Below are 139,631 nucleotides of genomic sequence, written 5' to 3'. Positions count from 1 at the left end.
TAGGTAACAAGAAACATTGTTATGCTGGGAAAATAAATTTTGTGTGACCTAATGCCTTTTGAAAATGTATAAATATGCGTAATGATTTGAGCAAATTACATTCATATCTTCACTCTTGAAGTGTGTCTGTCTGTCATTTATGCGCTGATTCCTTGAGCATCCTCACAGTTCCTCAATCCTGAGACAGTCCTGCTAGTCTACCGCTGCGTTGGTCCGCGGCAGGTAAAGAGTGTCTTTGCTGGTCCTTTGGGTTCCGCCAGTTTAACCAGGTGACCACTGATTAAAATGTCTAATAAGGGTACCCTTCAAAGGGTCAAAAAAGGGGAGAAATATCCCCCAAAACCAACCTATAATCTGGAAGGTATGTATGCAAAAGGTAGGGGGATTATTTCCTTCCGGTTTTGCTTTAGTAACAAGGGTCTGAAGTCTATAGTTACAACTTCTATAGACAGAACATGCTGCAGACCCTGCTCTTCTGCAGATCCGTCCAGCCACCAGTTAGTGTTAGACATTTCTACCGTGTAAGAGTGATTTTATCCTTTCTCCAAGTTGATATGTCTGCTCATGACAGTTTTGAAATTCACCCAAAGAGGGAAGGCCTGAGTATCCAATCAAGCCTGGATGGCTTGGTGCTTTTGAGCTGAAGGTGACAAAATCATAACAAGCAAAGGGCTCCTTAGGACAGGTTGACTCGATTCTGTTCACCCACTTACCCTACTCCCCTCCCTGTGGACAAGACATGGAGGATCAGTGTCCTCTCAGGGCAGAAGGGCATTTGCTCATCCCCAAGGCAGGCTTGGGAGGCCTTCCCCACACACTGCCTCCCCACACACTGCTCTTTAATTGCACAGATCTGTACCATCTCCCAGGTTACAAATGGCTAAGCCAGTATTGCCTCTCCACCCCAAATTAACCCAGCATCCAAAGAGTAGCAACTACTGAAAGTCACCTTTGGGGAGATTCACTATGTATGGCAGACCTGTGGAGTCATGGGTTCGCTGACTCAGGACTGCGGGGACTCCCTGACAGAAGAGTTGGGTAGGGTACTGCCAGGGAACTGTTCCCAGCCCCTTGGGCCCCCCACATCAAGCCTTGGGCTTCCTTGTCCTTCTCCTCTAATGTGTCCTTTAGCTGGCTGCCTAGTGGGGAGAAGGCTCAGTATCTGAAGGGTGTCAAAGGCGCTCACCTGCATGTAGGAGGGTTCTTCTCCATCCTGCAATGGGACAGCCAGAGAGGGGAGCATCGTGAGATAATGGCTAACTGAGCAGAATCCAAATTGTGCATGGACTAGTTAGTGCAGGAAATGCAAAACTTACGCAATTCTTCTTGAAGTTGCTCTGGCAAAGAAATAGAAGCAAATCAATGTTCTCATAGAAGAATTAAGAATTGCATTAAATAGTGAAGGGCTGACCCTTTCTATAAACTCCTCCCCCCACTTTCTCTAAGAATTGCCAAGATATCAGAAATGATCTATGACCAGGTGGTTGGATATTATCAGTACTTATTTAGGTTTGCTTTTGTGCAACAATATAGTGGTGTATGTAGCCAGGTGAGTGGATGCAGCAGTCACAGAATGAAGAACCCGATGCCTGACAATGAGTGAAATTCATCCCCTCTCTGTTTCCCAGGCTTCCAGCTAGCAGAGCGGTGTCCTTTGTATGGCAGTGAACTGTCCTCCTACTCTCTTACCTCTTATTTGATGTTCTTTCTCTTTTTCCACATGTTCTTTTTCTTCATTTTCAACCTTTTTTCCCACTGATGGGACCTCTTTTTCCCCGTGGAGTTTTTTGATGAGACAGATGCCCCCTGCGATGAGGAGGAGCAGAACGGGGGGGATAATGGCCAGAGTTGCCATCCAGAGGGACGTGCAGGGAATGAAGGATTCTGAGAAGGGAAGCAGGAAAGGAGAAGCAGGAGACCAGGATGAGAGGCTTCACATCTGGAGAGACCTAAATCTGAGGGTCTCCTCAAATTCTGCTGTCAGCTTCTCTTTCAGAAACTACAGTCTGAGAAAGAGACCTTGGCTCCACACTGGACCCAGGAGATAAAGAGCAGAAACACCTGCAGTCACCATGGAAAAGACCAAGGGAATTAACAATTAATCAGCCACCACCCTGGTACAAGCCACCATGACTTCTTGCCTTGGAATATCGCAATGCCCCCGGCACTGCCTCTGCCCATACCCTCGGCAGTCTACCCTCAGCACAGCAGCCTAAGTGAGATTGTGTTGTTATCGCTTTGCTCAAAATGCTGCAATGTTCCTACCTCACTTATACTATAAGCCAAAGGGGCCTACATATTGTCCCATATGATCTGGAAGCGTTGCCTCTCCTCCAACTCTTCCTGCACTCAGTCCATTCCAGCTACCCCTGCTTCACCTTGGGGTTCTCGAAACTGTCAGAAATGTTCCTGCCTCAGGGCCTTTGCATATGCTGTCCTGACTAGCTAAGTGCTCCAATATCTGCATGGTTTCTCTGCCCAAATGTTGTCTTTTCAGTGAAAACTTCCCTGACCATCTTATTTATAATTACAATTCCTTCAAGGCCTCTCACATTCCCTAACTTCTCCAATTAATTTTTTCTTACAGTATTTATCACCATCTGATACAATCTGCAGTTTAATTATTTTACTCCTTGTAATTATTTTACTTATTGCCCTCTGTCACTCTAGATTGTGAGCCCCATAAGGGGGGTGGATCTTTGTGTGTTTTGTTCAATGATTTATCTTCATTTTCTGCAATAATACCCTTGAACTATGAGATGCTGGTTAAGTATTTGTTGAATGAATTTATGATTGTGTATAGACAGAGCATGTCCCAGCAGAATCCCATGGGCAGAAAAGGAGGTCTTTAGTAGTCAGTGCCACCAAGTGTAGAAAGTCGCCCAACTATACCACTCTTTATTTTCATGGTTGTTCTAAGTGTTAAAAAATTGTTGTAGGATAAGGACTATAATGGAGAAAACATTAGGTTTACCCTCAGAGAAGAGATTCTTCCTTATGAGTTTTGAGATTACTGTTGACCCTCAAGCATGGTTTTGAATTAACCAAAATCCACTTGTATGTGTATTTCTTTCTATCCTTGGGCTCCATATCCACTGATTCACAACTGATATGTCTGTTGATTGAATCTATGGGTGGAGAACCCAAGGTTGTATGAAGGGCTGACTCTAAAAACTTGACCATTAGAAGATTTTGGTATTCTCTGGGGTCCTAAAACCAGTTCCCCTCAGGCACCAGGGATGACTACAGTTACATTTTGGGGAAGTCAAAAGTTAACAGGTGGATTTGCAATTGCTTGGGGAACACAAACCTCTGTGTCATCCAAGCGTCAACTGTATTTGATTTCCCCCTGTGACAAGGGCAGAGGCCTTAACTGAGCTGCAGTCACCAGTTCTTCAGGGTCCAGGACCCCTTCTAACCGCCCGCCCCGCCCCCGCCATTTCCCCATTCAGGCTTTGGACTCCAATTGGCTGAGGATCCTGCCTCCATGTGATGAGAATCCAGCAGTCAGGGAACTAACCTGGAATGAAAATCACGGTTTCCTTCTCCTGGCTGAGCAGCGTGTTGTTGATGGTGCAGGTCATGCTCCTCACAGCGCAGTCTCTGATGATCACAGCTGTGGCTACCAGGAAAAGGCCATTGGTGTCCACAGTGTAAGCCTCCTCCAGGGCCGGCATGATCTTACCGACAGGGCCCCGCCACACTGCAAGGGGCTGTGGGTACCACCCTACAGAGGTACATTCCAGCCGGAGGCCCCCATTTTCATGGCCCTTCATTTCAATGTGGGGTGCAGAGCCCAGACCTGAGGACAGAGACCAGAGCTTAATTAAAAAGGCAATGGTGTCGTAAGCAAAATGTCTTAGGGCACCAGTAATGGTGAGAGTCAAGGCGGGGCCGGGGGGGGGGGGCGCAGGGGAAGAAAGTAAGTAATCAGAGTCAGACAAACTGGTTATTTATATACTGTGCTTTCCTACAGTACCCACCCTGTGAAGGGAGGAGGAAGAAAGGATGAAAGAAGAAAGAAGACAGGAAGGAAAATCAAAGAACACCAGGAGACTAATATGTCAAACATATTTTGAGCTCTTGAAGGGAAAGGATTACAACACACTTTTCCTTGTGCTCCAATTCCAGGCTCCATCACAAGACCAAGCAGATATGCCTTCCAACAAGTGGTGGTTGATTCATTCATTCATTTAACTAGAGGTTTTCATTTTCTAACTTCAAGGTGGGTGTGTCCACTCTGACATGAAACTAGTAGGTTTAGGATTTCACTTTTAGCCCTGGGAGGACAACTCAGTAACCTCGGCTTCCTGAAGCTCTAGGTTAATATGATAAGGACAGAGACCTGCCAGGCTGGCAGAATCTAAGAAACTTTTTTTAACCTCAATATACTGTCTCCTGCTTCAGGGGTTCAGATCAGCACAGCTATCTGATTATCACAAGGAGCTGTTGGGTTTTAGAAGAATGGATAGAGTTAGTGTGCAAAGTCAACCCTTCTCCCAATTTAGATGCTTAGCTTCTGGGGTTCAGTTAATTAGTTGATTTTCTAATAGTATCTCCACAACATTGACCTATTTGAAGGCAAGGTCCTAGCAGATGCACCTGGAATCCTCAAGATAACGTTATCACCTCAATGGCAACAGAACATCATCAAAAGTCCTAAGACTCCAGACACTTCTTAATTTATTTTATTTTTAAAGGAATCTTCAACAAAAGAGAATCCTGTGTGAAAGAGGTGCTTATGCACAGTCCCAGGAGACTTCTGCCCTTTTAGCCATATATCTAGTGACCAACCAAACTTCTTTTAAGTAATTCTTTTGCTAAGCTGAGCCAACAATATAGCAAAGACAAGATTAAAACAATTGCTTAAGTTTTCATGCTTTCTGCTTGATTTTTGGTAGGAAGAAGAAAGAAACTAGTTGCGTATTGAATGACTCACACAGAAACTTGAAGTGAGTGAAGGTTAAAAGAACTAGGCAAGTTGCAAAGAAATTCTCCAAATCATTCCATGGGGTTCAATGAGAGCAAACATAAGACAGCAGACTTAAGGACAAAACTAGCCAGTCATAACAAAATAAAAAAATAATAAGCAGAAAATTCTGCAAAAAACCTAATTCAGATTGTTCAGGGTCACATTTACAGGGAAAGAATAGAGGGTTCCTGCTACATACAAACCCATACTGGTGAGCTGTGTAGGATATTATTAAGAGTGGTTGGGCCTCTCTGGTGGCTCAAGGGATTAAGACTCAGCCCTATGAAGCCCTCAGCAGCCACTGCAGCATGAGTTCGAGCCCTGGCCAGGGAGCTACCCACATGGCACAGCAGACCTCTCCTGTCTCAACCATTGCTCCCCTCAGCAGTGTATTTCAGTACATCTGTCTGTCTCTGATGAATCCTTTCATCCCCCGCATCTCTGGCCTGCACCCCAGCTTTTGTATGAATAAATAAATAAATCTTTAAAAAAAAAGAGAGTGGTTTAGTGGCTAAGAAACCCTCCTACAAGGATATTTTGTAGGAATCAGATACAAGGTTGCACTTTCGAGTAACTGTGGGGAAACCAAAGTGACTTCATCTTGTATCAATGACCTATTAGGCTCATGATGGCAATTTCCCTACCCTGGGAAGACAGCCAATTTCCCCACTGTTTCCTTCCCATGTGTTAATGTCTATTCATGATCCATAAACAACTTTATCAGTGTTAGTAGAACAAAGTCATGAGCGACACTTCTTCTTGGACATCTGTCAACACTAGTCTTACACAAGAATGACCATATATACTAAGCAGAGTATAAGAAGTATAAGGAGGCCTCCCTGTTGGCACAAGGGGTTAAGCATCAGCACTATGAAGCTATCACAACTACTGTAGAAAGAATTCGATCTCTGGCCAGGGAGGTGACCCACATGGCACTGCAGACCTCTCCTGTCCCGCCCACTGCTCCCCTCAGCCATAGTTTCAGTCAATTTGCCTATTCTGCTCCCCATTCTGTCACCCCCACACCTCTGGCCTACACCCCAGTTCTTGTATGCATAAAAAAATAAATCTTAAGAAATAAGATATCCTTAGTCAGGGAGGGTGGCGTGGATCCTGCCTACCAGCTTTGCTGCTTAGGTCCCCTGTATGCAAGTTGCCCTTAATAAATATTAAGCATAATTAGTGTGAGTGCTTGGTTTATTCTTTGGATTCAAATTATTTTCTTAATCTGGGGACACAGCTGCACCATGCTGGGGTCTCCTATCAGGTAGGATCTGGGGCCCCTGGGAAGGTCGCACTGTTCCCAAACTTCACCTCCACTGTCTTGATGGACTGAAATGCCATTGATTTATGTGAGTCTTAAAGGTTTTTCCAGTCTTCAAACATTTCTCTTAAAATATAACACACTGTATCCATGAATGAGTCATACTTTAAAGTCATTTTTAATAATCTCTTAAAAAAATCCCAGTTCATAGGCCACTTCTAGTTTGAAGCCTTACCAATTGGCCTTAATGAAATGATTGATTTGCACAATAGTCACTCTCATCACAATTAGTATTTAGGGAAAGAAAACAAGACAAAATTAAAATTTATCAAGAAAGGAGATGTCCCTATGTTATGGTTTGTTGGGGAGCTCTCGCTTACTCCAGATGTTCTAGTGCAGTTATGGCAGTGCCTCCCTCACCCTGAAAAGTGTACAGTTCAAATAATAAATATAAGGTCTCCTATGGAGGACCCATGTGCTAGGTGCTGTGCTAGATGGGACTGCAATGTGGCATATACCACATATACCTCAATGTGGCTGATTTATAATGTTGCATACATGAAATACACACTATTATAATGCAATGGTACATCAATAGATTTGTTTTTAATGAAAGAATTAGAGGTTAAGCATTCTCCCTTGCTCAAGGCTACAGCTGAGTCCTGTGTGTGCTTGAGAACTGATACCCTCAGTTTTGCAGGGCACACCCACCACTTCAGGCAGGAGGAAGCCACCCTCCCTGTGTAAAGGGTTCTAGGCAAACATCTGCTGCTCTGCCATGGGCCTGAAGGTGGGAGAGAAACCTTCCCTAAGAGCCACGCTGTGAAAGGCCATCAGAGCCTGAGGACATGACGCACCTGCCACCACCAGGCGCATGATGGCCTCATCGTACGACCTGCCTTCTTGGAAGTAACAGCGGTAGATGCCGTTATCTTGGGTTGTGATGTTGTGTATGACCAGCGCCACGCTGCCCCGGCAGATATCTTCGCTCACGAAGGCTGTCCTTCCCCGGTATGCCTCCATCTGCAAGTCTGTTCTCTCTCGCCCACCCTTATACACGAGCACTGCCAGGGAGAACTGAGCCCGGAACCAGCGCACCTCCATGTCCTCGGCACTTTTCTCAGGTGACAGGTGGCAGTGGAATGTGATGTTTCCTCCCACCATGGCCAGGATTGGATCAGCTGGCCCCACGACGGTAAACTGGGCTGTTCGACAAAGGGGTAGAATTGAACAGGGGCCAATGGTCATCAAATATCTAAGCTAGGCAAGGATGTGGATATTTCTGGGGCAGACATATTCTTTCTAAGGCTCCAGAGGCTTCTGTGGGAGCTATGACTGGTTGGCAGTTACTGATACCTAAGAGTGGATTCTATTGATGCTGCTAATGCTTCAAGGGGGAAACAATGGGGCGCACACACCAAGCATCCCACGGAGACCATCTGCTTATAGAGGATGGCTGTTCCCCAACCCAAGGTTGTTTGTAGCATGAACTTGACAGAGCCAACAGGTTAGCCACCAACTAGACTCACTGAAATGTGCTGCAAGGGGCCTCTCTGGTGGCGTAGGGGTTAAAGACAGCACTATCAAGCTACTGTCAGCCACTACAGCACGAGTTCACGTTCAAGTTTGAGTTCGATTCTGGGCTGGCCAGGGAAAACCCACACAGAGCAGCAGACGTCTCCTGTCTCACCTGCTGCTCCCCTCAGCAGTGTATTTCAGTACCCCTGACTGTTCTGCTCCCCACTCTCTCTGGTGAATCCTCTCACCACCCACACCTCTGGCTTATACCCCGGTTCTTGTATGCATAAATAAATAAATCTTTAAAAAGAAAAAAGAAATGTGCTGCAAATGCAAAATGCATATATAGTTTTGAAATTGTGGAATAAAATATGTTAATAATCTCATTAGTTGTCTTTGGGACTGATTAAAAGTTTAAATAATACTTCAGTGACTTGGGGTTACATAAAATATACCATCAAAATTTATTTTAACTGTTTCTTTTTGCCATTTTGCATGTAACTACTCAAAAACTTAAAACTGCATCTGCAGCTGGCCTTTGTGGTTGTGTGTTTCTAGCAGATAGGACAGGTACATGCCACTGAACTTGTGCACAATGAAAGGGCAGTGATCCAATTACAGTGCTTCTGGGTTCTGCTTCTCTGCAGACTGAAGGGGTCTTTTCCTTTCCGAGCAATGGATATTCTCAGTGGAGTCCCTACCTGACAAGGGTGGAATCGAGCTGAGGAGGAAGAAGAGAAGGGTGTCTGGCAGAAAGAAGTGCTGGGAAGCAATGGGCTCCATAAGCACCAAGGTGTAGACATCCAGGAGAGTACCCAGGAGAGGCGGGATGGAGGCCTGGGGACAGACACAGACGTGGAGGAGTCAGCCAAGGACGCTGGCACTAAGTTTTGAGCTAGGTCAAACCTCCCTATAACCCGTGCTGGTATCATAGGCGCGCACACTTCTGCCTTGGGCACCCCCCTGGCCCCAGGTTCGGGTATCTTTAGATAAGACGGATTCATGAAACGTTCCATGGATCGAGTCAACAATACTGGCCTCAGGGAGATGGGGGGGGGCAGTTTTCCGCTCACTTCTAGGGCCAGAGTTGAGTTTCTCCAGCTGTCACCTGATCTCCTCTCTCCACTCTCCCTCTCTACCTCCTCCTCTAAAGGTAGAGCCGGTGACTGGGGGAGGAGGGGGCGGGGGGGTGGGGTGGGGGGCGTCTCCGCACCCCAGGAAGCGTCCCTCCCCTGAGACCCCACCTTTCCCACCTCAGGCTGCGCGCCCCCCACCTCCCCAGCCCGTTCTAGAGCTTGGCTTCCCCTCCCTTTTCTACCTTCTAGAATTGTGCGTTTTCTCTCTTCTGACGCTCAAATGATGATTTTCCTTTTGTGCCTCCTCTCTTCTATCCCGCCTACGGGCCCAGTCGCACCCAGAGAACACACCCTCTGGAAAGCGGAGAAAAAAAACTTACCCTCCCCTCCCCGGAGTCGCCGCGCGAAGGAGCCGCGGGGCTGAGACCCGCGCCCTCCCGCCTCGCAGGCCGAGATTTCAGGCCCCGAGCTGGGGAGCGCCCGGGACTGGCCGCTGCAGGCGAGCCGGCCAACCACATCTCTGATCCTACTTTCTCACCAGTTACTAGGTAGAATATACAGAAATTTTAAGGGTTAAAACTGCACAGTTGCAAATAGAGAGAATATCAGTGTTTGTCATTTCCATTTTCTTTTTTCAGGAGCAATATCTTCTTTTTCTTCTCCTTTTTTTTTTTTGGTGCAGTCTCAGGATTCGGGTGGGTGTGGCATTGCTGCTAACCACAAGGGGAGACCTCTGTGCTAGAGGCAAGGTAAGGGGTGGGGAGGTAATGAGGTATGAACACAAGCAGCTCTAGTCCCAGAGATAGAGAAATAGTGTTCAAATAGTTCAGCTTGTGTGAGGGACAGGCGAGAGATTAGGGGAATGCAGGGAGGGGCTGAGAGGCCAAAGAACCAGGCAGGACACACCTGCAGCAGCTGTTAAGGAGACCAGGTCATTCATTCCAAAACCACTGCATGGTGCATCCTGGGGTTCTGAGTGAGAGGTAAGAACCCTTCCCCTCAGGGAGGTGGTATTCTACTGTGGGCAGGAAGATGGCTGTGAAGGGCTTCAGAAGAGGTCTCTCCAAGATGTGCCAATTAATTCACTTTGGCGTATGAATTAATTTGAACTGAAGGCATTGGAGAACCTACAGGCTCAAAAGAAACTTTTGTTTCTCCCTTAACTGCCTAGAAGAATTTAGATAGAGGACCTTACCTATAATTAGAGAAATTATCAGAAACAAATCTTTATGAGCTATCTGTATAGCAAGGCAAACCTCTAATTACCCAACATCTACTCTCCTTATTGTCATATGAATTGCCCTACTTCCTCCCTCTTTGAAGCCCCAGGCCCCTATCCTATTCCTTGGTTTAAGAAGGCATGTAAGCTAACTTTTAACCATCTTTCCTGGAAACCATCATGTCTATTTCAAACCCTTGTAGGTTTAAAATTAAATTTGTTTTTCTCTTGTTAATCTGTTTTGTGTCAGCTTAATTATTATGCTAGCCAAAAGAAACTTTAAGGGTTGAGGAAGATTTTCCCTTTCCTATAGCAATGAACAAAGACATTCCATTTGGGTTTCCTTTTCTGCCAGTAGATGGTCTAGCCAATACCTCCTCTACAACCACACAATGTTCCCGTCCCATGCACCATAGGCTTGAATTGGGCCATTCTTTAGATTTCTTCTAGAACAGATTCTTCTAGATTCTTCTAGAATCTTCCTGAGGTTTATTTCTTAACTATTCCTTCAAGTGCCCAAATGCTCCTCCCTCTGGAGGCCACTTGGTTCCCTTCTGATACATTTCCAAATGCTGTCCTTAACAGACAAGCAATGGTCTGCAGCTGCCTTTTACACCACTGCTGTAACTCCTGTGGCCTCTATCCCACTTCCCAATCCATCCTTTCACCTCAATTGTTTCATCCATTTCTGCTGCTGAGTTCCTGCTCGGGCTACATGTTTACCACCCCTAGAACAATTTCAGTGATTTCAGCCTGGAATGTTCTCAGCGTCTTTGGACTCCCAAGACTGTGGCTGCTCCTATCTTCTTTGTTAATGTTATTTTTGGCTTCTAGTTATTTTCTTCCCAGTGACTGCAATATCTGCTTCTGAGGATCTGCACTATGATTCCTCTCTCCTACAGGACCTGTTACAGGGCAACCCTCATTTGAAATGGGTTGCTGACTGTGGGTCCTTACCCGTGTGCTTATAAGGGACTTATAGTAATACTCAACTGGCAGGCACACAAAAAGGTTAATAAAGGGTTAATCTGTTATAGGACAGGGAGAGGGGCAGCCCAAACCCCGCAAACCTGCCTATTCTAAATGGGTTCTGCCATCCGCCGCATCAACCCAAAACATAGGAGACTTTAATGGGAAGGAACTTTAATAAAACTAGGAAACAATACAGGTAAGGCAAAGAGTCTAGTTTCTAAATGAAGCATCCAAAGTTACCCGTCCCCTCGTGGGTAAAAGTCCATCCATATGGGATCGGCCCAGAACAAGGCCCCAAAGCCTGCCCCAAGTCTAAAGCATCTTCCAGTGGGGACCCACTTGACCTACAGGCTCAAGTTTCTTTTGAGCCTGTAGGTTCTCCAATGCCTTCAGTTCAAATTAATTCATACGCCAAAGCAAAGGGTCACAAACAACCGGACAAGCCCGTAAGGAAAAGAGCAAAATCAACACCAAGATAAAAGCTGCCATTGTCACCTCCCCACAGGTCTCACCCACATCTGTGTCACCCAGTCCACGACCAAAAGACAAGCGCAGTTTCTTTACGTGTCTCTAGGCTCCATGCGCCTCCTCCAGGTCTCCTGGCTCCATCCTGCTTCCTTCCTCAGTCTCTTCTCCAGCTTCTCCTCTTCCTGCTCAGCTCCACCCTCCCTTGGGTGGGGCAGGGAACCTCCCCCTTTCCTGGGGACCACCCTGTTACATATTTACAAAAGAAGGGGAAATAAAGAAATGAATAACTCAGGAAGAAAAAGAGGGAGATAAATTCTTGAATGTGTCCTACCAGTTCCACTGACCTGTAATCTCAATGGCACGCTGAGAGCTGGTGAAAAGCCAAGAGTCAAGCCAAGAGCCAAGAGGCCAAGAGGATCCCCAAGGCCTGCATGTCTTGTTTTATACCAAACCTGGCTGCTTAACTCCACCCTCAGGTCCCAGCAACCCCCCCCACCCTTTGGTGATGATGGGATTTATAGTTTCTGGTGTCTTGATGGCTTTGGTCTGGAGTGGGGGTGGAATTCAGAAGTAACACAAAACAGTTAAGGAGTGTAGACTCATGGGGGCAGATGCTACCCCCCGCCAAAAAAAAGAAGAGGTGTTCATATTGTTGTAGAGCAACCCCGATACAAAACGGGGTGCCTGACACTTCCCCCTAACAATATTATCTTTGAGAGGAGTCCTACACACTTCCACTTCTAGCAAGGGAATTACACTTCTACCATTACCCACTTCTAGCAAAGAAGTAATATTTCTCATGAAATATGTCTTTTCTAGCTCTGCTTCCATTTTTTTATATCCTGTATACTTTTCACAGAGAGGAAGTTGAGCTACTTCTACCAAGAGAGAGTTGGGTGTAGCTACAAGAAAGAAAGTCTGTCCCCAAGGCAAAATTCTATTCTCATTACAAACTTGAAAGTGTCACAACCTTCCTGATTGCAATTCTAGGTAAGCAATTATAATTTAACCCTCATGCTGATAAAAGCATATGTTACAGCATATAACCTGTCTTGTGATTAGCTCAAAAACTTTTTTTTTTAAGATGGAAGAATGAATGTGGATTCATATCTTGATATTAATGCTCCCTCCAAAAAGAGATTTTACTTTCACTGAGATTTATTCAATTCAATAGTTCAAGTTTGAAAAATGTGTATTTTTTTATCCTTTACCTTGATTCACCAATTGTTAATATTTTGTTATATTATCTTTCAGACTAAGCTGGTCAGAATATGCTGCCCCCAAATATGCCACTTTCGTCTGAGGTTTATTTTGAGCTGAAGCCAATTAAGGAACAGCAGACAAGGGGAGACTCTAAATCCTGAACATATTTTTTCCTTTTGTAAAAGTAACATTTATGAAGGAAATTTCCATTTTCCAGGAAGAGGAGTATTAGCATTGTATCAAGGAAGAAGATACTTATTTGGATCTTCATAACAAACCTTACTAACCAACCCTTGTTTACCATACGTTTTTAAGTCACCTTCCTTATCTCAAGACATACACCCCCGTTTCTTTTCCCTGACCTTGGGATCTACCTAGAGTCCACATATGTATGGAATCAAATTTGTTCTTTTTTTTCCTACTAATCTGCCAGATGTTAATTTGATTGCTTGAGCAACCGGAGAAGAATAACCCAGAGAGACAGGGGGAAATTTCCAATCCTTCCTAACAATTTCATCCCTGTGCCAGGAGGATAAAGAAATTCTTATTTTCAAAGACAGAGGCTTCAAGACCCAGAATGTTGTATAAGCAAACCTTGTTAAACTTAACCCTTGTCTTTCTGGTTACTTCCTTACCACTTAATACCCTTAGTTTAAGCCCCTCTGTTTTGTCAGTTCTTTAAGATTCTTCTTCTTCTTCTTCTTCTTCTTCTTCTTTTTTTTTTTTTTTTTAAAGATTTATCTATCTATGCGTACAAGAGCTGTAGGGGTGTAGACCAAAATAAGAAGACTCACCAGAGACAGAGTGGGTTGCAGAACAGGCGGATCTACTGAAATACACTGCTGAGGGGAGCAGTGGGCAGACAGGAGAGGTCTGCTGCACCATGTGGGTTAGCTCCCTGGCCAGGGAGGACCTTCTTCAAGATTATTCTTGTTTCTGACTAAAAGGTTTAAAAAGTTTCCTGCTTTGATCACTTGTCAGGTCTTCCTCCACTCTGCAATAAACAGTGAAGACTCATTAAGAGTTTAAAGCAGGGATCCCAAAATGATGCTCGTCCCAGTGATGTAGCAGCTTGGTGAATTCATCCTGGACTTCTCTAGAAAACAAGAATAAAAAATACTGGTATGGGGATGCAGTGGGGGAGGACCTCTGAAAATAAACCAGTGCAGAGGTGTTGAGTTCTGGGGAGGTGAAGAGGTTTTGGGGTTCCCTCCTCCATGTGAGGGTCTCAGATTCCCTTCAGGGTCAGATAACCCTTGAATTGTGTCCCAGCTGCTTTCCCAGCCCTGTCATTTCTTTTTCCATTATTTCTATGTGCTGTGGCCACTGGAAGTTCCCCGCTCCAGCGAGAAGCAGCAGCAAGTCCACAGGGTCCCCACCACATGGCTCCCGGCCACAAGCTGTAGAAGACAAGGCGCCTTAGCCTCTGGCCACTGGTGGGAATCAAAGAATTTATCTCTCTCTCTCTCTTTTTTTTTTTTTAAAGATTTATTTATTTATTTATACAAGCACTGGGTACAGTCAGAAGCGCGGGAGGGTGAGAGAATTCACCAGAGCCAGAGTAGGGAACAGAACAGGCAGACTGACGAAACACACTGCTGAGGGGAGTAGCTGGCGAGGCAACTGCTGCGCCACCAGGGGAGGCCCAGAATTTATCTCTTGACACAAAAACGCTTGAGGCACAAATGCTGTGTTGGAAATATAAGCAAGGGGGTGCCTTTCACCCATATATTCTAAAATGACCTTGGGTTATCTTTATCTGAGTATCTCAAGCTCCTAGTGAGCAATCCCCAGTGTTACTGACAGCCTGGTCTGGGTGCCTGGCCAAGCCTAGTAGGAGCCACCTCCAAGAGTCTGTGGAAACAGGGGGACTCCAGGACTGCCTGTCATGTAGAGCCTGCGTCCCGGATTAGCACTGCCCCCAGTCCGTTCTGCTTATTCGCTGGCATCTGCTAAGAGATATGCTCCCCTCTTGGCTGACACCCAAGAAGGGCCTCCCTGTTCTTAGAGACAGGTAGGGTGTAGGACCCCTCACATCACTTGAAGAACGGCAGGCATAGTCACTTGTGAAGGAAGCTGAGGTAAGGCAGAATGAGCATGACTTCAGAGAGGGGTGAGAGAGTAAAAACTAGCTCAGAATCTAAGATTCTGTCCTCCCTGTCACCAAGCATAGTATTTTGGTGTAGTCAACCACAGTTAACAGGAAATGAACTTCTCCCAAAGTCAGGTTGCAGCTCAAGGGATGAAACTGCCCATTCTCTGAGAGTTTTGAGGTATCTTAATCACTGAGAGATTTCATTCTTAAAATTCATAGTTTAACAAAGTTTTGCTCCTGGAAATCATATCTGAAGGATGAAACATTTGACTTATCCGGAAGATCCAAGTTATTTTGACATAGAAACAGCCTTGACTTCCAACCTAGATTCTGAACTTCAGATAGGGGTTTTGGGGCCCAGCATTTCCTAACTCTTATTCTAGTTTTCAAGGAAATAGGGTCCTACGTCTAATTCTCATTCAGATCTTTATATGAAATTCTGGGAGAAAAATGCAGGTGAAAAAGGGCATGGATTAAACAATTTTTTCTCAAGAAACTACCATCTTGTAGGTATTAGGCACTGACATTCAAAATTAGTGAGGAGAGGTGGCATAACGGAGTAGTGAAAGCCATTAGATGCTGAAGCCAGGTTGCCCTGGTCATCTTTATTGGCTGTGTGACTTTGGGTCAGCTACTTAACCTCTCTGTGCCTCTGCTTTCCTAGACAGGAAATAATGTAATGTAAAATAATGACATTAACAGTACCTTCCTTTTGGGGTTGCTGCTTTGAGGATGAAATAATCAAGGCAATTTGCTTCCAACCGTGCTTCATGTAGATTAGGCCATGAAATTGTTCGCTAAGTGGAGACTGGATTTGACCAGACTTCTCAACATTGATTGGGTAGAGTTAAGGAGAATGAGCTGCCTGGATTGATATTAAAGGAATGCAAAGCTGAAAGGTGCAGCTCTAGTGTTAACTATAAGAGAAGCGCCTGATAGATATCAAAATGTGTGCAGAAACTTTCTCCTGTTAGAAACAGATAGACAAGCACAATACTTAATAACGATTCAGTTCCCTTTTACACAGTTACCGCACTTTGAAGAATTTGGAGCTATGCAAAATTACTTACATACAAAGAGATTTGTAGCAGCATTAGTTGTCACAAGGACGAAGACCATTTTGGTTACAAATAATAAAAGATTAGTCTTTAAGATGCAGTTTTCAGTAAAAAAACAAGTCACGGAACAATATATGGACATGTACAGCACAGAAAAGTTAAAGAATGTGTATTTAACTGTAACATATTTTAATGGCAGGAATTTATTTAGGGGAAAGAGAAATAGACAAATTTATGAACTGGAGAAAAAAAATCTAGATTGAAAAATTATAAAACATTGAAAAAGTCATTGAAATTGATCTGGAGGAAGACTGGGAGCAGCTGCAGCTCTGGGAGCAAAAATCATCACTGGTTGTTGTGGAGGCCTGGGGGGCTTTGTCCCTGGAAATGGCTCCTCAACCCCAGTGACCAATTAGTTCTCCCCAGAGGTTCAACTGAGAGAAAATCTGGGGACTGGTGTCCTCAGTCCTCAGTGACAGATGGTCAGAGGAGTTGGGTCATGGATCCAGAGGCCAAAGAAAGGCTGGAGGGTGCCAGAGAAGGAAGTCTGGGGGAAGGTGTAGATGTGGGACCCATCAGCCATGCTGAAGAAGGAGATCATCCCAGCCTCATAGCCTAAGAAGATGCCCACCTGACTAGGGGGTTTACTCATGGGGAGGAGTGTCGGTGGGGAGGTGAGGGCTTGGCACTTTTTAACGTACTGTTCCATGAGCCAGATTCCATTTTGAGGTGTCACTCTGATTCCCCTCATTCTTTCCAAGTTTTCCTCACAAACCCCAAGCTCCCAGTAAGTCCTGTCCCCAACTTCAACCTCCCAGTAATGTCTCCCTGAAGAGAAGGCCTCAAGGCCCAGCACACAAGGGTCAACAGAAAACCTTTCAGGATCTTTGGGGAGATTCTGCCGTATTTCCTTCTGCCTCACACTTTTGTGGTCTTCAGACAGAAAGGGCTCAAAATGGGCAGTGTCTGGACCGAGAGTCACATTGGCTGAGAAATAAGAAAGAGGGTTCTGGGTCAATCCCCACACCAGGGCCCTCCCTGAGGGAGAAGATGCCTTGACCCATTAAGTCCTCTTCTTCCCTTTGCAAAGAGCTCAGGTGATACTAATATTACCAAATGTCCCCAAGAACATGCTTCAAAGAGCCTCTGGGAGAACTGAGAAACTTATAATGAGGAGAATATTCAGACTTCTGAAATCCCAAGGTCCGGATTTTGGGGGGCATGGGCAGCTGGTTAGGAATCTCTCCCTCCCTCCATCCCATCCACTCATTTTGTGTAAACCCCTCTTATGTCCCTGCACTAGTGTTTGTTTCCTAGTTCTCTCCTCTGCTATATTACAGCCTGACAAAGCAGGCTGTGTTTGTTCATCTTTGCACTCATTAGTACTGTCGGTTCCTGGCTCACACTCAGTGCTTAATAATGTTTGTAGAAGGAAGGAATGGACAGGCCCTGAGGACCACCTTCAGCCACACCTCTCTGCCAATCTGAAGCCCCAGGGGGACACTTGACTGAGGGACAAGTGAGGGACACTTGACCAGGGCTTTTCGGCCTATTGTGTGGATCTCTGGTCTAATAAATATCCATCCTTAATAGACTTTCCCAGAATCTCGTAGCTTATATAAGTCATGTGGCAGAAACTCCTAGTTCTGCACCAAACACTGGTTCTTTCTCCTCTTTGAATTTCCTCCTTTGAATTTTCTCCTCTTGGGGCTACAACTAGGTAACATTCCCCAGCCTTCCTTTGATACCCCAGAGAAGAGGGGCCACTTGCAGACTGAGCCCAGGAGAAACCCTCTGTGAGGCATTCCTACCCCCTTTTCCTCATCTGTTGATCGAATGCAGAGTAGGGCAAGGCCCTAGAAGATGGATATGGAGTAGAACTCTCACTTTGCTTTAGGATCTGTCCTAAACTCTGAAGAGATAGAGAGATACAACTCTGAAGAGACAGAGAAATACAAGTCCTTGATGTTCACCTGATGAGACGTGGAGTCTGCTCTAACAGTTAGCCTACCCTGAAGCAGGTCAGCTGTAGCCTAGAGTCGGCTCTCTTTCTAGGCTATTTCCATGCATAGTTCTTTTAAGTGCTAGGTACCAAGGAGTTACATGCTAAAACACAGACCCTGCCTGTCAAGGAACTCAATCTCAAGACAAAGAAGCAAATCTTATCACTTCAAAGGGAAAGTCTATAAAATCCTGTCAGTTCTCCTAAAAGCCCTCAAATCTTACCTTCTGTCTCTAGTTCATTTATTTCAGAGAATCCTTTCTAATTGCTTGCTTTCCTCTTTCACAGCCTTATACATGCTTATGTAATTGTCAGTCTCCACAGCTCAAACCTTCTTTGGTTGTTCATCTGGAGGCCCCACCACAGAGCCAAGCCCCTGTTTGCTAGATCCAGGCTTCCCTGACTGAGGAATAAACTCAGCCTATCCTTCACTAACATCTCTGATTCTTTGTTTTTCATCCAAGTTCAGCACTCACCATCACTTTGCCAATCCAATCAACAGTTTCCATTTCATTCAAATTCTTAGCTGCATCTGACACCAACTCATTCTTTCTCCAGCTTCTGGAACATGTCTCTTCCTGGGATTTCCTTCTTATTTCACTGGTTACTGTTTCTCACTCTCCTTTGCTAGCTCCTCAATTCTCCAGTCTCTAAATGTTGGGGAGCCCTAGAATTCACTACCTCTGAGGTCTTTTTCTCTCTAAACACTCTCCCTAAGTAGTATTATCCAATCATCCCATGATTTTAAATACCACAAATACATACATAACTCCCAAGTCTCCTGCATTTACCAGGCACTCCAGATTCATGCTTGCAAACAGTTTGGACTGTTGACTTCAGTCCAAACTAGAACTTTGAATTTCCTCCTAAAAATACCCTGTAATTCACCCGGTTGCTTGGGCCAAAAACCTAAGCAAGACATATCACATGGACCTATCAGCAAGTCTTTTTTTAGACATATCCCAAATCCAACAACTGCTTTTCACCATCTCCATCAAAGACGCCATGATGGGCTGGCTTGGATTGCCACTGCAGCCCCAGACTTTCTTGCTTTCCCTCTGGCCTCTCTATAATCTATTCTTAACAGAGCTGCAGTCAAAGTGATCTTTAAAAATATAAATCAGATGGCATTCCTCCTTAGCCTAAAGTTCCCAATGGTTTCTCATCACATGAGGGTCACCTCCCTGGCTGGGGATTGAACTCATGCTGCAGTGGTTGCAGATAGCTTCACAGCCCTGTGTTTTAATCTCTTGCACAACCAGGGAGGCCCTGGTTTCTCATCACAGTTAAAATAAATCCAAAGACATTAGTGTGGACTGGGCTAGCTGTTCTCGTGCACCACATCTCCTGCCATCTCTTGGCCCTTCACACTGCCCCACCTAGGCACAAGAGCTGCCATTCAGTTTCTTAGTCTTTTTGTATATTTCCCCCCTTGGGACCTTTGTATCTGCCCCCAGACCGCCTGGATATGGGAAGTCCTGGGTCTTGACATGTTGATTCCTTCCCATCCATTGTGTTTTGTCTTAAATGTCATCTTCTTAGAAGGACTGTAGTGATCTCTGGCCTCTGTTAAGCCCTCGCCCTTCTCATTCTTTATCTCTGTGCCTGGCTAGTCTTCTTTAGAGCTGAGCTTAACATACAAAAAGCACTTAGTAAATACACATCACATAAATGAGGCCATAACAAGAGAAAAACAAGAATTTACAGAGGGTAGAGCCCTCTGATGTAGAGCCGTGTGGGTAGAAAATAAGATTGATTTGAGAGCCACTTAGAAGGAAGAACTGATAGAATTGGTTGATTAGAATGAGCTAAGAAAGAAAAATCCTGGGTGATTGAAGTTTTTGCTTGGGTAGTTGGGTAGATAATGGTGATTTTATAATAATGTAGATGATGTAATCCCTATGCAGATAAGATTATATAATATAGATCCCAGAAAAAAAAAGAATAAGAATGTAATGGAGGAGTTGGGAGAATATTGAATTTAATGTGGTCTGAGTTGCTATGGAACAATCCAGGTAGAGTTGGGATGTGAATGTGGAAGTACCCCACATGGAAATTTCCTAAAAATCATAAGTAGAATGGCAGGGGGAGTCCCTGGGGAACACCCAAACTAGGTAAACAAAGAAGAGTCAGCATCTCTTAAGTCAGAATTAATCATCTGTGTGACCTTGAAGAGCTTGCTTGAAATAACAGAAACTGGGCCTCCTCGGTGGCACAAGGGTTAAAGTCTCAGTGCTATCAAACTATCTCCAGCCATTTGATCCCAGCCAGGGAGCTAACCAACATGGCGCAGCAGACCTCTCCTCTCTTGACTGCTGCTCCCCTCAGCAGTGTATGCCAGTGAATCTACCTGTTCTGCTCCCCACTCTGTCTCTGGTGAATCCTCTCACCTCCTGTACTCCTGGCCTGCACCCCAGTTCTTGCATGCATAAATAAATAAAATATATCTTTAAAAAAGAGAGAAAGAAATAACAGAACCTCCCTCATGTCAAGAAAAAGGGCTTAACTATATACCGCAGGGTCAGTATACTGTATACTGGCCTAACTGTATACTGCAGGGTCAGAGGAGGGAGCAGAGCTGGGAGGCCAGTCTCCCTGGGCTTGTATCGCAGTGTCGCCATCTCCTGGATGTGTGATTTTGAGCAAGATTAATTTCCTCCATTGCACTTGGGCATAATTATAACACCTACCCCCTTGGATTCCTGTGAGGGCTGATAAATGAAAGAATGGGTGGTACTAAGACTGGTGCCTGAAGTGTCTTAGTAGCTGCTTAGTAAATGTTAGCTTTTTAAAAAGTCAGTTCACAAGGTTTGATTTTTCCTTCCTTTCTAGGGGACCAAATTATGAAATGGCACCTGTGCTCAGCGAGGGAGGATCTGGGCAGTATCAACAGATCTCCTCGAAGAGGCACATGACCTACTTAAGACCAAGTACCACCAAATGAAGCTTTTCTAGTTGTACCCTTAGGTATCTGGTGCTGGAAATATTGAGAAGTCGCACAACCAAAGAGAGACAGTGGATGAGGGGGACTTCAAGAATGGGGAACCCCTCCCAAATGGTCTGCACTGCTGGAAAGGAAAGAGGTGCAGGTGGTGAACTAGGACCATGCTGCATGGAGCTTCCCGGGTCTCCATTTTTGGCCTCACTCTGCCAGGCCACTGTGGCGTGGGAAGATGGAGAAAGAGCACTAACTTCTTTCCTTGTGGCTTTCAGTGACGACTCACCAGCATAGGCCCAGGCTTTTCTCCAAACTGCAACAGATTAAAGAGAGGTGAGTACTCCCTATCTAAGCCATATGCTTTTGGGCCCTTTCTAGGCCCCGCTGCCTCTTCCTCTCTCCCCGGCGCCCTCTTAGCTCATCTCCAGTGCTGTCTGGCTGCCTCTCCTGGGGTTCCTTCGAGGGTCAGGCAGAAAAGGCCAAAGGAAATGGACTCTTCCTCAGCCAAGACTCCAGATGAGAACACAACTGGTCGACACTTTGACCTGTAGCCTGTGGAATCCTGGAGGTTGCAGGCGGTGTGGTCAGGCCAGCATGGGCACACACGTAAGCATGGGGCACATGTGGGGCAGAAGGAAGGGGGCTTCTGTTGAGTGACTGCGATGCAGGGGCAAGAAAGCCCAGGGACTGGATCTGATCTTTTAGGCTAGTGTTTCTCCGGTTGAGTTCTATAAAAAACTTGTTTAGATAAAAATGAATTTCTAGAATATATTCTTCCAATTATTGAAGGAATTTGGAACCAGTTTGAAAAGGCAACACTGAAAGTTAAAATCTGGGGGCAGGGTGTGCAAAGTGGGGAGGGGGTCTAGGGGATTGTGACTGATGGTTATTGGTGCTTTGTTGGTGAGCACGTGATGCAGACATTCAAAGAGCTGCAAACCTACCCCCCTAAACCGTATCGTGCTGTAAACCAAAATTACACAACAAAAAAAATTAAAATAAGGCCTCCCTGGTGGTGCAAGGGGTTAAAACACAGCACTAAGAAGCTATCCGCAGCAGCCTCTGCAGCATGAGTTTGGTCCCTGGCCAGGGAGCTACCCACACACCGCAGCAGACCTCTCCTGCCTCACCTGCTTCTCCCCTCAGCAGTGTATTTCGGTCAATCTGCCTAGTCTGCTCCCTACTCTGTCTCTGGTGAATCCTCTCACCCTCCCCTCCGCCCCCGCCACACACACCTCTGAGCTATACCCCAGTTCTTGTATGCACAAATAAATCTTTTAAAAAATTAAAATAAAAAAAAACAAAAAAATTAAAATTAAAATGAGCCAAAATAATACTAGAAAGTAGAACTATCAAAGGCCAGACAATCACGTCTAAAATATTCAAGCTGCTGGGACCACTTGAAATCAATAACCCTGACTTGAAAAAAAATTAAAAAGTGTATGAACATCCCTGCCCACCCCCCAAAAAAAAACCAGTTAAAATCTGTCATGATAGAATCCATTTGTTACAGATTTGACGGGATGAGAACACAGCAGCTAGCCTGGAAATGGTGGCAAAAAGTGAAAGGGGGGAATTGTTAGGGGGAAATGATGTCCTGAGTTAATCCCATACAGGCTTTGTGGACCCCACCCCCACTCCAGACTAAAGCCATCAAGACATTGGGAAAGACAAATCCCATCACCACCAAAGGGAGGGTGGCTGGGACCTGAGGGTGGAGTTGGGCAGCCAGGTTGGATATAAAAACCAAACACGTGGACCTTGGGCTCTCTGGCTCGCGATCGCTCGCCTCCTGGCTTTGTTAGGGGGAAAGGATGTCCTGAGATAATCTCATACAGGCTTTGTGGACTCCACCCCCACTCCAGACTAAAGCCATCAGGACATTGGGAAAGACAAATCCCATCACCACCAAGGGGAGGGTGGCTGGGACCTGAGGGTGGAGTTGGGCAGCCAGGTTGGATATAAAAACCAAACACGTGGGCCTTGCTCTCTCTCTGGCTCGCGATCGCTCGCCTCCTGGCTTCACCGCTCCTGGCTGGCGGCCAGCTCTCAGAGCGCCATTTTGGGATTCCTGATCGGCGGATCGGGTAGGACTCATTTAAAACTTTGTCTCCCACTTTTCTCCCAGAGCTGTACATTTCCTCATTTCCCTTTCCCTTGTAAATAAACCTTTTATTAACCTTTCACGTGTGCCTGCAGTAGAGCATTGATAAGTCCTTTTAAGCGCGCGGGTGAGGACCCACAGTCAGGCACCCCGTTTTGTATCGGGGCTGCTCTACAACAGTTTGGCGCCCAGCGTGGTTTCCAAGTTACACCCGCGGTTGACCAGCCCAAAGTAACATTCCTTGCGTTGGTCACCATAAGCGCACTAGTTCTGCAGGACTAGCAGTATAATATTTGTCTCTAGTCCTGAAAAGTCTGTTTTTTTTTCCCTGTGCGTACAGCCCTTGTGGGTGTGTTTTGACTCAAATATGGCCTCAACCATGAGCCTATACAGTTTCATCCCTAGCCTGAGTTCTTTCGGTTTCCTTCCGGCCTTGAATTTGAGCAGCCTTCTTCCATTAAATATCACCACCAGTTTCATTAATATAAATAATTTGATGAAGCCTGGTGTATGGCATGTGATTTTACTATTGTATACATACATGGGTGGTTTACAAGCCATCCCTTTACAGACTGTGCTTCTGGGTGGTTTTTTGGTAATATGTGTAAGCGCAGTTTGCTACATTCTTGTTTCTGTGAGAGGTAGAAGTTCTACTTCACATACTGAGAATGTGCAACAACAAATTCAGGCTTTTAACGTGGCCATACAACAACTAAATCAGGTTTTTGATTTAACTATTAAGAGTATAAGGGATGAAAATCGTAACGTTTTTGAGTCAGCTTATCAAAGCATGCTGTATCAAGTGCAACAACAAAATCGGACTTTTGAGTCAGCTTTTAAAGGTATGCAGGACCAGATGCAGGCCGCCCTCCATAAATTAGATATGGCGGAGGCGAAGGCTAGGCTAATGGTGCAGAGAAAGGATAGACCTTCCCCTTTCCATGAGGACAGCCAGCGAGCAGAGTTAGAAGAGGAGGAGCATCATATTTTAAATACTTTAAATACACGAGGACAAAATCCTCTTCCACATGACAAAGCCCCTCCCGTGCAGACCCCTGAGGCTGCACAGCCTCCACTGCCCTCTGGGGAGGACACTAAAATGGCGTCTCCTCCCCACACTAGACTCGGCACCCATTTTGGCAGGAAGGATCAACCTGAGGCAGGGCAGTTTCCCCTTCGCCAGATGCCAATGGGTGGCTTAAATGAACATGGGAGACCTGCTGGGTACTTTTGGTCGCACCATCCGTTCAGTACTGCAGACCTCCTAAATTGGAGGAGCTCTGTTCCCTCGTACTGGCAGGCTCCTCAGAGGATGGCGAACTTGTTTGCCTCTATCTTTGTCTCCCACCGCCCTAACTGGGCAGATATACAGTCCATGCTGCATACTTTATTAACGCTGGATGAGCAGAGGATGGTATTCAGGAAAGCCAGGGAGGAGGCTGACCGTCTCCACCAACAGGATAGGCAGTCCCCAGAGCCGGAGGTTGTTGTCCCAGAGAGAGATCCTGGATGGGACCCTAACAATGGAGGAACGGCGATGTTGGATCTCTATAAAAAATGCTTATTGGTAGGACTGAAGCAGGGGATCCCCAAACAAAAAAACTTTAACAAAATATTGGAACTCGAGCAAGGAGCTAATGAGGATCCGTCAGAGTTCCTTGAGAGGATTATTCAAACTTACACTAACCACACGGACATAAACCCAGATGCCCCAGAAAATGCTCGTCTGATCACTACGGCTTTCATTACCCATAGTGCCCCAGACATAAAGAAAAAGTTAGCTAAGGTGGACGGCGTCACTGAGATGAGTCCGTCCCAGGTGGTGGACCTGGCATTCAGGGTTTATAATAATAGAGAGCACAGGAGACCGAAACCTGCGACTGTTTTTTTACAAAGAGAACACAGAACAGGGTTTCAGGGAAACAATAATGGACAGAGACGTGAACCCCTAGGAAGAAATCAGTGTGCTTTCTGTAGGGAAGAGGGACATTGGAAGTACAGTTGTCCCAGGTTACAGGGAAGCGGCAGACGCAATAATTATAGAAGGCAGGATAGAAGACAGAGAACCCCAAGACATGATGATTCACGTAGGGGTTACAGGAGGGAATATAGAAGGAGCACACAGAACCAGGAACCAAGGAGAGAGGAAAGAAGACAAATGTTAGCACAGAGTGGAGGCTCAGATGATGACAGGGAATACAGACAGAGAAGGAATCGAGAGCCCAGTACAGAGGACAGGAGACAAATGACAGCACAGGGTAGAGCCTCAGGTGAAGATAGGAGGGAATACAGACAGAGTAGAAGGAATCTAGAACCAAGTGCAGAGGAGAGGAGACAGATGATAGTTCATGGAGAAAGTTCAGATGCAGAATAGGGGTGCCCGGGGGCTCCACTAGATCTAGAGAAGCCCATTAGAATAACCCCCTCAGAGCCCCGGGTAACCCTCGCTGTGGGGGATCGTCTGATTGATTTCTTGGTGGACACTGGAGCAACATACTCAGTTTTGAATTCGAAATTAACTAAAATGAGCAAAAAGACTGCAGCAGTCATTGGGGTTACAGGGAAGTCACAACAGACACCCTTCCTGCAACCTTTGGAGTGCCGGCTAGGCACCACACAGCTCCAGCACAGCTTCCTATACATGGAAGAGTGTCCAATCCCTCTCCTTGGTCGTGACCTTTTAAGTAAGCTCAACGCACGAATTATATTCTCACCAAAACATCAGAGGCTTCACCTACAGGTGCCTCCAGAGCATGCTCTGCGGTTCCAGATGTTGCTTACTCAAGATGTTCCACCGAAAGGTGAAATTTTACCTCCAGAAATTGTTGAAAGAGTAAGTAAATGGGTATGGGCTGATGGAACCCCAGGACGTGCGAAAAATGCGGAGCCTGTAAAAATAGAAGTGATAGAGGGGAGCAGAACCCCGAGGAGGAAGCAATACCCCTTAAAAGAGGAGGCCTTGAGGGGAATTGAGCCAGTATTGAAAAGGTTCCTTCAATCTGGACTCATTCGGCCCTGTCGCTCACCGTATAACACTCCGATTCTGCCAGTGAAGAAACCCCATACAGGCGAGTACCGTTTTGTCCAAGATTTAAGGGCCATTAATGACATTGTTCGGGATTTACATCCCACTGTGCCTAATCCCTACACCTTATTAACTGCCATACCTGGTGACTTTGGGTGGTTTTCGGTATTAGACCTGAAGGATGCCTTTTTCTGTATCCCAATAGATGTCCAGGATCAACCGCTTTTTGCCTTCGAGTGGCAAGACCCTAAGTCCAAGAGCACTCTCCAGTATTGCTGGACTGTGCTTCCACAGGGGTTTAAGAACTCCCCAACTATTTTTGGGGAAATACTGGCCAGGGATCTCAGGAAGGTTCAATTAAACCAGGGCGTCTTGTTGCAATACGTAGATGATTTATTGATTGCAAGTCCAGACTACAAATCTTGTCTGGAAAATACCATAGTGGTACTGAACCACCTGGCAGAATGTGGCTATAAGGTGTCACCCCAAAAGGCACAGATCTGTAAACAAACGGTGACGTATTTGGGGTTTGAAATTAGGAAAGGCAGACGGAGCTTGATGACAGAAAGGAAACAAGTAATTTCAGCCCTTAAAGTCCCCAGCAACCGGCGACAGTTGCGTGGATTTTTGGGTATGGCTGGGTTTTGCAGGATTTGGATTCCTAACTTTGGATTAATAGCAAAACCCTTGTACGATGCTCTCAAAGGCCTGGACTCTGAACCTTTGTCTTGGACCTCAGAATGTCAAAAGGCCTTTGAAGAAATAAAAGTAAAGTTGATTTCAGCACCAGCATTAGGGCTTCCAGATCTTAGGAAGCCATTCAAACTTTATGTACATGAGAGACAGGGTGTTGGCCTTGGAGTACTAATCCAATTGTTGGGACCAGAAATGCAGCCCGTTGCATATCTGTCCAAACAATTGGACCACACCACTAAGGGATGGCCTCCATGTTTGCGTGCTGTGGCTGCCACTTGTGACCTCCTACATGAGGCGGAGAAGTTTACATTGGGTCAGCCCATCACTGTGTGTGTGCCACATCAGGTCTTGACATTGCTGGAGCAGAAGGGTGGACTTTGGTTGACTGCCGGGCGAATGGGAAAATATCAAGCAGCTCTGTTAGACAATCCTAATGTGAAGCTGCAGGTTTCTAACTCCCTGAATCCCGCCACACTGCTTCCAAGCAATGCAGATGGACCTGAGGATGACACTTTAATCCACAATTGTTTAGAAACCATAGACACAGTGTATGCTAGCCGACCAGATCTAACTGACCAGCCTCTGCCAGACCCAGAGTGGGAGCTATTTACAGATGGCAGCAGCTTCATGGACCAAGGCCGTCGATGTGCTGGATATGCAGTGGTGACGCTCCAGAACACCGTGGAGGCCAAGGCTCTTCCGGCAGGTACATCAGCGCAAAAAGCTGAATTAATAGCCCTGACCCGTGCATTGGAACTCTCGAAAGGTAAAAGAGTCAATATATTTACCGACTCCAAGTACTCTTTTATGATTCTCCACATGCATGGGGCCATTTGGAAGGAGCGGGGACTTCTTACTGCCAGTAACAAGGACGTCAAACATCCATTAGAAATCCTGGCCCTGTTAAAGGCAGTAGCTTTACCATCAGCTGTTGCCGTGATGCATTGTCCTGGCCACCAAAAGGGTGGGTCTGACATGGCAAAGGGCAACAGGGCAGCCGATCGGGTGGCTAAGGTCGCTGCCCGTTCTGCCCATTCTGCCCTCCAGGGTGCACTCATCCCTCTTGTGGACCTGACTCAGTATGCTCCTGAATACACCGAGCGGGATGAGGAGAGAGCTCGTGCATGGGGATTTACTGAGTTTGATCCCAGCTCTACTTGGAGAGTAAACTCTCATGGGATGATACTCCTCCCGGAGGCCCTGGTATATCCGGTGCTAAAACATCTTCACGAGGGATCTCACTATGGGAGAGATGCCTTATTAGAAACAGTGCGCCCATATTTGAAGGGCCCGTATTTACACAAAATAGCACAACGGATCACCAGAGGTTGTGAATTATGTGCCAGGAATAACCCCAAGACTGACTCCCACCCTAAAGCCATTGGGGTTCAATATCGGGGCAAGTGTCCTTTTGAGGACTGGCAGGTGGACTTCACACAAATGCCTAGAACAACAGGCAATTTCAAATATCTTTTGGTTTTTGTCGACACGTTTTCGGGATGGGTGGAAGCATTTCCCACAAAGACGGAAAAAGCTTCCGAGGTTGCCAAACAGCTACTGAAAGAGATAATCCCTCGCTTTGGGTTGCCGGACTCTATCCAGAGTGATAATGGGCCGGCATTTGTCTCTGACGTCACCCATGCAGTGAGCAGTGCGTTACAGATAAACTGGAAATTGCATGCTGCATGGAGACCGCAGTCTTCCGGGCAAACAGAAAAGATGAACCACACCTTGAAGAAAACCTTGGCAAAACTGTGCCAAGAAACACAACTTCGTTGGGACCAGGTACTATCCCTTGCCCTCCTCCGCATAAGAGTGGCACCTAGAAGTGGGCTACAATTAAGCCCCTTTGAGATTGTGTTTGGAAGACCTTTTCAGGCCTCAGTTCTGAAAGCCAGTCCGGAAATAACACAAGATTGCCGGATCACGCAATATGTGAAACACATCCAGGAGGTTCTGGCAGTGATTCATAACTTTGCAACCTCAAGGATCTCTATGCCTCCTGATCAACCATTGCATCCCTTCAAACCTGGAGATCAGGTCTTACTGAAGACTTGGCAGAGCGGGGATGCTCAAAACCAGCTGTCAGAAAAATGGACTGGTCCCTATGATGTCTTGTTGAGCACACATACTTCTCTGAAACTTGCAGGCATAAAACCCTGGGTACATCATTCCAGAGTTAAGAAAGCCCCAGGAGGAACTGACCCAGAGACGAAGTCCCATTGGTCTTGTGAACCCATTGAGGACTTGAGATATTTGTTTAAGAAACAGACAAAAACTTGAATGTTACTGACTTCTTTTCCAGTTATTGTTGCAGGATACCCAAGGACTCATTTTTTTTTCCTGAAGAAACCCTGAGAAAACTAACATGCTCTAACCAATCTTCTTCTTTTCAAAGTTTAGGAGACGTGAAATAACATCTAGGATCATGCATATGGTGCCACTATTTTTTTTTACACAGAAAGGTTTTCAATCTTGATTTTGATTTTGTTATTTTTTTTAACTTTCTGCTTTTTTTTTTACCTTTGAGATTTTTTTCTCTGCTTTCTTTTTGTTACTTTGGCCAATGAGTGAAACTGCAGTTGCATGAGATATCCCACGCGTGATAAATGGTAACTAATGAGCTCTTTGTGTCTATATGTTGTATGTCTGTATGTCCTTTCCTTGTGTCCTTGTCTTGACCTCAAGTGATTGACAAATTGGTATACATGGTGCCCATAGACGTTGAAAAAAAAAAAAAAAAGAGAGTCTCCAGTTATGAGAAAAACTAAAGGTTATGGTTTGATTGTCAACATTGTGCTACTGAACTAAGCCGGTGCCTTCATAGAGATTGAACATTGTTGTTTCTGTTATTTTTCTGATATTTATGGCAAAGCTTCCCAGAAATCTAAATTCAAGTACAAATTTGGTAGCCTGTCATTTGGCTGATGCAAGGAAATTTTGTGGAACCTCAGTAGAGCTCCTGAGACACTCCACAAAGTTTCTCCCTTTCCTCCTGGGAAAGGCATTAGATGAATTTGTTCTATTTGGATTTTACCTAATGAAGTAAAACTGGAAGGGAAGCATTGTCACTTGGGAAAATGGTAAAACTTTGGTATGTACAAAATGTTAACAGTAGTATCTGGTATGTATGTAAATTGTCAATGGTGATTGTCACCTTATAATATTATAATTCAATTGTTTCACATCTACAGAAATTGTTTCTGAAAATATAGGGAGAAAAGGTCTCAACAGATTCCTATTGATGGAACTGTTGAGAGTAAAACTTTTCTACTAAGGACTGAATAGACTTGGAAATACACCTCATATTTACTAAGTTTTCCTTGACATAATAATACTGATGATTTTTTTGCATTTTGCTCTAAATCCACAAAGTTTTCTTGTTTTGGTGACCAGGATCTGCAGCAAGGTTGTAATTTTTTTTTTCCAACAAAGCTAACTTGTGTTTGCATTTTCTCTCCCCTTGATACCAACACGGCATAAAAATAGTGGTAGTAATCTTTTACTACTTATCTCAGAGTCTGTTTTTGCATAACTTCCATAGGGATTTTGTTTAAACTGAAAAAAATTGGACATAAGTTTCATTGTGTGGCTTTGTGTGGAGCTCTTCCAGAAAGTTGAAACAGAGCTGAACCAAGAAGAGGAGAACCTGTATGCCTTGTTTGTAGGGTTCCAGAGACCTCCAAAGAAGGTGAGGAAGCTTGCCTCCATTGGCAGGACTGGACAACCCGGCCAACGAAAAGTCCCTGGTACCCTCGAGAAGAGGAAAGCCCAGGTGGAGTCTGATGAGACCAACTTCTTTCAGAAGACTACACGGACCGGATGTCAACAGTTCGCTCTGAATCCTATATGGAGTATTCCAACGGAGCCAGCTAAAAATTGCTGCTTAGTTATTCTGCCCTGTGATTTTATGCAAAAATAGGCAATATGGTTTAAAAGTAGATTTGGTTTGCAAACTTTTGCTATGCTGTTTAAAAAATTTGGGATCAAGGTTGAGAGAATTTGTCTTTACATAAGTTGAACCATTTTAAGATTTTTTTTTCCTGTGATTTTTGACATATCTGCTGTCTTGTTCTGGCTAATGCCTCCAGATGTTTTCTTTTGGCTGGGACTGATGAACTGTTTTTCCAGGAATGGAGGACTTTTGCTTTCCACAATGGACACTACCTGGAGGGATTCGTTTTCTTTCAGACTGGAACCCTGGAAAATTTTCATCTGAGACTGTATCCCAGAATCCATATGTTTGATCTTCATCACCATGGAAATGGTGGCAAAAAGTGAAAGGGGGGAATTGTTAGGGGGAAAGGATGTCCTGAGATAATCTCATACAGGCTTTGTGGACTCCACCCCCACTCCAGACTAAAGCCATCAGGACATTGGGAAAGACAAATCCCATCACCACCAAGGGGAGGGTGGCTGGGACCTGAGGGTGGAGTTGGGCAGCCAGGTTGGATATAAAAACCAAACACGTGGGCCTTGCTCTCTCTCTGGCTCGCGATCGCTCGCCTCCTGGCTTCACCGCTCCTGGCTGGCGGCCAGCTCTCAGAGCGCCATTTTGGGATTCCTGATCGGCGGATCGGGTAGGACTCATTTAAAACTTTGTCTCCCACTTTTCTCCCAGAGCTGTACATTTCCTCATTTCCCTTTCCCTTGTAAATAAACCTTTTATTAACCTTTCACGTGTGCCTGCAGTAGAGCATTGATAAGTCCTTTTAAGCGCGCGGGTGAGGACCCACAGTCAGGCACCCCGTTTTGTATCGGGGTTGCTCTACAACACAACCACTTTGCAGTTACTGATGGTAAGGATGGCAGCAAGCTGATAGAGTCTGCTTAAGTTGTATTTGTTTAGATTAAAATTGACATTAAGATAATTCTTCAAAAATATATTTTTAATTTTTTTGGAATTTACACATCTCCATTGCATCCCCCACCCCAATAAAACTGTACCAGGCCATGGGAAGCCATAGGTGGTTCGGGAATTCAGAGGGAAGAATCAGATTTCTGTTTTAGTGAGTTTACTCTGAAATTCTAGATTATGGTCAATATTGTACTATCTTTTTTAAAAGCAAATTGTTATTTTTCAGATTTTCTTGGCTCTTTCCTAATCATTATTTAAATTAAAAGTCTTACAAGGAAAAGAGCAGCAGTAGCTCTTGGGGGAAGGAAGGGAGTCAGAAACAAAGGGGTAGAATGGTTTGTTGGTGACAGCAGTAAAGAGAAGGGCCATTTCTAAGTCTCCAGGTAAACTGAACCTTGGGGATCTGGCACAGAAGAAGAAAGAAAATTTGGGGGAGGTGGTCCAGGCCAGAGAAGGGTCACTGGCTAAAAGCAGTAGAAAAGACTTTCCTGGGGTCCTCTTGGGTGGGGGATGGCAGCACTGAGGAAGCAAGCAAATACAGGAGATACAGACCTACTGATTGGAAAGGATCTGAGTTCAGTTTGTTTTGGACATAGGATTGAAAACGCTTTGGGGCATCCATCAAGTGTGAGTCAGGGGTTGGTGTGTGGGTTAATCTAGATTGTGTAAGAGTGAGCGAGATCTTCAGGGGAAGAATCAACATAAAGGCACCCATAGAATGAGGCAAATAAAGATTAAAAATAGGAAGAGCACAAGTGACTATGGTGATGGTGCACGGGTGAGTTGGTGGTGGAAAATTCCATGGGAACTACACCTGAGAAAAGAAAGCAAACATTGTATAAAAATGAACAATGATGTAAAATATATATAAGCAAATAAATTATTCAAAAAACAGACTTTCCAATTTACTCACCATCCACTTTCTGAGCCTTTCTCCAGCCTGAAGTAGAACAAAGAAATCCTATGAGATAATTCTCAGATGGCACATAGAGGAGAGGGAAGCATAGAATTTACTGAGCTCTCTTTGAAGTTTCTCTGCAAAAGGACAAAAAATTAATCACTACCGTCCATAGCAGAAGAACCAGGCCTAGTTGGCACAGGGCCCTTTGGGACATGGTTTCTTGGTCTGTGTCTGCAGAAAATGAGTTCCTACAATGAGGAACTAAGAACTAAGGCACAGTTAGAGTTACAGCTTGGGGAAGTAAATGGAGAAGGGTTAGTGGTACTGAGTGAGAAAGGACGGCATTAAAAATCTCAGCTGAATAATAATCCCCTGGGTCCTCTTCATCTCTGTCCTCTCCCCTGCCCTCTGCCCAGCCTCCTCCTCCCCTAGTCTTCCTTGGATCGCACCACCTCAGTCTCTGATTGCTGTACCTTTGGTCTGGCATTCTTCCTCTTTCTCCCATTGAAGTTTCCAGATGAAACCAAGAGCGCCCATCAGAAGGAGTCCGAAGAGAAGCAAGCGTGAAGGCTGAGCTTCTGCCCAGGGAGAGTCTATCAGAGGGAGAGTGCTGGAGCTGGAAACACTGAGCATGCTTCCTGCAGGAAAAGGCAGGAAAGGACCAAAGACTTTGGGGTCCTGGAACACACAGAGGACACCTCAAGGGCTCGCCAAGGTTCTGGGTCCAGCCCAATGGCAGGGAGGGGTCTGGCTGGGAGAGTGACTTAGCTTTTCCCCATTCTCTCCCATGGGTTACTTGGGAAACCAAGAAAACTCAAAAGTTATCATTTAAAAGAAAAAAGCTTCTGGGACCCCATGTTACATCAGAGAGGCCTGCATTCCTGAACATAGAGTTGAAACTGGGATACAGAACAAAGGCTGTTGCCTTTGTTAGCATAAATGCCTTCCAGAGGATGGGTGGAAATTCTTCCCATTTCTTCAAATCATGAGAAAAACTTCCCTTGGAGGAAAACTCTCTACCTGGAACATGGGAGCCCCTCAAATTACATGTGGCTGTGGAGTGGCGTGTATTTTTGGCAGGGAAAAGGACAGGTAGGAATTAGAAGCCCTGAGTTCACTGCTTAGACCACATGTGGTTTCAGCCAAGCTACTGTCTCTGTCTTGATTTCCTACCTACAAACTGGAAACTTCAGTAATGTTACCTGTGCTGTGCTGCACCTCCCCCTGCAGTGACCTTTAGGGCTAATGGCTCTCGCCAAGGTCCCTAGGTCCGGCTGGGCAAGGAACCAGCGCGCAGGGGAGTACAGCAAAGTTCCCTGAAGACATAGATAAGACAGACGCTTATCAAAAGATAACGACCACCAGGAACCACTACAAGAGTGCTACTACAAAAAACCTTATCTCGTCTTTCTAGAACTACTAACTTTATTCCCTTATTGTCTTTCTAAACTTCCTTCTTTCTTCTATAAAGGTCATTGCTTGTTAATTAAAAAATCATATGAAACCCTTAAACAAGGCTGACTCAAATGAAACATTACTAAACCCTGTGTAATAATAATAATTAAAATATAGTTTAGGTGAAAAAGTAGTTAGTAAAATAAAAAACGTGATTATATAGTTTAAAAACAAAACTAATGGTCTATCTACTTAGGAATGCGGCTAGGTCCAGATGTAAATCACTGCCCTGTCAATGATAAGCTAAACCCATGAGCAAGCTGATTTCATTGATATTCACTGTTCCTATGCTCTTAGAAAACATGAAGTCACTTCCTTGTAAAAATGGAGAAGATTTGGGGACACGGAAGCTGCATCTTCTGGTGGAAGGGCTGTTTACAGCACACACCTCCCCTCGGTGGTGCTGGGGAATCCCCTCGCCTATGTCCTGGTCCGAGCCCATGACCCACAAGGATGGTGGCTGCAGTGGGTGTACCTGCAGGTCACCGCGTCTCACCTGGGCACTGGCTTCCTTTGAGCTTTGGCCAAGCGCGGAGTTGGTTACCAATGAGTAAGAGGGAGGCGGTGAGATGGGCCTGAGTAAAGGCAGGACACCGACCTAGTCAGCGTCAAGCCCTCCCTCAGGGTCCTGGAAGAGAACAGACACAGTCTTGTTTCCTATTTGTCCACAACACTTATGTTGTAACTTTCTGTTTTTCTTTGTTACCTGCCCCAGAAGGCAGGTAAGATTGCCAAATAAAATCCACTGATAAATAGGGCAACCTTAAATATAGGGGCCTCTAGATAAATATGAATACTGTTTTCTACTTGGTGCTTTTATTGGGAAACAGACAAACCATGCAAGGCAGCAGGAAGACCACCTTCCAGTCCCTGCCCTGAACGGAGGTCCAGGAAGAGGTGGGGACACCCACTCAGGAGGGGGCAGAGGAGTAAGAGACAGCCCAACACAGGCAACCGCCTAGCAAGGATGAGCTGTCAGGGAGACAGGAAATACTCAAGGAGGTCCCATCTGCAGTGATCCCCAAAAGACAGACAGCTCTGCAGCCACCATTGTCATCTGTGAGCCTAAAGCCTGCGTCCCAGGACTATTTTCTGTCCTCACTTTTCTGCTGTCAACATGAATGACTTTTAAAATCAGAAAACCGGGCCTCCGGTGGTGCAGCAGGTTGAGTGTGGTGCTGTGAAGCTGTCCACAGCCTCTGCAGCACTGGTTCAATTCCCGGCCAGCCAGGGAGATATCCACATGGCTCTGCAGACCTCTCCTGTCTCACCTGCTGCTCCCCTCAGCAGTGCTTTTGGTCTGTCTGCCTGTTCTGCTCCCCGCTCTGTCTCTGGTGAATCCTCTCACCCTCCCGCACCTCTGGCCTGTACCCTAGCTCTTGCATAAATAAATAAAAATAAAGAAAATAAAATCACAAAACCCATGAACACACATGATTATTTTAAAGGTTAAGGCCTGGGCATTACAAAACAGCAGCCAGGTAGCTTTTGCAAGTCCTCCCTCTCCCTGGCCATCATGGCATCATTTGTAAATAGGGTGGTTGTGACCACAGCGATTTCTGCAGTTTCCAGTAGTGCTGGGGAAACACGGTATACATGGCATAGAGCAGGTTACAAGGAAAAAGGTTGTCTCCATATGTTGCTGCTCAACATATCTTATAACCATCTTCATATACAGCATGTGGGAAGGCATTTGTAAGTCACCACAAAGAGCTTCCACTACATTCCAGACCTCTGACACTCATCAAGCAACTAGGAAACATGGATTAAATATGCCTGGCATTTTCTCTGCATAGCTATGAGCCCGCAAGTCTACACATACAATAACTGTTTTCCCCACTTTGCCACTAAATTCCCAAGAAGCACGGTAAGACGATGGCCTCTGGATGAGCTAAGTCTAGTAAAGTAATGGACGTCTCAACAAAGCATCATGGAATATTCTGATCTGTTGTGTTTGTAAACTTTCACTGGTCTCTTCAGATTCCCCATCTCATCTCCTCCCTCTTCTCTTTAAAAAAAATTCTAAAGATCTTTTCTGACTAGCAGGAACTACCTCTGTGCTGAAAAAGGAAAGCTGTCAGAATCTGAAGGACACCTTACAGGTAACAGATGGGTGTTCCAGGTTCTCAGTTCAGATCAGACACTCCCTTAAGTTTCCTGGGTTTCTGATTCGTCTTAGATTGAAGGCTTGGCCTGGATCACATCCTTGGGTCCCTGCGACTTCTGATTCTTTTCATGTCCTTCCTTCCATCCTGGTCTGGAAACAAGAGGAGCTGAGTTAGAATATAACAGAGATTGCTGTGTACTGGCTGTATGTCGGACACTGCTGGGCATGGGGGTTGGGCAGGAGGAGTAAAGAGAAGAGTGAGAGGGAGCACTGCCTCCTAGGAGTCCCCTGAGCACACACTCACACCCTCCTATCTCCTTCACCCACATCCACCTGGCAGTTTCTGCCAGGCCAAGTAAAGCCCCTCACATTTCTCTGCTCCTCTGATTGACTCAGTCTTTGGGTCACTTGGTGATTCAGATTCTGGGCTGGACCAGAACTCAGCTAGGATGCTTGCTGCCTCCAGAACGTCTACCTGGAACACTGTCAGAGCCAGTAGAGCATTGCGGGTCAGGTCATTGCCATGGCAGGTTCCCCTGAGGACTCTGGGTAGATTTATATCTTACCATATGTCCAACCCCTACTAAACAGATTATGACAAGGATGAACTTTAAGCTGTGCTTCCCTGCACCCTACATTTCAGATATAAGATAATGATGATTTTAGGGGGAGCAGCCAAGTCTAAAGACTGACCCCCACAGATCCCAGATGGTCAGTCTTGCTCACAGCCCACCCCACCTAGCACCGGACCTTGGGCTCAGCTGGCTGTTGGTAGCACCACATGTGAGCCCTCGGCGAGGGTCTGGGTTGTGCCAGGAGACGTGGGCATGAGAACAAGGTAGAGAAAAAAAACTTTGTATTAAACAAAGTAAGAAATAAAACACACTATAGAATGCACCTGCTACACACTTTTTACTTGTTTGGTCCTACAGGGAGCTGCGGGAGGTGGGGGACAATGAGGCCAAGGATCTGAGAAGCAAAGCCAGGTAGGGATGAAACCAGAGAAAGTGCAATTTTCTCTTTAGAACTTTAATGGTGACAAGGTATAGTGTTTAAAGCTACTGAAATGACACTCTGAAGCAGCTAGAATCCAGGGAAGATGCAGATCGAATGAATCTTCAGCTATTAATAACCTCAGTAAACTGGCAGAATAAATGCTCTGCTGGCTTCCCTTTAAAATCGGAACCTGTCTGGCCACGGCAGCATTTAAGGCCAAGAGACCCAGAAGCAAGTAGCAACAAGGACTTGGTCAAGGGTACAGCATTTTGGTTGGTTAAGGGTGTGAGGTCTGGGGTATCACTGTTTGGATTCTGGCAAGGTTTTGTGGTTCCCTTTCTCAGGCTTTTACCTACACTTACCTTGCCCTTAATGTTCCTTGCCCTTTGGCCTCTTCTTGTTTTCTAGCGACCAGGGTTTATTCTCCAGAGTTTGCAGAATTGGGTTACAGGGGCAGGAGAGCCTGGTCAGATGCTGGAGGCCAGCAGAGGCCAGGGTGATGGGGGTGGGAGGCTGTGCACAGAGGCCCCCCCAACCCCTTCAGATCCAGCTAACACTGCTGCAGAGGTGGGGAAGGGAAAAGAGGGAGGCATCAAGGCGGAGAAATAGAGAGGTGCATAGCAGTAGCAGAAGTCAGGGTGGAGAGGCCCTCTCCCCCACCCCCTGCGGAAAAAGAAGTCCCTCCAAGAGGAGCCTTCTTGACCCCACAAAGCCATAACACTGCCCAGGTGTTTCTAATCTTCTTTCTCAAGGTTCTAGGTTAGCATTTAAAGCAGATAAAAAGCAGCATTTAAAGCAGCTTAGTCTGTGTGGGGTATTGTATCAGAAACCAGGGGTGCAGTGAATAGAACAATTCCCTCTGGCCAGGAATTCACAGCCAAGTTATACAAAGAGCAAATCATGATTTGCCTTGTGCCAGACATGTCTCTAAGTGGCTTATGATGCATGACCTCTTGAGTCCTTAAAACAACCCCGCAGTCATGGCCTCCATCCTCATGCTCATTTGACAGAGTCGGGAAAGAGACAAGTGATTCAGCACAATTAGAGAGCAGGGACTCTTCCCAGACTTTGAAAGCAGGCTGTTGCACCCCAGAGTCTGCTGGGGGGATTAAACAGCACTGACTAAGCAACATGTTGGTGCTATAATAAAATGTGGGTAGAATCACTATCTTACTGGGTTGTTCTTATGAAAAAGAAACTACACATTGTCACTACAAATGTCACTTCTGCTATCCAGAACATTTTTTCACTTCAATAACTTGCTTTCTCCTTTCCTCTTTCTACTTTTCATCCCTCGTTCCATTCTTCTTATTCTACCTTTTCTCCTCCTCCTCTTCCCTAGCCCTTTCCTCTTCTCGTCCTTCTGTCCTTCTTCCCTACCCTCCCCACTTCTACTCCACTTTCCAGTCACCTTCTTCTTCCTTCTCAGGTGGTAATCTTTAGGCTTCTCTCCCCCCTAGTGGCCAATGTGGGAACTACATGCGTGTGTACCTATAGTCTCCACCTCCCAAAAGGGAGAGGTTTATAAACAAGCTTAGGCCTTTGTTCAGGGGGTAGTCCCAAGACTTTAAAGCCAAGGATGTTGCTAAAGAACGTTATAAAAGAATTACGCCCCATAAATAAATAGGCTTGAGTTCTGTAGGCCACAAACGCAGGAGGTAAATATGTACGTTTACCGGTGGTTCCTTTCTGCAGCTTGGTGCTTAGAGTAAGTTCTGAATGCTCAGTGTAGAGAGTAGCTTGTATGCTCAGTATAGAGTAGCAATCCATTCCTGCTTACACGAGTTAAAGCACATTCTATTCTCTGCAGTCAAACCCTGAGCAACATAGGGGACAACTCCAGGGCATGTTATTTTATTTTATTTTTTTCCAGGGCATGTTACTAAGGACCTAGGTTCACCTTTATATTTTGCAGGTTTAGCAAATCAGCCTCCCCTATGATCTCAAGATAATTGCAGTTGCCCCTGGGATCACATCCAGGCTTAATAATATTCATCAGAGGAATATTTTGGTTTTAATTGTTTTGTTAATTGAAGTATCCCGAGTCTAGCAAAGTACATATCATGTAAGTTAACAATAAGAATTTGTTGAATGAATGAATGGGTCACTGGAACCATGAGATACTTTTCCTTCCTCTTTCAAACTGCAAAGGATATTCTTCTAAGACACACACACAACAAAGGTTGATTTTTCATGTCCTAATATTTCACTTCTAGCCATGCAACTCAAACTCAGTTAAGGTATGTGTGTGTGTGTGGGGGCGGGGGTGGTGAGAATGAATTATACAATTATAAAGAGATACTAGTAACTTGTGGAGCTCAAGAACAGAGCCCCAGCTGGGCTTCCTGGGAGGGCAGGTTCGCCTGGCAGCAGGAGCTAAAGGCCACTGGCATTCAGATCTGGAGTGGGCAGCCTAGGCTCCAGCCTGCTTGTCAAGCACACACATTTCCCCTGACATTCTGGAGGTGATTCCAGTGTCAAGAGAGGAGCAGTTGCCTCTGTCTCGAAGAACCAGAACACCTTCCTCCAACCCAGGGATCTGGAACCTTTCTTTGTAAAGGGCCATATATATATATTTTTGACTTTTCTGACCACGTGGTCTCTGTCACAGCTCCTCTTGGAGTGCAACCACAGATGAATGTGCAAGGTCATGTACCAATAAAACCTTACTTATGAGCACTGGAATTTGATTTCATATGATTTTGACATATCACAGTATTCGTCTTCTTTTCACCTGTAGTCACAATTTAAAAGTAAAAATGGCTGTAGATTGTACAAAACTTGGCAAGGGCTGGATCTGGCTGATGAAATTGTTTGTTGACCTGGCTCTAATCTGACCATGTGAATAATCAAGACTTTTCCCAAGGCCTAGTTTTAAAATTCTGCAAAATTGGGGAAGTATTTTGTTCAAATAAAGAAAATCTGGTGAAGGAATTAACCTTCAATCAAAGCTGGACTCTTTGTTAAAGTGTTTTATATTTACTAAAAATAAACAATACCTACTACCAAATCCATTGAAAAAATCACTTTCCTAAATAGATTACTATTATTTCTATATCTGGGATATGGTGAATATATGCTGGATTTGTACATCATAGAAAGAAAAACTTTTTTATGTAGTGGAATATTTGTAAAGTGTTGTTCCCTTTGATGTTATGGTCTAAAAAGTTATAAATATATGTGTATATATTTATGTATCATACAAATATAAATTTATATATGTATGTATACATAGTTATATATCACATAAAATGTGTTACACTAGAACTCTTATAACTGTACACTAAAAACTTTTTTTGTAGATTTTATACTCTGATCATAGCTGTGAGGCATTTTTTGTCAATCAAGTTGCTTGTGGTCAGACTGATTTCCCACCCTTCTCTTGCTTCACTCTGTCTCACAAGGAACTACATTTTCCAGGTTCTCCATTCCTCTGGTTTCTAGGTAGTGTTAGCCTAGGGGATAATTAACGAAAGATTGGCATGCAGGAGGAAGGCAGAAGGGACAGTATTTCTCCTTCCTCTCTGCTTCCTATAACTTTTTCTGCAGCTGCTGCATCCATCTTGGGGCTGGAGATCCTTTCCCTGGCTTCCGAGCTCCTGCTGCTCATCACAGCATCTACCACCCCTGTTCCCCCTCTGGCCTCCAGCCACCTCTCCCCACTGTCCCACCAGTGATACCAGCTTCTTGCTGTGGCTTATCTCTGGGCACCCTCCCATGAGTGCCTATCCTGGCAGCCTCTTAGACCTTGTCTTTTAAATTCAGCCCTGCCCAGCTTCTGTTCCTTGAAGGCAGATAAAGCTAACCTCAGAAGTGAAGCTCTCTAAGGATGCTTCAGTTTAAATTTTAATTTTCTCTCCAGTAAAGTGAGGCTACTGACACTGTTGAAGTCCACTGACAAAACCTCTCTAGGGATATAACAGCGAAGTTATTAAACAGAAAGGATGTGGCCAAAATTCTATGAAAAGGTTCTGGCAGTGTGAGGTTACTCAATGAAAATTCACTTAATGCCACTGAATTATAGAGTTTTCAACAATTCATTATAAACAACCGGACAGACATCAATTGTCCTTTGTGTTATCGTTAAATACCAACTAAAACAAATGAATAAGCTTCTGAGTTAAAGTGTTTCATTGCATTTTAATAGCTGATTTGAGCTGCAGTTAATGTCTGGTTTCATCTGAAACCCTGTTTCATCAATGCCCTGTCTGATATTAGCTGCATTCTGAGCTGATGGCTATTTTTACTATTTATATTAATTTTTTTTTGTTTTTCCTTATTAAAGAAAGAGAACAATTCTAGTTATAAATATTTCTATGCTGACAAATATTCAGGTAAAATATGTTTAATTTATAAATGTAAATAGTCAACTCATTGTTCCTTCCACAGCACTGTCATTCCACTAGCAATTGACATGTTGACAATTACCTTTCAGTGAGACTGGTGATGTGGGGAATGCATTGAAGAGTTTCAGCAAACTTTATAGTGATGGTGATTACGCCAACATTTAGTGAAAACTCACTATGTGTTAGGTAAGGGTTGTTTTAAGCATATATAAATTCAACAATACTATGAAGCAGGTAGCAGTATTATTTCCATTTTATAGATAAGGAAAATAAAAATTTCAACTTTCAGTTAACAGCTGTTTTCTGCAGGCGCTGCAGAAACCCCCAAACTCATGGGAATTTGTTCTATTTTCTGAAAGCCTGATTTATCTGACACACCCTCCTCATTCTCTCCACCACCGCCTACCAGTAGTCGGGCTTTCAACACAACCTACGCCCAAGTGCCCTAACCTCTTACCACGAACTCTTGACAGGCTACGTTGTTCTGTTAACTGGCGAGTACCCCCCATATATCCTTCCAGAGGGACTCCTCCATCTGCAAGGGCGAAAACTTCTTCAATCCAGGATTGATGGTCCTCACAATTCCCAACCGGAGCCCTGGTTCTGGACCGATATTTAAGGATTAAGAAAACTAATTTTCAGAGAAAGGTGCGTCTGCTGTACAGCAGTGGATTACTTTTTAGATCTCTTTCAAGGAGTTCCAAGTCTGCATGTAGATTTCTGGTGTCCTGTAATTTTTCGCTGATATTCGAAATCCCGTGTTCAGTGTTCTAGACAGGAGCTGTAACCTGCCAAACTACGCGGCCAGAGCGATCTACCTGCTCCTGCAAAGTGGCATTTTGCTCTTTGGGGGATAGCGTCAGATCCAGTGATCTGATTTTCCAGCACTCTCGCAGTATGAAATCAATCTTGTTTCGTGTGGACTAAGGAGAACAACCCGACAGCCCCAGTGAGTACACTTAAACAGCAATACACTAATTAGAATCTACAATCAACTTTGGAAATAAATCCAAAACCCTGGTCAGCGACCCCCCGACTCATGCCTGTTAGCTCCCTCTCTAAACTCCACTCCACTCCGCAGCAGCCGACCTTAAACAGAATGTCTGTTTCTAAAAGACAAAAAATACTAAGCTCCTCAGCTTCTAATTTTTACGTACATGAAGAAAAATAAGTAAAAATAAGAAGGAATGAAATAGAATAAAATAGGCAGAAGTGAATATAGAAGCAATTTGCAGAGGATCAGGATCAGGGAGTGATTGGAAAGACATTTTGATCTCTACCCCCTCCCAGCCACCAGGCTTTACTTCGCATCCAGCTGCGTGGATTTTACCAAGCACCGGAAATGCCATAGATTTGGTTGACAGGTGAACACACCCTGGCCCCAGGGTAGACCTCGTGGCGCAACGGTAGCGCGTCTGACTCCAGATCAGAAGGTTGCGTGTTCAAATCACGTCGGGGTCAACTGCTTTTTCTTTTGGAAGGTCTACGACCTGAAGTGTGAGGGGAAATAATACGCGTTCCCTTCTTTCTCTGCCCTTGAATTTCCCGGTTAAAATTTCTTTTAAAAAGCAAGTATACACAGGAATATACAATGTTCTTATTGTGTTTTGAGGCTTACTTTTGAGTCCCACAGATATTTTGATGTTTTATCGACAACGTTCATAATTTCCGTATTCAACTCGTCCACATTTCCAACCTCACTACGCTCACTTATGTGCTTGCCACTCTTCTCTCTCTCCAACCTTCACAAATTTAGCAGATCTCGGACAACTAGTCTGGGTGGAGCAGGCGACCTAGCTTACCTGCCTCATACCTGGGTCAACTTTTCCATGTCAGAGAGGTTACAAAGCAAGCACTGGATCTCTGTGAACCCTGGATCTCTGTGAACTCCCCTCCCCCACCCAACATGGAAAGAGTTTGTTCATTTTCAAAGGCAGACAACTTGAGCACAGTGTTTGTTTGCCGAGTTGAGACTGCTATAGACAATGTTACACCAGAGATAGTCCTCTGGCCTGAAGTTCCCCGAACACCCCTTAAAAGTCTGTTTGTTAAAAAGACATGTTACCCAAATGACACAGAAACATTAATTCCAAAGAGCACCTGCACCCCTATGTTTATAGCAGCACTATTTACAATAGCTAAGCTTTGGAAACAACCCAAATGCCCAAAAATAGATGACTGGATCAAGAAGATGTGGTACAAATACACCATGGAATATTACTCAGCATTCAAAAAAGATAAGCACATGCAATTTGCAGCAAAATGGATGGAGCTAGATGGGCTCATGCTCAGTGAAATAAGCCAGAAAGAAAAAGAAAAATACCGAATGGTCTCACTCATAGCAGGAATTTATAAAACCTAAATGAGGGACCAGGTAAAAGACTAATGAATACAAAGTAAAAATCAAAATCAACAAGCAACTATGGACCAGAGACACACTTGGGGGGGAGGGGCGGGAGGGGTGGGAGGGGGGATGGGCAGGGAGAGGAAGGACTAAGGTCAAAATAAGGAGGTTGCAATTGTATGGGGAATATAACCAAAATGAAAATGCATACATTGTGCAAAAAATGAAAAATGATGTAAGAATTATATAAAATAAAATGTTAAAAAGAAGGTTAAAAAAAAAGACATCTGCATCTGCGGTTCCCGACTAGCTCTTGCCCCACCTGGGGCTCCCTACAGTTTAAGAACCATAACTTCACAGACTGGATGAAAAGAAGAGCATCGCTAGTTCATGAGAAGAGCCTACTATTTTGTATAATTTGGAATAATTTTAAAATATGACATTTAGGATATCAGCAGACGTTTTGTTACAATTGTAATGTACATGCCCACATATACAATGGAACTTTATATCTAATCATGACTTGACTCACTGGAGAAGTGTATTCAAAATAACATCTTTTCATTTTTTATTTAACCATTTTCTTAGTACTTAGGTCAGGCCCACGGCAATAATTTTTACAAAAGACAGGTTGCTCTGGAGGAGAAAAAAAAAAACTAGCTTAATTCCTCAAGTTGACAAATTGACAAACCACGGAAAAGCTGGATACTAACATTAGGACATTTCGATTTGTGTAGCAGAGTGGCGCAGCGGAAGCGTGCTGGGCCCATAACCCAGAGGTCGATGGATCGAAACCATCCTCTGCTAGCTTGAAGCTTTTTTTTCACCTCCCCATCCCCCAATAAAGATCATGTTGTATTATAAGGAAATGATAGCTCAAGTACCTGGCGACCTTTAGGACAGGTAGCCGAGAAAAGGAGATGGGATTGTGTGACAATCTTTTGAAATATTCAAGTCTTTAGATTGTGTGTATATAGAAAGGATAGTAATAAAAACATAAAAAAATTACTACTTGTCATCTGTATACTTTGGTAGATCTCTGTCAAAAAAAATTTTTTTTGCACATGAAAAGCTGTTACACAGTATATGTCAGAGAGAAATGCACATTAAAATAACGTGATACCACTATATAACTTTTAGCCTCCAAAAATCCAGAACACTGACAGCATCAAATGCTGGAGAGAATGTGGAGCAATAGGAACTCTCATTCATTGTTAATGAGAATGCAAAATGGTACAGTCACCCTGGAAGACAATTTGTCAGATTTTTGCAAAACTAAACGTACTCCAGCCACAGATCCATAATTGCATTCCTTATTAATTGCTCGAAGGAGTTGAGACTTACATTATTAATATCTCGGCCATTTTATGTGAAATGATTATAAAATTAAAGTAAAAAATAGATCAGACAAAAAAGAACAGAGAAGCCTGGGAAAGGAGGGAATTTTTTACAGCGTCTAAAAGCGTAACCAAAACATCGAGCCAGCCAGGAGTCGAACCTGGAATCTTCTGATCCGTAGTCAGACGCGTTATCCATTGCGCCACTGGCCCACGCACATACCCTAGGCAGGTTTCACTTGTAGAAAAAAGAATCAGTAAAATTACTATGTTGCTCTAAAGATGAGTGTGTGAAATCTTTAGACTTGCTTTTGCCCCTCACGAGGATTTCGAAACCCAAAACACTCAAAACTGAAATAAAATAGTTCTGATGGTTCCTTTGTCTTAGTTTATTCGTGCGGCAAGATTACTTCCTGGTCTTTGACAACTCCGTTTCGATGAAATTTGCAAAAGGTCTGAGGAAGCGCCTTATACAGACCCAGCAGAGGGAACCTGGACGTGTAAAAGCCGCACCTCGTAGTCGGCAGGATTCGAACCTGCGCGGGGAGACCCCAATGGATTTCTAGTCCATCGCCTTAACCACTCGGCCACGACTACAGATACTAGACGGTCCTTTCAATATTTCTCATGTTACCATATATCATATATTCCATGTCATTCCAAGGTTTCCTAACAGGAGAGGATGAGACGAGTAACCCTAAGCCCCATTAATAAAACCGAAGAGGAATCTGCCGACTTCAATTCCAGGGATATGGTAAGCAGAGAATGTACTGTGGGGTCTTTTCTAGAAAGCAACTCAAAGATACGTTGTAATAAGTTAAAAGAAATTCTCACACATTTTTGCCTGAGTGGGAAATTTATTCTCAATGACTAATCTGACAAAGATCTCCCTTAGAGATGCCCTCTGTCTTCAGACACTTAATCCAATGCCTAGAATATAGTAAGTGCTCAAAAAGTATGAGCTGCTATTGTAATAGTTTTTAATTAAAGAATGAGGACTCATCAAAATGTTCCACAGAGATGCCTATCTCCTGTCTCTTCATAAAGCTCAAAATATTTTAAAGAAACAGAATATTTTTTAATGAAACAGAAGGGTAGAAAATATTTCTGAGAATAAAATCCAATTCAAGTTCTGGGTGCATCTTTAGGAGAGAGAAGATCGACCATTTCTGATACTGTGGTTTTTAAACAATTTAAAAACATTGCAAAGACCACCCTCAAAGCAAGAACAGGATGCCCTGGTCGCCACATTTCTGAAACTACACTATTATTAACACAACCTTACCTGTATGTATGTGCATGTCAGCATAATAGTGTGCAAGTAAGGGACTTTATCAATGGCTCCATTCTATGGCAGAAGGATAGGGCATGATCGATAAATTATTACTTATGCGCTTATAGACTGAAAACTATCTACAGCCCAGACTTCTTTTCTGGGCGCCAAAATATGCAATTGTCGTAGAGAAAGAAGTTATACTTTCTTTTAAATTAAAAAAAAATTGATTGAGATAGAATATTATATCAGTTTTAAGTGTATAACATAATGATTTGATATTCGTATTTATAGGGAAATGACCACCACAATAAATTTAATAACACATAATTTGAAAATTTTTTTCTTGTGATGAGAATTTTTAAGATATAGTTACTTTCTTCTTGCCTATCCATGGGCATCTAAAAAGCAATGCAAAGCAAAACGAACGTGCCATCCTTTCCCCCAAATTTGAACTTCCTCCAGCAACCCAAATGTTTGACAGGAGCATGCAGACACCAAAATCAAAGTCTTAGAAGTCCCATTATCTTTCCTTGTATCTCTAACTGCTTCCCCACAACCCATGGGTTAACCAGGACTCAGTTCGACCTCTTAATTTTTTTTTTTAATCTGGTTGTTCCTCCTGAAACTTAGGCCCATTTTCTGAGATCAGGCCCTCATAGCTGTTTCACATATTTATTGTTATGTATTGTCTTTTGGCCTCCAGTCCTTTGTCTCTGAAATAAATAACTCATTTATTCATTCATTCTTGTATTCATAGCACAAGCACATGCCAAGCACTTTGCTAGGTGTTGTTCATTCAAGAGAGATCAAGAAAAATATGGACACTTCTTTGTGTGTGTGTGTGGATGTTCTTCAGTAAGCAATCATGAAAATCATAAAAGTGAACAATTCTCACTGAGTGTAATGTGTGAGAAGACTGTAGGAGCATTGCCAGATCCCTGGCCTGGACAGTCACTTATTAGACCTTCAACTTCATGAAGAAAGTTTCCTTTTCTACCTTCTTTACCTCTGAATGGGCAAATGGGTGCTGGGTAAATATATGTGGAATGAATCATATTTAATTTCCGATATGAAGGCTGTGTAAGAGTGAGCCAAATTAGAGAAGTGGGTTTCTAGAACTAAAACTCATGGAATATGAAAGCAACTGAAGAAAGTTATGTCTTGATTTTTGGAGGGGTGTGGAAAGGTGCAGCAATGGAAAAGAATGCCAGAGATAAAGCTGAGGATAATTATGTAGCTATGTCAGGGCAATTGGACCGTTCATCTGAGAATGCAAGTCTGATTGTGTGCCTTTTCCACTTTTAAAGACTTTAAAGTTACCCTGTGGCTGCAAAGAAGATCACAAGTGGGTTGGAGGCCCTTATCACAAGCATCTGGTTAAATTTCTTGGCTTCCATTTTGGCTACTCTGAGGAGGTAGTCTGGGATTTCTGAGACAAAAAAGGACCTACCATTCCCTCACAGCCCTGGTTTATTCCTGCTGACCATCTGCCTTGTTTCCTTCAAGCCCCGTGTCCTTCCTGCAGAGCTTTTGCTTAAACAATATGGCCTTGGTTAGCCCTTTTTAAATTCAAATGTTTATTATAAAAAAATCCAAACATTTAAAAATACTGAAAGAACAGGGAGTCACCTGTATACCCACCACCCAGATTCAACAATTAACATTTACCATAGTAGTTTTATCTACCTTTTTCTCTTGCATCATATGAAATTTATTTGTAGACATCATGATACACCACACTTACATACATACACATGTGTAAATATAAACATGGATAAACACAATACCATTATCAAAACTGAAAAATTTAGCAATTCCTTTTAAAAATAAAAATATCTAATATCTAGTCCTTAACTAAATTTCTCTAATATGTCTTTTAGAGCCATTTTTTTCCTTAACCAGAATCCAATCAAATTTCATTCAGTGCCTTTAGATGTAATGTTTCCTGGGTCCCTTTCGGTTTAGAACAGTCTCCTAGCTTCTTGCTCTTTTTCGGAAAAAAATCTAAATGACACCTCTGTTAGAGTGTCCAACATTCTGAATCTGTCCATTTGTTTCTGGATGGCAACTTTTATTTTATTCTACTGTCTTTAAACTAGCAGCAAGTCTAGTAAGTCTAATTGATTGATTAGCATCCTTGGGCTGATTAGAGTAGACTGAGGTTAAAATTTGAGGACACAACACTGAGTACTTGATATGGGACTAATTTCACCCAAGGAGCTATATCAGGGTATCCCAATGATAGTGAAAATAAAGTGGTACCCCCGAGACTCTTTTCCCTTTGCAATGAGAATGTCATCTTGAGGTGCTACTCTGACACCATGCACATATTTTTTCCCAATAACCTTTTGCTGAGGATTTTAAGATCTTTAATGCTCTTCACCACCATTTTGCTCTGGGGGGGTTGCAGATGGTGAGTCTCCTAATTCTACCATTTTCCTATATTTGGTAGAGGATACCATAGGCTCGTCAAATTTGGTGACTTCTTTCCTGCAGTTCTCAAAGGTCTCCACTCCTCTTTCCTAGAGGTTCCCAGGGAAACTTCACGTGAACCCTGCTTTATCTTGGAACACTGGTAGGTTGACACTAGACAGTGAAAGGTTCTGGTCTGAGGTGTGTTTGTATCTTGTTGAGATCCCTTATGCAGTCCCTGAGGTGCATAGCAATTCACATACTCAAGGGTTTGTAAAGGAATCACTTGGATAGCTGGTTAAAACCCAGATTCTTAAGCTCATCCCCAAAGATCCGAATTTTGTAGTTAGAGGGTAATGCTTAGAAAGAAGTGGGGCTGATGGGGAAAGTTTGCATTTTTAAGAAGCTCGCAGGTGCCGCTGGTCTGCGAAGCAAATGAATGGACTGTGCAGAGATAATCTGTAGAGAAACGTGGAGGGAAAAAGAGAAAGACAAAGAAAAGAGTGTGGAGGAGAAAGACAGGAGGGTAAAAGGGTTAAATTAAGAAGGAAAGGAGTGGACGTCTGATTACAAACTTTAACTGAGAAACTAAAGTAGAAATAAAGGAAACCAGCTGCAACCACGAAGGGATTCGAACCCTCAATCTTCTGATCCGAAGTCAGACGCCTTATCCATTAGGCCACGTGGTCCACCCGCAAGCATGTTTGTGTGGGTTGGCAATTTATTGGAAGAAAATCTCAGCGCTATACCTATACCGGAAAGGAATTATTATTGTAAGTTAAGGTATTCTTAAGCCCCCCAAAATCTTACCATCTGGATGGAAAAACAAATTAAACGAAACTGTCAAAAAAGAAAAAACCCAACAAACCTGTATTTACAACTAAATAACAACCAAGGAGAGAAATATGATGTTATAATAACTAATAATACAGTGCTTTCTCTTTTGGTGGTATAAATTAAAATCAACAATTATAAGGACACCTCTTTCCCTGGTCTCCAAGAAGGAGCCATCAGACAGCGAGACTGGCCTTGCAAATAAGCTGCATCAGCAACAACAAAAAGCCTCCAAGCAAACCAGTATCTTCAAAGAAAGACGGATTTCAAGATATGTGGTATTGTTAAAATTCCCAGTTCCCTCTTAATGGGTAAATTTAATGCCCCGCCTTGTTTTCCTCAGTGCATAGACAACATCAAATAAAAAAAAACAAATGGTCACTTGTCAGACTTTCTTTGTAAAAATCCTTGAAAATGTTTTCCTTGCAGACTATAAAATTTCTCATTGTGAGTCTCAGAATTTGGGCAGTTCTCCCAGAGCAATCTGAAGGCTGTTCCTGCAGTGGAGACCTCAGTCTTGATTCCTTAATTAACTCACATAATTTCTGCTTGCCTCAATTTATTTGAGCTAACAGTGGGAATTGGGGAGAAATGCCACAGTGAAGAAGGAACACTTGAGTTGAGAGCTGAGCGAGGGGAGGCAAAGATAAAACTCCATTGCTTCACATACCAGTGGCCCCACCACTGCCTCACTACACTTCCAAATGAAGATGGCAGATTAAACACAAGAAGGTCCAGAAACCACACTGAAAACAACTCTAAGCTATAAATTCAAATAAGACAGAACATTCAGTAAGGAGACAAGACCCACAACCTTTGTAATCTGGAAAGTCTACTGTGGTGTGATAGTTGCTTTATCAGACATAAGATAATTGAATCCTAAACCAGTAGTGGGAAAAGCAAAGAGGCGAGCACTTCACACTATGGAAACTCCATCTTTATGCTCCCTGCCCAGCTCAGGAAAGGTGAGCAGTATCTTCATCTAGAGACTACCTCTTAGGTGCTGCACTGTGTCCTCCACCCCACCATTCATAAAGGGAAGCCCTAACCCCATTACCTCAGAATATGACAGTGTCTGGAGACAAGACTTTAAAAGAGGTCACTAAAGCCAAATGAGGCCATATGGGTGGGCTCCAATCCAGTATGACTGGTGCACTTACAAAAGGAGATAAGGACACAGACACACAGGTGAAGACTCAAGAAGATGATACAGGGCAGCAAGGGGCACTAAAATGGCCACAGACACTGCCCAAATAGTTTCCTGGTCACTGTCTGAGTTCTTTACCCACACCCACAATTCCAAGACTGCTCAGGCATGGGACACAACAACAGAGGGATTTGTTTAACAAACCAGGGGGTAAAAAAGTTACTGTGGCCAAAAATGGCCGTTACCTTAGCCAAAGCCCCATTCAGTGTTACTCAGTCCTGCACGAAAGCAGTTAAAATGTTTTCTTCCCGCCACTGAGGACACCAAACCATAAACAACTCTAAGCTATAAATTCACGTGTCTAAGATGGCATCTTCCTGCCACTGTGGACGCGAGGCAGCCAGACTATAGGCCAGGTTCCAACTCACGAAGACAGCAAAAAACACAGCAGGAGATGCTCTGTGAGCTGTATCCCAGCACATCAGCAGACGAGGAACACTCAAAACCAAAACCGGAAAAGCGGCCACACTCCCACATCTCGACAAAACGCCTGGCTCTGAGTCTCCATCTTCTTCGCCAGGCTGCAACAGCCTAGAAAACACTAACCTCTTGGGGGGGGGGGGGGCTTGTGCAGTCACTTATATGGCTTATCAGTGGCTCCACCCCACTTTTAGCATTTTCCTTGGGGCTGTCCATCTTCACCAGCAACCCCCTCAGGGGGAACCTGTAACAGTTTACTGCTTCAGCCATGGTTGCCAACGGTTACAAAGACAGTGCCTACAAACCTCTGACAGGGTTGACTCAGACTTCTACCTCCAGAACTGTGGGAAAATCAGTTAGTGCTTACGCCCCCAATCTGAGGTCCTTTGCTGTGGCAGCTCTAGCAAAGCAATACATCGCCCTCTGCCATCTTGAAAGAAATTTGGTTATTTTTCTGAGAGACTGGAAGTAGCCGGTCTCTGGGCCGCAACAGTGAGTCCCAAACTTTTTCCTGCATCCCAACCAACCTGGGGACTTGTTGAGACACAGAGTGCTGGAGCCCACCCCAGAGTTTCTGAGTCAGTAGGTCTGAGGTGTACCCAAGGATCGGCTTTTCCAACCAGCTCCTGACTGAGACTGAAGCACCGCTGGGGATCTGGGAAGCTGTCTTAGAACAAGAGGCCATGGAGGACGATCATGCACAGCGGTACTAGAAAATGGTTAGAACTTACTAAAAATTAGCTATTTGCTTTTGTTATAGGACAGGGAGAGGGGCAGCCCAAGCCCCGCAAACCTGCCTATTCTAAATGGGTTCTGCCATCCGCCGCATCAACACAAAACATAGGAGACTTTAATGAAAAGGAACTTTAATAAAACTAGGAAACAATATAGGGAAGGCAAAGAGTCTAGTTTCTAAATCAAGCACCCAAATTTACCCGTCCCCTCGTGGGTAAAAGTCCATCCAAATGGGATTGGCCCAGAGCAAGGCCCCAAGGCCTGCCACAAGTCTAAAAGCATCTTCCAGTGGGGACCCACAGAAAAGGGTCACAAACAACCGGACAAGCCCGGAAGGAAAAGAGCAAAATCAACATCAAGATAAAAACTGCCATTGTCACCTCCCCACGGGTCTCACCCACATCTGTGTCACCCAGTCCACGACTAAAAGTCAAGCACAGTTTCTTCACGTGTCTCTAGGCTCCATGCGCCTCTTCCAGGTCTCCTGGCTCCATCCTGCTCCTTCCTTCCTCAGTCTCTTCTGCAGCTTCTCCTGCTCCTGCTCAGCTCCACCCTCCCTTGGGTGGGGCAGGGAACCTCCCCCTTTCCTGGGGACCACCCTGTTACACTTTGAGTTAATTGTGAACTAAATAGCGCATGTACATTACAGAGACCAGAAGGTCCACGAATTCCGACTGAGAAGAAAGGATGTGGGGAGGAGGTGCGATTTATGATTCACGCTAGGCCTCTGAGGATAAGCCATGTAGGGCAGAGGGCACAGTTCCCCCTTCTGCTCTCTGTTCTTCCAGGATGGCACAAATTAACTTAAGAGATTGACAATAGGAAAAAAAAATTAATAATATGTATACGGAGAGGCCCAGGGAAACTGAGTTACTCACAGAAATGTCCTGACACCTCCTTAAATAAGTTCATTGAAAAGAGAGGGATGGGGATGGGGAGGAAGGGCAGCCTTGGGAGGTTACCAGGAGAGACAGAGTAAACAAAGGGTATGATTTATGCAGATTTACATTGCTGCCTTCACCACTGAAAAGAGGGAAAGAGATCAGTCTTTTAATTATAGAGTTTGAGTACAGACAGACACCCTCACAAAGGGAGATTCACCTTTCTACAAGTTAGTATCTTACAAAAGGGTAACCTCCACCCACCCTTCAGAGTCCTTCCTGTGAAATAATCTTTAAGCCAAAGAGATATTTTGGGGTGGCAAATATTGCTCCCCAGAGCAGTTTTTCAGAAAGAAGGGGTATAGGAGGTGGCCATGCTGTGCTAGGCCAAGTGCTGCAGAGCAATGCAGGACTGGAAGTCTGCTTCAGAAGACAAGTCTAGTCACACTGTAGGAAAAGCAGTAGTGTGGACTGTGTTGCAGTTCTTATTTTTGTTTCACTCCAGATCTAAACCCAGCTCATACCAAATTTTGTCAAAACAAGAGCATTTCCAGTATTGGAAATATTGAACATGAGAAAACAGCTTTCCCCATATGGTACTTTTAGATTTATAATTAATCTTCTAAATCTCTTATCTCTATTTAAAGGAATATTAGTGAAGCTAATAGGGAGAAACATGATTCAATTAACTTGGCAAATCTATAAAAAGGAACAAATCTTCAGATCCTAGTGGAAGGAATTAGGGATCATTTAAATCCTGATTTAAAAGAAAAACAGTTTTTGCTTGTGGCCTCTTGGTGATGGAGTTTTTGGAGTGTGGGGTCCTTGGGTTCACTCTGTTAAAGGTGTCACCAGAGCTCCCTTTTCAATTGCAAGCAGTGAGTTCTCCAGGTGCGTTTCTCCACGAGACAGAGACATTAGTTATATTTAAAGAGCAGGTTTATTAAGGAAAGGAAAAAGGGACAGGTTTTGCTAAGAGAGGCCTGCATGGTTGCAGGCGGGCGGCCTTGACAGGTCACGGGCAGGCAGGAAGCTGCTGCCCTGCAGAGGGAGAGAGTTGGTGAAAAGAGGCACCTGCATAGTCACAGGTGGGCAGTGGGAGTGCTGCCCGAGCCTGTGCACAGACTGCACTGATAGAGTCCTTTTCTTTTTGGGAGGGGTCACTCCTCTGTAGAGCAGCCTGCTTGTTGCCGATGTTGGGTAACAGGCAAACCTAGAAAGGGACCAGAGATTCCAGGGTGGGCCCAGTCTCCATATCTTTCCCCTCAGGCCTGTGCTCCACTCCCTATAGCATCTGATCCTGCTTGGGTCTCAGGCCTTGTGATAAGGCACTGGTGCCTAAGGGTCCGACCTCTAGAGCTGGGTTAATGGTCATGTTATTCCCCTCTGCCCGCCCCTCCTTGTATGAGTCAGGTTTTAGTCTTGTGAGGCCTCCTTTCTAGTTTTTCAATTCTTGTCCTCCATCATTGGCACAATGGTAGTGCATCTGACTTCAGATTAGAAGGCTGAATGTTCAAGTCACATGGGGCTGGCCTTTGGGGAGGTTGGAAAGGAAAAAGTGACTTTCCTCTGAGACTCCCAGCTGACCCTGAGACCAGATGCCACATCCAAAACGCAGGTGAGATAAAAACAATGTAGACTTAACTTCCCAGTTTCAATGGGGTGCATTTATGAGTCGTCTTTTGTCTTGACGTGCCACTGAAATTCTAAAATGGGTGATGAATTTCCCTAATGGACAGTGCATGTTTTGCAAACTTCTTTAAAAGGATTTAATTTAAATATTCACCTCCTTGGCATGAGGGAAGGCATCATTTTCTGTTTTCCCTTTTGCTTCTCTGAAGGATTCTTTAGTCCTTTCCTGGCTGAGGACCCTCGTCTTCCCCAAGCCCTAAGCGTTGCCTTTTTCCCAGTCTTTTCCCTATACTGTTTATTTTCTGACCGTTTGCCTCTCTGCCTGCTACACTTGTGGGTTCTTCTCAGCTTCCTTCCCATCCCTACTCCCACTGATTCAGAAAGTGGAGCCAATCTGGAGACACTTTCTCTTCTTCACTTCCTAATGTGAGCACGGAGATCTGTGGAGTTTCATCCCCCACAAGGCTCTATCTCATCTATCATTTTCATTGCCATGATGTCATCTTTCCTTCCATCAATCTCTTGGCTCAGGCATTGACTTGAACCTCCTAACTTTTTCTTTTGTTCAGATAATGGGTATAGTTAATATGCCTGTTTTTAAAAGCAAATATTATCCTGACATCCATACCCCACCACACACACCCCCCCCACTTGAAACAAAACAACTAATTGTACTGAATAATGGTCACACAGGCCTTCTTTCTGTTCCTCAAATGTATGTACAATAATTCGTACAATAATTCCTCAATGTATGTACAATAATTCGTTCCCAGGGCAGAACCTTGTCCCAGACAAGGTTGCTAGCAAAAGAAAAGAAAGATTATTTTAGGCAAAGCCACCTCCCATATATATCTGTCACACTGTACAGTTCTTTCTGATCCTAGTGTTATAGAGCAACCCGATATAAAACAGGTTGCCTGGCTGTGGGTCCTCACCCGCGCGCTATAAAGGGACTTATGAATACTCTACTACAGACGCACACAAAAGGTTAATAAAAGGTTTATTTACAAGAGAAAAGGAAATAAGGAAAAATGTACAACTCAGGGAGAAAATAGGGAAATAGTCTTTAATGCGTCCTACCCTATCCTACGACCTGGAAACCCAAAGTCACTCTCAGAGCTGGCTGGACGCTGCGAGCTGGCGGAGAGCCAAAATGGGGACCCCCAAAGCCCACGTGTCTGCCTTTTATATCCACCTGGCTGCTTAACCCCACCCTGAGGTCCCAGCCACCTTCCCTTTGGTGGTGATGGGATTTGGAGTTCTCAGTGTCTTTGGCTTTGACCTGGGGTGGGGGTGGAGTCTACAAAGCCTATATGGAATTAGCTTTGGGACATCCTTTTCCCCCTAACAATTCCCCCCTTTCACTTTTTGCCACCATTTCCATGGTGATGAAGATCGAATATATGGAGGTTGGGATGCAGTCTCAGATGAACATTTTTTTCCAGGTTCCAGTGTGAAAGAAAACCAGTCTCTCCAGGTATTTGTCCAATTGTGGAAAGTAAAAATCCTTTACTCCAGGAAAAATAGTTCATCAGTTCAAGCAAAAAAAAAAAAAAACATGTGAAGGCATTAGCTGAAACAAGACAGCAGATATGTAAAAATCACAGGAAAAAAAATCTTAAAATGGTTCAACTGATGTAAAACACAAATTTTCTCAACCTTGATCCCAAACTTTTAACAGCATAGCAAAAGTTTGCAAACTAAATCTACTTTTAACCATTTTTCCTATTTTTGCATAAAATCACAGGGCAGAAAATAACTAACAGCAATTTTTAGCTGGCTTTGTTGAAATACTCCATACAGGATCAGAGCGAACCGGTGGCATCCAGTCGATGTATGCTTCAGGTATAAAGTTGGTCTCATCAGACTCCACCTGGGCTTTCCTCTTCTCGAGGGTACCAGGGCATTTTCGTTGGCCGGGTTGTCCAGTCCTGCCAATGGAGGCAAGCTTCCTCACCTTCTTTGGAGGTCTCTGGAACCCTACAAACAAGGCAAACAGGTTCTCCTCTTCTTGGTTCAGCTCTTTTTCAACTTTTTGGAAGAACTCCACACAAAGCCACACAATCAAACTCACGTCCAATTTTTTTGTTAAAACAGACAAAATCCCTATGGAAGTTATGCAAAAACAGACTCTAAGATAAGTAGCAAAAATTACTACCACTATCTGTACGCCGTGTTGGTATCAAGGGGAGAGAAAATGTGACAAGTTAGCTTTGCTGGAAAAAAAAAATTGCAGCCTTGCTGCAGATCCTGGTTACTCAAAACAAAAACTTTGTGGATTCAGGACAGAATGCATAAAAAAAATTACCAGTATTATGTCAAAGAAAACTTAGTAAATGTCAGGTGTATTTCCAGGTCTATTCAGTCCTTTGTAGGAAAGTTTTTTACTCTCAACAGTTCCATCTATAGGAATCTGTTGAGACCTTTTCTCCCTATATTTCCAGAAACAATTTCTGTAGATGTGAAACAATTGAATTATACAATATTACAAGGTGACAATCACCATTGACAATTTACATACATACCAGATACTGAGAGGGTTTTTTTTTTACACATTTTAGAAAACTACTGTTAACATTTTGTACATACCAAAGTTTTACCATTTTCCCAAGTGACAATGCTTCCCTTCCAGTTTTACTTCATTAGGTAAAAGCCAAATAGAACAAATTCATCTAATGCCTTTCCCAGGAGGAAAGGGAGAAACTTTGTGGAATGTCTCAGGAGCTCTACTGAGGTTCCACAAAATTTCCTTGCATCAGCCAAATGACAGGCTACCAAATTTGTACTTGAATTTAGATTTCTGGGAAGCTTTGCCATAAATATCAGAAAATTAACAGAAACAACAATATTCAATCTCTATGAAGGCACTGGCTTAGTTCAGTAGCACAATGTTGACAATCAAACCATAACTTTTTGTTTTTCTCATAACTGGAGACTCTTTTTTTTTTTTTTCCCTTTCCAACGTCTATGGGCACCATGTATACCAATTTGTCAATCACTGGAGGTCAAGACGGTTAGACACAAGGACATACAGACAGACAACATATAGACACAAAGAACTCTTTAGTTACCATTCATCACGAGTGGGATATCCCATACAACTGCAGTTTGTCTGATAGGCCAAAGTAACAATAAAAAAAACAAGCAGAAAAAAAACTTCAAAGTAAAAAAAACAAAAGCTGATAGGAAATAACAAAATCAAGATTAAAAACCTTTCTATGTAAAAAAAATACTGCCAGCATATGCATGATCCTAGATGTTATTTCACATCTCCTAAACTTTGAAAGGAAGAGATTGGTTAGAGCATGTTAGTTTTTTTCTCAGGGTTTCTTCAGAAAAAAAAAAACCAAAAAAAAAAACCAAAAAAAAAACAACGAGTTCTTGGCTATCCTGCAATAATAACTGGAAAAGAAGTCAGTAACATTCAAGTTTTTTTCTGTTTCTTAAACAGATATCTCAAGTCTTCAATGGGTTCACAAGACCAATGGGACTTCGTCTCTGGGTCAGTTCCTTCTGGCGCTTTCTTAACTCTGGAATGATGTACCCAGGGTTTTATACCTGCAAGTTTCAGAGAAGTATGTGTGCTTAGCAAAACGTCATATGGACCAGTCCATTTTTTCTGACAGCTGGTTTTGGGCATCCCCACTCTGCCAGGTCTTCAGTAGGACCTGATCTCCAGGTTTGAAAGGATGCAATGGTTGATCAGGAGGCATAGAGATCCTTGAGTTTGCAAAGTTATGAATTACTGCCAGAACCTCCTGGATGTGTTTCACATATTGTGTGATCCGGCAATCTTGAGCTATTTCCGGACTGGCTTTCAGAAGTGAGGCCTGGAAGGGTCTTCCAAACACAATTTCAAAGGGGCTTAATTGTAGCCCACTTCTAGGTGCCACTCTTATACGGAGGAGGAGGGCAAGGGATAGTACCTGGTCCCAACAAAGCTGTGTTTCTTGGCACAGTTTCGCCAAGGTTTTCTTTAAGGTGTGATTCATTTTCTCCGTTTGTCCAGAAGACTGTGGTCTCCATGCAGCATGCAATTTCCAGTTGATCTGTAACGCACTGCTTACTGCATGAGTAACATCAGAGACAAATGCTGGCCCATTATCACTCTGGAGAGAATCCCGCAACCCAAAGCGAGGAATTATCTCCTTCAGCAGCTGTTTTGCAACCTCGGAAGCTTTTTCCGTCTTTGTGGGAAATGCTTCCACCCATCCCGAGAACGTATCCACAAAAACCAACAGGTATTTGAAGTTGCCTGTTGTTCAAGGCATTTGTGTAAAGTCCACCTGCCAGTCCTCAAAAGGGCACTTGCCTCGATATTGAACCCCAATGGCTTTAGAGTGGGAGTCAGTCTTGGGGTTATTCCTGGCACATAGTTGACAACCTCGGGTGATCCGTTGTGCTATTCTATGCAAATATGGTCCCTTCAAATATGGGCGCACAGTTTCTAATAAGGCATCTCTCCCATAGTGGATCCTTCGTGAAGATGTTTTAGCACCAGATATACCAGGGCCTCCGGGAGGAGTATCATCCCATGGGAGTTTACTCTCCAAGTAGAGCTGGGGTCAAACTCAGTAAATCCCCATGCACGAGCTCTCTCCTTATCCCACTCGGTGTATTCAGGAGCATACTGAGTCAGGTCCACAAGAGGGATGAGTGCACCCTGGAGGGCAGAACGGGCAGCGGACTTAGCTGCCCGATCAGCTGCCCTGTTGCCCTTTGCCAAGTCAGACCCACCCTTTTGGTGGCCAGGACAGTGCATCACAGCGACAGCTGATGGTAAAGCTACTCCCTTTAACAAGGCCAGGATTTCTAATGGGTGTTTGACATCCTTGTTACTAGCCGTAAGAAGTCCCCGCTCCTTCCAAATGGCCCCATGCATGTGGAGAATCATAAAAGAGTATTTTGAGTCAGTAAATATATTGACTCTTTTACCTTTTGAGAGCTCCAAGGCACGGGTCAGGGCTATTAATTCGGCTTTCTGTGCTGATGTACCTGCCGGAAGAGCCTTGGCTTCCACGGTGTTCTGGAGCGTCACCACTGCATATCCAGCACATCGACGGCCTTGATCCATAAAGCTGCTGCCATCTGTAAATAGCTCCCACTCTGGATCCGGCAGAGGCTGGTCCGTTAGATCTGGTCGGCTGGCATACACTGTGTCTATGGTTTCTAAACAGTTATGGATTAAAGTGTCATCCTCAAGTCCGTCTGCATTGCTTGGAAGCAGTGTGGCAGGATTCAGGGAATTAGAAACCTGCATTTTCACATTAGGATTGTCCAACAGAGCTGCTTGATATTTTCCCATTCGCCCAGCGGTTAACCAAAGTCCACCCTTCTGCTCCAGCAATGTCAAGACATGATGTGGCGCACACACAGTGATGGTATTTTCCAGATAAAAGATTTGTAGTCTGGACTTGCAATCAATAAATCATCTACATATTGCAATAAGACACCCTGGTTTAGGTGAACCTTCCTGAGATCCCTGGCCAGTATTTCCCCAAAAATAGTTGGGGAGTTCTTAAATCCCTGTGGAAGCACAGTCCAGCAGTACTGGAGAGTGCTCTTGGACTTAAGGTCCTGCCATTCAAAAGCAAAAAGCAGTTGATCCTGGACATCAATTGGAATACAGAAAAAGGCATCCTTCAGGTCTAATACTGAAAACCACCCATAGTCACCAGGTATGGCAGTTAATAGGGTGTACGGATTAGGCACAGTGGGATGTAAATCCTGAACAATATCATTAATAGCTCTTAAATCTTGGACAAAACGGTACTCGCCTGTATGGGGTTTCTTCACTGGCAGAATTGGAGTATTGTACGGTGAGCGACAGGGCCGAATGAGTCCAGATTGAAGGAACCTTTTCAATACTGGCTCAATTCCCCTCAAGACCTCCTCCCTTAAGGGGTATTGTTTCCTCCTCGGGGTTCTGCTCCCCTCTATCACTTGTATTTTTACAGGCTCCGCATTTTTCGCATGTCCTGGGGTTCCATCAGCCCATACCCATTTACTTACTCTTTCAACAATTTCTGGAGGTAAAATTTCACTTTTTGGTGGAGCATCTTGAGTAAGCAACATCTGGAACCGCAGAGCATGCTCTGGAGGAACCTGTAGGTGAAGCCTCTGATTTTTGGGTGAGAATATAATTCGTGCATTGAGTTTACTTAAAAGGTCACGACCAAGGAGAGGGATTGGACACTCTTCCATGTATAGGAAGCTGTGCTGGAGCTGTGTGGTGCCTAGCCAGCACTCCAAAGGTTGCAGGAAGGGTGTCTGTTGTGACTTCCCTGTAACCCCTATGACTGCTGCAGTCTTTTTGCTCATTTTAGTTAATTTCGAATTCAAAACTGAGTATGTTGCTCCAGTGTCCACCAAGAAATCAATCAGACGATCCCTCACAGCGAGGGTTACCCGGGGCTCCGAGGGGGTTATTTTGATGGGTTTAAGATCTAGTGGAACCCCTGGGCACCCCTATTCTTCATCTGAACCTTCTCCATGAACTATCATTTGTCTCCTTTCCTCCACACTTGGCTCCAGATTCCTTCTACTGTCTATATTCCCTCCTATCTTCACCTGAGACCCTACTCTGTGCTATCACTGGTCTCCTGTCCTCTGTGCTGGGCTCTCGATTCCTTCTCCGTCCGTATTCCCTATCATCATCTGAGCTAATAGGGATAGCATCCCTATCATCACTCTGTGCTAACATCTGTCTTCTTTCCTCTCTCCTTGGTTCCTGGTTCTGTGTACTCCTCCTATATTCCCTCCTGTAACCCCTACGTGAATCATCCTGTCGTGGTGTCCTCAGTCTTCTATCCTGCCTTCTGTAATTACTGCGTCTGCCTCTTCCCTGTAACCTGGGACAACTGTACTTCCAATGTCCCTCTTCCCTACAGAAAGCACACTGATCTCTTCCTAGGGGTTCACGTGTCTGTCCATTACTGTTTTCCCGAAACCCTGTCCTGTGCTCTCTTTGTACAATAACAGTCACAGGTTTCGGTCTCCTGTCCTCTCTATTATTATAAACCTTAAATGCTAAGTCCACTACCTGGGACGGACTCATCTCTGTGACGCCGTCTACCTTTGCTAACTTTCTCCTTATGTCCGGAGCACTATTTGTGATGAACGCCACAGTGAGCACACGAGCATTTTCTGGGGCATCTGGATTTATATCCGTGTGGTCTGTATACGTCTGAATAATCCTCTCAAGGAACTCTGATGGATCCTCATTAGCCCCTTGTGTAAGTTCCAATATTTTGTTAAGATTTTTATGTTTGGGGATTCCCTGCTCCAGTCCTACCAATAAACATTTTTTATACAGATTCAACTTCACCAGTCCTCCATTGTTGGGGTCCCATTCAGGATCTACCTCTGGGATAGCAATCTCTGGCTCTGGGTTTTGGCTATCCTGTTGGCGGAGACGTGCAGCCTCTTCCCTTGCTTTCCTCACTACTATCCTCCGCTCATCTAGACCTAGTAAAACTTGTAACATCAACTGTATATCTGCCCAGTTAGGGCGGTGGGAGAGAAAAACAGAGGCAAACAAGTTCGCCATCCTCTTAGGAGCCTGCCGGTACGGGGGAACAGAGCTCCTCCAAGTTAAGAGGTCCCCGGTGCTAAAAGGATGGTGCGACCAAAAGTACCCAGCAGGTCGCCCCTGTTCATTCAAGCCACCCATCGGCACCGCGCGAAGAACCTGTCCTGCCTCAGGGTGATCCTTCCTGCCAAAATGGGTGCCGTGTCTAGTGTGGGGAGGAGACGCCATTTTAGGTTCCTCCCCGGAGGGCAATGGAGGCTGTGAAGCCTCAGGATTCTGCGCGGGAGGGGCCTCTTCACGTGGAGAAGGTCTTTGTCCTGATGTGTTTAAGGTATTTAGCAAATGATGCGCCTCCTCTTCTAACTCCACCCTCTTGCAGTCCTCATGGGAAGGAGAAGGTTTATCTCTTCTCGGTGCCATCAGTGGAGCCTCCGCCATATCCAGTTTATGGAGGGCGCCCTGTATCTGGACCAGCGTACTTTTAAAAGCTGACTCAAAAACCTTACGGTTTTCATCCCTCACACTCTTCATAGTTAAATCAAAAGCCTGACTTTGTTGTTGCACTTGATCCTGCATGCTTTTAAAAGCTGACTCAAAAACCTTACGGTTTTCATCCCTCACACTCTTCATAGTTAAATCAAAAGCCTGACTTTGTTGTTGCACTTGATCCTGCAGGCTTTTAAAAGCTGACTCAAAAGTCTGATTTTGTTGTTGCATAGCTAAGTTAAGAGCTTGAATTTGTTGCAGCAAATTCTCAGTATGTGAAGTAGAACATCTACCTCTCATAGAAACAAGAATGTAGCAAATGGCGCCTATGCACATTACCAAAAAAACACCCAGAAGCACAGACTGTAAAGGGATGGCTTGTAAACCACCCACATATATACACAGAAGTAAAATCATGTGCCATATACCAAGTTTTATCCAGTTATTTACATTTATAAAACTGGTGGTAATATTTAACGGAAAAGGGCTACTTAAACTCAAGGCGGGAAGAAAACTGAAAGAACTCAAGCTAGGGATAAAATTGTGTAAGCTCAGGGTTGAGGCCATGTTTGGGTCAAAAACACACCCACAAGAGCTGCACGCACGGGGCAAAAGCAGACTTCAAGATTTGAGACAAATATTACACTGCGGACCTAGCGCGCTTATGGTGACCAACGCAAGGAAAGTTACTTTGGGCTGGTCAACCGCGGGTGTAGCTTGGAAACCATGTTGGGCACCAGCTGTTACGGAGCAGCCCCTGGCTGTGGGTCCTCACCCGCGCACTATAAAGGGACTTATGAATACTCTACTACAGACGCACACAAAAAGTTAATAAAAGGTTTATTTACAAGAGAAAAGGAAATAAGGAAAAATGTACAACTCAGGGAGAAAATAGGGAAATAAAGTCTTTAATGCGTCCTACCCGATCCGACGACCTGGAAACCCAAAGTCACTCTCAGAGCTGGCCGGACACTGAGAGCTGGCGGGACACTGCGAGCTGGTGGAGAGCCAAAATGGGGACCCCCAAAGCCCACGTGTCCGCCTTTTATATCCACCTGGCTGCTTAACCCCACCCTGAGGTCCCAGCCACCTTCCCTTTGGTGGTGATGGGATTTGGAGTTCCCAGTGTCTCTGGCTTTGACCTGGGGTGGGGGTGGAGTCCACAAAACCTATATGGAATTAGCTTTGGGACATCCTTTTCCCCCTAACACTAGGACTTGGATAAAACGAATTTATAACCCCAGATTTTCCCTTAAGATCAATATTAATTAATGACCTCTTAATTTGCTATTGTAACTTCCTGCCATTCTTTCCCTTCAAAGCATCCAGATCATAACTGACAAATAAATACTGCAACTTGTCTATTCTGAAAAAGAGATTAAAAGTTGAAGAAACTCCAGGAGAGTATGTGAAAAACCTTCTGGCTTTATTATGCTTTATAATCCAGTGTCTCAGAGTCCATTACCTTCCTGAAACCCAAATTTGAGACTCATTTCAGTAGAGATAATTTTCATTGGTCATCAATGTTTTCTCTGTATTGTTTTTTTTCTCCTAACCAGCTGTAAAGTCCTCAAAAATTGGGATCCTAACTTCTACTTATTTCAGGCCCCCTCTTGACTTTTTTGTGGTTCCAAAGTGCCACAGTGACCTCAGCAACTAGTGGTTACTCTCTCCAGAGGCAAGCATTGGGGCTGTGTATGAGGAGTAGAAGCTGGGTGAACTCTTACTTTTATTATTTTCTCTTTTGATGACTATGCCCTCCTTCCAACTTGGGTCTCCACCCTGAAGGTCTTTCCCCAAATTAGGTAACTTGGCGCTTCAAACTTCCAGTGCTTTGACCTAGTACACTTATTGAAATGGCTTGCATCCTAAATAAGATTTTCAAATTTGTTTTCATTAAGGGCTTAAATTGGGAGAGGGATGGGGAAGGACATTTTTCTGTGGTTGGTATGTTCTGCTTCATTCTAGTTCACAGGTTTTTCCAGAGTATTCAGATACAATCTTCAATTAGATTTAAGAAATTTTAGGAGGGAAACAACATACTTCCCATTTTACTGAGAGTATATACATATCTATATGGAAATAATTTCAGCTCTACATCCACCAGGCATTGGTGGTTCAGTGGTAGAATTCTCGCCTGCCACGCGGGAGGCCCGGGTTCGATTCCCGGCCAATGCAGTGCTTAGTTTTCCCACCCTGGATGGGTAAAAGAAAATATTTTCGGGGTATTGGGGCGAGGGGGAGGGAAGTGGGGAATCACATAAAATTTTATTTCAAGCAGCAACAACAAAAATGTTCTTTTGATATCCAGGTATGTCTGAGATAGGCCAAAATTAACCCTCCGTTTACAATTTCACTTGTATAAATAATGCCAGTTAGTGTGCGTTTGGGTTTTCTATATCCTACAATGTTGTCCTCTTTGAGTGAACTCTGACCTCAGCTGATTGGAGTCTTTCGGGGATGAATCCTAAGCCGCGGGTACTGGAGGTGGCATGTCGACAGCAAATCCTAGCCTTAAGGGCACCATCATAAAACATCTATGCATCTTTTTGAACTAAAAGTGCGAAGATTTATCACCTTGAGTTAGAAATTAAAAGGTGACTGTTAACGTCCTAGCAGAGTGGCGCAGCGGAAGCGTGCTGGGCCCATAACCCAGAGGTCGATGGATCGAAACCATCCTCTGCTATCTGACCTGGTTCTTTTGATTCAAGCCCTAGTCCACATTCTGGAAAATGGGGTTGAATAAAATTTATCATTAACTGTCGGATAGGGTCTGTGGTTAAGTTCCCGCTGTGAAAGAATCCCCAGTCTTTAATAGCACCATGTCTTATTCAGTCTCTTAGATTTGGAGACCAGTTATGATCAGGATGCTTAAAAACTGAAAGGTGACCCTTTGCAACGTCGCTAGTATTTTGTTTGCCAGCCTTGTTCGTTTGTAATAACTCCTGTGACCAATATCTCGATTCTTAAAGTAATGATGTATATACCTTGATAATAGGCAAGCCAGAGCAGTTTTTGTGGAAATATAAAGAACAATTTATAACAAGGAAGATATTATTCCTCATGGGAATATATCTGGAGCAGCAAAGCAGTTGTGTAGTCGTGGCCGAGTGGTTAAGGCGATGGACTTGAAATCCATTGGGGTCTCCCCGCGCAGGTTCGAATCCTGCCGACTACGGAGTTGTGTTTTCTTTCCAGGTACGCCATCTAACGAGACTACCTGTACAAAATGAGAAAAACAGTTTTGTCTGGTTATTATCTTTCACCATAACATTGAAAACAGGTACTTCTAGACCTTTAGTGTGATAGTAGGGACGGAGAATATATGAAGGTGGTTTGGGGAAAACACTAGGCATTTCTGAGACCGCTGGAAAGATGCTGGGAATAAAAAAAGGCAAGCCTTTCTATTTGAATTGCCGATTCCCCAATCTGAAATCCAGTTCAAGTGCGATTTCGCCTGCCGTTGACTATTTCCGCTGGATGTTCTTCCCAGAATTTGGGTACATCCAGTGTATTCCTGTTCTACTCGTCAGCATACTTGATGTTTTGGAATCAATAGTTCAAACAGAAATTTCCAATCTATCCTCTTTCCACTTCGTTGGCCCGAATTGTAGAAGTACCAGATAGAGAATCTTCCAGACTGTTTCAGATGTTGGCTAAATTTTAAAAATTGTTTTGCTTGCTAAGTCTCTCCCTAACATATACTGAATATACCACATGAATAAGAGTACGTTTAAAAAATGTACACGAGCATTAGAAAACGAAAATAAGCAAAAAGAGGGAAATAAAAATACTTTAAAAGGTATTTTTTTTCTTGCTCTTGAAATTACTAGTACATTTCCATCATATATTTAACTTTTTTTCCTCTTGTGTTTTCTATTCATACAAGTCCGGAGAGATATTTGAGTGCAGAGACTTGCCTCTGTAGACTCATGTATATAAAGTCAATACCCAGATTAGGAATTCAATATATGCCCTGTTTTGATTTTGCAAAGAATGCCATTATTCAAACTTCCATGGGCCCTGAGAAAAATTCCAAGAAAAATTGAACTCTGTTCCTCTTTTTGCCACCTGCAGCACTGTTGTAGCTTTCTAGGATTTAGGGAAAATACACCTTTGCTCGTTCATGATAGAAACCATTCTAGTGACACACAGAACACACTGTAAATGCATTTCCAGTTTCCAAAATCTTACCAGAGAAGAGAGTATCTGCCGGCCCCATGGTGTAATGGTTAGCACTCTGGACTTTGAATCCAGCGATCCGAGTTCAAATCTCGGTGGGACCTCAGACCCCTTTTGTGTTTCCTCCCTCTTAAAACCCTCCTCCCACCTTTATGAGACTAGAGAGGGGTTCTTGAGGGAACAACCACGTCCCATAGGCAGGAAGATGCTGTCTTGCATCACAGCATCCTCCATGTCTTCTTCTGGAATGGCATGTCTTTCTCTCCTTTCCCTCCTATGTTGGACCTGAGTCCTTCAGAGTCTGGTAAACGGGTTTCTTATTTCACATCTCAGACCTCAGTTATGGGTTTGGGTTTGATCACTTTCCAACACGAACTGGGTCCTAAGAAGGCTGTAGGACTTGGTGTGAACTCCTGTCTTTGTGTGTGTTTTTGAGTCTCTGCTCTTTAGGAGACAAAATACCTAACAGAATGACAAACTGTAATAAATATTCATAGATATTCCATCCAAATTTTGTTCAATATGGCCCCATGGTGTAATGGTTAGCACTCTGGACTTTGAATCCAGCGATCTGAGTTCAAATCTCGGTGGGACCTGGGTTACTTTTGGTGACCTATGTCTCTCACCCTAGCACATTGCTGATGTGTTCAGGTTTACAACCATAACCTCCCCTTCTTGTGCTTTGTTCTTCAGCAGAGCATCAGGTAGCGCCTTACCCTCTTCTCTGGTTTCTGGAAAGCGTCATATTTATACCACTGTTAGGTCATGTAGAATATCCAGTGTTTCTCATGACCTTGATTCTTACCTGAATTCCCACAGTTAATCAGGTCCTCTTAAGTTATTTGCTTGATCCTGATCCTAGCAGTTTATGTGTCAGAGACCTCTCCCACAGATCTTTTCTTTCTTGGAGTCGCTCAAAATGTTATCAGCCTGATGCAAGGATATATACATGAGTTGCAGTAGCAAGCTCCCCAGGTAAGGATACCATGGTTAGTACTCTGGGCTCTGTATCCAGCAATTCAAGTCCAAAACCCTGTGGGACCTCTGCAATATTTTGCTTGGTGATTTCCCATCCGTGTTTCTCCTAAATCATTAGCCCATCTTAAAGGTGCACACATCTGGTTGCAAGTGCTGCCTGTTACTTCCAAATCAACAATGAAATCATCAGAGTCCCCAGGCAGGAGAAATTGTCTCTGACTACCTCTGGAACTCTAGCCCTACTCCTATTCCACTGGGACAATTTAGAGATGCAATGGAACCTCAAGTGCACATCTTTGGGATTTGGAGGAAACCGGGGCGCCTGGAGAAAACCCACACTGATATGGGGAGAATGTGCACAAAAATCTCTTTGACTGTGTAAGGTAATATATCCACAGGTCTGGGACTAGGATGTAGACTATTTTGGAGGTCATTATTCAGCTCTGTTAAAACCACAGTCTCTGTTAAAACCTCAGTACCAAGTTGTTTTCTGATCTTGTCTTGTTTCTGATCTTAGAGGGAAGGATTTTAACCTTTTACTGTGGGTTTGTCTTATACAGTCTGTATTATTTTTGAAGTATTTTCCCTCTATACCAAATATATTGAGGATTTTTAATCATGAAATGATATTGTATTTTGTCACCAACATGACATGATAAACATCAAACATGAAAAGATATTTACATTTAATAAGGCTTTTTAAAGCAGACTCTACGAAGTCTTTCTAGTTGCAGTAGCAGCAGTAAATCATACTCATCCAGAGACAGGCTTATCATAGTGCTTTGTGATTGAAGGGCATTGAAATAAATAATAATAATAAGATATGACACAGCTAAATTATTTTGATCACATCTCACTGTCTATCAAACAAATATTGACAAAACAATGATTCCTGAGATGGCCCTATATATTTTTTAAAGATAAAGTCCAGAACCTTTGGTCTGACATTCAAAACCAATCACAATTTGAGCTTAACTCATTCCTCCCACATCTTCACCAATCACTCACTTGAGCTTCCTCGAGGGGTGATGACTATTTCTAAGAGGGGTTAATGTCTCACACAGCAGACATCCTGAAAATCATGCTGAAGAGTATCCAGCAATAATAAATATAACACCACTAGTTTAATAATGGTTTTAATATACATGGTCTAATAGAAAAGTCGAAATTCAATTTTATTAAAAAAAAAGAAGAGCAGTCATCTATGTCAGCTTCTCCCGCTTTCCCTTTAGGAAGTGATTTTATTCACATTTTCATTCATGTCTCTGAACTGATGTCTGTTCCTTATTTTTCTTCCTTTATTAAAATAAGAGGATCCCAAATAGAGAGAAAATATATTAATTTCTTCAATGAGAACAACTGAACAAATGACAAAATTGCAGTGAAACCTAGTTGAATAAGAGGCATAATGTATATCCGAGCGCTCTGGCGTAAGAGACGAGGTGGCCGAGTGGTTAAGGCGATGGACTGCTAATCCATTGTGCTCTGCACGCGTGGGTTCGAATCCCATCCTCGTCGGTGGTATAGTTTTAGCACGCTCTATGGACCATATATTTCGCAACTGCGTGTTGGGTGGGGCTCTGTAAAGAGACCCATTAACCCCTTGTACGTAATCCGGCGTTTCAGAGGTTCAAAGTTTTGCTCCGGTTGCTGGGACACGTGAGAATCCAGCACCGCTCCCTTCCGCCTTCCGCACAGGTACGCCCACCGCTTCAGCTTCTGCGGGATTTTCAGCCCCCCAATGGTAACGGACTCCTTTTCAAGAGCCTCCCTTGGCCTCCTTCGACTTGCATTCCTGTTTGCAGATTACACGTAACTTCTTCAAATGCGCAGCTTTCCTCCATACCCTCGGCACCGTGAAATCAGACTGTCGCAGGGTGGGGTCCAGTGGTGGTGTGGAGCAGGCGCCACGGGTGATTCTACAGGGCGTGGGGTTCCAGACCCCCTGGCTAAACTCCTCACTCTCTGCTCCCCCCATCTCCGCAGTCTGGTCTTCCAGTCTGGGCAGTTTTGGCTAATCTTCCCCGTCTTTTATAACCCAGGCACGTTTCGGGTTCAAGGTTCTTTCCCTTTAACACAAAAGACACGCCCCAAATTTTAATTGAACACCTACATGTGCCACTGTTTCCGGTGCTTGAGTTATTCCATTGAAACAAAAGGGAAACATATCATTCACATTATTTGTAGAAAATATAAAATATGCATTCATATCTAATAATGGAAATCAGTATCATAAAGTTTGGTATTTGCCTGCTAATAGGTAGTGAACCACACTCCTAACGGCATTGCAAGTCATAAATCCTTTCTGAAGGCCCATTGGCAATTTATATCAAAAGCCTGGAGTATTTATGCTCCAACCCAGAAATTCTACTGCTATATTTTATCCCAAGGAAATAAGACTCATTCAAATATTTATCTGATATATTCAGCACAGTACTATTTTAAATAATCCGTGCCAGTAACAAGAGATATGTATTATCAGTAAGGGATTATTACACACATATGTTATTCCTAAATAATAGAAGACTACCAGACCATTACACATTTTATTAAAAAATCACAATGGAAAATATTGATAAGGTTGCCAAATAAAAATCTGATCCAAAGCATTACATATTTAAGCTAAAATGCAGCAAACTGGAAAAAATTGTATTATTCTTATCATAAGTCAAGATTGCCTTCAACTTTTAACCCACCTTCTCTGAACCCGGCTGAGTGAAGGACAAAGAGAAATCACTTAAAGGTTAATTGCCTCTATCTCTGTGATATTTAGTGATTCAAAATTTAAAATTGTTGATGTCCTCCTACCAAAAAAAAAAAAAAATGAAAAACAGACTAGTTGAACAAAGTTGAATTTATTGACTTTATTTATTGAATTTATTGACTTTATTGAATTCATTGCAGTGAGAGAGATAAAATACCAGGCTGAAATATTAAGTGATTCAGTAATTATTTGATTGTGTATCTTAATAATATTTCATCTAGAAGGTGAGAGGATCAGAGCATGACTATGGAAAAAAATTCTAGAAAAATATTAGATACTATAATTGAGGGGAAAAGAAGTCCCTCACATTAGCCTTGAAGGAGGGGATGCTTGGTAATTTTTGTTATTTGAATAATGTTCTTGATTATGGACTATTTTTGTTTCAGTCTTGCTTCCTTATAATTACAAAGTGGCTTTGTCTGTTGATGTTCACTGAAATTCTGTTTAATGGGAGAGGGTTTAGCTGTGAGTGCCAGGCCCAATACCAGCAACACTAGGCCTAACTACTAATGTCAGACCAGCTCCCAGCTGGCTTGGGCTGCTTTTCTTTTTGTTGATACATGTGACTTAAATATTTAATAACTTGTTTTTAATTTGACATGCAAAAAAGGTTTGATAGAGATAGGAAAAGATGAATAATTTCTAAAATTCACAAATTTGCATTGACACGATTAATGTATTGACTTCAGTTCTCCTTCCTTCCCTCCCTCCCTCCCTCCCTCTCTTCTCTTATCCAAGCCCTTTGTCTAATAACTTCTCAGTTCCTCTTGAAGAGATGGGATGTACTTCCAGGCCACTTGTCTTTGGGCTGGGACATGAAAAAGGCTAGTGAATGTGCCATTAGTAGACATGAATCTAGCAAGGCCCTTAAATATGGCTATGGCTGCCTCCTGGCACTTGCCTTCCAATCCCTCTGCTATCTTCACTAGAGAATTTTCCTCTGGGAAGTGGCTGTCTTTTTACTGGGAGTCCCAAAATGAACATACTCCCAGCTAACCAGAGCCCTGGAACCTATGAGTCAAGGACCCAAGTGAAGCTGTACCCATAGTTTACAGTACAAACTTGGCTAAGATAGTTGACCTTCAGGTGCTTGAGTAATAACTGCTTTTGTTATAGGTTCTAAGATCTTGTGTGTGGGGTTTCTTTTTGTTATGGAGCAAATCTCAGTGTCTGAGAAGACCTCATGATAAAGCCCCCACTTTTCTGTACAATTTGGAATCTACAAATGACTAGAGGAAACCAGAGTCAGACAGACAGTTAAGAAAAAGCTGGAAAAAGGAAGATTTGTTTTGAAGGTCATTCAAAACTAGTAAAATCACGCTGGACCTCCACACTGACTTGAACCAAACTTCTGGTCTGGAGTCAAACACCATATGCTTCACCATAATGTCAATCATATGAAATTACTTTTTGTTTGTTCTAAACTATTATCAGGTTCAATTATTCAGGCACAAACATGAGTTTTTTGTATATTTTGCATGGCTGTCTTCTCTGCCCTTCTGTTGGCATGACCTCTATAAATGGCTGGGCTCCTTTAATGACTGATATTTCTGTTTTGTAACTTAGATGCGAATATGAGCTGTTTTCATCCTTTTGAGGACAACAAAACCAAAGGAAAAAAGGAAGTTGAGAGTCCAGAAATTATTGGACAGCTTTATTTCAGTTTTGACTTTCAGGTTGTCTTCAGCCCTGACACTGGCTCTCCCATGCCTTTTGAGAACATCTCTTTAAAGTAGAGCAGAAAGAAAGGGTTTGGAAAACAGTCAACAGGTGACTCCTCACTTCTTTGAAGTATGGGAATCAATTTTTTTTGCAGTAGTGTGCACAGGCCAAAAGTTTGAACCCTCAATTCAGACGCCTTATCCATTAGGCCACGTGGTCCCCCAGAGCATTTTGTCAGCTTAACCCTTAAAATGTATAATAAATTCTGCCAGGTCCTGAGTCTTAAATTACATAATGACAAAAAGGTTGGGGCACCTATGCCGCCCACAATTTTTGTCTTTGGGAAAATGGAACCGCTCTGTGGGTCACAGTGTTGGGTGTTGAGAAGGGAGGGACCAAAACAGAACAAAACAAAAAACAACAACAAAAAAAGCTAATAATAAAATAATAGAACACTATTACTTACACTCCTTTACATTTTGTAGTATATGGACACTCCATGGAGAGGAAAGTCCGACTCCCCAAGCAGAAATACTAGAATACCTAAAAGCTGCCAAAATATTGCATATTGTGTGCATCCAGGTATATTTTAAAATAAACTCACTCAAGGGTTCTTCCCTACTAATTCACCATTTTCAAATTCTAGGTACTTGGGGTGTCGGCCTGGACAGTTGTCAGGGAAACCTCACTGCAAGGCAGTCTCTCCATATGGCAGCATCTGCACCACTCTCTCTCTTGCTGTCAATTTCCTTCTTATGCTCTTGTCTCTTGTCACTTTCTCTGATGGCTACCTGGTGACATCAGAACACTTTTCACAGCATATCCCCATGTGTTTGAAAAAGAAAATGCTCTTCGTGGTGTTTCCAGAGAGGTCCCAGGTTTAGAGAGGTCCAGGGTCATTACTATTTTTTGAGGTTGGAAATCAGTTTTTTTCAGGAGCATGCAGAGGCCAAAAGTAACTATGAAGGGATACTACTTGTGGCTGTGAAGGGCTGACTGTAAGGTATACCCTGATTGTTGATTGACTGGCATTTGGCACCCCAGCCCCCATATTGTTTAAGGGTGAACTGTACTGAATTTTGCTTGTCTATGGAGAGATAGAAGAAATAATTAAAAAAATCCCATATAAGACATTTCACACTGTTTATGGTAAAAACCAAAAACCAAGAACGAGACCGCAAATTAAAAAAAAAAAATCCACATTTTCTAATAAGATACTTTGATCATATCGGCCATGATTTCTTATCGTGCACAGAATAAGAAAATCGAAATCTCTTAACCTTGCACTCATTTCCTATGTTGGGCACTTTCCCTGTGTCTTCTGCCACAACTCCAGTCTGTATCATAAGACGTAAAATTTCAGGTGCTCCTTTGACATCTTTCAAGGAGCACCTAAAGTTGAGTTTTGCTGTGCTCTACACCTGGCCAGCTCCCTTTCGACCAGACCAAGTGCATCCCACCAGCAGCTCCACCTAATGGGTATCACCTCCCTGTTAAAACAAGCCAATCATATCTTCTGGAGGGGAGCAGTGGTCAACCCACTCTCTGGTTACTATAAAGTCTCACAGTCTATTCCTAGGAGTGCACATTTTGGGGTCCCTGCATGTGTGGTGCCCTCTTCTTCCAGACTGTAAGAATATGTGACAAGGAAGCAACTGCCAGTCTCATTTGTTCAGGACTGAGTGTTGTGTGCTCACATTATTTAGGGCAGAGAATCCCTCCTCCACGGACAGGGTGAATAGGAGGCGATCAGAACCCATGGTCATTTTTCTTTTCTCTCCAAACCTCCCCTCCAATCTCCTTACCTTCTTCTTCTCTCACACTGAATCATTTGTAGTTTCTTGGGTACCCTTAATTGTCTTCTTCTTGACATTCAAGTTTTGTCATACAATCTGCTGCTTTTCTTTGCCAGGGCAAAGTTAATGTAGGTGATCTGTTTCATTCAGTTTTCATTTATCTCTCTAACCATGATGATCACTCCTGGTCAAAGTCTGAGAACTAAAATTAAGGAATATTCACATAATTACCAGGCAAAGATGTTATACTATATACTAGTTGCAGTGTCATTGTGAACCAGGTTGTAAGCATATTTAAAGTAAACATGAAGATTCACAATGGATACAGGGTGTATGGGGTGTCTGGTTCTGGGTCCACCCCAGGTCTGATCATATGGTGTGTTACTAGCTCCATTTAAGAATGTAGGACTCCAGTACTCAAGTGGATGTCCCTGCCATTCACAACTAGACAGAAAGCGTCTGGATCAACCATGAAGATGGAGGATGAGAAAACCTTCTCTAGTCTTTGCTTGTGCTCTAGTCTTTCCTGGTGTTTCTGTACTGTACCCTTTGCTGTAATGCATTTTAACTGTGAGCATGTATTTACTGAGGTCAGGTAAGGCTTTCCAGGGAAATCACTCAACTAGTGGGTGGAGATGAGGTTTCCTTTTTCATTGCACTTACTGTATATAATCTTCTTAAAAAAGTATATTACTGTATTATAGATATTTACTTAATAGCATATCTAGACCTAGACTACTTGATGTCTTCTCTTAGTGCCTAGCAGAGTATCTGACACCTAAATAACATAAAGGAATCCTTTTCACGTAGAGAAATATAAAACAGTTCATGGATAAACATTTGTGTATTGTGTATATTTGAAAAATGAGCATACAGAATCTTTCTGCTAGAGACTGTAAAGAAAGGTGGAGAGGGTAGAGACACATGCACCAGTAGTGTTGCAGAAGTAGTTTTCTCCAGTTAGAATTTTATAGTGGCCACCAAACTGCGATTTATTTAGTGCAAAGATGAAGACTCGTGGTTGAAAAGAATCTCTGCTGGAATGGTCCACTGAATTTCTAGTCTGTTGCTTTAGTCACATAGCCCCAATGATCTAATGAGTAGTGCTCTCTGAATTATGCATTGAAGGAAATAAAGCTCCATATTTTGGCTTCCACTCCTCCCTCCCCTCAACCCCGTACTCAGCTTATTTCAGTATTTTTCAGGCTTCATAGGGCAATGTATAGTAGGTGGCAAGAATGGTATACGATCTCTGGCAACCAGAAATGTTTTAGTCCGAAGAGATAGTCGTTAAAAATGATAACTGAGTGACTATGAACACCACTTTATTTATCTGTAGAGAATGTAAAGTTCCGTTTTTACTTTCAGGAAACCATTTTAATTTTAGTATTAAAAAAAGATGTCTGGCCACTTTGCCTTCTTAATTTATTGTTAATACTAGGTGTATAATTGTTATGATTAACAGAGACAAAACTAGCAGAGGATGGTTTCGATCCATCGACCTCTGGGTTATGGGCCCAGCACGCTTCCGCTGCGCCACTCTGCTCCACAGGAGGCGGCGCTCCCAATAATAGTCTTAAGGCTATGAGAGGTGATACACTCACATCTACAAAAAACCCTGCTGGAGTTAATTTATTAATTTCAATTATTTAGCTAACACACCGGTAAATGAATCCAGGGATGCGGAGTCGCTAGATATTTTAAGTGAGAATTACAGGTTTTCATAAACGGGGAAAGAACAAAATGCAAACCCGGAAGTAGCTCAGGCATCCGCGCAGCGGGGGAGAACTCTACCTCGGAATCACCACCTCTTCTTTTGGGAAGAAACGTCTTTTAGTCATCTCCCCCGGCGTGGTGATGAGAGGGCTGAAGTCTTGCACTTTTTAAACTCGTCGGGGCCCGGAGGCTCGCCTCCAAGGGGCTTTGCCACAGGGAGCGAAAATGGCGGAAGCTCGGTGAACTTGGGGGCAAATCTGACGTCGGCATGCTGAGGAAGGCAGCTGTGCTTCCCGCCATACAGTCTCCCGAAAGCAGCAAAAAATAACCATAGGAAAATGTGAATGTCTTTAATCTGACGCAGTTGTTAAAACAGTCCGATAGGCCCCACTTGGAAATGCAGGCCTTGCGGGCAAAGCCTCCGCGGAGCGCAGGCTGGCTGACGGCGACCCTAGTGGTCAGTGACGTCATTGTGGACGCGCCTTCGAGGGGCGGGGTTGGCAGGAGGGACGTTCCCGCGAGCGCGCTTTCAGTCCTCAATTAGGTCCGCAAGTCTCTCATATAAGGAACTTGTCTTTGTTCTACCACCGCTTCTCTGCAGTCTCTTCAGAGGTTGCCTAGTCATGTCTGGCCGCGGCAAAGGCGGGAAGGGTCTGGGCAAGGGAGGCGCCAAGCGCCACCGCAAGGTGCTGCGCGACAACATCCAGGGCATCACCAAGCCCGCCATCCGCCGCCTGGCCCGGCGCGGCGGCGTCAAGCGCATCTCGGGGCTCATCTACGAGGAGACCCGCGGGGTGCTCAAGGTCTTCCTGGAGAACGTGATCCGCGACGCCGTCACCTACACCGAGCACGCCAAGCGCAAGACGGTCACGGCCATGGACGTGGTCTACGCGCTCAAGCGCCAGGGCCGCACCCTCTACGGCTTCGGCGGCTAAATCGCCTCTTTACTCTCATCATACCTTGCAACAAAAGGCCCTTTTCAGGGCCGCCCACAGATTTCCGTAAAAGAGCCGGCACTTTTTTTTAAAAGCAGTATGTTTTGTCTACTGTGAGTGCAGCCTTGAGTACGTATTTAGGTGAAAGCTAAATCAAGTTCGTAATCTTAGCTCGTCAATGTGGCGCAATCGCGGGTACTAGTTCGCTCCTCGGCGGCAGTAGGTGCTACGGGAATTGCCGGCTGCGGGCGTTTACTCTGGTGTCGGCGGGGCTCGGTGGCGCTGTTTTCTTTCCCAAAGTGCTTTTTTTTTTCTGTTCTCCGCCATTTCTAGTTGGAGACTGAGTGGGTTTTCAAATGACCAAGTCTAACCGCGGTCGGGCCCCGGCTCTGCGGGGGTTCTCTGCTCAAGATGGCGGCGCTGGGAGGCAACAAAGCGCGCGCGCCGGGCGGGCCAGGGCGAGGCGGGGCGGGGCGGGGCGGGCCCGGGCTTGGGGCGGGCGTGCGGCGGGAGAGCGCGGGGGGAGCGCGGCCCTGGCCCGGGTGGCGAGTGCACGGCTTCCCGTGTCTGCTCACGAAACTTCAGTGTACAAAGGGCACTGGGAAAAATTTACGCTTGGGGAGAGCTGGCAAGTACTGTTCAACATACAGGCTAGTGTTTTTCTGACAGCATGGAAGCTAAAAAGACAAAGATTTTCTCATGAGTAAATGTTTAACTGTCACATAGCCTTTATTTTTTTTGAAGTGTATGTATAGGCATCAAGGTATTTAATCCCAAATTATACACTTGAAAAAAACCGTAACTGCTATATAATACTGAACTAAAATCTAATTCCCTAGAACCTAATCAGTTCAGACTAAAAAATTCCATTTATGCCTTAAATGTCAGAGCTCTAGTTGTTCAGAGAAAGGATCTTATTACATCTTTGTTTCTGCCTCAGATCTTTATCTACAACAGTTTGTCAAATTATTTCTCATTCCTACTGTATGCCCCTGGGGTCCTGGAGACCTGGCAGGTAGAATGGTTTAACTGGTTTCCTACTCCCATACTGGCTGTGTCTTGTAAGGTAGAAGTGATTTCCAGACACTTGATTAAAATCACTTTTTGGGTGTTCTCTATTTTTTTCTATTTTTGTTGCTGTTTTTGCATTCCCATTATTTTTTCTGCCGAGCATGAGATGCACATGCTGTTGTACTACAATTAGGAGCACAGGATACCAGCTTTATCTAAATTTGAAATGAAAATCGCTACTTTAGAGTGATTATTGCCATTGTAAAGTAGGTTTTTCTTCTCTGTCAGGAAGTAATAATCTGTAGGGTGATGCTTTGAGATTTGAAAGTAATTTTGAATCTCATGTTAAAGATTTGAACTCTAGTGCTTAAATATGAAAGGAATCAAATATTATTGGAGCTAAGGTACTGGTTTGAGGGTGCTAATCAAAAAAAAAAAAAGTAACATGCCAGGTACTGTTCTGTGCTCTGGGAGCTGAGCAATAAATAAGAAGAAATATAATAGTTATGTATCTGTGGAGCTTATATTTTTTTGGGGGGGGCACATACACAAAAACTTTGTAAAACATGCAGCGTGTCAGATGGTGCTAAGTGCTGTGAAGCCCATCGAAGTCGGAAAAGGCAGTGTGTGGAATTCATGAAAACTTTGAGAGAGTGATGTATGGGGAAAAAAAGATTGAGCACATTTGGGGGTATTCCAAAATAGAAGGAAGACGAAGATGGAAAGTCTGGGAGGTAATAAGGAGTTATGTGGGTGGGCAAAGGGAGGGGGAAGGTGGTGCTGAGGAAAGAGATGAGGTCTCCAAGGCCAATGGAGGTGAGCGGTTCTGGTGTGAGCTTGTAGACCAGTATTGTACTTTGAACTTAACTCTGAGTGAGGTGGAAGAATTGTAGAGTTTTAAGCAGAGGATGGACCTGATTTATTCATATTTTTAAATCTGTTTGGATGCTTGGTGGAGAATAAACCGTGATGGGGCCAGGATAGGGGTAGGGAGACTTGGTAGGAAGCTACTACAATAATATAATTGAGAGATGGTGGGCTGGACAAAGTGTTAATGGTGGAACCTGTGAGAGTGGCTGGAAACTATCTTTCTATGGTAGGGTTGATAGTTTTTCTGAGCTGGTTAGCAAAGTGTACTGTTATAGGGCAGCCCCGATATTGAACGGGTTGCCTGGCTGTGGGTCCTCACCTGCGCCCTTAAAAGGGACTTATTAATACTCCACTACAGGCATACACAAAAGGTTAATAAAAGGTTTATTTCCAAGGGAAAAGGGAAGAAGGAAAATGTACAACTCAGGGAGAAAATAGGGAAATAAAGTCTTTAATGCGTCCTACCCGATCCGCCAACCTGGAAACCCAAAAAACACTCTCAGAGCTGGCCGGACGCTGCGAGCTGGTGGAGAGCCAAAATGGGGGAACCCCCCAAAGCCCACGTGTCTGGCTTTATACCAACCTGGCTGCTTAACCCCACCCTCAGGTCCCAGCCACCTTCCCTTTGGTGGGGATGGGATTTGGAGTTCCCAGTGTCTTTGGCTTTGGCCTGGGGTGGGGTTGGAGTCCACAAAGCCTGTATGGAATTAGCTTTAGGGCATCCTTTTCCCCCTAACAGTATGACAGACTGAAAACCTAACTGGATAATTTCAATAATGTTAGGCATAGCAACTGGAATGGAGGTGCCAGTTACTAACATGGAAAAGATGGAAGGAGCAAGTTTTGGAGAGAAGTCCAGGCTTAGTTTTGGAGATGCAGAGTTTAAAATACTTTTACATCTATAAAAGGAGGATACAACATAGACAATTAGATAAATGAGTGTGCTGTTTAGGGAGGAGGTCTGGGCTGGAATTATAATTGAGAGTTGTGAGAATATAACTGCCCTGAGAGTAAAGAATCCACAAGACCTGCTGAAATCTCTTAGGAAAAAGGGTTCATAATGAAGAGAAACAGTTAAAGAACTGAGCCTTAGGTCATGTAAATAAGGAATGCTTCCTGTTTTCATGATAGGTGGATTTATAACTTACAGTGCTTTCTTCTGTTATTCTTTTCCCCTTTGATTTGAAGAACACCTGGAATAAATATCCATGTTTTACAGGTGCAGGGGAAAGCCCTCAAGAATGAGTATGCAAATAATCAAGTTAAAGTGACAGGGAGATCACTTTGGAGATCCAGTGATATATACATGTGTGCCGCCCAGGGTGCACTCACCCTTCCCACATATTTTGCAAGCTATTCAAAGGTGTTCTCAGGCCTGCTGAAGCCTATTCATGGAGTTCAATTTAAGTGCCTTAAGTCTAATGCTGCCTTTTTGCTTGCCCTAGTTTCAGTGACTTCTGATCTCTTAGACAAGAGAACTTTTGTCTCTCTTTGACCTTACGAATGCGAGTGTCTCAGTCTGTTGAACTGGTGTTTCATTGTCAGCATGAAGATGAAATCATTAATTCCAAAAGGTTTCCCCTGAACTCCAGGTGCAGAGATCCACGTACCTACTTGACATCTCTACTTGGAAGCCCATTAATACCCATTTCTAACTTAAATAGGGCCTAATTTCTGATATAACCTCTCAAAACAACTCTTGTCATCATCTTGTTTTGGTCACTGGCAATGCCAGTCTTTCAGCTGGAGTCATTTTTGTCTTTTTCTTTCACACACCACCTCAAATCCATCAGTAAGTCCTGTCAGCCCTGACTTTAAAAAATAGAATCCAAGTATTTCTCCTTCCCACTGCTACTAATCTGACCAAGCCACTGTCCTTTCTCACCTTTGTTACTGTAGCCCCTTCTTCCTCTTGCTCTCTGATTCTTCACACAGCAGCCAGAGAGATTGCAATAAAGAGTAAATCAGGTTAGGCCATTCTGCTGAATACCCTCCAATGGCTCTCATTTCAGAGTAAAGGCTAAAGTTCTTCCAGTGGCCTATGCAGCCCCACTTTCTAGTCTATGTACCTGAAATTGGGACGCTATGCCTCTGCTTTCTAGTTCAGCAACACAGCGCCTGTTTCACATCACAGTCTATTTAGAAAATCAACAGACACACCCACAAAAAATGAAGCAGGACTGGAACAGTATACAGTCTGTCAGAGGAGTGTAATTCAGGTCCATGCCAGAAGCGGTAGCAGTTGCTTGGGTCAGAAGTTGGTGCCAAATCTTGGAGGCTGCCAGGCCAGTTATAGGAGTTTGGACTTTAATCCAGACAACAGGGTGCTGTGCGAGTGGTTTTTGTTTGGTTCCCCCCCACCCCCATAATTTTTTTCTGATTATGGAACATGTTATCTTTTACAAAGCCAGCTGTGCTTAGCACATTGTGTTTATGTGCTTATCTCTCTTTCCCCACTAGAATGAACCTGACCTGAACTTTCAAGTGCCTGGTGGATGAGTGTACATGAGTTTACAAAAATAAAAGACTTCAGTGTGTGGAAAAGACGTTGCAGAAAGAAAGACTGCAGTGATATAAATGATCTGCAGTGATTTTGGCAAAGTAGCCTACATTGTCTTTCTGAGCACCTACAGACTTTTGGAGCTTAAGGGGTGATTTTTCTTTCTTATAAACAAATTTCTAATACAAGCAACATTTAATAGCTTAAAGTTCTTTTTGGGAATGATAAAGTGACTTTTCCTCTAGAATATTTATATATATTGTTTATTAGGAAATTGTAATGCATAAGCCTTTGCAATTTATAGTTCTAGATATAGAAAAAGTACACATTAGTTACATATACAGTTATAAAGGGTTATATGATTACCCTACTTGAACCCAATTGGCAACGTGGTATACACATATTACCAATATATTGGTTTGATCTAAACTAACCTTCCTGCTACCCCACCAGGGGTAATCATGGCCCTGAATTTGGTCTTTGTTCCTTCTCTTTCAAAATTCACAGGCATTTATACTTAAATAATATATTGCTTTGTTTCATTTTTGCTATGGAAACATAGTACCTGTGGAAATGTCTTATTGTTCCAAAAATTTGCAGCTACACTTGGTAAGAGGATTTTGCTTTGTGTCAATTAGGTTTGCCTGTGAGTGAAAATGTCATGTGCCACTGCTGAGCAGAAACTTTAATATTCCTTTAGCCTGGTTCATAGGATGAATTAGAGCATTAAGTGACCCTCAGTCAATAAACTGTATAAACAAACGTAAGCCTTTATTATGGTTAATCACCGGGATTTTAGGGCTGTTTACAGTAGTACATCTGGCCTAAATACACGGACAGTTTCACAATCCATCTAGTTTCTGGGAATCAATTTATTCAGGGAACATGGAGTTGCCATGTTGTCACATGTGGCTAAAGCACACTTGTTTTCACGGTTTGTAGGATTATGCTTGATTTTGTCATAATTCATCTATATATTCTCTGGCTGATGTTTGCTTTGTTCCCTTTTAAAAAACCCAGACTACTCTTAATAAAATATTAAATACAATTTTTGTTGTATATGAACTACTTCAAAACAACTTTATTAGTAACATTAATAAATGTATGGACTACTTATAACAATAGAATATAAGTTTTGAAACATGAGAAAGTGAAGACACAATTTTAGGGGAAATAGTAAAACAAAAATTGCTTTGATCTTGCCCCCAACTCTGATTAGCAGAGCTAATTCAGGGGCACTTTTTTCAACTTTGAAATGAAGTGATTTAAACAAATCAGTGGTTCCCAAATCTTCATCCAATGAGTCAAAATGAGAAGTATGTCAGTGTAGTAAATTTTTCTTACTATTAAAAATGAGTTCAGCTGATGGTATGAAGAACCAACTTTGGTGTAAAGGTTTCTTGAGTATAAATTTTTTGGTGGTAAAAGGACAGTTTTTAGAAAATTGACAGTAATCTAAATGGTTGGCAACTTTGGAACAGTTTTAGGGGGGTTGCTTTTGCTTTTTTTTGGTGGACAGTGATCTTTTTTTAAATCTCTTCAAACTAATAAAAGTGTAGCTGCTTTTCTGAAGAGGATTCTCGTTCTGGTCAGACTGCTGTGAGATTAGGCAAAGGAAGCAGGAGACATGAGAGGAAAAGGAAGAAAAAAATTACTAAACTGCTCTTTTGTGAGTTCCAGTGCCCCCTTCTTATACTCTAACACATCTGAACATTAAATGGTGCACCCCTAGTTCTAGGGAGGCCTGAGAAATCCCATGTTAAAGAAGCCACACGTTCCCTGAGCTGGGAAGCCACAGGCACTAGGTTGATGGTGCTGAAGTTTGGACTATTAGAAGTGGTTTGGATTGTTATTCACACTGCCAGACAAGGAACCCTAATTGCTGTCAAATGCTTGTAGATTTTGCAGTCCAGTGTTCAGGACCTCAGGATTTTGAGATTCATCCCTATTGATTCAGCCAGAGAATTTAGCCACTGCTATTTTGGAGGACTTGTGTGTGCACACACTTTTGTAAGTGCTGTACCAGTGTTCTTTTCGGTCACCTCACCAATGCCCTGTAGTAGTTACTAACTATTCCCATTTTAGAGGCCAGGAAATGATCACAGAGGGTTTAAATAATTTGCCCAAACTCAGCATTAGAACATGCCATGATGGTGGCATGCCCTGGTATCCCCTCTTCACCCATGTTTGTTTATTGCTTCTCTTGAATACAAGATTTTGAAATATATTTGAAATTAAATTTGGGAAACAAGAAATGAATGCCTTAATTATATATGGGGTTTAAGGAAGTTCTCAAGACCACTTACAAAATTGAGTGACTTAACATTCACAGAAATCTGCTATGTAGAACTTACAAATAAAGCTATATGGCTGGGGCCTCCCCGGTGGCGCAGCGGTTGAGCGCTGGGTTGCGAGGCTGCCCGCTGCCTCTGCGGCGCCGGTTCGATTCCCGGCTGCTCCCGGCCACCGGAGGAGGGTCCCACATGGCGCGCAGACCTCTCCTGCCGCCCGCTGCTCCCCTCAGCAGTGTACTTCGGTCCTTCTGCCTGCTCTGCTCCCCGCTCTGGCTCTGGTGAATTCTCTCACCCTCCCGCGCTTCTGACTGTACCCAGTGCATGTACAAACAAAACAAACGAACAAACAAATAAATAAATAAAACATGCCTCTATAAAAAAAAAAAAAAAAAAAAAGCTATATGGCTAATAAATGGAAAATGAGATTTCTAAACTCAGTTTTACAGTTAATACCCTCCAACCTCACAGTGCTCAAATTAAATTTGGTATCAGGTGATCCTTAGCTTCCAAATCAAAATTTCTCTCCCAATATATATGTATATATTGCACAAAGACAACAAAGTCCTTACATCAGATTTTTTTCAATATATCTATTTTTGAAAGAATCTGATTGATGTAAGTACGTTACTGTGTCTCAAAGAACATGTAACTTCAAGCCAATTTTACTTATTCTAATGCTGTTTTTTTTTTTTTTAAATTTTGTGCCTGAAGTTTCCCTGTTCCTATGATTGCAACTCGTTTCCTGCTTGAGAAAAAGTCTTGTCAATATGATGTAGAAACGTGCAAAATTAGACAAAAATTTAGATTCCAGCTCTATTTCTGTAAGGGGAAAGCTATTAACTTTATTCTTCACATGACTTACATATAAAAGAGGAGATTCCATTTCACAAGAGATAATTGTGGGATAAAATCAGTACTAAGCCAAGGGAGGGCCAAACAAATGTTAACTTTGTAATCTTTTTCTTTTACATAAAATCTCAGGAAATGAAATTGTGGAGGTGGTCATTCCAGGACTCGGAGGTGTAGGGCTAACTCAGGGAGCCCTTGGAATTTAAATTCAGGGGCTGACAACCTATAGCCTCAGGCCCTGGGAATCAGAGGCTGTTGGAGTAATTATGTAACACTGGAGACTTTCACTTCTTTCCTTCCCTCAGGTTATCCTGTTGGTTCCTAACACTCTTGCACAGTAAATCGAGGAGAAAACCTCAATTACAAAATTCCTGACTTTGTCAAAAGAAAATACTGGGTAAGGTTAAATGAAGAACACATTTGCGTGAAGAAATGTATTTGGAAGGATGGGGAAGGCGTGCCTGGCACTGCACTGCTGTTTTAGAAACGCCGAGTTATTCACCACAGGTAGTTCAAATCAATCTAAAGCTGTTACAGAAAACGGTTTCGCTTTCATTCCTCGATTTTTTCTCACTTTTGTTCGGATCTAGGACTCCTCAAAACTCCCAGGTTTTCCTCTGGTTACTGTCTTAGAAGTACAGGCTTGACAAAATAAAAAACAAAACACCTCATGTGGAGGAGTCATCCTAGACGAGATGAAGTCAGAAAATGACTCCTTAGCAGCTCCCAACTAGGGTACCCGTGGAAAACGTACTGAATTAAGTAACATGCAGGTTTATTCCTTGCAGTTCTACATGCTGTTAAGATATAATATCTACCGAAATTATAAGCCACGTTGATTGCTCTAACCACATCTCAAATCTTTAGGGTTACAGACCTTTAGGAGACAGCGTGGGCGGCTCTTAAAAGAGCCTTTTGAATCGTTGGTGTACCTTTGGCTGCACGTTTACTTGGAGCTGGTGTACTTGGTGACGGCCTTGGTGCCCTCGGACACGGCGTGCTTGGCCAGCTCCCCGGGCAGCAGCAGGCGCACGGCCGTCTGGATCTCCCGCGACGTGATGGTCGAGCGCTTGTTGTAGTGCGCCAGGCGGGACGCCTCGCCCGCGATGCGCTCGAAGATGTCGTTGACGAACGAGTTCATGATGCCCATGGCCTTGGACGAGATGCCCGTGTCGGGGTGCACCTGCTTCAGCACCTTGTACACGTACACCGAGTAGCTCTCCTTGCGGCTGCGCTTGCGCTTCTTGCCGTCCTTCTTCTGCGCCTTGGTCACCGCCTTCTTGGAGCCCTTCTTGGGCGCGGGCGCGGACTTGGCCGGCTCAGGCATGGCGCCGCTTCTCAGTGACTACGAGCAAAATACGCCCCCAGCTCCCGGCTTTCATATTTCTTTGGTGTATATGCAAATTAGGGATTGCAGAACTATAACTTCTGATTGGCTTATTCAGTATCTTAACCTCTGATTGGCCCTTTTTTATTCCAAACTCTCATTGGCTCTTCTGTAAGCGCCCTCTTAAAAAAAATTTGACCTTTCAACTCTAAGTCTTATGTAAATTAGAGGCGGTGTCTTCTTTCAGATTCGTGTTTTGATTGGCTGAGATCTGTGGCCCACTAGCACAGACTTTTTTACCAAACCGTGGCAGAGTATAATTACCCAGCTTCTCGCGTTCTGGGAGGTTTCTTTTTAGCTGAACAGCTCTTATTCCGACGTTATGTCTGGGCGCGGCAAGCAGGGCGGCAAGGCGCGCGCCAAGGCTAAGACGCGCTCGTCGCGGGCCGGGCTGCAGTTCCCCGTGGGCCGCGTGCACCGCCTGCTGCGCAAGGGCAACTACTCCGAGCGCGTGGGCGCCGGCGCGCCGGTGTACCTGGCCGCGGTGCTGGAGTACCTGACGGCCGAGATCCTGGAGCTGGCGGGCAACGCGGCGCGCGACAACAAGAAGACGCGCATCATCCCGCGCCACCTGCAGCTGGCCATCCGCAACGACGAGGAGCTCAACAAGCTGCTGGGCAAGGTGACGATCGCGCAGGGCGGCGTCCTGCCCAACATCCAGGCCGTGCTGCTGCCCAAGAAGACCGAGAGCCACCACAAGGCCAAGGGGAAGTGAATGAATTAACATCAGTGTATGCAGTTGCCACCTTTTCTTTAACCCAAAGGCTCTTTTCAGAGCCGTCCACATTTTCACAAAAAGCATGTAACTGATATATTCTGTTTACTACGCATGTGTGTGATCACCATACTTAATCCACAAGCTGCCGGCTTTATTAGTGATGCATGAATATAGTAACAGGGAAAAGCTTAGTATCTCAAGGAGTTAGGTACAATTGGGGAAAAATTAAGCTACAAGTGTCTGGAAACCTTGAATAGGCAGTGTTCTTTCATTATTAGCATTTCTCTAAAAAATCCTTTAGAGGGAAACATACAAGGGCAGTTTACCTTGGGATATTGAGTCACAAAAGCAAAAAGAACCCTTAGCAAGTCCACAGTCTGCGCTGGCTTTTCAAATTTTTAATTGAGGCAAAGTACCCTTTGGGTCACCGTAGGGAAGTCAAGTGAACATTTGTTGCAGACTTGCTCTTGAACCCCGAGCCATGAGCGTTACCTGATTCCCTAAATACTCCTCCCAGGACTCTGGCCTTATACATCAAAGGTTTCACGGGGTGAAGGAGCAATCCTGGCTACACGAGTTTCTGTTGACACAAAATAAAGGTTTGATAAAGAGCAATACAGATAGACTGATCTCAAAGTATAATCTTTGGTATCTCAGTTCCCTTTACACACACACACACACACGTCTCTGAAGAATTGGTTATCTTCCAAGATCCACAAACCCTTGTATACAATTTGAGACACGGTGAATTAGCTCATCTTGAAAGTAACTAGGTTGCAATGTGACGTAATTCACCCAATCAGTTTCCTAGACTCTTCAACCAATACGTTGGTTGCGCGGGACTTTTGAAAAAGCGCCAGGCCAATCAGAATGTTCCTGAGTATATATAAAGGCAGCCTCCAGGGTTTGTTTGAGAGCTTAACGGTTCCCTCGCTGTTGCTGAAATGGCACGTACCAAACAAACCGCTCGCAAGTCCACCGGCGGCAAGGCGCCCCGCAAGCAGCTGGCCACCAAGGCGGCCCGCAAGAGCGCGCCGGCCACGGGCGGCGTGAAGAAGCCCCACCGCTACCGGCCGGGCACCGTGGCGCTGCGCGAGATCCGCCGCTACCAGAAGTCCACGGAGCTGCTGATCCGCAAGCTGCCGTTCCAGCGGCTGGTGCGCGAGATCGCGCAGGACTTCAAGACCGACCTGCGCTTCCAGAGCTCGGCCGTGATGGCGCTGCAGGAGGCGTGCGAGGCCTACCTGGTGGGGCTGTTCGAGGACACCAACCTGTGCGCCATCCACGCCAAGCGCGTCACCATCATGCCCAAGGACATCCAGCTGGCGCGCCGCATCCGCGGGGAGAGGGCGTAAACTTGTCTCAGTGCTGACCCATCTCAACTCAAAGGCTCTTCTAAGAGCCACCCACTTTCTCTTTAAAACAGCTGTAACTCATGGTTTTTATTGGTCTTTTTGCGTTTACTTGAAAATAGCTTTTGTTTTGCTGCTCTGGGCATTAGTGCCTGTAACCTAGGTTTAGTCACTTATCAAGTGTTTTCTTGTTTCAGGTATAGCTCCTAAACTATGGGAAACCACACAGTAAGAGGAGTGTTATGTGCAAGTTACCCAAAGGTCAGATCTTGTTTTGAGACTTGGGTGTTGTCTGTATTGTCTGGCGTTCTGTGAAGGTGCTTGGTCTGAGCAATGTGTGATGCAAACTGTTCAGGTGGTTCATTAGACTAATGTGTCCACTTCTGCATATGGTAGGGAGAGGGTCTTTTTCTACAAAAGATTGAATTTGGTTGAAGCTGGTTGTGCATTTGCTGTTTATCCCTTTAAAGCTTTTGAACATGGCTAGGCCCTGACAATAGACAGTTACAAGAACATTTTTGCTGCTTTCTCATGTCAAACCTCATTTTGCTCATGTCCCATCTAGTGAAACAGTTGTCATTCCTGTGAAGTTATTTTTTCACAGAACAATGAGGGTATTATTTTGCAGATAGTTGGTTTCTCATAAGTAGACAATTTCTAAGGAGCTTTTTAGTGGCAGAATCATGTAGAGCTGTTATCTTACAGTTTTGTGACTCATAAAATGTGGTTTGCCCACTACCAGCTTGGGCATGGCTGGAGAGCATGCTAGAAATGTTGCCTGACCCCACCCAGCCCTACTGAGTTAGCACCTACAATGTGCTAAGTTTACTGCAGGTGATTCTCAAGTACACTAGTCTTAAAATCTTTTTTTTTTTTTTTTTTTTTAAAGGATGTTTTGGTCTTAAGAAAAACAGTCTGTCTGTAAGCGCACTAGAATAAGCATTTGCAAATGCCATGCTTATGTAGTACAATGAAAAGTTTTTGCCTTTTAATTTGCTAAAGCAATTTGCACATAAAAAGGAGACCTTGTTTGATTTCATCATAGGACAGTGATTGAGATCTTGCAAATTACAGTCAATCTTTGCCTGGGTTCCAATCAGGACCAATTCAACTGTGGTATGGGGTTTGGCCCAGGCAATAGTAATTAAATATCAGGTACTGTTACCAGGTAACTAAAGTGGAGAGCAGATGCTATAAATTTCACCTGTGTGTAGCTCCTGCTGGATTCTAGGCATATCCAGCAGTTACCCAAACAAATCAGGATTTCCTTGTAGTTTGCCTTCAGAGAATGTAGTGGTCTCCAAAAAAGTACTTTCTGGCTGTCTAGGTCACTGTTTATTTCATTGCAGGAAATTATATAGCCTCTGTCTTTTTAAAAGCACTATCTGAGGATAGGGCTAATGTGAGTTTTATGCCAAGAAGTGGAGCCACTTTTAGTGGTTGACAGTACCAGCCTTTCAGTACCAGCTGCATGGGGTACCAGCCTGGTCTGTTTGGCAGTCTACCCTGGATTCCTCTGTCTTCATTTGGAGCCTTTCCTATACAGATGAGCACAAGGTCCTGTTTGGATATTCACCTGGTCTTCTCCATGGCATTTATTTGTTTATTTAGCAAGTTATCTTTGCTTTCAGATTTTTTTTTTCATTTAAAAATATTCAGAATAAATGGAAGTAGCAATAGTGGTTAAATAAACCCTAAGTATATTTCACTTGGCCTCAACATCAACACTGGTCAATGTTTTATTGATGCCTCTTCTACCCTATTGTCTTGATTAGGATAAAGCAAATCTCATTTCCTCTCTCAATGTTTTAATACTCACCTACCATTTTTTAAAATAGATTTATTTATTCATGCATACAAGAACCAGGGTATGGGCCTCCCCTGGTGGAGCAGCGATTGAGCGCTGAGCTGCGAAGCTGCCTGCAGCCTCTGCAGCGCCGGTTCAATCCCCGGCCGCCAGCGAGGGTCCCACATGGAGTGCAGACCTCTCCTGCAGCGCCCACTGCTCCCCTCAGCAGTGTATTTTGTCACTCTGCCTGTTCTGTTCCCCACTCTGGCTCTGGTGAATTCTCCCACCCTCCTGCACTTCTGACTGTACCTGGTGCTTGAATGAATGAATGAATAAACAAACAAACAAATAAATCTTAAAAAAAAAAACCAGAGTCCAAGACAAATGTGCAGGGGGTGTGTGTGTGTGGGGGGGCGGGGTGGTGAAAGGTGAGAGGATTCACTAGAGACAGAGCGGGGAACAGAATAGGCAGATTGACTGAAATATACTGCTGAGGAGAGCAGCAGGCGAGACAGGAGAGGTCTGCCACACCATGTGGGTATCTCCACAACTGGCCAAGATCAAAACTGCGCTCTCGAGACTGCAGACATCTTCCCAGCGCACGTCCAACTGCCTGCACCACCAGGGAGGCCCTACACAGCTACCATTTTAAAGCCTAGTAATGATGGCATGATTACTAAACCCAAAACATTTCTTAGCATTGATTAGTTTTAAATTTTATTTACTCCATATATATGGGTTGAGAGTTTGCCTTGTATCAGATGCTGTTCTTTGCATTGGAAATACACTTGGAAAACAAAACAGACAAAATTCTCTGTTCTCATGAAATTTACATTCAACTCTGGAATACACAACAAATCAGATAAGTAAGTAACATAGGTAATATGTTAGCTGATGAGAAGGAGAAAGAGCAAGAATAAGGTGTATAATGGGGAGCTGAAATTTAGAAAAGATGGCACTAAGATCATAATATTTCAGTAAGGATTGAAAGGTGAGGAAGTAAATTGTGGAAAAAGGAGAGAGTGCTGAGGTGGCTGGGTGCCTATATGGAATGCTGACAAGGGAGGGAGGGACACTCAGAGGAGATGAATACAGAGAACTAAAAGGAAGCCAGATCTTGTAGGGACTTGTAAACCACAGCAAGGAATTTGTTTTTTGCCCTACATGATATGAAAGGCATTGAGTAGAGTTGAGCATAAGTTTTGTATCCATCTAAAGTAGGTGCTACCTTAGTTTCAATTGTGCTCTAGTGCAAAGTTTAGGGCCCAGTTTTCTTTCTATCTTATGTTATTCAGACTTGAAAACAGAAGCTGATCCAGAGCATTAAATAGTCAGAAGGAAAAAAGTAAATCTATAAACATTAGTTTAGGGTTAAACTTGATTCATATCCTGATATTTTGATTTACTGATCTGATGGCTGCAGGCAGCAAACTGGGTTTCTTTGGATTACTAATTAAGGATGCAAATTTGAATGTCTTCAGGGAACAGGCAAAGGGCCCTGGTATCTAGAACTGTGGTGTGCTACCCAGATGGATGGATTATTCATACAGCAGACTGTGCTAAATCCAAACCTTCTGATAGTTGATTGATGTAGTAGTCACAATCTTTGTTATAAAATTTGCCAAATATGTTGATAACACCTGCTTTGGGTCTAGGTGTTAAAATATTAATAATTTTATTAGTTCAGAAGTCTGTAATTTAGTGCTTACATGAATTATTTTACTTAATCCTAGCAAAAACTCTACGGGTTGGGGCCATTATTTGCCCAAAGACAAAGATGAAGAAATAGGCCTAAAGGGGTCCATTTATATCACTCAGTTATGAATTTTATCTCTGGACTAGAAAAAGAATGTACATTGATAATTCAATTTACTAATTTGATAGCTGCAGGCAAACTGTTTATCCCCAGCAACAAATCCAGCAAACTGGATTTTGTTTATAAAATATAAATTAATAATTGGGCCTCCCCTGGTGGCACAGCAGTTGAGCGCTGGGCTGCAAAGCTGCCCATGGTCTCTGCAGTGCCGGTTCGATCCCTGGCGAGTGTCCCACATGGCATGACAGACATCTCCTGCCGTGCCCACTGCTCCCCTCAGCAGTGTATTTCGTCAGTCCGCCTGTTCTGTTCCCTGCTCTGGTGAATTCTCTTACCCTCCTGTGCTTCTGACTGTACCCAGTGCTTGTATAAATAAATAAATCTTTAAAAAAATTAATAAAAAATAAAATAATTTTTATGATTATATATTTTATATTTTCTATATAAAATATATTTACATATTATATAATAATAAATAATAAAACCTTTTTATTTTACTCCATCCATCCATCCATGAAGAAAGAGCAAGAGGATTAAGGACTGACCTGGGATAAAAGAGATAGGTAATAAATAGTCATAATAATTTAAACAAGGTGGGTAGAGAAGAATTCACAATTGAGATGAGAATGAGCAGTGGAAGGGAGAAGCCTAGAAGGGAGAGAGGTCTTTGTAGATTTGTGAGATTATTCTACAGCCAAGAAAGAGTCATTGCACAGGTACTGCTTTGGGAGTATGTTCAGAGGTTAAAGCCACGAGTCTGATAACTGAACGGTTAAACCAGGTTCCACTTCTGTTTTTACAAGTTGGAGTTTCTAGGCATCTAAGCACTGATTTATACATTTTAAAATATTTTTCAAAATTATTATTCCATGTTCCTGAGCACACCCAATTCAGATGGTGAACCAAGAGGCAGGGGCAGAAATAGTTGAGTGCTAACCCCATTAGAGGACTATAGCCCTGATTTAAGGATCTCAGCAGCCAAGGAAAGAGTATATAAATTATGTGATAATTTATTTAAAATAAAAGCAAGAGGTTTGAAGTTTCAAGTATTGACCATCACCATTTAATTTGCAGAAGGAAGAAAACCCAAAAATATTTCTAAAAAACTTTATATACTGTAACAAGTACATTTCCTGTGAAATGTAACAAGTACATTTCCTTGCACCTGCAGACATACCCATTTAGCCTCAGTGTACTTATAAACTGAATGATGAAACTATTTTCCACAAATCTATATTTGACAGTAGCTTCATCCTATTGATGATCAACACTCACCATCCTCTTTTGAGGTGAATTTGTCCAGTATGTATTCATAATTATAACTTCAATAAATAAACATCATTCATAAACCACATTTGAAAAAAATTATGATGAATGTGATACGTGTAGCTACCCACTAATTCTGAGCTGTAGCTGAATTTTGGCACGAAACTGAGACATCGCTTATCTTCTGGACCCTTGAAATTGGTTGAGATTGCATTCGAATGCAAGGATTTCTCGGTGTGGTTGAAGGGTAGAGCTCCCCAAAATGTGCAAACAGTCTTTCCCAAGATGTGCCTTTTGCATGTGGCTTATTTTGAGCCAAGGCTCAAGAGAAACTTTTTAGCATTTCTTTAACAACCAAGGAGAATGAAAACGGGATATTACCTAGCTTTAGGGTTAATCTCCAGAAATTATCATGAGAGAAGCTTGTTTATATGGCAGGAGAAATGTAGTTACAGAGCACCTAGTGTTTGTTAGATGAGTCACCCTCCCCTCAACATGTGCGTTGCCTTTCTCTGTGTTTGGAGCCAGGTTCCTAGCCCATTCCTTAACTCAAGATAAAAACCCTCTTTTTCTGTCCCCTTTTACTTTAGAATTTACTCTATGTAGATTCTCCATTTGTAAGTAATTCACTTTGTAGCTAATTTTGTTATTTTCTCCCACTAATCTGTTAGATGTTCATTTAATTGCTCTACCAGCTCTTAAAGAATCCAGAGTCATAGGAGAAATTCCCCCCCTGCCCATCAATTACTTTTGTAACAGGGTGGTCCCCAGGAAAGGGAGAGGTTCCAGGTTCCCTGCCCCACCCAAATGCAGGGTGGAGCTGAGCAGGGAGAGAAGAAGCTGCAGAGGAGACTGAGGAAGGAAGCAGGATGGAGCCAGAAGGAGACCTTGAGGAGGCACATGGAGCCGAGAGACACGTGAAGAAACTGCGCTTGCCTTTTGGTCGTGGACTGGGTGACACAGATGTGGGTGAGGCCCGTGGGGAGGGGACAATGGCAGCTTTTATCTTGATTTTGATTTTGCTCTTTTCCTTCCTGGCTTGTCTGGTTTTCTGTGGGTCCCCACTGGAAGATGCTTTAGACTTGTGGCAGGCTTTGGGGCCTTGCTCTGGGCCAATCCCATTTGGAAGGAGTTTTACCCACGAGGGGACGGGTAACTTTGGGTGCTTGATTTAGAAACTAGATTCTTTGCCTTTTCTGTATTGTTTCTTAATTGTATTAAAGTTCCTTCCCATTAAAGTCTCATACGTTTTGTGTTGATGCAGCAGATGGCAGAACCCATTTAAAATAGGCAGGTCTGTGGGGTTTGGGCTGCCCCTCTCCTGGCCCTGCAACACTTTCATGTTTTTTGGTAAAGGGTGTTTAAGAACAGGAGGTTGGTGTCCTTCAGGATTTGAATGGGTAGCTTTCTATGACAATTTTTGAGAGCAACAATTATTCCCAGTTATCTCTATTTCTTCCACAAAGTTTTCTAATTGAGGGTCCAAGAAGCAACATGGACTCAAACTGTCTTGTCCTAATTACATGCAGCATTGAAAGAGCACTTGGCTGGGGACAGAGGTTCTATTGCTGATAAAAGCAAATCTAGCCTCCTCTCCTCTGGAAGCTCTTATGGAGAGACTCAGCCACCTTTTGCTTTGTTTCTCTACGACACATTCAATCTTAACTTCCTTCTATAGATTGCATAAATAGACTTGAAGATAAATTCAGTAACAAATGACTGCTTTTTCTTTTAGAAACTAAAAATGTGGACCCTGCCTTGGTATAAGGTGTATATTAAGATAACCTCTCAAACCTTAGTTGCATAGTACAAGTTTAATCTTGGCTTCTATGAGATCCAAAAAGGACTCCAAGTTCATCTGATTTCATTCATAGGAAGCATCAAATTTGACCATATAGGCCTCTTTCCACGTACTAGGTGATTTTTCTGATTTCTCAAGCCCTGTGCTGATAACATATAGCAACTTGTATCTCAGAGTTTTCTTCCAAGACACAGGTATCCTTCTATCTTTATGTTAAAAATTCTGGTAAGTGGAAAATGGACGAAATTTGCTATTGTAAACAGCATTCTTGTCTAAATTTCAGTGAGATCCTGTTTTTATGCGGCATTGCACTAGGACTTCTATAAGACCTTTGTGAGTCAATGATGGAACATAGCTAAGTGAGGGTAAATATGTAGCCTTTTTGTGAACTGTAGTCCATGAATACAAACTTAGACTCTGCTCTTCCTCTGCCATCACTTACATTCCTTCTGTTACAGGACAGGGAGAGGGGCACCCCAGAACCCCAAACCTGCCTGTTCTAAATATGTTCTGCCATCTGCCACATCAAGACAAAACATACTCTACTGTGTAAAGACCTTTAATGGAAAAGAACTTTAATACAATTAGTGTGCAATTCAGAAAATACAAAGAATAGTTTCCAGATCAAGAACTTGAAGTTACACATCCCCTCATGGGTAAATGCCCAGCCCAATAGGGTTGGCCCAAAGCAGGACCACTTAGGCCCGAAAGCCCGCCACAAGTCTAAAGCACTTTCTGGTGGGGACCCATGAGAAAGGGTCAGAAGGGATCAGACAAGTCTGGAAGGAAAAGAGCAAAATCAAAATCAAGATAAAAGCTGCCACCATTAAACCTCCCCAGGGGTCTCTCATCCACTTCTGTTTCAACCTGTCCAGGACCAAAAACCAAATTCAGCTTTTTCACATGTCCCTGCTCCATGTGTCTCCTCCCGATCTCCTTATGGCTCCCCATCCTGCTTCTTCCCTTCACCTTCTTTCTCCTCTCCAGCTTCTTCCTGCTCAGCTCCACCCTTCTTTGGGTGTGACAGGGAACCTGCAAACCCCTCATTCCCTAGGGACCACCCTATTATACTTCCAGAAACCCTTCCAGGAAATTGAAAATTTCAAAGATGAGTGTCCATTCAGCTTTGCCAATACTACACTCATCTTCAGACTCATGCTTCCCTCTTCTGGTAGTTTTTGAGAATTAGGACTTCAGGATTACATTTACTGCTGAAATACTGGTTTTAGGCCTGTAGTGCTTTCTCTATCAGTCTCCCTAGTAAGCCCAAAAGAAAAAGACCTTGTACTTAGGCACTTAGGCTGTTTGCACCTTTTTCTATTACCGTATTTCTCAAAAACCATAATTCACCTTTCTCAGTTGTAAAATGCCTCCTTTTCTTGTATAACGGTTACCCCTCATCACTGTTTTCTTCGTAACTCCTTCTTCTCATGTGATCAGAAAAGACATACCCTATTTCTGTTAAACAATGTGATCCACATACTCAGGTCACACTCAGGCCCATGTCATCTCTAGTCCATAGAAAGTACTCAAGGGTATTAGTTTATGCCAACATCCAACTCCCAGTTCAACACATTGGCAAAAGCAACTTGCGTTAATTTACCGTTTGAATTTCCAACAGATCATCCTGCTTTTGAAAGAAAAGTACTTTCTGGTCAGTGCTTATTTTTCTTCACTGACTCTTTAGTGAAGTGAAAAAAATAAACAGGAATGAGGGTAAGTCACCTCTGATGGCACAGGAATTGAAGATATCGCTACCAACCTATTGCCAGCCATTGCAGCGCGAGTTCCATTCCTTGCCAGGGAAGCAAAACAGATGGCACAGCCCTCTTGTCTCCCTTGGATACTCCTCCCAGCAGTTTCAGTCAGTCTGCCCGTTCTGCCTTTTACTGAACCCTCTCACTAATCCCCCCCCCCCAACTCTCTGGTGAAGCCTCACAAACCACCCCAACCCTGTGGCCTGCACCCTAAATTATATGCAGCTTTTTTTTTTTTTAAGATAAATACTAGCCCAAATCTGGGAGGTTCCTCCCTTGGTATTATGCAGTCAGTACTACAGCTTTTTATAGGAAAGAATTGAGTGGCTCTGAAAAGAGCCTTTGGGTTGAGGGTAAAATAGGAGCGCGCTCACTTGGAGCTGGTGTACTTGGTGACGGCCTTGGTGCCCTCGGACACGGCGTGCTTGGCCAGCTCCCCGGGCAGCAGCAGGCGCACGGCCGTCTGGATCTCCCGCGACGTGATGGTCGAGCGCTTGTTGTAGTGCGCCAGGCGGGACGCCTCGCCCGCGATGCGCTCGAAGATGTCGTTGACGAACGAGTTCATGATGCCCATGGCCTTGGACGAGATGCCCGTGTCGGGGTGCACCTGCTTCAGCACCTTGTACACGTACACCGAGTAGCTCTCCTTGCGGCTGCGCTTGCGCTTCTTGCCGTCCTTCTTCTGCGCCTTGGTCACCGCTTTCTTGGAGCCCTTCTTGGGCGCGGGCGCGGACTTGGCAGGCTCAGGCATGGTGCAGAGTTTCAGCTAAAACCCAGCAGAATGCGTGTTTTGTCTTAAAGCTGACCCTATTTTTGTAGGGCTTCTATGCAAATAGGGCTTAAGCTATCTCGAGCTCTGATTGGAGCAAATGAGCCAGTGTAACTTTTAATGCAAATAAGGTGAATTCAAGACTACTGTTTGATTGGCTGTTTGTGAAAGTTACCCTACATGCTTTCTCTTACTTCAGAAAAAAAAATTTTTGTTTTCACAGCAGTGTGAAAAATGAGCATCCTGTCAATAGTGTATATTTGTAAAACCTGTTACTCCCTAGATCCGACCTAAGGGAACAAAAGCCTGATACAAATTTATGATTCTTTAGCATTTTGCCAAGCTGCATTACCGGATAACTAATTCTGGGACTAAGAACAGAAAGTAACTAAACACTTGAATATTTTCAAATGTATGCTACTTGTATTTACAGTTAGATCTGATCAAAACGGCATTTATATTTTGAAGAATCAAATTTCAGCAGCGGTGCGATTTTCATGTTCCTTAGAAATAAAATCTGGACATGATGCCAGCGTTTGTTGGAGGGCTCGGAATTATGGAATAAAGGCTTGCACTGCTAAGAAAAAAATGTTTTCCAAACCAGAAGGTATGAGAACGATACAGGACGAATTCGACTGGCTCAAACACCTTCAAATGTGAATTTTGAGACAGTTGAGGAACGGCGTAACGTTCATCTCTTTCCATGATAAACCCCGAACAAAGGGCGTAGAACAGAATCAATGAAAATATATGTGAAGCATAAAAAGCAGAGTGAATAAAGGACCGAGGAGAATAAAACACTTCAATAGGTCAAGATTTTCTAAAGACAGACCTAACAGCCAATCACAAGGCTTAACCAAGTACTTAACTCAGAGCGCGCGGAATTTGAAGATTCGGACCAATCAGGAGCTCTTTACCTTTATAAATAAGAGCAGGAACACTTGTACTTCCACTTGTAACCATTGTTTGCAACCTAGTATTATGGCTCGCACGAAGCAGACCGCTCGCAAGTCCACCGGCGGCAAGGCGCCGCGCAAGCAGCTGGCCACCAAGGCGGCCCGCAAGAGCGCGCCGGCCACGGGCGGCGTGAAGAAGCCCCACCGCTACCGGCCGGGCACCGTGGCGCTGCGCGAGATCCGCCGCTACCAGAAGTCCACCGAGCTGCTGATCCGCAAGCTGCCGTTCCAGCGGCTGGTGCGCGAGATCGCGCAGGACTTCAAGACCGACCTGCGCTTCCAGAGCTCGGCCGTGATGGCGCTGCAGGAGGCGTGCGAGGCCTACCTGGTGGGGCTGTTCGAGGACACCAACCTGTGCGCCATCCACGCCAAGCGCGTCACCATCATGCCCAAGGACATCCAGCTGGCGCGCCGCATCCGCGGGGAGCGCGCTTAAGGTGCCTTTCCGAGTAACAGCAAAAACCCAAAGGCTCTTTTCAGAGCCACCTACAATCTCCATTTAAAGGAGCTGAATACTGGCGATTGAGGCCCTTCGGGAAAGGCATGGGGGAGTTGGGCATAGGTATGAGCTTGGCTGGGGCAGCCCTGCTAAGGGTGGCGCCGGGAAGCTGGCGTCCTAACTCCTCCCTCCCCCTGCTAGGTGTGCCGCGCTCAGCTGTGGAGGCTGTTAAATTGTCTGAGGCGTTAGCCATCTACGTGCCCTCCCTATTCTTTTGCCCCCACGTCTGGCTGCTCCTGTGGCCGAGTTTACTGAGTGGTTCTCAAGGCTCCCGCAAAGTTCCGTGGACCGGAGGCTTATAACTGGCAGCGCGGTCGGCACGGAGTGGGCTGCAGGAGGGTATTTTGGCAAAGATTGCTTTGTCCTTGCAAAGTGCTACCTTGTAGTGAGTAACTTTGTAACAATTCAACTTCCAGCAGCAATAGCAGAGAGAGCCGCTGTCTGCAATGCTGGACAGAGTAAGGGCCTGCAGTAGTGGTTAAGCTCACTCCACAGACCTGTAATGAAGCGTTTCTTGCAGCAAAGAACTGTGCAGACTATGTTGTCTGTACCCTGCAAGAAAAACTTACACAACTGAATTCAGGCCCTGCATTGATAAAGGTGAATAATCCCATTTGCTGCAAATCCACAAGAATTAGAGACAATACCGACCAAAATTTTCAGATAAATGGGAAATCTTATAACAAGCCCTATAGCAATGCAGGGTTTGTGGATTCCAGTTTTACAGACCTTAGCCAAAGGATTACCTATTAAACCTTATTGCTTGGTTTGCTTTTAGCCTGGGGAAATGCATTTTAGATAGGCTCTTCAGAATCAAAGTGAATAGCACTGCTTGCTAGAGAAAAGAAGCCCTAAGGCAGCAACCCAGCAACAAAAATACCAAGTGTTTATTCACCCAAGCTTTGCAGACTTAAGGAACCAGTGTGAACCCACAAGTCAGATTTCAGAAATCAAACCCAGTGTTGTATTTTTGAACCTTGAAGCACACTTGCAAGTGATAAGAGCAACACAATGATTTCTATGTGACTATTTAAGGACCATTAGGTTCCCAGCCACTCTTGCAGCACTTCTGCATCTCTAAAAGATGTATTTTTTAGATGGGATACAGTTAAAACAAAACAGGGCTAGGAGAAACAAAAGCTAAAATTTCTTAAGTCTTTTTTTTTTTTTTTGTAAAAATGGAGGGCCAATTATTGTCTTTCTAATGATGAGGGGTTAAAATCATTACAGCCACAAAATTGAATGCAAATCAGCAGTGAAAAGGGAGGCTACTGATAAATATAACAACTTGGATGGATCTAAATTGCCTAATGCTTAGTGACAAAAAGGCAATCTTAAAGCTTTTTTACTCAATAATATTCTCAAAATGAGACAAAACTGGAGATGGATAATGGATAAGTCATTGCCCCACAAAAGGAAAGAGGTGTGTAGATATTCTCATGTTGAGTGGAATTCTCATGTTTAAGTTGAAAATGTCTAAAGTTATGTTGAAACAAAGCGCCTCACTGTAGACTGAAAGTTCCAGAGAGTTACTGATAGAAATTCTCAAGGCCACACCCCTGCTAGTCCCAGATAACTTCTTAGAAGTCTTCTGTATCCCAGTGGGCTTTAAAGTAATAATGTGTTCCTCTCCTCCCCCACTTTTAGGCAATAAGTATTTGCCTAACTACTAGGGGCTCAGACTTTAGAGAAGGATCTTCTCTGAGCCTTCTATCATTAATAAAAAATTTCCCTCCTGGCTGAATGATGTCTGCTTCCCTGATGGAATTCTGCTGTAACAATGTAAGAAAAAGTTCTTTAGTGAGGAACAGTTTTGTCTCCATATTGCAGTGTTACATGTATCTATAGGAGGAATAATATTGCATAGGACAAGTCACAAACACAGGCAATCAAAGGGGTGTATGTCTCCTAAAAACAGAGCCGAATAAAGCCTGTGGTCTAGTTAAGGTTTTTAACCAGTGCCAGTTACTTCGTTTTGATATTATATAATTATAAAGATGTTACCTTTTGGGGGGCATGGTTCAAGGGACTCTAGGTACTATTGTAACTTCTGAAAATAGTTTTTTCAAAAGAACAAGGTAAAAAAGGAATTGTGACAATTCTTTTCCAGTTGCTACTTTGTATTCTTGGGAGTCTAGGACTAGTTTATCAAATGTAATTTTTCTCTTGTGTGCAATTTTTATTTTTTTGGAGGGTGGTGCTTTCTTCCAGTTTTAGTATGACATGTACATTGAGCTGAGGTTTGGTTAATTATGTGGGTACATGATTTTTGATATTGCTCCCCCTACATAAAAAGTTTCAAAATTTGATGTTTTAATCTCAAATTTTCTGAGGGGGTCCTTGGCTGAGCTAATCCTTGGTGTTTAGACCAGTGTGCTTGGTAAATGTTAAGTACAGAAAACCCAGCTCTTATATTGAACAACTTATTCTAACCCAGCTCTTATATTGAACAACTTATTCTAAGGACATCACTTATAGTTTAATTTCTCATGTAACTAGCTCAGGAACTATGTATTATAATGCAAAATCTAAGAATGATCACTTTTTTTTTTCAGGTATACTTAGAAGAAAATCTCTTTTCCTAGGGGTTAGCATTTATGACAACTTTGCTTGAATTCCATTCACCAACCCCAGGAAAGGAAAACCATGCCATCCCTGGAACCCACATGAGAAAAACCCATTTACATGCTTTTCATCAGCAACCCTTCATTGTTTAAATGTATGTGCTTAATTTGTAATAAATTAAAGCACTCTGTACACATGTTACATTGGGAAAGTTTTGAAATCCTTCCATGTACTTCGACTGTATTAAAAAAATAAATTTTTTTAAGAACACAAGTCCGGGGAACAGTCACTTACTGTTCACGAAGTACATTCCAGTCATTTTGCTGAGATTAACTCTGTCACCAACAAGTATTTATCCTTTTAACCATCGAGGCCACTAAAACTCGGATGGATTAATAAGCATGCCCAGGAGCATAGTTTGAGAGCAGAGGCTCATGGATTCCAAGCCTGAAGCATGGCTGAGTTGCTTGGCAGACAGTGTGTTTATGAATGTCTTTTGTTCTTGGGACGTGAACTATTATTTCAATATCAACGTGGCAAGTAACCCAAGAATATATGTAGAATGTACACATCTTTAAATACATATACACATACACACACCAGGTAAAATTATACTGTGTGCACAAGTGAAATTTAGAGATTAAAAAAAAATACCTTCAGGCAATTTCTTTACCCAGTGTTTAAGCCCCAGAAGGAAGGGGCGGAGCTTGCAGTTTCCCGCCTTGTCCGGTTTTTCCGTTTTCAACAAGGTCCGCATATTTGCTACATAAGAAGCGGTAGGCGCTCAGCTTTCACCTCACTCGGCTGTGCTGTCTGACTTATCAGCATGTCTGGTCGCGGCAAAGGCGGGAAGGGGCTGGGCAAGGGCGGTGCCAAGCGCCACCGCAAGGTGCTGCGCGACAACATCCAGGGCATCACCAAGCCCGCCATCCGCCGCCTGGCCCGGCGCGGCGGCGTCAAGCGCATCTCGGGGCTCATCTACGAGGAGACCCGCGGGGTGCTCAAGGTCTTCCTGGAGAACGTGATCCGCGACGCCGTCACCTACACCGAGCACGCCAAGCGCAAGACGGTCACGGCCATGGACGTGGTCTACGCGCTCAAGCGCCAGGGCCGCACCCTCTACGGCTTCGGCGGCTAGGTTAGGGTTTCTGTTTGTAAGGTGGAAGTAATAAAGGCCCTTTTTAGGGCCACCCATATTTTCAATTGAAGAGCTCGCACCTTTGCATGTGGGTTGGTGTTACTTATTGGAATATATTTTTTATTTTATCAATGGGATTTTAGTGCTGTGGGTAATGTAGTGGCAGGAAGCCCTCTCAGGTTTTCTACTGTCCCCGCTGACTGGGTAGATAAAGGAGAGTCTGGAGCTCTCTGCCTTTTTGGGGCCTTCATTGTGTTTTATGCGTAGTCCAGTAAACAGGCGCACGTTTGGCAGGGTTGGGGCCTGGGAGGCCAGAAGGCCTCCCGGCCCACGCAAGTCTTCACTTTGGGCTTCTCTCTTCTGGCTTTCTCACCTCCCTTCTGCTTCTCTTCTGCCTTCTCTCTTGGTGTCTATTTCAATACACTTACATAGCCCAAAGAAGTAAACTGCGCAATCCCTCTTTCCTGGGGACCACCCTGTTACATAAGGACAGCAGGTACCCCATCAGGCAGGGCAATCCTAATGGTGGGAAGGTAGAAAAGCCATTTACCCTACAGAGTGTTAACAACTTTCATAATTTACCATTTGGCACCAGTACCAATAGGTAATTTGATAAAACTTGAGTCACAAATTTGGGGAATCTTGGGTTTGGGGAGATTGCCTGGAGGCACCAAAGACAAACTTTTTTGGTGGGTATGCAAATGCAGATTTTCTGGTACTTGAGATTTATAGTATGATTACCTATTCGTGAAGGTGTTTTCATTCTGCTTACTCAAATTTCTTAGGTAACCATAGAATAGTTTGCATGAGCCTAAGTATATCACCTTAGTGGATCTATTGCACAAGGTTTTGATCTATGGTAAATGTGGAACACTGCATAAAATAATTGTTTCTCAAAAATGTAAAAATTGGTGTGTTCAAGATTAAAAGGGACTAGAGTAGTAACCAGCTGCATCTTGCTTTATGGATTAAATCAGAGGGCACATGGCAGACAACTGAGGACATGAGGGTGGACTGGATGTTATATCATTTTATGAAGGTGTTTTTTAGGCTGAGTAAGTTTATATATTTAAGGCTGGATAAGTACATATTTATATATTTAGGTATGGCGCCTCATGGTGTCTGCAATTTAAAATGCTTCAGGAAAAAACATTTCTCTGTGTGTATTCCTACAAATTTTACTATAAATATATTCAGATAAAAAGATAAACTGGGAAATCATTATTTACTCTCATACCCACCCTCTGCAGGTGGTTTTCAGTGGCTTAACCAGAAGGTAGAGGTGCAGGTAAACACATTGGTGAGATTCCTACAGGCAGGTAAGCCTCCCTGGGCCTAGGGCCGGTTGGAGAGGTGGATACACATGGAGGACTAAGTGGTGCAGCTGTGTTACAAAATAATGGTGTCTTCATGTTTCATAAAGTGAATTTAGAGAGTTACTTGTATCTATTACATACTTTTGAAATATTTAAAGTCCTTTGCCTTATTGTAACAGGGTGGTCCCCAGGAAAGGGGGAGGTTTCAGGTTTCCTGCCCCACCCAAGGGAGGGTGGAGCTGAGCAGGGAGAGAACAAGCTGCAGAGGAGACTGAAGAAGGAAGGAAGCAGGATGGAGACAGAAGGAGACCTGGAGGAGGCACATGGAGCAGAGAGACGCGTGAAGAAACTGAGCTTGTCTTTTGGCTTTGGTCTGGAGTGGGGGTGGAGTCCACAATGCCTGTATGGAATTAGCTTTAGGAGACATCCTTTTCCCTCTTACAATTCCCTGCTAAGCTCCACCCTCCCTTGGGTGGGGCAGGAAACCTGGAACCTCCCCCTTCCTGGGGACCACCCTGTTACATTATGACTGCAAGTAGAATTCATGGATGGTGTTAAAGTTTAAACCATACAGGATTTATAAACTTATGACTAATAAACTCCATGTACCCAATTTCATACAGTTAAATATTAATTCTCTAAATAGAGTTGGAGGTAACTGGAAGGAAGTGGGCCCTGGTATTATACACCCCCCACTCCCCAGCAGCCAACAAAAGAAGTGGCTGTTTGAGACTCTCACCCTTGCTCAGATACATAATCTCACAGAAGAGAACCAGAAAGGAGTTAGTCTGGATTCAAAGAAGTTTATTGCTATTGTGAAAGTGGATTCCAAACAAGAAGTTCTTTCATTAAAATTTATTTTTCATTGGAATGTCTTGTCAACACAGGCATGACATGATAGCCTTTGGAGAAAGGAAATAATATATAGGTTTTCTTTTCTATATTATTTTAATAGGAGAGTAAAAGTAGGCATTTGTGAGGCACAGGTGTGCATGTATTTAACAACCCTCAAAGCAACCTGATGACATAGGCATCATTATTATGAGCTCAGTTTCAGAAATGAAGACACAGAGGTCCTGGGGATGGAAGTGATGTGTCCACATCTGTACAAGTGGAACTGGGATTTGAAACCAGAGGGTCAAGCTCTAGGGAGCATGAAGTGCTTTATATCTGTAAAATATCCAATTCACAGTAAAAACTGCTTTCCAGACATGCTTCTTGGAGCTGTGGTGGGAAATTATTTCGATGCCCTGGTAGCCTCTGTAGGGGAGTCAAATTTAATCTCTACTCTCTTAGCATTCTTGGTTGGGCCTGATAATTCAGTGGACAAAAACCAGAGTGAACAGTAGAGCAACACACTGATGTATTTAGTATAAATATTATGTGACATAAGCACTCTCATAAGAAAAAGATCTCAGAGAAGCATAGGTTGAATGTGTGTGCTTGGTCTTCCCACAAATTGTCAGATAGGCTTTTCCCAAGATGCCCAGACTAGGCTTTTTCTAATACCTGTCACTTTGGATATGGAGCTAAGGTCAACAGAGGCCTTGTTAAATCTCAGGAGGAGTTATCACTATTTTGTTACTAACTGTGTTAGAGAATGCAAGTTAACGAGATTTAGGGTCATCTCCAGCAATAATCTTTTATCAGAGAAATCTATCCTAAAGCAGAAGAAACATCTAGAGGCAAGTTTTGTTCTATGAAGTCATCCTCAATCTCACCTTGTCATGAGAAGCTCCCTCCTCTGTCTTTGACACCTAGGGCCCTTAGCACAGGATGTCAACCTCTGGTTTGCCCCAGTGACTTTAGAATTTAAATTCTCTGTACCAGTGTTATTTGGTCTTTTTATTCTACCGACAGCTCTGGTGTTAATTTGTTGGTCCAGCTTCTGAAGAACCCACAGGGATGAGGGAATGTTCCCCTGATCCTGTCCAAATGTTGTGTACTGAATTGGACAAAGTAATAAATTATGAAAATGTAAGGAGGCAATGGGGCGTGCCTAGGGTAGTTGATGGAAATGTATTGAGGATAAGAGTTAAACAAGGGTTGTTGACATAGATTTCTGTTTCAAAATCCCGGCCTCTGGTTATAAGAATATTATTGTCCTGGTTTGTCAAGGACTTGCTCATATGGAGGTGTTACCACCTGTTTTTAGGAAGAAAAGGGAGGTCAGAGTGCCTTATACCAGTATTTTTTATAAAGTGCCTTTAGCTCAAAATAATCCTGACAAAGCAGCACATTTTGGAGTGATAATATACTTCTTTCACCATTCAGTTGACATCCAGTTCTTTTCTGGGTAGCTGGGTAATGTCACAACATACTACTACTTCAGTGCCATCGAGTAGTAAAAGTGCAAGTGTTCACCTGAAAGAACTGCAGAGGGATAGGACCCACAAAAAAGCAAAAAGTTTATCAGAAAGAGTAGGATCAGGCCAGGAAATCACAAAACCGTGTGAGGAGAATGAACACTAGCAATGAACAGGATCAGGTGTAGCAGAGATTAAGTTCTTAGTGTCACCTTTGGACTTGGCCAAAATGACAAGGGACATTTTTACTGACTGGTGTATAAGTGGTATAATCACGGAAAGTGACTTGAGATAGAATGGCTCCAGATCACACAAGTCTGATTAAGGAGAGGATATAGCAATTGAGGCATGGATAGCTGGGACACGCATGTGGAAAGAGCCAGCAGGGATGTAAAATCTAAAACTGAGATAGCTACTTTAGCAGTTAACTAGGATGACCAAATTGATGTAAAGGTGACTGCAATTAACTACTGTAAAAGAGGCAGTGAAACACTTCCTGGCAAGCCAGTGTGTATTTCCAGTATTGGTTTTACATACATAATGCAAATTTAGGGTAGGATTAGAACCTTCTTCTGCCTTTGTACTAAGGTGCCTTAGCTGCCTAGCTTTAGAGACAATGGTACTCAAGTGCCCCCTGCAGGCTGCAAAGAAAGCATTGAGAGAAAATTTACAAGCTTGATAAATTCCTATGAGTTGAAACCTGAACTTTCCATCCTTTTGCTAAATCTAAAATACAAGTAACCGTCAGTTTAGGAGCTCCAGATACATTACTCTTGCAATATACCTATAAAAAGCAAACACCCATGTCAGTTAACAACTCTTTGTGTGACCAAGTGGGTGGCCCTGAGAAGGGCCTTTAGGTTTGCTAGAGTTGATAAAACTCCCAGTTTAGCCGCCGAAGCCGTAGAGGGTGCGGCCCTGGCGCTTGAGCGCATAGACCACGTCCATGGCCGTGACCGTCTTGCGCTTGGCGTGCTCGGTGTAGGTGACGGCGTCGCGGATCACGTTCTCCAGGAAGACCTTGAGCACCCCGCGGGTCTCCTCGTAGATGAGCCCCGAGATGCGCTTGACGCCGCCGCGCCGGGCCAGGCGGCGGATGGCGGGCTTGGTGATGCCCTGGATGTTGTCGCGCAGCACCTTGCGGTGGCGCTTGGCGCCGCCCTTGCCGAGCCCCTTCCCGCCTTTGCCGCGACCAGACATGACTACAATGAAATGAGAGCCAAGTTCAACGACTGTTGCACCTCTGCAACCTCTATATATATCAGACTTGCGGACCTTTTAGGAGACTGAATTGGCGGGGGCGGGAACGAGGCCACTGACCCCGCCTCCTGTGGACATGCCCGGGCGTCTGCTGTTGCCTAGCAGGCGAAGGGCGGGGAAAGGCGACTCCATCTGGATCTTTGGTGTTGTAGGACAACAGTGGCCTCTAGTGCTGTGCCCCTTGCCTCTCCCAAACGACGTATACTGTGGAAGTCTCCTAAATGTTATTACTTATGAAAAGAAAGGCAACTACATTACCCTGTCTACACAAGAGCGCGGTCCTAGAATAATATTGATTTTTAGATGTGAAGATTCTTTTAAAGTATATGTACTAATTTTTACAACTCCAACAGTACCAGCAATACTTACCAATTTCCTAGTAAAGGAAAGTAGGAAGGTTAGTCAATATTAATTACTTTCCAACTCTGATTCCAGAATTATAAAGCACTGTGCATTTTAAAAATGAAACTAAGGTTTGGAGACCTTTTCCTGTTTTATAACAGAAATTGTTGGGTTAGAAGTGAGAACCTCTGATTCTGGACTCTAAGATCTTGTCACCCCACCCCCTGTAAATATCGAAGTTATATAACGGTGACTAATAACACAAGTAACAGAATTAATGCTGATAAGTTCTGAAATTAGTGACCAATGTGCTCTACACACGTGATTGATATGTTTAGCAGACAACTGCCGTTGACTCACTCCTATTCCTCTTTCATTTTGAGTACCTGTGGTACCTACAGAGATGGTTTTTAAAAATCTCTGTGCTGGTACTTAACATCTATTGAGTCCGATGGTATTTACGATCAGCTCAGGTCCGGTTACTTGCAAACTTTGACACAGTCTTTTTCCATATTCTCCTTTTCTGAAAAAGGCATCAAGTAAAAATGATTCATTCACTCAACCATTTAGTGTCCACTATATGCCCAGAATGGTGTACAAATACCAGGTTTAGAAAGACGTTCTTTTGAAGAACTGGAATTTAGTAGATGGAAGAGAAAATGAGAGTGAGACATCAGCCCCAACATATTCTTAGTTTTGTCCTCATTTTGATGAGTGGAGCAGCTATATCCCACCAAGCAATACTAGTATCTCCCTGAGATCTCTTTAGAGATATTCAGGCCCTACCCCAAATACACTAAGTTGATAATTGCATTTTTTTAATATTTATTTTTAACAAGATATCCAGGTGGGTGGAATGTGTATTCAAGTTTGAGAAGAGTTAATTTAAAACTGTGCTGTCCTACATTAGAACCACACCTTCACTTAATTTAAAGTTATTAAAATGAAATAAAATGAAAAATCATTTTCTTCAGTCACTGCAGCCACATTTAATCTCACAGTAACCACATGTAGGTAGAGGTTCCCTGTTTGACAGCACATATTCAGAACATTTCTATCAGTACAGTAAGTTCTATAGCACTGTGCTCTGATGGACAATCTCTTCTGAAAATTTTTCTAGTGCTAACTGAGGAAGAGAGAGGGTAGATATCTGAAAGAGGGGATTGAGCATTTTTGAAGTATATTAGCAATTAGACAACTTCCATGTGTACCAGATATTACAGGAAGAGCGAGAGAGATGTGTGAAAGTAAATCAGAAGTTTGAGAGTAGTCACTCCTTCCACAGGATGTAAAAGAAGATATATTTGTCCTTAAAAGTGAGTTTCAAGTGATTTCAGATGAGGTCATCTCATATGTAATAAAAACATGTGATTAATCATGTTTAAGACTGTGCTGTCCTACATAATCAATAATAAAACTGTCAATCTCATTTAAATAAATTAAAATGAAATAAAATTTAAAATTAATTTCTTCTGTCACTGTAATCACATTTAATCACTCAGTAACCACATGTGGGTACAGATTTTCTATTTGACAGTATAGATTCAGAACATTTCTATGAGTCCAGTAAGTTTCTGAACACATAGCCTTTCTTTATCCTAAATAGCCTTTATTGGTTTTTTTTTTTTTTTTTTGCCCTTTTTAGTATTTACTCGACATGGTTACTTTTCTTCTTAAATCTCTGAAAATCCACTGAATTTTGGAATGCTTAAATGCAGCCCCTGTGGATTGACCTGGTAATCATTACTTCCATCTCAATCATTTATGATGGTTTGTAGTAGGTTAACATTCCAATTGACAGAACATGAAGTCGGTTGTGAGATATCCATCACTGAACTAACTGTAACTGGGTCACCCAGCATTCAAGACCTTGTTCGTGCAGCTGTTAGAGAAGATAATAGCCTGGGTCACAGCCAATAACAGAACTCTCTGTAGCACCCCATCCTTCTATAAATGTAGAAAGAGCTTTGCAGGTGAAATTCTCAGCAATTGCTGTCCAGGAAAGACAGAGGTCCCCTGCCATCCATTAAGGAAATAGCCCTTAGCCCCTAAGTGTTTACATTTACTTGCAACCCTAATAGCCACAGGACTGATGAGAATTGCATGAATGAAATGACGACATAATGCTGTAGCAAGAACTTTTCACATATCTTAAATTGAAAATATGTAACTTGGGATATATTTTCAACAATTATTCAAAAAATTATAATATGGTTACAGCAGGGACCAAAATAGTAGACATTTGAAGGTCTGACTTAATATCTTTAGTTTAGATAAAACTGTGGCCTATATAATTTTTGCTGTCATTGCTATTGCTAATGGTGCTATTGTGGGTGACATGCAGCACCTTCCTCTAGACACTCCAAAAATGCCTCCCCAGGAGAATTAGAAGGTTGCAGACCCAAATTTATAAGCTTACTTCTATATATATGGTATTTGTTCTTGGTAGGATAACCTGCCCTCAAGTCCCAGAGTCTTGGTTTCGTCAGTGCTAGTCAATAAATGACTTTAAGAACTGGCAAATTGATTTTTATGGTATTGGCTAAGTATAGCCTGATGACATTTTAATGTTGATTATCCTCTTTTGGATTTATGTGAAAAAATTCTCAAATCGCTATTAAATCGAAGTCAAATACATAGATTGTTGGAAATAGGGGCATTGATAATAAGAAGCAGAGGATCATAAATATTTATTTGAACATATATGGCGCTTAATTTTAGTGGATAATATTAATTTAGTGCTGAATTATCCAATATTTACCTAATTCCATTAGCTCTCATGTTGCAAACTGGTAGATATGGAGTAGTGAAATCAGTCATGTTTGCTGTGAAATGTTTATTCAACATCCTTAGGTGAACATGTTCAACCAGTTTATTAAGGATGTGACAGATTAGTTCACATTTTGTTAATAAAAAATCCAGAGAGAATTATGAAAATTCAAAAAGTGATTCAAATGAGAATTTTTTCTTTTTAATAATCTTCTGTGTTCCCACTTAGAATGTGTATTGAAAAAATTCAAATCATGTGTATTTTAATTATCATTTTAAATATAGAAAACACATGCCAAATTTTATTTAAATATTTAGAGAAAACAATCTTAGGAGTAGGGTTTCTGTTATTAAGTTATTTAGAAGTTTAAGAAAGATGGGGCATGAGTAGGTGATCTCGCAGTGTTCTTCAGCTTATAACTGGTAAAATGTAGAATTGTAATTCCACTGCTTCACGATTCACATTTTTTTTCTTTGTAGATGCATTAGGTGATCTCTAATGCCCATTCTAGGTCTCAAAAATCTATTATACTGCTTTGTAAGAGAAGGTTGCTGACCCTGTTTAGAGTTGTTTATTTACCAAATGAATGGAGCAGACTCAGCCCCCACCCCCATCCTTCCTCAAATGTTTCAATCACCAAAACAGGGGGATCAAACCCAGCTTACTCGGTAGTCACTCAAATACCTTTTAAAAATTCTATTTTTTTCTAAAATAGTTATCCATCTTGTGCGAAGAGTTTTCTACCCCAGTGCCAATTCCTAGTGCTTGGTGCAAACAACTTGCAGGAGAGTTTGTGCTATTGCTCTCACGAAAAAACCGATTTTCCTCGTATATTTGATTAAACATGAGTTAATTTAGATGAAATCTGAAAGATCAGAATGTGCAGAATAAAGCCCTGCAAGAAATATTTGCATAGGAATCAAAGAGAAATAGTATTTTTAAGGAAAATCTGAAAGTTGTCTCAATTTGACCGAAGTTTTAAAGAGAGTTGGGGGAGTTTGGAAAGTCTCAGGGTGTCGGTTTTGACACTAGGGATAGCAAATAAGGCAGGAATGAAGCGTGAAGACTCTCAGATCCGTTTCCCCCAGGTCCCTAATTATTTCGTGCCCAGATTTCTTATATTTTTCTTCTTTTTTAAGGGGAAAGAAACACAGCCACGCAGCAGAGACGAGGAGCTCTTCTCAGCAGCGCGGCGCACGGAGCAGGCAACCAATCATCACTCAGCTACTCTCTATATAAACCCCCAGTCACTGGCGCCCGGGACATGCGGTTCTGACAGTTTAACCTTACTTTTTGTCTTTCCTGGCAAAGCAGAAAAATGTCGGAGACGGCCCCAGTTGCTCCTGCAGCTCCCGCACCTGCAGAGAAGACACCTGTTAAGAAGAAGGCAAAGAAAGCAGGCGCAGCTGCGGGGAAGCGCAAGGCGTCCGGGCCCCCGGTGTCCGAGCTCATCACCAAGGCTGTCGCCGCCTCCAAGGAGCGCAGCGGCGTGTCCCTGGCCGCGCTCAAGAAGGCGCTGGCGGCCGCGGGCTACGACGTGGAGAAGAACAACAGCCGCATCAAGCTCGGCCTCAAGAGCCTGGTGAGCAAGGGCACCCTGGTGCAGACCAAGGGCACCGGCGCCTCGGGCTCCTTCAAGCTCAACAAGAAGGCGGCCTCCGGGGACGCCAAGCCCAAGGCCAAGAAGGCGGGCGGCGCGGCCAAGCCCAAGAAGGCTGCGGGCGCGGCCAAGAAGCCCAAGAAGGCGACGGGCTCAGCCACCCCGAAGAAGAACGCCAAGAAGACCCCGAAAAAGGCGAAGAAGCCGGCGGCCGCGGCTGGGGCTAAGAAAGTGGCCAAAAGCCCCAAGAAGGTAAAAGCGGCCAAGCCGAAGAAAGCGGCTAAGAGCCCCTCTAAGGCCAAAGCCCCTAAGCCCAAGGCTGCCAAGCCGAAATCTGCCAAGCCTAAAGCTACCAAGGCCAAGAAGGCGGCGCCCAAGAGGAAGTAAAAAGTTGCAGCGGGACGTCCTGCCTGGAAAATCTCAAAGGCTCTTTTCAGAGCCACCCACTAATTTCAGTCAAAAGAGCGTAACCACATATTTTACTTCCTTGTCGACAATAAGGCAAAATCATAGATTGATTTTTAAATTGCCGCAAGAGTTGCCGCCCTCCGGCGTGATTGGCTGCGTCGATGCGCCCTCGCGCGCGGGCGCTCGGTACTTGGAGTGCGGGTAGGACCGGGTCACGTGGCCACAGTCCCTCCTACGGGATTTTTTTGGCTCTACAAAGAGCCTGCGGTAGCCTGTGTGGGGCGACCATGCACAAGTTGCCCCCTTTACTCTCGTGGCTCTCGGCCTTCTCGGGCAGCAGCAGGGCCTGGATGTTGGGCAGGACGCCGCCCTGCGCGATGGTCACCTTGCCCAGCAGCTTGTTGAGCTCCTCGTCGTTGCGGATGGCCAACTGCAGGTGGCGCGGGATGATGCGCGTCTTCTTGTTGTCGCGCGCCGCGTTGCCCGCCAGCTCCAGGATCTCGGCCGTCAGGTACTGCAGCACCGCGGCCAGGTACACCGGCGCGCCGGCGCCCACGCGCTCCGCGTAGCTGCCCTTGCGCAGCAGGCGGTGCACGCGGCCCACGGGGAACTGCAGCCCGGCCCGCGACGAGCGCGTCTTGGCCTTGGCAGGGGTTTTACTGCTCTACTTCCGGCGCCCAGACATGTTAAGGGAGAGTACAATTTTCCATTGCAGGGCGATCGAAGAGGGGGAGGCTATTATAGTTTCTGGATATTTTGTAAACTTTGCTTTCGGTTGCTTTCCAGAGGCTGTGAGAGTCAATCAGGAAATACCCCTGGAGGTATTTGCATGGGCCTCAGAAAAAAAACATAGCAGCAGCTAGACTGAGACATTAAACCTGTGTATACTGTGAAACTTAAAAGCTTGGGTTTTTCCTCCCATGATATCAGTGGAGACTTCTTTTCATTCTGCCTAAAGCGCTATTTTCCTAGCTACCATACTGACGCTAACGGATAGTAATTAAAAAAAAAAAACTAGTGGTTTATAATTTATTCTCTTCCCTAGATTCCTTACCCCCAACTTTTTGAATGTCCTGTCCTGAAATCCAGGGCTGGTTGTCTAATCTGTGATGTGTAGAGAAAGATCTGCGAGGGTGAAAACGGAAGAAAAATCGTTGGTAATGGCAACATGGTTGGTCAGAGAGCTGGGCAAAAAAATATGGGCTCCAGGATTTTACCTGGATTTTAAACCATTAACATATTGCCCCCAGAACTGCGATTTTTTTTTTTTTTTTTTGGTACTGGCATATCTGTTTTTCAGATTATTATGGGGCTATAAACTTGGATGGGGAGAAATTAATTTTTATTTTCACAGAGTAACTGCAAATTAGCATTTACTTCCTTCAGTAATTTGTCTAGGCAGTTTGTCTTTGCATTACCTGTGACTATTTGCATCAATGACAATGAGATATATTCATACCACTTTGTTGATTTCTTGAAATCTAGTTTCCATTGATGAGTCCTTGAAACTGACATTCATTATTTCTCCTGCAGTTGAACCTTGTTATTGGATGTTGTTAATGAAAGATTATTTATATTTAAAAGAATTACTTTGATGGTTGTATTTTTTTCCTCTTTATTTTGATGACTATATTTTATTTTTTTTTAATTTTTTTTCAAAGACATTTACAATAACTGGGGTACAGGCCAGAGGTGTGGGGGGTGAGAGGATTCACCAGAGACAGAGCCAGGAACAGAACAGGCAGATTGACTGAAATACACTGCTGAGGGGAGCAGCGGGCTGTCAGGAGAGGTCGGCTGTGCCATGTGGGTAGCTCTCTGGTCAGGGGATTGAACTTGTGCTGTAGAGGCTGTGGATAGCTTCATAGGTTGCCTCTTAATCCCTTGCACCACCAGGGAGGCCTGATGACTATATTTTAATGGCACTAATTTTCTTTTCCTGTATGCTGTACGAATTTTAAAACATTTTTTTTGACAAGGTTGTTTACAGGTTCCTACAGGCTATCCAGAGTCCACAGCAGAGAACAAATCATTAGCCCCTGAGCAGATCTTCAGTGGACACAAATCCCTCGTGAGTGAACTTTGCTTTCTCTTTACTTTTGTGTTTACAGCACTTCTCCCCCTTTGGTTAATAGCTTATTACATTTAAAAGTTTAAGTTTCCTTTAAAAAAAAGTTGTAGGCTATGACTATTTCTAACTCTTCTAAAATCATCTATAATGTTCCCCATTCATAGCTGTATTCTGTAATTTCTTCTTTCTAGAGAGAGCCAAAAAACCTAAGAGAAGTGTTGTGGGCACAGGAAAAATTCCACCACCCCTTTGGTTCTTCTGAGACTGAGCAAATAAATTAATATCAGATCAGTAGGAGAAAAAGACCAAGTCTAGTAACATGTATGGAGAATTTACGTGCAGTGAAATCCAAAGTAAATGGGACAAACTGGGGATTATGTCTGTTCTCAGGGGCCTAGGATGTGCAGGGGAGAGGGGTCTCACATGACATGGAGGGGGGTGGGGAACACTTCATTTGACAAAATCTTGCCTCTAGATGTTTACCTTAACATAGATTTTTCTGATAACAAGGCTGTTAGTAGAGATATCCCTGAATCTGGATAATCTTCTTTCTCTTATGAATAGTAAGTTTTTCCTGAGGCCCTAAGGGCCTTGACTGACCTTAGTTCCACATGCTAGGGTGACACATAATAGAAAAGGCTTTCTCTGGACATCCTGGAAAAAGCCTATCAGATCTTTTTTGAGAGACCAATCCCACAATAGCTTGGTTGATGCAATCTGGATAAATGGATCTATAATGTGAACTATTCAATAGTTATTCAAAATAATTTGTCAAAATAAGAGATTGCATCCAGAGGGAAACATAATGGGGAAGAGATTTCAACTTTTGCTGAAGAGTGAGGAGAATGTTGAGAATTAGGTGGGAATGTGACCTTCACTAAGAGAGCTCAAAATAATTGCAGCTTTGTAGTTCCTTAAAGTTTACAAAGCTTTTTGTATGGGGGAGACATGAGAGGACATTTGGACAGTCACACAGAAGAGAGACATGGAGAGATACCAGAAGAAAGGGGTGCTTGCTTCTCAGCTTTGGACATTGTGGAGTAAATGGGACAAACTGAATGTGGAATGAGACCTGGGATATCAAGGAGTGAGGAAGGAATCACATAATGAGGGGCTTTCTGTGCCAAATGCTTGCTTCTGAATGCTTTCCCTTTACAATATTTGTGGCTTATATAGGTTCATCAGACATGGGTTATTCTGGATATTACGCTAACAGATTTAGGGTCATCTAACATATAACATATCATCAAACTTACTTTCGCTTTAAAGAATGATATTGGGTAATATGTCTGCAGTGGCCCACAGGATCTCTATTTTCCTTAGCTCCATATGCTAAAGAAGGTGACATGTGATGGAAAAACCTGCACAGAGTATCTTGGAAAAAGTCTATCTGAACATTCTGGAGGAGGCCTATGCTACGCTGATCCACCAAAAGTAAATTTTAGAACCAGCCAGAAGTCACTACTTTCTCCCTTCTACTTAGTTTGCTTGACTCCTGAAGGCAGCAGATTGAGTTCCTGTCACTATGGAGACCTTGATTATTCCTATTAGTAAATTAGGTGATGAAAAAAATTCTGGGTTGCTGACATCATCTTCCTTGTCACAGTCTCTCCTTATTCTCTCATACCTTAAATGATCCCATTGCTCACCAAACTGTATCCTAATTCTCATTTCTCCAGTCTCTAGCCCTAAATTCTGTTATATGCCTCATGAAAAGGATCACTGTCTCCCAGATCCCTTAGTTTAAGTGAGAGCTTTGTAGTCTTTATACACAGTAATACTTTCCTCTCACAATATATAGCACTAACAACTCAAATTTCCTTGTTGCTAAAAAAATTTTTTGTCTTGGGCTGGGGTCAGCAATGTTAACCTGCAATTTCCTCTTCTCTCTATGTGTGAGAAGTCTTTCCATTTCAAGTGTCATTTCCATGAATACATTTCCCTCATTTTAAAAGCTGGTTTCTTTGATAATGTGTTTTAATGTCATTTCTTAATTGGATGCTTTTATTATCAACAAAAATTTATAATGCATGTATTCACCCATTAATTGAAACTAAACTCTAGAATTAGTCCTTTTAATTGTTTTTTTCACTAATCTAGTACAGTATCTTCTATCTAGTATCTTACTACTCTTGAGTGAGATATTGTAGGTGTGTTTTTAATTGAAGCTGATTCGTAAGATCCTATCAAACAAGTGGGATCAGATCTACCATAGTAAATAATTTCAGTTACTTCATTTTTTTTTTTTTTTTTCTCTGTAGGAAGACAAGGGTAATAAATATGCCAGTTTTGATTCTCCTTCCCATGACTTGACTTATGCATGAGGTCCATCACTTTCAGGGCCTCCCCTGGTGGCGCAGGTGGTTGAGCGCGGCACTGTGAAGCTGACCATAGACTCTGCAGCATGGGTTCAGTCCTGGTCTGCCTGCAAGGGTTCAACATGAGGTGGCTGACCTCCTGTCTCTCCCGCTGCTCCCCTCAGCAGTGTATTTCGTCAGTCTGCCTGTTCTGTTCCCCACTCTGTCTGGTGAATCCTCTCACCCTCCCGCGCATCTGACCTGTACCCTGGTTCTTGTATAAATGAATAAATAAATCTTAAAAAAATGCATATAAAACTTTTGCAATAAAAAATGTCTCCAGATGTAAAATATCCTTATTTCCCTGTGAGCAGATGCAGTGAAGGAGTGTGGAAAAAAGAATGAAATGTAATTTCTGAATTGATTTTTAGCTATCATGCCCATTAGATAAAGCACTGGTTGGAGACTATTTGCTTGTTTAACAAGGTGTGTACTGACAGGCAGCCATGTAAGCCTGAAAAGGACATATACCTTAATGGCCCCACACATATAAGATATGATATATATATTATATGTGTACATATAAGATGTGACAAGTCAGATTTGTGATCCTCTTTCAATAATTTATGTGAATTACAATCTGGTAGTAATTCCTATTCAACATATGCTTTCTAAAATAAAGAAAAAAATTTATAGTAGTAATTGCTATTCAACATATGCTTTTTTTTTTTTGTGGGACCCTCGCTGGCAGCCAGGGAAGGAACCGGCGCTGCAGAGGCTGTGGGCAGCCTTGCAGCCCAGTGCTCAACTGCTGCGCCACCAGGGGAGGCCCCAACATATGCCTTTTAAAATAAAGAAAAAGTTGTATGGTTTAACCATCAAATCATTGTTTGAATGGTGGGCAGAGAGACTAAATTCATCTGTTAATGTTACATTTTTATTGATTCCCACTGATTATATTTCTGTGCAATGAGTTGTAATTATACTATAATTAAAACTTCATTTATATAAGACCTTATAAAATTTCAAAACCCATTCATTCCTTTTAACATATACAAAATAAGATAAACATGTCCATGTCAGCCTTCCTATGACAGCTTCTCCATGAAATATGGAAAGTCCTCAGGGGTTGATGTTTACACTGATTTTTAAAGTAGTAATGCCCAATGAATAAAGTTTTGGCCTTATACTTTATTATCTAGAACTTTCAATTTCCTTATCTATAAAGTATGAATGGACTAACTGTATATAATAGATGTTGGTAGGCAATTATTGATTTTACCTTGTATTTTGGGTCCTTGTGGAAGAATATGTGTGAAACTTCTAGCACATTGCAACTCAATAAATGTTGATTATTTGTACTTAGGAAAACTATATTCCGGACTTACTATATTAAAATCAAGTATCTTTCTTTAGCTAGAAGTATACTGAAAGTTAATTCCTGCTCAGTCATTTTTAAGTTAATATTTGATTATATTTCCTGAGTGTATATTTTAGGCAAAGAAACATTCTGGTGGGTTTAATAACATGTTTTCGGTGCCAGCTGTTTGCTTGTTTTCCTGTTCCATATCTGTGAGACAGAAACAGATTTGACACTGTATTGTGCTTGAACCTCAAGGTACAGGAAATGGGAAATCATGTTCTAAAATTGAATGCCTTCTTTATCCATCAGTATAAATATATCTAAGAATTCAGTTAGTTTCAATGTGGGTAGCTAAGCTTTTGTGTACATGGACCCAGACTCAATTTTCAGCACCTAAGCATTAGTGTCTGATAGACTTCCAAGAACAAAAATTTTTCTATAAAACCTCCAAGACCTACCTATAGAAAACTGTTTGTACTTATAGTGTTCTCTCTTTTAAATTTACCACTCAGTTATCCTTCTTCCTTAGTGATCCTTGAGGGAAAACAGCATTAAAAAAATTAATAGTAAAGTCTCAATTCTGCAGTTAGGCCTATCAGGAAACTAATTTGCTGGTATTTAGTCCTAAAATTTTTCACAAAAACCTTAAAATTCCTCCTTCCACGTAGAAAACACTTTCCTCTTTCCAAATAATCTGTATGGTTTTAAAGCAATTCTCTTTCCTTCAGCAAACAGAAATAAGAACCTTTTTGTTCCATGGGAGACCTATTTAATATGGAATAGACATGAAACTTCCTTTTTAACTATCTGAGGACAGAGTATTTCTGGGGATAAGCCTCGTATTTCCTAAGGGTTTTCATATATTTTCTTGAGAAATAATTTCATGCGACGATTTTATAGAATGAGAATTTAGGAAAAGTGAAATACACATATGGAGGTTGTTAGGTCAAAAGACACGTGACTCCTACAATTTCCATTCATGAGTCTGTAGAGGCCCAGGTAAAAATTATCTTCTTAGGAGCTTCAAGTAATAATCTAATCTTTGGGCCCATAAGTATAAGGGTGTCCCCTAAATTTCTGGCAGCTACCAGCAAAGAGCTGTATTTCCACAGTGAGCCAGGACACCGGGGTGCAGAGTAAGGGTTTTGGCCTCTTAGTGGCTGAAAAATCAAGGGGGCCTTTGGGAAAAACTATAGAAGGCGCGTGTAGGGCCTGTCAAGGGTATATAAAAGTAAAACAGCGAATATACAGAACTGGGAGGCAGCAATCGACACCGAGGAATATCAATCACGAAAAAGCCAAAAGCAATAGAGCAAGGAATCTAGAGTAGCACAACTAAGGAAAGAAACTGCCCCGTTCATTTACCTCATTCGCGTGAAGCGCAGAAACTGCGTCCAAGTGAAACTGCGGGGCAGTGCCCAGTTCTGAAGCCGGACTTAGTACAGAAATGCCTGTCAACCGTCACTGCGCGCTTTTTTTTCAATTCGGAAAAAGAATCTTAGTATTACAGGACTCTTTAACAGAGTAAGTAGTTGGCTCTGAAAAGAGCCTTTGGATTTAAGGTTAGCCAATACAGCCGAAGACAGTATTTATGCCCTCTCCCCGCGAATGCGGCGCGCCAGCTGGATGTCCTTGGGCATGATGGTGACGCGCTTGGCGTGGATGGCGCACAGGTTGGTGTCCTCGAACAGCCCCACCAGGTAGGCCTCGCACGCCTCCTGCAGCGCCATCACGGCCGAGCTCTGGAAGCGCAGGTCGGTCTTGAAGTCCTGCGCGATCTCGCGCACCAGCCGCTGGAACGGCAGCTTGCGGATCAGCAGCTCCGTGGACTTCTGGTAGCGGCGGATCTCGCGCAGCGCCACGGTGCCCGGCCGGTAGCGGTGGGGCTTCTTCACGCCGCCCGTGGCCGGCGCGCTCTTGCGGGCCGCCTTGGTGGCCAGCTGCTTGCGGGGCGCCTTGCCGCCGGTGGACTTGCGCGCTGTCTGCTTCGTGCGAGCCATAGCTTCCCTGCCAACTGAAGGGGCTCCAGCAATTGGCTCGCACCCTCTATTTATACAGGAACAGGGTCCCTCTGATTGGCTTGTGGGTGATTCCTGTTAGTCATCAGTTGCCAAATCCCGGAAGTGCGCGCCGCGAGTAATTGCTTGTTTCTGATTGGTTCATTTTAATTAGCAGCCATTTTCTTTTCTTTTCAAAAAAAATTATTTTCTAAATCATTGTTTTGTTGATAGCGCTTTATAAACACGCGAGTAGTATGTGTAGACATATTAGTCATTTAATATTCTTGATTTTTTTTCTGTGTATAATACAAAATGCAATGCTTTTCAAGGGACACTACTTTAGAACCTCATAAATAGCACCCGCCTTTTTCTGCATTGTTAACCCGTTATTATCTGGGTAGAACTCCCTGCCTTAATCTCCCTTAAGACCATTATTTTAGTACTTCGTGATTCCTATTCCATACTTACAGTAAATACCCACTTAGTTGTAGCGTGGGCTTTTAAGATACGCTCTACCTATTTTGTGTTTGAGTACTCACAGCAAAATTCCTATTTCCTGGCATTTGAATTTAGGATTTGAGATACAATTTGAGTCTGCTGTTTTATTATTTTTTTAAATCTAAAAGGGCAGGTTCATTTTATAAAAAAAAGGAAATAAGCGTCTTGCAGGCACAAATGGGCAGGGAGAGCTAATGTTTTGCAAAGGAAATTATTTTGTGAAAAATACATGTATAGGCTCAGGGAGGCAGGATTTTTGCTGTTGTATTAAATGCGTTAAAATGTCAGCCGGCCCTAAATCAAGAACTCTCAAGAAAACGCATATAACCTGGAAAAGATGCCGAACAAGAGGTTTAGGTGAATATTTCTTCACAATACACCCCGCAATTAGATATTCCTCTCTGTAACTCTATGACGGCAACTTAAAGCAACCTATAGGAGTCCTTGAAAATGTGCGTTTTTCATCCAATAAAAAAAGGAGTTCTGTAAGTCCTAATTTACATAAAGTTTATTTACTGGTCGATTTTGGCCCAATCACAGCTTAGTTTTCTGAGCCTTTATTTGTATATACATGTAATAAGTGCTTCGGATATGTCACTGCCAGTTTCACTTCCCCAAGGCTTTAGCCTTGTTATTTTTGCATGGTACATTCTGCTAAATTTTGGGCCATCACCAAAAAGTGTTCCAGACAGCAGTCTCACGGATAAAAAAGAAGATAATGAATAACACGCTGGTGTAGGGGGAATTCTGCCTTGTATATAGATGTCTAAAGTAGTTGTACTCTCTAAGTCATGGATATCTAATTTAAAGCCATGGGTGGCTTGCACTGCTGTGCTAAGAACATGGCCAAGTGCATTATGGGCAAGACTTGTTTTGTTTGGCAAATTACAGTAAGGTGGCTCTGACCCTGCTGTTACCTGGAGAACGAGACAATTTTTAGAGGGCACTAAGTAAGCTTCTTTCCATTAATTTTCTACATCTTGTTCCCCAAAGTTATACTGTTGAAAGTTGTAATACGAGAGTTTTTCTACCAGTTTTATTAGACTAGCTTTATCTTAAATATGTTTTTAGGTCCAAGAACACCGGTTTATTTAACTTTTGTTAATTTTTAGTGCAGTTAAGAATTGGAAACAAATATGTGCAATAGGAAGTATTGTAAATCAATAAAAATTTAGGGTGACATTGTGATTTTATTCCTAAAAACCCTTGAATTGTTTTGAAAATAAATTTGTAGTGGTTATGTAACAGGGTGGTCCCCAGGAAAGGGGGAGGTTCCAGCTTCCCTGCCCCACCCAAGGGAGGTGGAGCTGAGGAGCAAGAGAAGAAGCTGCAGAAGAGACTGAGGAAGGAAGGAAGCAGGATGGAGCAAGGAGACTTGGAGGAGGCGCATGGAGCCTAGAGACACGTGAAGAAACTGCGCTTGTCTTTTGGTCGTGGACGGGGTGACACAGATGTGGGTGAGACCCGTGGGGAGGTGACAATGGCAGCTTTTATCTTGATGTTGATTTTGCTCTTTTCCTTCCGGGCTTGTCTGGTTGTTTGTGACCCTTTGCTGTGGGTCCCCACTGGAAGATGCTTTAGACTTGTGGCAGGCTTTGGGGCCTTGTTCTGGACCAATCCCATTTGGATGGACTTTTACCCACGAGGGGACGGGTAACTTTGGGTGCTTCATTTAGAAACTAGACTCTTTGCCTTTCCTGTATGGTTTCCTAGTTTTATTAAAGTTCCTTTTCATTAAAGTCTCATATGTTTTGTGTTGATGCGGCGGATGGCAGAACCCATTTAGAATAGGCAGGTTTGCGGGGTTTGGGCTGACCCTCTCCCTGTCCTATAACAGATTCTTGTGGAGTTAAAAGCTGTAGAATAATTAAATGCTGGTACTTAGGCCAGTATTCTTTATCACAAATATTTCAAAGTTGCCCACATTATATAATACAGTAATAATCGTATGTTCTTCATAAATGTGAACTCATGCTATGGGAAATCACTTGATTTCTATTTTACAAAGGATGCCTATGTTTTGTATGTCATATAGTATATACTGGTGGGGGGGATTTCCTGTTTCATAAGTGTTCAGCATTTCTAAAGCTACAGACATTTTCAAAGGTATTTCTTCAAGTACATTAAAACATTATCCATTATACATTTACCTTGTTTTTGTGAATGGATACAATCAACTTTCAGTTATTCTGAAGCCCCAATTTTGCTCCATTTTTTCTTTCCTATTTCATTTTTTCTTCCCTTCCTTTAGTGAGTGTTGGTTCTTTTGTATTTAGACAGAAAAAATCAAAACAAAACAATAAATGGAATTAAGAGCTACTCTAGATGTGCTAGAAAAACAGTTAGATTGCAATCTATGCTTTCATATGTTAACATTTTGAAAGCAAATTCCATACTGGTTAAAGTGAAATGACTTATGTAAATCACTTTTGAATACAAATTGTGGCTTATATTTCTTGTGAGGGGAGCCACCAACACATCAGCTATAGATTTACCAGTTGAGTACCGGGTATATATGTGGAGGGTTACATAGTTGTGAAAAACGAGTAAACATGCTTATAAAGTTTGAATGAGCACATAAATGAGGTTTGTTTTTAAATCTAAGTCTCCTAGTAATTCAAGACTGCAGTTTCAGTTTATCTTGTTATTTTAGACGGAGCATGGATTGTTGAAAACACCCAGTGAGTTGTGTACAAGTTATCCATTCCTACCTAACAGATCACTTCAGGTAAATTAGCTTCAGGCAATGCACATGTATTCTTCGCTTGATCTTAGCTAAAAGGCTGAGAAGTGATCACAGTTTTGCAGTTTTTGTGGGCCTGACAATTTGCTTAGCTGGGTTCTCTCTTAGATTGCTAGTGAAGATGTTAGAGGTCTTTTGGGTGCTTGATTTGGGAAGGATAAACTTCCCACTCAACTACTCAACTAAATTCTTTGTGGCTTTGGGACTGAGAATACTTTCTTGCTGTAGGTTGGAAGCCCTTGTGGTGGGAGGCCACCCTGAATTCCTAAAGAGCCCAGTACAGTAAGTTTCTTCTCATTTGTGTCTGCGAACATGCAGACACAACCATCAAAACCAAAATCAAGAAAAATATGTTATAATCTTAAGTAACAATCATATACACAAAACCGTCTCCTTTACTGTGCTCTTTGGGTTGGCTGGAAGTCCAGGTCAAGCCCACATTTAAGGGACAGCAACATCAGATTGAACCACAAGAGTGGGAATCCTCACCCAAAACAAAGTTCACAAAATAGTCCTCCCAACCACCCCCAAGACACTGGATTAACTAGCTGGCAGGCCATTTGAAATCCATGAGAGATTAGACGTGTTCAATACTTCCTAGCATTTTCAGTTGAAATACTCGGGCCTCAATTGAAGCACGAAGCATGCTTGTATAACAGTCAAGTGTTTACTTATGTGAGATAAAAAAGCTTAACTATCACTGAAACTATACTTCCATTACCTTACAAAACGAATACCGAAGCTAACAAATCACGTAGTGCATATATCATTTTTCCAGATTCAGGAAATAAAGCAAAAGGAAGTCACCAACTCTTTTATATGAACATATAGATGGCCCTGAAAAGGGCCTTTAGACATTGCTGAAATAAATCCTCGTGGGACACCCATTTTAGCCGCCGAAGCCGTAGAGGGTGCGGCCCTGGCGCTTGAGCGCGTAGACCACGTCCATGGCCGTGACCGTCTTGCGCTTGGCGTGCTCGGTGTAGGTGACGGCGTCGCGGATCACATTCTCCAGGAAGACCTTGAGCACCCCGCGGGTCTCCTCGTAGATGAGCCCCGAGATGCGCTTGACGCCGCCGCGCCGGGCCAGGCGGCGGATGGCGGGCTTGGTGATGCCCTGGATGTTGTCGCGCAGCACCTTACGGTGGCGCTTGGCCCCTCCCTTGCCGAGCCCCTTCCCGCCTTTGCCGCGGCCAGACATGGTGAACAGAAAATCACACAAACAACGGTCCAGTAACAGCGAAGCGATACTGATATTTAAATCCGCCTTGCGGACCTTTTTGAGAACTACAAATTGGGTGAGGGGGCGGGGCTAGTTGGTAGCGGAACACTCCCCGCCCACGAATGCCAGTTTGTATGCGTATGGGAGGCGGGGGACAGCCAGGAAAAGAACTATTTTTTAGTACCTGTATTCAATAAGAGGCCCTCAAATAGACACATTAAACATTCTTTCCGAATTTCTAGACATTGAAATAAGTGTACCGCTCAAGCTAACATCTTTCGCCCATGTTTGAATTATTAGTATTCTTACATATAAGCTTGTATTCATTGCCTGATCTCTACAAGGCCTATCTGTTCTGTGGTTTCTCTTAAGAATTTTTGTTCCTTTTTCAACAAAATAAAGTAATGATAGTAAAGTGGATGGGATGAATGCGTCCCTGGTTGGGCCCTTCACACATATATATATATCGCCTTCTGATGCTCAGGAACTTTTGGTGACAGGTTGCCTCATTTTCACTTTTTTTTTTTAATCTGTGAAACGGAAAGTTGATCTTGAGATCAGGAGATGTTTCAAAAATAAACATTTAAATTTGAAGTCAGGTGTCCAACATACTGAGGACTGCCAATCACTAAGGAATTCCCATCTTCATGTCCCACCAATTGATTCTTCCCTATTCTTGAATTTCTCACACTGGTATATTTCAGTTTGGACTTTGGTCAGTTCCTTTCATAAAGTACGGGTTGTACTTTGCAAATCTTTGTTTTAGAGATGAGTAGTAAATTTTCATGATTACATTTTAATTAACTTACGCCTTATATTTGACCAGCCATGGCCATCACTAATACCACATCTGAAACCGAATTCATCCTAGAGTTGTATTTTCTTATATAGTATTTCGGAGCCACATTTCAGCATTTGGATTGTAACACGTTTTGAAGAAAAAAAGAATGCTGTTATTTTATTGTAATTAGTTCTTATATAAAAGCCTATATTCTCTTCAATTATTGCAATTTTTAGTTATGTTTGAACTGGGGCATGAGAACTTAATTTGTGAACAGAAACTTAAGTGTAATTTCCTTTGCAAATGAAAGTATTTCCTATAAAAACAAGTATCTGAATAAAATATGCATCCAATTTGTAAGTTTTAAGCTGATGAAGGAAATATAAAATATTACATTAGTATCTACTGTTTTGACATGTTTAAGAAATTGAGATATTTGGGCTACATACAGTATTAGTAAAATAATTGTACCTCCCCACCATCCTGTAGTGTGGCTACTACAAATAAACTACATACGTGGGTTGCATTTTCCATAAGCAGCACTGTTCCAGGTTTCTTCCTTTCCTGTTTCTTGGTCTATCAAACGTTGCTCTCATGTGGCTTGGAAAATGATGGACTTCAAATCTATTTCAAGGCAACCTAGGTACTGAAACTGCACTCCAGTTGGAAACACTGTAATAACCTGAATTAAAAAAAAAAAAAAAACAGATCAGGTGGATAAGAGAGGGCTTAAGTAAACTAATGCATTTAAACATGAATATCATTAAATTTCACTCCTGTTCTTTGGAGTCTAGACAGAATAAAAATGACCCCTGTTCTCTTTCAAGTCTGGTTAATTACTTTGTAGTCTAGACAGAATAAAAATACAAAGAAATTGATTAAGTTAAGAATATCGAGCAGTTACACCATGAAGTTTCATGGAATCTTATCTTGCAAATTCTGCCTTTTCCTAGTAAGGATTCAGTGTGAGGAAAAACTACGTGAGACTTGGAAGTAAGAAAGATAAAAAGGGTCATAAAACCAAGAAAACCCGAGTTGAACTTGCTACTCCTGCGTGATAATGTTTGAAGAGGCTTTAGAACTCCAGTTCGGGGAACAGTCCCATGTTAGCAACGGTAAGCACAAAAGCGAGTCTAGTTCACATTCAGGTCCGCATATGCAAATAAGGGTTTCACTGTGTTCAGTTCTGATTGGTGAAAACTTTGCTAGCGTTAATTGGTCGATTTGCCTGGGCGGTGTTTGTCTTGCTGGTTTGGCATCATTGTTCTATGATGGATGTGTCTGCGCATGCTTGTGCCTGATGCGGTTGTAGTTGGCCTTTGACCCAAATTATAGCTGCCTTTTACTCTGGTTTAATCCTATACTCGGGATGGTGCAACTTTCTTTTCTTTTTAATATTATTTATGAACGTACAATATCATACAAGGTTCAATGTCAGAAAGATTTTGGGAATGTGCACTTTCTGATCATTTTATATCTTGCTCTTTATATACGGTGCAAAATTTAGTGAGGACAATTGTTACGTTGTATTTTCTGGGTTCGCAGAGTGGGGCCCTTCGGTTCACTCTGGGAAAGGTTTCATCAGAACTCCCCTTTCAGCAACACCGGCGAATTCCTAGGCAAGTTTCTCCATGTCACAGAGGTGTTAAAAAAAGGGTAGGTTTATTACAAAGGAGAGAGAAGAATAAAGGACACTTGCGTAGACACAAACAGGTACAAAGACCTGCCCTGAAAGGGACACCTTTGCCAATAGAGAGACCTGCATGATTGCAGGCATGCAGCCTTGGGAGGACCCTGCCCCTGCTGAGGGAGGTCAATGCAGGGAAGACAGGCATGGTACAGATCGTGGGCAGGCAGGAAGGCTGCTGCTCTGCGGAGGGACACAAAGTTGGCAAAAAGAAGCACCTACATAGGCACAGGAGGGAAGAAGGGCATTGCTGTCCCGTGCCAGTTCAGAGATTGCGCTGATATAGTCTTCTGTTTGGGAGGGACTCACTCCTTCATGAAGATGTTTGTTGTTGACTTCGAATAAAATATGTAGAATTTGAAGGAGGCCAGATTTTTACAATGGCCCTAAGTCTCCATATCTTCACTTCAGGTCTGTGTCCCTTATAATGCCTACAGCAGTGTGATACCTGCTTGGGTCTTGTGCTTTGTGATCTAGGTTTTGAAGAACTTAGTTTCTATAGCTTGGTTAATAGCTTTGTTAATCCCTTCTACCCCCACCCCAGCTCTTGGCATTGTGTGAGCCAAGTTTCTGATACTGTGTACCTCTTTTCCAATTTTTCTATCCTTATCTTCCATCTCTTGTACATTTTTATTTGGTAGTGAGGTAGAAAAGTTTTGTTGAATGCTGTACAAATAATACCAAAGATTTATGACTTCTTGGGCATCAATCATTTTGTTTTAATGTAATTTATCATTACTAACATTTCTCTGTTAAATTGTAAATATTCTAATTCCTTATTTGACCCTCACTTAGCATCTTACCTTTCCCCCCATTCATTGATCTTTATGGTATTTAGTATATATTGTCTGTATTTCCTGAATCATGGTTTTACCTTCGTTAAATAAGGTAAATGGATGTCATGTTGCTGATTAGAATGGAAGTAAGCATTCCAGGAGAGGTGATGGTGGTCCTTTCCCTGTCTTTGCCCTGAGAAATCATTGGTAACCACAATACAAGAAGGTGGAAATTTAAATGACCAAACCAAATCTTTCACTCAAGCCCAAAAATCCAAACTCTGAAACATGAGAATTGTCATTACATGGAGTTTTATTTGTGATGCTGATGGAGGGGGTTGGAAGGATAGGTAGGCACCCTCCTCAAAAGAACTGATTCCTGGAATGTTGGGAGTGCTAGCACTTTATAAGTGTCTAAGGAATGTGAGGGAAGTCAGGGCTTTACATTTGTATGTTGAGGAGGTGCTGGGCAGACTAGGAGATAGGAGTCAAGGTGTTAGACTTACACAGCAAGGTGTTTCCTCTGCAATCAGATTTTTCTTTAGATGCCACTGTCAAGCCCAGGGGGACACGGAGAAATTTATTAGGTATGCGACACAATTTTCCGAGTTCCTAGGATACAGATGAAGTCAGTAAACAGTTAAATCATAAGAATGGAATAGAGGGTGCAATTCAGTGTTACCAGTTAGTCCTAAATTTTTAGCTTAGTGTTGTTTTTTGTTGTATGAAGGAATGTGGTTACAGAAAGAGCAAACAGGAAGGGCAAATTTTTCATCATGCACAGACTCATTGAGAACAAGGGAAGGACTCTGGTGGCTGCAGCTCTGAAACCTGTTTGGAAATGTGCAGTTATTCAATTATAGTGAAAGAATGGACTGCATTTTCATTGTCACATCAGAGCCTGGTTTAAAAAACCTGCCTATGTAGTGTATAATTATTTTGAGAGATTTACTTTTGTTTGGTTATTAGGGAGTAGTGTCTGTGAATTTACATGTTATCTTTTAAGTTATTAATGATTTCAATGACTATTTCCACTAGAAATTATGTTTAGTTGAATTATGTTAGTTAAAATTATGTTTAGTTGAACAGGTAACCTAAAGGTTATATTATTGTGTCACAAAACAGCTCTTTTTGCTCTAAATGTGTTCTTTTATTTCAATCTTCCTTCTTTTAACAAGGGAGACAAATTTTCCCTTTATCTTTCTGGGTTCTCAGCTGGGGCCTCTGTCACAAAAGAGAGGTTAGGAAGACAAACATTTCATTACCATGCATATTTCAATATACAGGGCAAGAGAAGTAGGAAGCAGTAATACACAAAGTACTGAGAACTCCAGTTTTTCTAGCATTTTCAATAGAGAACAATTAATTTGTAGTGAAATGACAGAAAAACTTTTAGGGTGGCAAAATGTGGGAAGGTAAATACATACAAGTAAATGGGCTGTTATGTACAGTCCTGTGATGCCACACTGTACTAAGCCTGCAGCAGTCTCTAGCACAGAACTTATAGGCTGATATAAAGCAGGGAAAGGAAAGCGAGCTTTCCTGCTATTGCAGCTCAATTTTCTGCAGTAGGAATTATGTCACAGTGGTATATTTTCAGTTGAGTGTGGCCTACCCATTAGATTGGAAAAATAGACTGAATGCTGTAACTGCTAAAATTTGAAAAGCCCGCTCTGAGATGTGCTTTATCAGCTCCCCCTTTTCATTGTCATAATTTTAATTTGACAGCAAGCTTAAGTACATAACACATAATTATGTACATACATCTGTACTCATACACCCCAAAACCTGTTAACATGACCTTATCATTCTGATATTTACGTAAGACCAGTTATGATTTGTCATGACACAATATTCACATTCCTTACCGTTCTTTTGGTGCAAAGGGTCCCAAGTTTTCCTAAGATTGTGAGAAAAACGAGCAAATTCTTAAACCACCTTGTAGCAATAACAATTTTCACTAGTCTATGTAACTTTTAAGACACGAAGCAAGATTTTCAGTGACTCTAAGTCTGTCACATCCAGCATTCCAGCACTTTCGAGATAAAAGTGGGTGGCTCTGAAAAGAGCCGTTGATTTCCAGAAGTTTGAAGTTCTCAGTCTTACTTGCCCTTGGCCTTGTGGTGGCTCTCGGTCTTCTTGGGCAGCAGCACGGCCTGGATGTTGGGCAGGACGCCGCCCTGCGCGATCGTCACCTTGCCCAGCAGCTTGTTGAGCTCCTCGTCGTTGCGGATGGCCAGCTGCAGGTGGCGCGGGATGATGCGCGTCTTCTTGTTGTCGCGCGCCGCGTTGCCCGCCAGCTCCAGGATCTCGGCCGTCAGGTACTCCAGCACCGCGGCCAGGTACACCGGCGCGCCGGCGCCCACCCGCTCGGAGTAGTTGCCCTTGCGCAGCAGGCGGTGCACGCGGCCCACGGGGAATTGCAGGCCGGCCCGCGACGAGCGCGTCTTGGCCTTGGCGCGCGCCTTGCCGCCCTGCTTGCCGCGTCCGGACATGATGATAGCAAAAGATGAAGAGTCACAAAAAAAACCTAACAGAAATGGTCGAAAAGCAGCAGTAAGATGCTAGTTATAGTGCTCGGTGGGAGTGTAAAATAAGAGTTGCGATTGGCTGAAATCGTTTGACTAGCCAACCAATAAAAAATGAGATGTGATGCAATGTAATTTACATATCTGCGTCACTAATGCATTGTCAAATCAGGGGTGAATAGTCGCAAACACCTTATTTGCATACATCGCCTATAAAAGGGGACGCTGTAAACGTACAGCGACATTTCTGAATTTCGTTTCTGTTGTGGGGAGTGTCTGTTTTCGGTATGCCTGAGCCGGCCAAGTCCGCTCCCGCGCCCAAGAAGGGCTCCAAGAAGGCGGTGACCAAGGCGCAGAAGAAGGACGGCAAGAAGCGCAAGCGCAGCCGCAAGGAGAGCTACTCGGTGTACGTGTACAAGGTGCTGAAGCAGGTGCACCCCGACACGGGCATCTCGTCCAAGGCCATGGGCATCATGAACTCGTTCGTCAACGACATCTTCGAGCGCATCGCGGGCGAGGCGTCTCGCCTGGCGCACTACAACAAGCGCTCGACCATCACGTCGCGGGAGATCCAGACGGCCGTGCGCCTGCTGCTGCCCGGGGAGCTGGCCAAGCACGCCGTGTCCGAGGGCACCAAGGCCGTCACCAAGTACACCAGCTCCAAGTGAGCGCGCTCCTATTTCCAGCTTAGACAACCCCAAAGGCTCTTTTCAGAGCCACTTCCTTTTTCTTTGAAGAGTTGTAATGACTTGGGTATAATTACCGAGTGACAGATTTTTTGCTTCTCCAGTGAATATTAAAATGGGAGGTGGGTGGTAATACTCCGCACCAAAAATGCAGGCCTTTCACTGAAAGTAAAATACCTTCATTATGGCTATTTTTTGCTGTTGCCCACTTTGGCTACAAGTTTGGCCAAAATGATGACATTGAAACTTCACTTAACTGTTCTGAAGTAACTGAAGGGAGTTTGCAGTATTGCTTTAATGGTTTCTTTATATAAGATAGTCAAATTTTTCATTACCATATTTTAAATATCCATTAAGTTCATCTACTTATAACTGATGTAAATACTAAGGAATTGGACAATAAAAGTGCTTGAAAACTGAACACTTGACTCCAAAATGGAGGCATTTAATTTTATTAAGAACTTCACAAGACTTAACTAATCAAAGGTTAGATCACTGGCAAAATAGTGATACGTGATATTGGAAGTCCAGGAAACACACCCTTAAGCTATGTTGCTTCTTTAAAATTATTGTCTTTCTTTAAAATTGTTATTTTCCAGTAGAGTTTCAAGTATTGTATTTAAATATTGCATCACCAAAAAAAAAAAAAAAAACATTTTAAAGAAAAATAATCATGTCACCCCGGGTCCTATTTTGTGTACTCAAGCAAACACACTGAAATTTTACTCTTTTGTTCCTATAATTATTAAGCTACTTTAGGTAATAAAATGTCATGAATGGTGTCCTATGTGGAATAATGAAAAAATATAAAGCATGTATTTAGGATTTCAAATCAGGTGTGAATACTGTTTTCTGTAGTCTTGTGTAATTTTTTTTATGAATAGAAACACCTCCTGCACAACGCCAAAATGCATGCAAGCACATGCACAGACAACATAAATATACAAATATTGAAACAAAAATATGTAAAGAACAAAAGCATCATCGTGAAAATGTAAGTGTAAAACCTAAAATACCAGATAGTTACATATATGAGTATATGCATTGATATAAATATCTAACTTTATTTCTGTAGTCTCATGTATCTAACCAAGGTCCATAAACCTGTCAGGGTAGTACATGGGCTCCTTGAAATAACGTGCAAATGATGTGTCCATGTGCTTTTCCACTTCCCAGAGAAAAAGTATGAAGTTTTCGATCATGCTCTGAAAATACTGTGCCGTACTGTGATAGAGTAAATGCCACCCTTATGTTCACCTCAAATCACTGGGAATGTTTGGCTATACAACTGGGGCAATTAAGTTTGCAGATGACATTAAAGATGCCAGTCAGTTGACTTAAAAATAGGGAGACTACCTTGAATTTCAGAACAAATCCAGTGTGAACACATGGGACCTTAACAATGCAAGAAGACACAACACAGAAACAAGAGGAAAGAAGGCAGCCTCAGGATTTGGCGTGAAATTGCTAGCTTTGAAAGTCAAGGAAAAGGGCCCCCAGCCAAAGAGGTAAGGGTTTCCAGTAGCTGAAAAAGGCAAGGAAATATATCCACTACTTTTGATTTTCCATCAATGAGGTTTTTGTTGTTTTGCGTGGAAGTACTGTGGTGTAGGTGGGGGCGTGATGGGTGGAAAAGGATTCGCCAGAGACAGAGTGGGGAGCAGAACAAGTACTGAAATACTGCTCAGGGGAGGAACAGGCAAAAGACAGGTCTGCTGCTCTATATTGTGGGTTACCTCCCAGGCCTGGTATCCAACTCAGGCAATAGCAGTGATAGACTGTGACTTAACCCCTAGGCCACTAGGCAGGCCCTCAGTGAGATTCTTGTCAAAACCACAAGCTCCAAAATATAAAATTATGTCTTATTTTAAGCCACTAAGTTCCTGATGATTTTCTGTTATATACATTTTAAATTTAAAGGTGTATTACAAAAAATTATTATACATGTAAATTCTTTGTAATTCTGGCCTCATGAAATTTTGAAATTGCTCTTATTTTAACAGCAATTTACTTAAAAAAACAATATCGGGCCTCCCCGGTGGCGCAGCGGTTGAGCGCTGGGTTGCGAAGCTGCCCCCGGCCTCTGCGGTGCCGGTTCGATCCCCAGCTGCTCCCCGGCCACCGGAGGAGGGTCCCGCATGGCGTGCAGACCTCTCTTGCCGCCCGCTGCTCCCCTCAGCAGTGTACTTCGGTCCTTCTGCCTGCTCTGCTCCCTGCTCTGGCTCTGGTGAATTCTCTCACCTTCCCGCGCTTCTGACTGTATCCAGTGCATGTATAAACAAACAAACAAATAAATAAATAATAACATGCCTTTATAAAAAAAAAAATAAAAATATCTATAAAAATATCTAGGGCATCTTGTTTTAACAGGAGAAAAAGTCTAATTTCATAGACCAACCTTCCTCTACTTGTGTATATTACTGCTTTAATATTTCAAGTTTGCACTAATTATTTGTAAATATAGGATTATTGGGAAAATATACCTCAGAGCATCGTAACTTCATGAATTGTAAATTCCTCGATGTTTATTTTTATAGCAATTAATGCACCTTCACAGATGTGTCAAGGTTGAGTTGATTTTAAGACTCCCATTTTGTAAGCAAAAGAATATGAAAAGCAAAGTTTCTTACTTGGCAGAACTGACTTCAGCCAAGGTCTTCTAGCGCTGCTTACACAAAGATTTCTATAAACCACATTTATAGATTTCTAAACACTTCAGGGAGTGATCCACACAGAATGCCTCACTCAGCATAAGGTACATTTCTTTTCCTGGCAAGCCATCTTACCCAGTTTCCACTTAGTCCCAAATCAGCACAAAAGGCTTGCTAGGAAGGGAGGTCTCCATCACAGACTAATATGCTGTTCTCAGACTAAATTCCCAGTAAGAATTACCTGACATGACTACTCAAGAAGTGATGCTAGACAAAAGCAAATAAACTATGTACTTTTAAGTAAGAACTTGGGAATGGGTCAACTCAAAAGACTAGGGTGTAAAGCTTCAGGAATGGAATCCCAGCAACCAAAATAAAGCTGGGATTAGAATCATTTGCTACGTGGCTGATGGCCCCTGCAAGTTAATTGTAATATAATTCTGGATTTGAACACCAGTCTGCTTACTTTACAAAATGCAAAGATCGTCAAATATCTTAAAAAAATAAATCTACTGAGCATATTACCCTGTTCGCTCCATAATGAAGTACTAAATACCGTTGTCTAGACACAATTCCAGAACTAAAACAAGCAATAAACTGCATTACAGACTCTCCAGATGAAAAAGAAAGTGGCTCTGAAAAGAGCCTTTGGGGTTGTCTAAGCTGGAAATAGGAGCGCGCTCACTTGGAGCTGGTGTACTTGGTGACGGCCTTGGTGCCCTCGGACACGGCGTGCTTGGCCAGCTCCCCGGGCAGCAGCAGGCGCACGGCCGTCTGGATCTCCCGCGACGTGATGGTCGAGCGCTTGTTGTAGTGCGCCAGGCGGGACGCCTCGCCCGCGATGCGCTCGAAGATGTCGTTGACGAACGAGTTCATGATGCCCATGGCCTTGGACGAGATGCCCGTGTCGGGGTGCACCTGCTTCAGCACCTTGTACACGTACACCGAGTAGCTCTCCTTGCGGCTGCGCTTGCGCTTCTTGCCGTCCTTCTTCTGCGCCTTGGTCACCGCCTTCTTGGAGCCCTTCTTGGGCGCGGGAGCGGACTTGGCCGGCTCAGGCATCACGAACACAAGATGAGCTGCACAGCAAGGAAGAAATGGTGCAAGATCTGGTCTCTGCGTACATATATTTGTAGAGCTCTTACGCAAACTGGATGTTAAAGATCTCGGGCTTTCATTGGATGAGGTGTCTCTCGTTGAAAGGCGTTATGCAAATTATGTGATTCTAGTTCTACTTTGTAATTGGTTGAAATCGCAAAGATTATATTAGCCAATCAAACAGCGGGATTTACAATGCTGCTTGCAAGTATAATTACCTCTCGTTTTCTACGTAGATCTGTGTGTTGGTGCTTCTCTCTCTTTTCTACTCTTTTTTAGTTGTCTTTGAAATGTCCGGACGCGGCAAGCAGGGCGGCAAGGCGCGCGCCAAGGCCAAGACGCGCTCGTCGCGGGCCGGGCTGCAGTTCCCCGTGGGCCGCGTGCACCGCCTGCTGCGCAAGGGCAACTACGCGGAGCGGGTGGGCGCCGGCGCGCCGGTGTACCTGGCCGCGGTGCTGGAGTACCTGACGGCCGAGATCCTGGAGCTGGCGGGCAACGCGGCGCGCGACAACAAGAAGACGCGCATCATCCCGCGCCACCTGCAGCTGGCCATCCGCAACGACGAGGAGCTCAACAAGCTGCTGGGCAAGGTGACGATCGCGCAGGGCGGCGTCCTGCCCAACATCCAGGCCGTGCTGCTGCCCAAGAAGACCGAGAGCCACCACAAGGCCAAGGGCAAGTAAGACTGAGAACTTCAAACTTCTGGAAATCAACGGCTCTTTTCAGAGCCACCCACTTTTCTCTCGAAAGTGCTGGAATGCTGGATGTGACAGACTTAGGGTAACTGAAAATCTTGCTTCGTGTCTTAAAAGTTACGTAGACTAATGAAAGTAAATCGGAAATTGGGAGAATCTTAGCATTTAATATTATTACCCAAAGGCTCTTTTCAGAGCCACCTACACACTCATGAAAAGGGCTTGCATTTTAGTGTTACTAGTTTGTGCAAGATGAAATGGGAGTGATCCTCATTTTCATTTTTTATGCTATTTAATACCATCAGAGTTAGTGTCAGAAGTTTCTGACCAATTTAATATTTAAATGTACCTGGGTCTTAGACTTCATTTAACAGAGAGAGAGAGTGGGAATACTAGTTAGGCCATTGAAGGTGGAAATCTAGTTTGACCTAGAGAGCAGTTAAGTCACACACTTAAAATATTTCTTGAAAGGGGTTATTTTGCATCCCAAGGTCATTAAAACTAAAACCAATCATTTTTTTTTAAATTACCTGAGTCTTATCAATTTTAGCTAGGATTACAATAATACATTGCCTGTAATTGTTGAAAAAGACCTTAAAGCAGGATTCAGCAGATACCCTGATGAACGTAATAATCTTTTATACCTTTTTCAAGGGTAGGTATTGCTCAAGGTTGTTTTCACACAAACTCCGCTTGGAATTGCAATACAGAGTGGTGTGCTTTTATCTGAGGATGTTAGCTATTGAACAGTAAATATGTGGGGAATTCAGATAATGGTCACGATGCATGTAGGATGTCTTAAAAACGTAAAACGTCTGGGTTTATGCTGAGAACAAAAGGAGGTGAAATGAGCCTTCCTAAGGTTGCGTAAGCATAAAACTATCTCTTAGCCAATCACATTTAGCCCGCGCTTTTTTTAAAAAAAATCAACAAAGCTTTGGGCGCTAAGATTTAAATTTTTTATTTACTAGCGCTATCATTGTAATTATTTGAATTCATTCAGTTAAGGAAAATCAAAGGGCATTGTAATAATGCCCTTAAAGAAAGTAGAGGCAAGAAAGCTTTATAAACCTAGCAATTAAGCGGGTGGGTTGCAGGGAGATGTTAATTTTGGGGCTAAATTCACTGAAGACTCATGTGATCGGGAAGTGAAAGTCGCTACCAATGTCTGCATTGCGAGCCGTAGATGAACAGATGCCCTGTCCAATCAGAACGGGACTCTCTTTATATATACTGACAGTGTTGGCGGATTTTCATTTTTCCATCCGTTAACTGCTCCAAGGAAGGTAAGCATGGCCCGCACCAAGCAGACCGCTCGCAAGTCCACCGGCGGCAAGGCGCCCCGCAAGCAGCTGGCCACCAAGGCGGCCCGCAAGAGCGCGCCGGCCACGGGCGGCGTGAAGAAGCCCCACCGCTACCGGCCGGGCACCGTGGCGCTGCGCGAGATCCGCCGCTACCAGAAGTCCACGGAGCTGCTGATCCGCAAGCTGCCGTTCCAGCGGCTGGTGCGCGAGATCGCGCAGGACTTCAAGACCGACCTGCGCTTCCAGAGCTCGGCCGTGATGGCGCTGCAGGAGGCGTGCGAGGCCTACCTGGTGGGGCTGTTCGAGGACACCAACCTGTGCGCCATCCACGCCAAGCGCGTCACCATCATGCCCAAGGACATCCAGCTGGCGCGCCGCATCCGCGGGGAGCGCGCTTAAGGTGCCTTTCCGAGTAACAGCAAAAACCCAAAGGCTCTTTTCAGAGCCAACTACTTTTTCCGTGAAAGACTGCTGAACTGTTAAATATTAACCCACTCCCATTCTTCGTGCTCCCTTTGCCGCTATGTGGTGCAAATTCCTTTGTAAGATTAGCTGGGTGGGTTTCACTTTCTTTCTGGAGGACTTTTTCGCTACGGCTGCCTTGGCCTAGGGGTGTGGGCTTTGTATGAACTTTTACCCGCCTTTGGTTTCGCTGCTTTCCCCTTTTTCGGCTTGTCCCCGTCGCCGCCTCAGGCTTCCTTGCCTCCTTCGGGGTCTTTTTGGATACTTATTTGGGTCTTTGGGTTCTAGCAGCCTTCTTGGGCTTGGCCGCGCCGCCCGCCTTCTTGGCCTTGGGCTTGGCGTCCCCGGAGGCCGCCTTCTTGTTGAGCTTGAAGGAGCCCGAGGCGCCGGTGCCCTTGGTCTGCACCAGGGTGCCCTTGCTCACCAGGCTCTTGAGGCCGAGCCTGATGCGGCTGTTGTTCTCCACGTCGTAGCCCGCGGCCACCAGCGCCGTTGTGCTCTCCCTGCCACCAGCGGGTTTGCGGGCTTTTTTCTTTATTGGCGTTTTTCCCGTGGGAGGAGCAGGAGGCGTGACAGGCGCGGTTTCAGACATAAGAATTTGGACACCTAACTGCAAAAATAAAATTAAACAGTCTCGGAGAAAATCTGCCAGGCCCAGCTGTGTCTATTTATAGACACACATCGACGCTGTGAGCTGAGCCCCCTGCTCAGTTCTCCTGTTTGTCTGCAATTTAGTCAGTTTTGTCCTGGAGTTGTGTTTGTCATATCTTCTAGGAAAGCCATAAAACTAAATTTTCCTGTGGAAGAATCACATCAGTTGTATTCTACGAGCCAGGACTACTTAGGATCTGAGATCTTCATGGTTTCTCCGGTTTTTATCCCATCAGGCAGCATATTACAAAAGTCCCATACACAGAGATTCATGGGTCAGAGAGACTACTTGAGTTTGGTTTAAAATATAAATTATACGGTTTGTGCCTTCAACAGCTTGCTCTCTAGTAATATACTATAGATTCTTGGCTTTTCATATGTTTAACGATTATTTGATTCTCCCTGAGATTTATCCAAAAATTTATTTTATATGAAGAGAAATAACACGCTCTTTTCTAGACTTATCTCCAGGACAGTTAAAGATGCTTGAAAGAACATCTATTTCTGATTCTAGAAAAATCATTATTTTGTCTGGAAAAAAACTACCATAGGTTTTTTTTTTTTTTTTTTTTGTGACTGTTGGAGAGTTATTTTTTTTGTATTTCAAGCATTCAAAATTGGCGAGAAGAATGAGAAATGCAGTGATCAAGTATCCTCTTGACATTATAGGTGGGCCTGTGTTGCAACTACTGTTGGCAGAGGAGATCAAGCCAAAGATATAAGACAGCATTGGATCTCTATATGGGCATAAGGAAATTATTTTATTTACATTGATTTTATGGGGGAGGGTCAGTTATTAAAATCTTCACAAGCTGATGGATTACAGAGGCCTGTCATGCTCAGTTAAGTAGAACTTCGCCAAAATATTCAGGTAACAGAACCAAAGAATATACAAAAGCAACACACAAAATATAGGATTTCCTTAAAAGGGAATATACAAAGCAAGCATGTTTTTTATTCACTACATTTCTTATTTAAGCAAGGACATTTTTTATAGGGAACACTATAACCTATGATTAATATTGAGTAGGTAATAGATTGCTGGTAGAAGATGACAATTTGATTTTATTATGTGCTCTATTATAGGTTTGTCTTTAAAATAGTATATTTATTTTGAAGCATGTGCAAGTCTGTGTTTCACTAGGATTATGAAAATGAGACATGCTGGGGATAGAGGAAAGTCCAAGAAGTGAGGGTTTCATCACAATCAACACATGACTACTTCATGTAGCACATGGCCGGAGGCCACCTCCGCCAAACTGGGTGTCAGGGGTTCAGAAGGATGGGATGGCGTCGGCAACATGGGGGTTGAGGGAAACTAGGAGACACAGACTCAGTCTGGTGCAAGTATCTCCAGAGCTGAGAGTCTCAGCGGGTCTTTATTTATATATTAAAGCAAGCAGTGACATTATATCAACATATACATAGAAACAAAGCAGGGACAATCGGTACATTCCTTTCCCATGGACATCTGGCTTCTACGTGCTCTCAGAAAAAAGGTGAGCTTTCAGGTTATTAGATAAAAGAAACCTTAACCTTATACTAAAACTCATTATTTCAGCTTCATCAATCACCTAAGAGTTGATAATCATCATTGCATTCCTATCCTCTAAAGTCAAAACATCAAAAGACTCTACTGTCTATATGGTCTCCAGCTGAAGACCAGCTGCTTTCCTGTTTTCTGGTTATCAATTAACAGGACCTTTCTGCCTAAAGACTTTTAACACAATCAACTTCATGAATCATTAAAAGGGCTTCTTTAAGAAACTCTTAGAAAAGGTAAAAGAAAAATTTATGGCTCCCCTGGGCCACTTACCAGTCATGTTCATGTTCAACAAATTATTTCCCATGTTAGGCCAATTTAGTGTTTAATTTTTAAAGTTAATTCTTCGTGCCTATTACTTACAGTATTCGTATAACTTAATGCCCAATGTACTTATCCAAGAAGTTTTGCTTTTTATAACCAAGAACAAAAAAATAAATAAAAGGGATGTTTGCAGATTAATCTTGGGCCCCAAGGTGTGGGGAACAATGGATCTTCAGCCACCCGGTGTGAGGCTCTTTATATATCTTCAGCCCCAGGGTTTGAGTCTCTTTCATTTTCCAGCAATTTATCTGGCTGGGCTATCAAGGCCCCCTGCAGCACATTCAACTAAAACATGAAAATATTAAGTTAATAAAAATTAAAAACATGATTTTGAGCTGAGAAAATAGATCAATGTAAATCATTTCTTCATTGTATAGTCACTTGTTATAGAGCTTATATATTCCTAATATGAAAATGGTTTTGACTCAATTAGTTTTTTTCAGGATTAATAAAAGCATTAATAAAAGAAGTGCTTTCTCTTTATCTTCTAATTGTAGCTCATGATCTTGGT

The 139,631-nt window shown here is 43.2% G+C and overlaps 12 protein-coding genes, 12 non-coding genes and 2 pseudogenes across 28 annotated transcripts in view; 14 read left to right on the top strand and 12 right to left on the bottom strand.

The window, feature by feature from the left end:
- The window catches only part of LOC119251861 (butyrophilin subfamily 2 member A2-like), a 12,802-nt gene extending 3,548 nt beyond the window's left edge, over positions 1 to 9,254 (bottom strand). For 2 of the 5 annotated variants that reach the window (XR_008552844.1, XM_054698005.1), the window contains exons 1-7: positions 9,211 to 9,254; positions 8,456 to 8,591; positions 7,094 to 7,441; positions 3,521 to 3,802; positions 1,690 to 1,884; positions 1,317 to 1,337; positions 1,187 to 1,213 (exon numbers count right to left, since the gene is read on the bottom strand). Coding sequence is in view for 4 of the 5 variants with exons in the window: in XM_054698005.1 (XP_054553980.1) it covers positions 1,187 to 1,213; positions 1,317 to 1,337; positions 1,690 to 1,884; positions 3,521 to 3,802; positions 7,094 to 7,441; positions 8,456 to 8,537 (955 nt within the window). In the remaining variant the exon portion in view is untranslated. Of the gene's footprint in view, positions 641 to 1,186; positions 1,214 to 1,316; positions 1,338 to 1,689; positions 1,885 to 3,520; positions 3,803 to 7,093; positions 7,442 to 8,455; positions 8,592 to 9,072; positions 9,094 to 9,210 lie in introns of those variants that run through there. The other 3 variants (XM_054698008.1, XM_054698007.1, XM_054698006.1) reach the window with 3 other exon arrangements.
- Positions 9,255 to 42,662: 33,408 nt separating this feature from the next.
- On the top strand, positions 42,663 to 42,734 carry TRNAW-CCA (transfer RNA tryptophan (anticodon CCA)). The gene has a single exon. It is a non-coding gene; the product is annotated as a tRNA-Trp (tRNA).
- A 1,618-nt stretch (positions 42,735 to 44,352) lies between these two features.
- TRNAM-CAU (transfer RNA methionine (anticodon CAU)) lies at positions 44,353 to 44,424 on the top strand. The gene has a single exon. It is a non-coding gene; the product is annotated as a tRNA-Met (tRNA).
- A 670-nt stretch (positions 44,425 to 45,094) lies between these two features.
- TRNAR-ACG (transfer RNA arginine (anticodon ACG)) lies at positions 45,095 to 45,167 on the bottom strand. Its single transcript has one exon. It is a non-coding gene; the product is annotated as a tRNA-Arg (tRNA).
- Positions 45,168 to 45,469: 302 nt separating this feature from the next.
- TRNAS-AGA (transfer RNA serine (anticodon AGA)) lies at positions 45,470 to 45,551 on the bottom strand. The gene has a single exon. It is a non-coding gene; the product is annotated as a tRNA-Ser (tRNA).
- A 3,707-nt stretch (positions 45,552 to 49,258) lies between these two features.
- Positions 49,259 to 49,331, bottom strand: TRNAR-UCG (transfer RNA arginine (anticodon UCG)). The gene has a single exon. It is a non-coding gene; the product is annotated as a tRNA-Arg (tRNA).
- Positions 49,332 to 64,475: 15,144 nt separating this feature from the next.
- Positions 64,476 to 64,546, top strand: TRNAG-GCC (transfer RNA glycine (anticodon GCC)). The gene has a single exon. It is a non-coding gene; the product is annotated as a tRNA-Gly (tRNA).
- A 436-nt stretch (positions 64,547 to 64,982) lies between these two features.
- Positions 64,983 to 65,054, top strand: TRNAM-CAU (transfer RNA methionine (anticodon CAU)). The gene has a single exon. It is a non-coding gene; the product is annotated as a tRNA-Met (tRNA).
- Positions 65,055 to 65,464: 410 nt separating this feature from the next.
- TRNAS-UGA (transfer RNA serine (anticodon UGA)) lies at positions 65,465 to 65,546 on the top strand. The gene has a single exon. It is a non-coding gene; the product is annotated as a tRNA-Ser (tRNA).
- A 1,036-nt stretch (positions 65,547 to 66,582) lies between these two features.
- TRNAQ-UUG (transfer RNA glutamine (anticodon UUG)) lies at positions 66,583 to 66,654 on the top strand. Its single transcript has one exon. It is a non-coding gene; the product is annotated as a tRNA-Gln (tRNA).
- A 420-nt stretch (positions 66,655 to 67,074) lies between these two features.
- TRNAQ-UUG (transfer RNA glutamine (anticodon UUG)) lies at positions 67,075 to 67,146 on the top strand. Its single transcript has one exon. It is a non-coding gene; the product is annotated as a tRNA-Gln (tRNA).
- A 1,818-nt stretch (positions 67,147 to 68,964) lies between these two features.
- Positions 68,965 to 69,046, top strand: TRNAS-GCU (transfer RNA serine (anticodon GCU)). The gene has a single exon. It is a non-coding gene; the product is annotated as a tRNA-Ser (tRNA).
- Positions 69,047 to 75,224: 6,178 nt separating this feature from the next.
- On the bottom strand, positions 75,225 to 75,296 carry TRNAM-CAU (transfer RNA methionine (anticodon CAU)). The gene has a single exon. It is a non-coding gene; the product is annotated as a tRNA-Met (tRNA).
- A 9,536-nt stretch (positions 75,297 to 84,832) lies between these two features.
- Positions 84,833 to 85,289, bottom strand: LOC119251843 (histone H2B type 1-C/E/F/G/I). Its single transcript, XM_037519138.2, has one exon. The coding sequence runs from the start codon at positions 85,250 to 85,252 to the stop codon at positions 84,872 to 84,874; it is 381 nt and encodes a 126-aa protein (XP_037375035.1). The 5' UTR covers positions 85,253 to 85,289; the 3' UTR covers positions 84,833 to 84,871.
- Positions 85,290 to 85,619: 330 nt separating this feature from the next.
- Positions 85,620 to 86,102, top strand: LOC119251859 (histone H2A type 1-D). The gene has a single exon (XM_037519152.2). The coding sequence runs from the start codon at positions 85,635 to 85,637 to the stop codon at positions 86,025 to 86,027; it is 393 nt and encodes a 130-aa protein (XP_037375049.1). The 5' UTR covers positions 85,620 to 85,634; the 3' UTR covers positions 86,028 to 86,102.
- Positions 86,103 to 86,952: 850 nt separating this feature from the next.
- LOC119251834 (histone H3.1) lies at positions 86,953 to 87,440 on the top strand. The gene has a single exon (XM_037519129.2). It carries the CDS (start codon positions 86,975 to 86,977, stop codon positions 87,383 to 87,385), a length of 411 nt encoding a protein of 136 aa, XP_037375026.1. The 5' UTR covers positions 86,953 to 86,974; the 3' UTR covers positions 87,386 to 87,440.
- Positions 87,441 to 96,133: 8,693 nt separating this feature from the next.
- Positions 96,134 to 96,614, bottom strand: LOC119251845 (histone H2B type 1-C/E/F/G/I). The gene has a single exon (XM_037519140.2). It carries the CDS (start codon positions 96,560 to 96,562, stop codon positions 96,182 to 96,184), a length of 381 nt encoding a protein of 126 aa, XP_037375037.1. The 5' UTR covers positions 96,563 to 96,614; the 3' UTR covers positions 96,134 to 96,181.
- Positions 96,615 to 106,178: 9,564 nt separating this feature from the next.
- Positions 106,179 to 123,950, bottom strand: LOC119251784 (uncharacterized). Its single transcript, XM_037519050.2, has 3 exons — positions 123,628 to 123,950; positions 119,138 to 119,515; positions 106,179 to 106,571 (listed from the first exon to the last, which is right to left on the bottom strand). The coding sequence occupies exons 1-3, from the start codon at positions 123,911 to 123,913 to the stop codon at positions 106,249 to 106,251; spliced, it is 987 nt and encodes a 328-aa protein (XP_037374947.1). The 5' UTR covers positions 123,914 to 123,950; the 3' UTR covers positions 106,179 to 106,248.
- LOC119251760 (histone H1.3) lies at positions 110,980 to 111,791 on the top strand. Its single transcript, XM_037519030.2, has one exon. The coding sequence runs from the start codon at positions 111,051 to 111,053 to the stop codon at positions 111,717 to 111,719; it is 669 nt and encodes a 222-aa protein (XP_037374927.1). The 5' UTR covers positions 110,980 to 111,050; the 3' UTR covers positions 111,720 to 111,791.
- LOC119253057 (histone H2A type 2-C-like) lies at positions 111,973 to 112,425 on the bottom strand (annotated as a pseudogene).
- A 5,263-nt stretch (positions 123,951 to 129,213) lies between the features above and the next one.
- LOC119251768 (histone H2A type 1-D) lies at positions 129,214 to 129,703 on the bottom strand. The gene has a single exon (XM_037519036.2). It carries the CDS (start codon positions 129,671 to 129,673, stop codon positions 129,281 to 129,283), a length of 393 nt encoding a protein of 130 aa, XP_037374933.1. The 5' UTR covers positions 129,674 to 129,703; the 3' UTR covers positions 129,214 to 129,280.
- A 235-nt stretch (positions 129,704 to 129,938) lies between these two features.
- LOC119251777 (histone H2B type 1-C/E/F/G/I) lies at positions 129,939 to 130,425 on the top strand. Its single transcript, XM_037519044.2, has one exon. The coding sequence runs from the start codon at positions 129,994 to 129,996 to the stop codon at positions 130,372 to 130,374; it is 381 nt and encodes a 126-aa protein (XP_037374941.1). The 5' UTR covers positions 129,939 to 129,993; the 3' UTR covers positions 130,375 to 130,425.
- A 3,249-nt stretch (positions 130,426 to 133,674) lies between these two features.
- On the bottom strand, positions 133,675 to 134,177 carry LOC119251774 (histone H2B type 1-C/E/F/G/I). The gene has a single exon (XM_037519041.2). It carries the CDS (start codon positions 134,103 to 134,105, stop codon positions 133,725 to 133,727), a length of 381 nt encoding a protein of 126 aa, XP_037374938.1. The 5' UTR covers positions 134,106 to 134,177; the 3' UTR covers positions 133,675 to 133,724.
- A 211-nt stretch (positions 134,178 to 134,388) lies between these two features.
- LOC119251770 (histone H2A type 1) lies at positions 134,389 to 135,023 on the top strand. Its single transcript, XM_037519038.2, has one exon. The coding sequence runs from the start codon at positions 134,432 to 134,434 to the stop codon at positions 134,822 to 134,824; it is 393 nt and encodes a 130-aa protein (XP_037374935.1). The 5' UTR covers positions 134,389 to 134,431; the 3' UTR covers positions 134,825 to 135,023.
- A 1,066-nt stretch (positions 135,024 to 136,089) lies between these two features.
- Positions 136,090 to 136,891, top strand: LOC119251767 (histone H3.1). Its single transcript, XM_037519035.2, has one exon. It carries the CDS (start codon positions 136,129 to 136,131, stop codon positions 136,537 to 136,539), a length of 411 nt encoding a protein of 136 aa, XP_037374932.1. The 5' UTR covers positions 136,090 to 136,128; the 3' UTR covers positions 136,540 to 136,891.
- LOC119251766 (histone H1.4-like) lies at positions 136,703 to 137,194 on the bottom strand (annotated as a pseudogene).
- Positions 137,195 to 139,631: the final 2,437 nt, after the last annotated feature.

This window comes from Talpa occidentalis, unplaced genomic scaffold (assembly GCF_014898055.3).
Source record: "Talpa occidentalis isolate TD23 unplaced genomic scaffold, MPIMG_talOcc4v2.1 talOcc4.2, whole genome shotgun sequence".
In the NCBI taxonomy this organism is placed as follows: domain Eukaryota; kingdom Metazoa; phylum Chordata; class Mammalia; order Eulipotyphla; family Talpidae; genus Talpa; species Talpa occidentalis.
Note: the sequence above shows the minus strand (reverse complement) of the source record. Positions and strands in the feature narration are given on the sequence as shown.

What these genes read in the sequence shown, in the direction of transcription:
- LOC119251843 (XM_037519138.2), bottom strand. Translation starts at nt 85,252, where the DNA reads ATGCCTGAGCCGGCCAAGTCCGCGCCCGCGCCCAAGAAGGGCTCCAAG.
- LOC119251859 (XM_037519152.2), top strand. Translation starts at nt 85,635, where the DNA reads ATGTCTGGGCGCGGCAAGCAGGGCGGCAAGGCGCGCGCCAAGGCTAAG.
- LOC119251834 (XM_037519129.2), top strand. Translation starts at nt 86,975, where the DNA reads ATGGCACGTACCAAACAAACCGCTCGCAAGTCCACCGGCGGCAAGGCG.
- LOC119251845 (XM_037519140.2), bottom strand. Translation starts at nt 96,562, where the DNA reads ATGCCTGAGCCTGCCAAGTCCGCGCCCGCGCCCAAGAAGGGCTCCAAG.
- LOC119251760 (XM_037519030.2), top strand. Translation starts at nt 111,051, where the DNA reads ATGTCGGAGACGGCCCCAGTTGCTCCTGCAGCTCCCGCACCTGCAGAG.
- LOC119251784 (XM_037519050.2), bottom strand. Translation starts at nt 123,913, where the DNA reads ATGTCTGGCCGCGGCAAAGGCGGGAAGGGGCTCGGCAAGGGAGGGGCC. An exon ending in CGCGCTCAAGCGCCAGGGCC is followed by an intron (nt 119,516 to 123,627) that starts GCACCCTCTACG and finishes GTATAAATAGAG; the next exon opens with GGTGCGAGCCAATTGCTGGA. An exon ending in CGAGGACACCAACCTGTGCG is followed by an intron (nt 106,572 to 119,137) that starts CCATCCACGCCA and finishes TTGGCTCTCATT; the next exon opens with TCATTGTAGTCATGTCTGGT.
- LOC119251768 (XM_037519036.2), bottom strand. Translation starts at nt 129,673, where the DNA reads ATGTCCGGACGCGGCAAGCAGGGCGGCAAGGCGCGCGCCAAGGCCAAG.
- LOC119251777 (XM_037519044.2), top strand. Translation starts at nt 129,994, where the DNA reads ATGCCTGAGCCGGCCAAGTCCGCTCCCGCGCCCAAGAAGGGCTCCAAG.
- LOC119251774 (XM_037519041.2), bottom strand. Translation starts at nt 134,105, where the DNA reads ATGCCTGAGCCGGCCAAGTCCGCTCCCGCGCCCAAGAAGGGCTCCAAG.
- LOC119251770 (XM_037519038.2), top strand. Translation starts at nt 134,432, where the DNA reads ATGTCCGGACGCGGCAAGCAGGGCGGCAAGGCGCGCGCCAAGGCCAAG.
- LOC119251767 (XM_037519035.2), top strand. Translation starts at nt 136,129, where the DNA reads ATGGCCCGCACCAAGCAGACCGCTCGCAAGTCCACCGGCGGCAAGGCG.